The sequence below is a fragment of the Neolamprologus brichardi genome, chromosome 4 (assembly GCF_056152115.1).
Source record: "Neolamprologus brichardi isolate AB-2024 chromosome 4, ASM5615211v1, whole genome shotgun sequence".
Classification (NCBI taxonomy): domain Eukaryota; kingdom Metazoa; phylum Chordata; class Actinopteri; order Cichliformes; family Cichlidae; genus Neolamprologus; species Neolamprologus brichardi.
This window is the reverse complement of record NC_142107.1, coordinates 22,270,269-22,398,742: the sequence shown is the minus strand read 5'-3', so window position 1 is coordinate 22,398,742 and position 128,474 is coordinate 22,270,269. Positions and strand designations below refer to the sequence as shown.

Genomic DNA, 128,474 nt, shown 5'->3' with positions numbered 1-128,474 from the left:
GTGAAAAAAAAATCCATGAATTCACATGGTAGGATTTGTAAAGAATTTATTCGTAAATCAGGGTGGAAAATAAGTATTTGGTCACCTCAAACAAGGAAAATCCCTGGCTCTCACAGACCTGTAACGTCTTCTGTAAGAAGCTTTTCTGTCCCCCACTCGTTACCTGTATGAATGGCACCTGTTTGACCTCATCATCTGTATAAAAGACACCTGTCCACAGCCTCAACCAGTCAGACTCCAAACTCCGCCATGGCCAAGACCAAAGAGCTTTCGAAGGACACCAGGAAAAGAATTGTAGACCTGCACCAGACTGGGAAGAGTGAATCTACAATAGGCAAGCAGCTTGGTGTGAAAAAATCAACTGTGGGAGCAATCATCAGAAAATGGAAGACATACAAGACCACTGATAATCTCCCTCGATCTGGGGCTCCACGCAAGATCTCATCCCGTGGGGTCAAAATGATCATGAGAACGGTGAGCAAAGATCCCAGAACCACACGGGGGGACCTGGTGAATGACCTGCAGAGAGCTGGGACCAAAGTAACAAAGGTCACCATCAGTAGCACACTACAACGGCAGGGAATCAAATCCCGCAGTGCCAGACGTGTTCCGCTGCTGAAGCCAGTGCATGTCCAGGCCCGTCTGAAGTTTGCCAGAGAGCACATGGATGATACAGCAGAGGATTGGGAGAATGTCATGTGGTCAGATGAAACCAAAGTAGAACTTTTTGGTATAAACTCAACTCGTCGTGTTTGGAGGAAGAAGAATACTGAGTTGCATCCCAAGAACACCATACCTACTGTGAAGCATGGGGGTGGAAACATCATGCTATGGGGCTGTTTTTCTGCCAAGGGGACAGGACGACTGATCCGTGTTAAGGACAGAATGAATGGGGCCAAGTATCGTGAGATTTTGAGCCAAAACCTCCTTCCATCAGTGAGAACTTTGAAGATGAAACGAGGCTGGGTCTTCCAACATGACAATGATCCAAAACACACCGCCCGGGCAACAAAGGAGTGGCTCCGTAAGAAGCATTTGAAAGTCCTGGAGTGGCCTAGCCAGTCTCCAGACCTCAACCCCATAGAAAATCTGTGGCGGGAGTTGAAAGTCCGTGTTGCTCGGCGACAGCCCCAAAACATCACTGCTCTTGAGAAGATCTGCATGGAGGAATGGGCCAAAATACCAGCTACTGTGTGTGCAAACCTGGTAAAGACCTATAGTAAACGTTTGACCTCTGTTATTGCCAACAAAGGTTATGTTACAAAGTATTGAGTTGTATTTTTGTTATTGACCAAATACTTATTTTCCACCCTGATTTACGAATAAATTCTTTACAAATCCTACCATGTGAATTCATGGATTTTTTTTTTACATTCTGTCTCTCACAGTTGAAGTGTACCTCTGGTGCAAATTACTGACCTCTGTCATCATTTTAAGTGGGGGAACTTGCACAATCGGTGGCTGACTAAATACTTTTTTGCCCCACTGTAACACACATACACCTTTACAGACAGGCTTTCATGTTCACGTACACAAAAGAGAACATTTAAACATATAACGAGTTAACGTGTTCACTGCCACAACTACACAAAAAACGTACAAAACATATTTGAACAAAATTTAACAAACTAAAGTAACGAACACACTTGTGCGCTGTTCATTGTAAATTGTGTGATTTAAAGATTTAACGCATGAAATCAGCTCGTTTACACAAAGTACAACATCTAAACCAAGGAGGCTAAACAAAACGCCAAAAACGTCCAATCCAGCCTATGGATGACTGTGTAAAGTGTGAATATGGATCCACAAAGGAGTTATTAATAAAATTTATTGCAACACAAGTAAAAATGTGAAGAAACTGATTCTGGTTAATTAAACGTGAACACTGTTTTGACTCCCAACATTCACATTGCCATTACACTGTTTAAAATTGATCCATTGCACAGTTGTTCAGCTTCTATTTTATTTTATTTTATCTAATCTCCCTATTTACTTATTACTTGCAATGACAAAAAAATGAAACACTGTTTAACTAGTTTACCAGAAAGAACATGAACATGATTAATTACAATAAAAAACGAGAAATGTGGTTAAAGCGGTTAAAATATAGCCACAAAAATCAGTCTTAAAACCACGTGAGGTTTTTTTTCTACTCTGTACTCTACTGCTTCTTCTCTTTCAGCTTGTCTTTGATTTTCTGAGGTTCATCATATTGTATCAAGCGTAGGATATCCTTGTTGTCCATCACGCCCTGAATGAACTCTCCCTCTGAGATTTTATCTGCAAAGAACCAAAAAAAAGAAGCGTCAACGAAATGCTTGTGCCTTGTGAAGTTGCAGTAAAAAACGAGATGAGAGTTAATAAAGTGCGGTTTACCGTTGTCCTTCTTTCCGAAAAATGTCCAGATCTTTTCGGCCCTTTTCTCCGGCGTGTTTTCATCCTCGGGGAGCTTCGTCTGTGCGTCAGCAGGAATCATGTTGAATATTGACTGCAGGAGAGTAAACACATTTTATAGGTGTAACCAATGATTCATGATGAATTTAATCAAATATTCGTCAGAATATTACATTTTCTTTGAGTAATTGTAAGTGGAATAATTTGGAGGAGGCTGTGGCTTAAAATTGAAATCATCAAAGGTCCATTTACACATTCACAGAAGTGATCGTGATTATTCAATAGATGAATGTAACGCAAATTCAGTTTATTCATATAATTTTAGTGTATTCAGAACAGATAAAATTAGTATGAAGTATAGCTACCCTAACAATCTCTTGGATTTCATTTTTGCTGATGGTTCCATTTCCATCCACATCATAGAGGCCAAAGGCCCACTCCAGCTTCTGCAGAGTCTTTCCCCCGGAGGTGAGGTGCAGAGCGACGATGTACTCCTTAAAGTCCAAAGTTCCGTCTGCATTAGTGTCGAAACTCCTGAAAACGTGCCGCGCGTACGCCGTGGGGTCCGCGTCTGGGAAGAAGCTGGCATAGATGCCCTCGAACTGCTGCTTGCTGATCCTCCCGCTGGGACACTCCTTGAGGAAGGACTGATACCAGGTGCACAGTTCGGCCTCTGTGTATTTGGTGTTGGACTTCAGCTCTTCCAGGAGCTCCTTCGACAAAGCGCTGCTCTTAGTATTCCCCATCCTGATCGAGAAAGGTTCAATTCTTGTATCTCCTGCGATTGGCCGTTAAACTTCTGTGGAGTTTGTGCGCTCTGTCTTGTGTTCGCTCTGTCGAGCCCCTCAAGGTGCCAAATGGGATTATGATCATCACTGCCTAAATCCAGACAGCTGTCTTGAAGATTAAGGGGGATAACTGCGTCACACTGCTATGACACCTTTATATTGAAGACAGAGTTAAATACAGGAGGCAAGCGCAGCGGATTAAAGGCAGCAGGTGGCCGTTACTTAGAAGCTCAACATCTGGGAGGATATTTGCCTTTTTAAGCAGAATTTGTGTAAATACACTCTAATGTTTAGTTACAGGGTTGAAGTATAATAATACTGACTTTGGGGCCAAAGAAAGACGAGCTTAGACTGGTGCCATCTTTTATCATTGCCACTAGGGAGGAATTTGCTTACACTAAACCAGACAGTGTTAAACAAATGTATTAGACCACCACCCAATGTAAGGTTTATTCTACAGCTGTCCTAAATTAACAGTTTTGGTAATTTCCAAAATCATCTTTATGTTAATACATCCATCCATTCTGCTTATCCAACTGAGGGTCAAGGGGAGGCTGGAGCCTATCCCAGCTGTCTGCACCCTGGACAGGTCGCCAGTCTGTCGCAGGGCTGACAAAGAGACGGACAACCATTCACACTTATGGGCAACACTAACTGCATGTCTCTGGACCATGGGAGGAAACCGGAGTACCTGGAGAGAAGCCATGCAATCATTGGGTATAACATGCAAACGCCACACAGAAAACCCTGAACTACAGGATCTTCTTGCTGGTAACTGTGCTAATCACTGTTTCTGCAATGTTAGCCCAAAAAGTTGATTCTGTTCATCTGGAACTTTTTCAGTAGGAGAAATGTTTAGTTATTCATCCAAGTGATTTGTTCAGTCTCAGCTGACTGCCAACCTTATAAACAGTACCTTTGCACAATGACTGAAATTAACCCAGCGAATAACGGGCTGTGAGGTCAGTTCATTGATGATCTCAGGACCACAATTCATGGATCACATTAACTCGGGGGACCAAAACATCTAATTCAACGGGGAGGATATGAAAAGTGGCAGACATCGAGGAAACCAAAAACCAGGACTCCGCAGTCTATTTACACCTACAAGCCAGTGGACACTCTTTCAATGATGAGGATGACCATTTACCTGAGAAGAAAAAGACCATCTCTGAATCGAGGAGGGGGCCTAAGGGTAAGTCTTTAACCATCTTACAATGCTGTGATTGCAGCAATTCCCCAGCTCTCTGTGAATGGTACTCATGGTTTTTGATCAGTGGTTGTTGATCAGTGGTCATGATATTTTCCATATTTATGATCAAGGAACTGATCTCACAGCCCATTGGTTATTCAGTGTGCTAAGTTCAGTCACTGTGAAAAGGTACTGTTTATAAGTTTGGATAAACCTGCAGTCAGCTGAGACTGTCCAGATGAACAGAATCAACTTTTTGGGTTTTACTTACCTGCATGATTGAGCACGCATCAAAAACAGCAGTGTCTTAGGTTGAATATTAAATTGTTTTCACGATGTGGGTCAGTTAGGTCAAATGCCTGAAAGTGATGTGACAGGAAAAAGACAAAGAAACAGCTAAAAGTGCAATGAAGGGGGTGTCAGAGATGATCCAGCCACCACGAGGTTAATTAATCATGTGTTACTGGGTGGTTTGGGCCATTTGTCGCCAAGTGTTTGAGCTTGGTTGCCCTAAAGAGAGCTGCAGAGGCTTAAACACCAGAAACTGTCCATTTGTAATTACCTTCAGTCACTGCAGGTTTCCCACCACTGCAGCAGATTGTGCTGTAATCTAGTCCAAGACTATTATAGTGGAGACACAGATAATCTTATCTGGGGACAAACAGCAAACATACTTACGCCCGATGATACGCCTTTTCCGAATTAAGTGCAAACATAACTTTGCAGCCCAATGAGGAAGAAAAGCCCCATTTTTAAAAAATAATCAAAAAGAATAAAATTAATGAAACTGACCAGGAGCAAAATAAAAAAATGTCTCTGATTTTAAGAGAAATCGGAAGACTTAAAAAGCAAATTATTGCATTTTGAATTTTAGGAAAACAGTTAATCAACTGTATGTTATAAGGTACTAATATTTATTAATATAACAGTATTTGTAAAACAGCAAATTTGAAAAATCATAGATAACGACAATTATGTTTTAGCATTAAAGACATCATATTGAAAGCTTATGTGTACTGGTGCATTAACCATTACAGAAACCATTAAGAAACAATACATATTGGCACACACATTGAATAATTTGTACTTCAATACAGTTATCTGGTCATTTTCAAATCTACAGAGACCTTCCAACTTGTGTATATCGCCACGTTTCCTTCTTAGATCCCCGAGTTTCCCATTGTCCTCAGCACTGGTCAATCCAATTGAGGGTTTTACCAAGATTAAAGACATTGTTAAACCTTCAGTACCACTTATTAAAAGATTCAAGTGGGTCTATGTACATACTTGATCCTGAACGTATACTTTTTAATCTGTGTGGATTCGAGAAAATCAAAAATAAATGAAAACTGGTGTATCCAATTCATGTTTTTTAAAAGTGATTAAAGATTTATGTTGTACGATGATTACACCCTGAAAAAGAACAATTCAAAGAAATCATTAAAAGCCACGATGAGTGTATGTAAACGTCTAACCACAACTGTTGATATGTACATAGAGAGAGTATTTGTGCTATACTGTGATCAGCATCAGAATTAATCTACAATAATCTATCGGCAGCTCTCACGCGTCAGGGACCAAGAGGTCACTGCTGACACACATAACAGCTGATTATAATCCTGTTTCATCCTGTGCAAGGTGTACCAGCTTTGGTGAATGAAGTGAAAGCCGGTGCACATTTATTTGGATTTTTCTGTATTTTAAATGAAGTTAAAGTTGGACAAAGCAATCCTAAATTTTCCTTTATGCATAAACATAATCCGGGAGAGTCTCTGTGTAAATCTGCATCTACCTTTGCAAAATCAGATTAGGTAAAGTCCAGGTCATTCATTTCACATTTAAAATACCATCACATACTTTTACATAATCGTTTAGGTTTAGTTCACAATTGCACAAAATGTTGAGCATCTGTACGTCAGGGGAAAAGGCATTCGCTCAAACCTCACATCTGTCATTCGTAAACTGGCAGGTATTATGATGTAAAAAGCAATGAGCCTGGGAACTGTTCATTGTACCGACCGGCTTACCACTTCATCAAGTGTAACGCTGGACTTAAGTATCCTGTGGTTGTAATTTATTACATGGAAGCTAATATTCAGTATAATCTATGTGCATTCAGAGGAATCACTAAAAGTCTATGCCTACTTACCATATAAATGCCAGCAATGAGGCAAACATACAGACAGTCAAAAATCCCCCTTATATTATTTGCTATTGTTTACTCCAGATGAAACCCATTTTAATATGGCCTTGTCTTTTAAATCTTATGACTGTAGTGGACATTGTGTAACACGGTTAAGTCAAATTGTCCCTACATGAGTTTATCGTGGTCATTACTGTGGATTTTCATCACACTAATCCCAGAGTACAGTTTCTTTTTAAGCTTTTGTGTTTTAGTTTATATGAATCGTTTGAGTGCGTTCTGGATTTGACTCGATTTGACTCCAAAAACATGATGAGGATGATGAGAGGGAAAATTCGACATCTCGGATACTTTAAAGGAGTTTACAAATCCAGGGCAGTTAAATGATCTGCACAGCTGCCACTGCTCACACTACTGTACACAGTGCAGTGTAAACAAAAACTGAGAGACCAGTGCATATACTGTATACCTGAGTTTCAGTACTTATAACGACTTGGGCAAAATGTCAAATACATGCTGCATTGTTAGGTTACAGCTAACTGGCTAACTGCCCCACGCTGTTAGTTATATATGTCAGGGACCCGAGCAGTTATGAATTATATTGTTATATGTATAGGTGATACTGTGCTGCTGTTCTGTGTCCACATTTCTGTATAGGCAGGTATGTGTGGGTGTGTGTATATATGGCTGTATCCGAATTCAGGGTCTGCATCCTTAAAGGCCGCATTTTAAGGCCGACTACGTCACAGCGACGCGACGAAGGCTGTCCCAATTCGAAGGCTGCTCGAAATGCGGCCCTCAAATGCGTCCTTCATTTCCCTGAATTTCAAGGACGTGGCGGTGTCACTACCCGATCCGTACCGGAAACCCGATCGGTACCCCGCATGCGCAAATCTTACGTCACTTCCTCTCTTTGCCAACATTGCGACACTCAATATATTTGAATGATACGGTTAGCGCCCAGTTAGCTCCTAGCATTTCTCAGCAGCTCTGCCTCCTTTTCGACTGCCCGGGACATTTAAACAATGGATAATCCGTATACAAACAAATTCATGCTTTTCTCCTCAACAGAGAGCGTTCCCCGATTGAACAACAGCGCCGTAAAATAAGAAGAATGGCGCCTAATTACAGACGTAATAATATTGACTTAGCAATGTGTCACATGAAGATTCAGCAGCCAGATTAAGTGTTTACTGACAATTGACAGTGATAGCGGACATCATCATCACTATTCCAGTCAATCCTCTCCACACAGACAAGCATAAACACACTCGACTATCATTAAATCAAATTTAACACACGTTTGTAATGACGCCAATTCAGTTTACAATAGGGTTCATTCGCTCGGTCAGCAGGTGGCAGTATCCTCGTACACTGGGGAGTAAACTGCCATTAAACGAACAGAAGAAGAAGAAAACCCCTGCACATGCGCGGTACGGATCGGGTAGACCCGATTTGTACGGTCCGACTTTGCACATGCGCAGTAAGGATCGGGGAGTCCCGATCCGTAACTATCTTTTTATTTTTCGTTTTTGTCTACATTGTACTGAAATGCTTCATTATTGCAAACATTTTAAGATATACTTATTATTCTTAACATCTTAACAGATACTCTGACCCGTAACTATCGTAAAACGCTTCGACCGGAAGTAGACACCTTTCGCGCATGCGGGGTACCGATCGGGTTTCCGGTACGGATCGGGTAGTGACATAGGCCCTTTCTCAATTCTCAAGTACGCGAGTACGTACTCGCGTTCTCGGCGGGTACGTACTCACCGAGAACGCACGGAAGTACGGACTCGCCGAGAACGCGAGCACTGACTCGCGATTTGTACAATTGGAACACCAGCGTACTTGATGATGTCACAGGTCCGGAGTTTTTACTGCCGTCCTTAATTTAACTGTGAGTAATATGTTATGAAGCTTAACTTTAATCACAGTCAAACCGGTTTACTCAGGAACAAATAAAAAGCCGAAATAAGCCAAACATTAACATTTAGAAGTGATCTAAGTGACTTATATATCATGTTTAACCTCACTAGTGAAATCTCTATTAATAAAAATAGTGTACATGTACATACGTGTACATACCTTAATAAAAACAAGCAGGTGAGATGTTAGAACGCTTTTATTTTTATTTTAGTGGACACTCAATACAATAGACAGCTACTGGGGTTTGTTTAACCTGAGTAGCGAAAAGACCGCGGGGGGGTTGAAAACGATCTGCCGTGAGTCGGCTGTTCTCGCCGGCTGTAATAATCCTCGACCTCGCTGTCTGCTATGGAGCTGGCGGGTCACAGACGTCTCCGAAAACGTCGGACCTCGTTTGGAAATATATGATATCTTGATAAACTGAGCAGATATTTGAAGTTTACACAGCTACATTCTCGCTTGAAAAGAACTTAAAAGTTTATTTTGTGACCCAGAAAGAGTAATATTTAAAAGTTTTTAGCCCCGCTCGTCCGCCATTGCCGCGTTTGAGTTTTGGACGAAATGCATTCTGGGATATTTAGCTGTACCAAGTCCACACAAGTCACCACCGATGCATGCTCGATAAAACGGGCGGAGCGAGAACACATCCGGGACTTTTTCGCGTTCTCGGCTTGATGCGTACTTCGAATTGGAACAGTACTTGGTCTCCGACTGATGACGTATCACGAGTACACAAGAACGCAAGTACGCACAAGTACGCATATTGAGAAAGGCCCAGAGACTTCGTGGCCCAACATATCCCAGAATGCATAGCGCGGCGGTGGGTGTGGATAATTTTGCCGGAAAAAAACAGCGGATGAGGGGCGCCCGAAGAGTAAACTTTAAGTAAGTACTGAATATTATGTCACTTATTTATGTGCAAATGTTTAATAATGAAGAACATTAAAACATTCCTGTTGGCCACATGTCGCAAAGTTATGTGACAGTAGTGACGTTTGTACTAACTTGGTTTTAAAGCCTTTACTTTAAAATATACGCCGTTCAATAGCTGACCTTAATCAGAGAATGATCAAAGCTCATGTAGAAACAAACAAACAAATGAACAAAAGATTTTCTCCTTCATTTCTGTCAAACAAAGCTGTATGAAACGTTTCCAGCGGTTAGTATCATGGTTGCTAGGCAACCTGGGCAGCGCAACGGAGGCTAGACCGTCCCATTTCACAAGCCTCGCACTTCCGGCCTTAGCGGTCTTTGAGTACGCGGCCCTTGAGGATCGTTGAGACTGCGTACTTTAAGGCTGCAGACCCTGAATTGGAATACAGCCGTTAACGTGTTTGCTGTAGGATGGATGTCAAGCACCTGCAGGCCTGGTGGGTGTGGCCCTGCTAGGGGACTGGCCACACCCGAAGCTCCTGCCACACACCTGCTGCTGATCAGGGCTCGTCCGGGAAGTTTTGAAAACCAAAACAATAAAGTTGAGTGCTCTTTTGGCAGCTTTCCACTTTTGCCCAGATGGGCATCATTACATAAAACTAGCTTTCTTCTAATGTTAGCTAATAATAGTTTTCCTATACATACATAACTGAAGTTATCGGCTAAGCTAGCAAGCTTGGTTAACAATTTAACTGTGCTAACTCTGCAAACACACCCATGAGGGCTCAGAGTGGGTAAGTGTAGGTGAACTGTGGGCTGCCTTTTTGGACCTCTATGTGGGAATTCTGGGGGCCGCCCCATTGAGCTAGCTGCTGTATTAGTTTTGCCTCTTGTGGGCACCAAGAGATGATTTTCTGTGGGCAACCCATAGTGGGCTTGCCCATGGAGAACCCTCTCTGGTCCACTTGTGATTTGTCCTAATGCAGGGACCACCAAGGTTATTACAGTTAATTTCATCGAGGCTAACAGCTAAAGCTACCAAAACAATAAAGAAACAGGTCTTCTAAAATGGCATCTTTTTGTTGTTGTTGTTGTTGTTGTTGTTGTTGTTGTTGTTGTTTTGGTAGTTTTACTTGAAATAGACACTGCTAATGTCTCAGAGTACTTTGAAGTCATAACTAGAAAAATAATGTAATATCAAATCCCTAAATTAAAACGAAATATTTCTGCCAAAATACTTACAAAGTTAGACACTGATTTCTTCCAGAATAAGTGTTATGGTGGATTGGCTTTGCAGTATCTAAGTCAGTCAGAATTATGAAGCAGTTTAACTACTACAATTGTTACAAAGAGAGAAACTGTCCAAAGAAGCTGCTATGTGGTTTATTGTACGACACAGTTAGCATACTAATTATCATGCTTAAATGCCATTTTCGTATTTTAACATCAGCCTGAAGTGGCAAATACAGGAAGCATAATTCTTGTAGTTTGTACCTGTTATTATTTGTACCCTTAAACAATAATTTTGATGGTAGCAAAACAACAGACAACATCAGTGTTTTTGTTAGAGTTTGTGATGGTAATCACGTTGGAATTCACCACCTGTGAATGCCAGCTTCACAATCTCTAAAACACAGTTAACAGCTGGGAATCAGCTAAGTTTGGAGAGCTTCGCATGGCCAAGTGTCTGTTTTTCATGCACTGCCTACTTGCTGTTTGAGGCAAAAGTCTTTGTTTACATCAAAATCTGTTGGGACATTGAAAATGAAAAGACTGTGATGGGTGATAAATGTTTCTGAAGGCACGTTTAAGTAGAGCAAGTCTGTTTGATTTACTCGACATTCTCCGTAGAAAGTCTCTAATAATAGATGAGACTTGAGGAACTTGCGCACGACACTTGTGCATGTCAGCTTTTAAAGTCATTTGTCTACAGGTCAAAGCAAAGACGACACATTTGTTAGCGAAACTCTTGAGCTGCAGAAAATTACGACAAGTTTAAAGACAGCAAATTATAGACAAAAGCATCAGAGTAAAGGCAGCAGATGTTCCCTCCAACCATCTGTCTCCTTCAGATACTGTACTCCTAAGTAGTTTGTCTTCATTTGTGTGCTACATCAGCAGGCTATTAGAAGAGATTTGCCCTGCTTGCACACACACACGCAGTGAATGGATTTTCATATGAGACTGTCCACATTATGTCACAGGTCACCAACTGTAAAAAGGGACTTGATCTTATGCCTGCGGCTGCAATTACTTTGCAAATGCAGGAATCTCAGGGAAGAGCCTGCTTCTGGATTACAATCTAAGCTTGTTGTAATCTTTGCTTTTTACTAATATGTTCAAAGGAAGTCTGGACTATAATTTGCCATTTGTAATGGATAATGTTGCAGGCAGAGCTTTGTAGAAGGGGAGGAGCGATGAGTTTGGAGTGGCAGCACAGAGGGGACAGTTTAGGAGTTCAAATGAAGGAAAACAAACAGTGCCATGGGTTTCTATTGTCTCTGTGGGAGTGCAGAGGATGTACCCTTTCATCAAGGTGGCAGCACATCAGAAGAGCCGGCAGAGGGATGTACACACTTCTCACCCAAGGAGCCCCAAATGCAACAAGATTATGAAGATTTGATATATCCGCTGGGAGGCGAAACACGGTGGCTACATATCAAAAGCCAGGATTAGTTGCCTTTTCATTTCATCTCCTCTGGCCTTGCCTCGACCATGAGGCTAGAGCGCGGGCGGCGGGCTTCTCTGGCGCTCACCCTCAACTTTGTGGCGTTTGCTTTTGCCTTATCCGCGGTGACCACCAGCTACTGGTGCGAGGGGACCAGGAAGGTGGCCAAACCCTTCTGCACAGGCCCACCGGTGAACAAGAAGGAGTGGTACTGCATCCGCTTCAACAGCACCAACCTCAACGACAGCCGCCAAGTGCAGTACATCTTTGAGACGGGGGAGGAGAAGTTTCTGATGAGGAAGTTCCACACGGGGATATTCTTCTCCTGCGAGGAGGCGGCCGACATGAACGGTAAGATGACCCTAAGCTCTTCAGCCCTTTAGCTTTGGGGCTGCAGACGTTCAAAAACAGGAAGAGCTAATGGAGGAAGCAGCTCCTGTAAACGCACAAGACAGTCTCTCAAGTTAATCTACAGCTTATAAATGTCAACCCAGTTACTGGAACCGCACCATCTGGAGGCAATCTCTTGAGTCATTTAAGGTCAGTTATGTATAATGCACAGATAAGGTGAGATAAACAGCTGCAAGTGTGCTTTGGCACTCGAGTAAGCTGGGTTAAATTCTCTTTAGGTCTAAATTCAGCACATTTTAGCTAGATTTCTTGTTGTTTTATGTCTGTGTATAGGGAAATAGCATTTCAAACAGTGCAGTATTGTTCTTAAGTAATATTTTGGGTCATTATGACCAATAATAACGAATGAAAAAGCTACACCTGTGGAGGGGGTAAGGTAGTGCACGAGGAAAATGAAAAAGACAAAGTACAGATTAGGATTAAAGCTGTGACATGCTGCATGCAGGTACTGCAAAAAGGTCCTTCATGTTGCATCATAACTACAGCTTTCTACTTGAGGTCAAAGCTAAATCTCATCAAGCGAAACATAAAACCTAATTACAAACGTGTACATGCTTTCCACAGGAATCGTACTGACAGATAAGCAGCAATCTGCCTGGTATGGAGGAAGAAAAAGTACAAATGTTTTCAAATAGAAATAAATTTCACTATAAAAATTTCACGTTACAGGACATGTACGGTGTATGAAAGTGTCATTGTTACAGAGCAAAATATACCAAACAGTAAAGCTTCCAGATTACAGCCATTGCTGTTGCATGCAAGCCGCCCCAGTTGGTTTCATAAGCTCTGGTAATAAATCTCAGAAAAATACATTTTTATAAGGATTTGCATGCAACTAAGAGCCAAATTGTCTACTGATTTTCACCAATATGATCAGAGCACAAGAGTCAGTTCCAGCACCGGAGCTCCAACACCAAGGTGCCGTATCACCAAAAAAATATCATCAGATGCTACAATCAGTTTTATATTTGCGGCTGCGGTGCAAAGATGTTTGTGGACTCACATTATATCAAAATATACTTTTAAAAATATATAATATTCAAAAGTCATGACTTCTTGTAAAAAAAATACTTTACTATACTGAGTGCACTTAATTCCTTTTATTGACAATCACAACAATTTGCATAGCTGATTGAACAAATAACCATGAATGTGAGATTTTCTTACAGATACACATTTTAAAAAGAATTCCATATTAAATCTGCAAAGTTTGTAGAACATTTTCTGCTCAATTTGCATAAAAAGTTTATGGTCCAAAGTTTGGCCATATAAAATGACTGGAATGAAATTTTAGTTCCATCTATACAAAACTTTTTTTCTTGTATTTGTCCAAACTGTGCATAATGAAATTTACAGCAAACGGGAGATGGTTGAGCAGAACGGCCACGTTGATTTGAGCTGGAATGACCCAGGAATGACAACTGATGCTGGGGATTGCAGCTTTTAAGGGTGTTTTCATGATTAGTGTCAAAGTGGATTCTTCTACATAAGAAAACTTACTTTTCCCCCTTTTTTTCAGGGTTTGAATGTCGAGAATTCTCAGATATTGCACCTGAAAATGAAAGAGGTTGGTGAGATTTTTCTATTTTTAACTGTCTTTTGATTTCTTAGAGTTTTCTGTTACCTTATGGGTACTTTGACCTAAAGAGGATAACATAGATTGCATATAAAAGATGGACATAATTCCCACGATGTCAACCATTAGTTCATAAAGGCCCGCTCGGGAATCTCCAATTTTGCCATTTTGGGGCTTCAAAACATGTGAATAAGAAGTCAAGGATGCTGCATGGTCTTAGGTATCTATGCCCGTCTTTAGTTTCTATTTGATGCTTAACGGGACAATAATTTACAAAAGCAACATGACTTTGTATCAAAGAAGATTTTAAACTAAAAACATTGCCATAAACTAATATGAATTAAATCAATGTAAATTACATGGACTTGTTGTTGACCTGTTGTTATTCCAGTTTTAACTGGGTTCATTTAATGCAGCTCAGGAGTTCAGGGTGGATGTGGGGCACGAAAAAACACTCGAGTCTCACAACGACAACGACAAACATTATGTCTCTGTCTCTAAACCAAGACAGTCTTACACTTACATGTACCGTGAATGCCTCAAGATGATTTACAGTATTTTACATGCTTGGTATCTAAGTATCAGTGACTTTCTAAATATGTTATTCAATATTATTTCTAATAATGCTATAAAACTTTAGCAGCTGCTGTCCTGATTTTATAAATCCATGCAGTCTAGACAGGCTCATTCAGATCTCCAGACATAAAATGAGCAGACCTGTTGTACATGCATGCTCGTCTGCCTTTAGACACGCAGGATTATGCTTCCTCCCTGTTTTTGTTTGCTTTTTGTATTCACAGGAGTGCTGTGGTTGTGTATCGTGGCGGAGACCCTGTACCTCACCCTGCTCTTCGCCGGCGGGGCTCTGATGACTCTGGAGCAGTGCCCCTGCTTTAGTGTCATGAACAAACTGAAGCTCAGTGCCTTTGCTGCCATGTGCACTGCCCTGTCAGGTAACGCTGCATAATGAGCTGCAGTGCAGGCTATAAAAACATTCCCCTTAAGCATTTATGCCTCTTTACTTTTAATTAAACCTTTAAACAATTTTTGGGTTTTTACTGATAAATGTTCTGTAAATGGATGTTGGTGGGACGTGTTTATTAAAGCCAACAGTTGCTCATAAGAGGAGTTATAGCTGCTGACTGCTTAAATCAACTTTATCCTAAACCCGTGATTAAATCTTTAAATACTAAACAAGGAGAGACTTAAAGTATAGAGCCTTTAACATCGACAAGAAACTTGGAGATAAATTATAGGTGAAGCTTGTGTGGCGGTAAATAAAAGCAGCGGGGCAGCAGGTCATGGCGGCTGGATGAGATGAGGCTGACAGTGAGCGAGCGCTCGCAGCAGCTAACTGCTCTGCGTCCACTCGCTGCCTTGGAGGATTTGCTGGTTTCTGGACTAATCCGATTGAAGCCGGGGCTGCGGTTTTGGACTGCGCCAAGACCTGCCCAGAGGAGCACCCTCCCGCCCCCTCAACTCCCCCCATCCCCTGACTCCCATCCCCCCCTGTTGTTATTAGTTAATCCCAAGAAAAGCAGCTGTGAAGGGGCAGGCTGCTGATTGAGGGAGAGCCTGGATCAGGCAGGCCAGTCCACCTCACCCAGAGTCAGTCAGAAAATCACGTATGCGCTGTACAGGGATGTTTCAGGCGTCAGCGGTCACTACAGTCAGTTAATGTACTCTTTTTATGTTTTACAAACGTGGAGTTTATAATGTCTTTTACTGCATGTGATCGTTTTTCACAAATCATAAATACAATGCATTGCCAAAAGTATTCTCTCGTCTGCCTTCACACGCATATGAGTTTCAGTGACATCCCATTAATCCATTAGCTTTATGATGTTAGCCCACACTTTGCAGCCATAACGGCTTCAACTCTTCTGGTAGGTTTTCCACAAGGTTTAGGAGTGACTTAAAGGGAATTTTGACCATTCCTCCAGAAGCACATTTGTGCAGTCAAACACTGATGCTGGATGAGAAGCCCTGCCTCACAGTCTCCACTCTAATTCATCCCAAAGGTGTTCTATGAATTAGGTCAGGACTCTGTGCAGGCCAGTCAAGTTCTTCCACACCAAACTCACTCATCCATGTCTTTATGGAGCTTAGAGGATAGAATAGAATTGAATGCCTTTATTGTCACTATACAGATGTACAATGAGATGCACAGTTTCTGCAGCATTATATACATATGAACAGTATTTAGAGAAAAAATATATAAAATGTACAAATATACAATCCAGTAAAAGAAAGGAAATAAATATGTAAATAAATAGTGTTATGTATATACAGTTTGAGTTATTGCAAGGAAACTGTTCTTGAGCTTGCTTTGTGCACTGCTGTGCAGTCATGCTGGAGCAGGAAGGGGCCATTCCCAAACTGTTCCCACAAAGTTGGGAGCATGAAATTTTCTTGGTATGTTGAAGCATTAAGAGTTTCATTAACTGTAACTAAGGGGCCGTGCAGTTCGTATTCAACTAAATTCTATTTTCTTACCCCTCTGAATTCATAAAAATTATTTTTAGAAAAACAATGTATTTCTATTAAAAATAGAAATACATTATATCAGTATTAAAAACACTTAATTTGTTATGCTAACACTACATTAGCATAACAAGATTAACATTAGGATAAAAAAACATTGAAAGGACAAAAGGCGTAGAAAACAAATAACACAAAAACATATTAGCAGGAAAAACATAAAAATCCATCATAAAAACCGGAAAGATTGGAATCTTAAAGAAGTAGGGATCTGTCTACTCCCATGTTAAAACATCTTTTACTCATACTTTAGCACTATGAGCCTCTAAAAGAACCAAATATTAATCTTATACACAAATAAATTGCTTCATATACATTTTAAGATAAAGAGCCATCACTATGGTCCTCTCTCGGTTGTCACAGATTCACAAACCCAACTCTATTAAATTTAGTTTTGGTCTTTTTTTGTGGTTTGAATGAACGGTCACTTATTGACTTGGTGTCTTTTTATCTTTTTTTGTTCTCAGGCCTTTGTGGGATGGTGGCCCACATGATGTTTACTACCATATTCCAGCTGGCTGTTGCCACCGGGCCAGAAGATTGGAGACCCAAAACATGGGACTACAGCTGGTCTTATTTGTAAGCAACGTTAACCTTCATCTCTGGCTGTTTTGACATTTTTACTCACTAGATCAAATAATCACGGCACAAATTAAGGCTCACTACCTTCCATTTTCTAAATAATCTTTTGCCTCTCGGGCTTGAGACTCATCCACAGCCACTGTATTGTATGCAGGCGTTCGATCAGTCAGCTAGGCAGCAGTATTGTGGGTTTAACTGAGTTCCAAAAATTCCATGATGAACCGGACATTGGTAGACAGCGGTTCTACTGTCCACAGCCAAACTCTACCAGACTCTTTCTGAGGTTGTAACAGTAGTTTATGTTTCCAGGAGTCACACTTCTGAGGTGAGGCATGCTTTCCCATTCAGATTTCTGCACAGGTACAGCACCTCGATTCTTCTTTTTATAGCCATTCTGTTGTAGTTTTGCTCCTGTGTTTGAAAAAAGAAACTGTTGTATGGTGCAGTTTGGGCCAAGATTTTTACCTGTCTAAACAAGCTTAAATCATAACCCCTGCACCACTGTGCTTACAGATATGGAGTGTTTGTTTTTCTCTAAATGTGGCGCTGTGCATTATGGTCAACTACAGGACATTGTTCCAGAAGTCTTGTGGTTGGTTCAGATTGAACTCTGCAATCCTAAGCCATGCTGCCATGTTCTTTTTAGAGAGAACATGCTTTGTGCTGGCAACCTTTGCACACACAATTTTGCTGTCATGAACTTTAAGCGAGTTTTAGCTCTGTGGATTTTTGCACTTTTCTGAGCATTGCACAGTCTGACCATGGGATGAATTTGCTGGGACGCCCATACCTGGTTGTGGCATTACTTATGTATTTCACATGAATGGAAAAACTTCCAAAACATCACACTTTTTGATAATTTTAATTGGTACATTTGATTAGCAGCACCTGGAAACAGTGAGGGTGGACTTACAGTACAGTCAGATTGTTCAACTGGCTTTCACTAACTGCACCAAAACTACGCGATTATGTGCAGAAGAGATGGTACTCACTGAACAATGAAGATGAAGGGTGCCGGGCACATTTAAAGAGAAGGATTTGGCGTGTCTGTTGCTACACTGTGCAGTGTTGCATACCTGCCCAAAAATCTGGGAGTTTTAGTTTTGCCATTTGTGTTTTTATTTTTGTTGACAGATGGGTTGATATTATGACTGCAGTGTATGGATGCATGTATTCCAGTCATTCACAATAAAGGCTCAGTCAATGCTTTGCTGGTGAGTTCACAGGCCCAATCACTAATTTTGGGTCATACTAAAAACAGCTGAAGATTATAATCAGTGTTAGAGTCAGAAGAAGAGGATTATCAAGGGTACGTTCATTAGCTGAGAACTTGTTACTGAAAAGTCGTCAATGCAAAGGTCTGTCTCTCGGCTGTCGAGGTAGCTGACATGATTGGTTATATCCGTAGGACTGGATACAGTTACAACTACTGAGTTGGAAGGCGACAGAAGCCCTGGGAATGGGATTACATTTTACCAGTTCTTGATTGTAAACTAAAATAGCACACAGCACAAACCACACTGCTGGTACGTCTGTGTAGAGCCATCTTACAGCTGCAGCTCAGCAGTAGGCTAACCCTCTTTTTAACCCTCTCCACAGATTAGCATGGGGCTCTTTCGGCACCTGCATGGGGTCTGCAGTGACGGCACTGAACCGCTACACAAAGACGATCATCGAGTTTAAATACAAACGGCGGAACATCGAGAAGAGCCTGATGATAAAGCAGAACATGATGGAGATGAACGTCCCCGAGCAGATGTGGGACATGTACCTGACTACTGTGCCGGTTGATGCCGAGGCACCTCTAGAACTGCCGGTCAACGGCCACAAGCCGTCCACAGGAACAGCGTACGAGGTCGAAATGGACAATGTACCAGAACCACAAGGAGAGGCGTACTGTTAAAGATGGAAACGTTTCTGGGGTTGATTTCCTGGACCTACACTGACTCTTGTTCTTGGATTTAAATATTTACTTCAGGACTTTTTTTTTGTATATTTTGTTCCTCTCCACACATCAGATGTGTCTGGTTCTTAAAAAAAGATAATGTGAGAAGCGGGGAAGGGAAAAGGGCTACATTTCACGCTAAACTGGATGTAAATGCTCCTTCTGTACCATCAGGGACGTATCGCCAAATCATCGCAGGTCTACCTGCACAGACCAGACTCTGTTTGAAGTGTCCAGTAAGATCTGATGTTGGACAGTCGGTCAGCTATAAAAGATTTAAAAAAAGACAACAAATTAATGTCAAATAGCAAACTGGGACACAAATGTCTGCCAAGACATACAAAACAACCACCGAACCTGTGAAACAACCACTCCAACAATGAAAAAACCCAAGACAGCTGCAAAGTTTGTAGATATTCTCCACGACTGACTGTTCAGGATTTTCTTTTTTTTTAAAGAACATCTCTCGATAAGATTTTACATCAGGAATTTGCCTTTTCTGTCAACTCCCCTGAAACAGCTGCTGTCTTTACACTCTGGTATGAGTGAGACATGCTGTATCTCAAACGCTGACAGCATCAGGCCGACACAGAAGTGCAGGAAAACATGTTTACAGGAGTAAGACTGACATCTGTTGGAACGAAAGCAGACAATAAAAACACAGAATATCTCTCGAGCTCACAGTTTCTGTCACTGAGGATGTAATGAAGATGAAATTAAATACAGCTGTGCTTTTCGCTGACTTTGTTGCTCTTCTAAAAACTAGCAAGCAAACCCAATTAAACGCTCGATTGTGGCCAATCTCTTGTCATGCTGCTGCTGCTGTTGCTGTGGGGGAATTAATCTCATCAGCTGGCGAGAATCCAGCTGTGCTCGCCAAACACGCTGATTTCATCTGTGATTCGAGGCTCGTGGTAACACCGGAGCCCATTTTTCCCACAATCTTTCTTTTTGTGATTTATTCTGCTGCATTTATTAACGTAGGCTCACTATAACAGTTATATTACTAATAATATCGATACCTAAACAAGCTTCTACATTACACTGCATCTTAGTTCCATATGGTTTGTATTACACATGGCCAAAGTTTCAACCAAAGAGGTCAAAGTATGTACAAGTAATACCTGTGAGATAGGGTACTTTAAACACTAAGGTTTACAAAGTCTTTTCTACTTTTGCCTCTGTATGATTCTGTGATTAGTTACTATTTATGCTAATTGCAAGCAATCTCTCAGTCTAAAGCTGGATTGATCAGCCAGGAAAAATTAAAGCAACTGCACTAATTAGCTTTAGTCCACTTCTGTTAACTGCCTTCTTAATATACAGACAGAAATACATAAAGTCTCTGGCCACAGTGTCAAATTATGAGGTCAGTGTATATAAAAGTAATTCCTGTGAATTAAAATCTCAGACTCTACTAGTTTGTTTTGTTTTTTCCCCACGCTTGTCTCTGTATGATCTCATACAGATAGTGGATATCCACTTTATGGTCAATCAGCCCTGAAGTCCCACTCATATGCTGTTTATGTGGGGCAGCCAATCATCAGAAGGCTTCTTTCAAACAGAGCATGAAGTCAGGGCTCACACCAAAGCCTAGTATGAGATAAATAAAACTTATTTTGAACTGTGACTCATGCAAAGCTACTCTAGTGGGGTCCAGGAATAAATATACATGTGGAAATGAGCAATGTCCCTTTATGTAAGCTTTTTAATATAAAAATAACATAGCAGTTGTATTATTTACTCTACATATCAACTATATAATTCTGCATGTATAATATAATGATACGCTTGTAAGGTTTTTAATTACATTTTAATGAATTTTATTGGTAGAAAATTCAGTCATGCATGCACACAGTCTGATATTTTTAAAGGAATCACAGTTTATCTGTTAAACTGTTCTTATTATAATACAAATATCACCTTCAACCCATTGGTTTAATTATATGTTTGGTTATTTTATCCAAATATAGTCCACATTACATTTAAAATTGTTTAAATGTACATTGAATTACATTGATGTGAGATTTCTCACTTGTACATTGCACACTGTGCGAGTGTAGTTAATTAGAGGTAGAATTACAGTATGTAGTCTAAGGAGCTTGGAAAGAAAAGCGTCTGGACTCCTTAGACTATGATGACCTGGATGACTGAGAACCTTCACAGACATACAGCATGTAGGTGCCATAGAAGCTGCAGTCAAGTGATGACAAACTCTTTATATCTCTGCTCTGGTTGTTCGTCAATGTACTTCTTTATGTACAAGCAGGAGACATGAGCCTTTAAGTTCTCTTCAACTACAAAGTCCAGCGCAGCCTGTTAAGAAACAAAACAAACATTAAAACTACTCAGAAAAAAATCACGTATGACCTGAAACGAGTTGACTGACACCTGAAGTTTTACCCTCGACAGCAGAGCTGCAACACCGTGGCCCCTGTATGTCACGGGTACGAAGGTCGACATCAGGTCCACCTCCTTCTCCCCAGTGAATCTGTATTTCAGCACCCCATATTCATGGTCCGCTAGAAACAGGACAGTAATGGCTCCTTATTACAATAATATTAAGCAGATGCTTATAGGAAGAGAAACAATTAAAAATCACCACATGATTTTTGTATTTCCTAGATTAAATTATCTCATGCTATTTCATAAAAAGTAATACAGCTTCTTTTCTTTCAAATGGGGAACTTGTGAAACTTTCAGCAAAATTAAATCAGTTGGAACAGAAAATACCAAATTCCCATCAAAAAAACTTTCATTTAAATCCCAACTTCTCCCCTGCAACTTGTTGTGCTAGGTCTTGACTTAGCAAAGATTTCACCAAAATACATTAGTACAGATCACAATAAGTATGCCGATCTCTTAGCTAAGTGGCACTGAATCCTTTAAAATATATGACATTGATATGGGTTAAAAAGAAGCTGACTTTAACCAAAGAGACCATTAAAACACACATTTTTAAATGGAATTTCGCTGAGCGTTTTGCTTGCTACACACAAAACGCGATTTATGTGTGAGAGAGAGCCAAATAAACAGTTGAAAGAGAAACACATCACACAACACAATATTGAATTCAAAATAATTAATCATCTCAAATATCCTCCATCAGGCCGCGACGACACCTCGGGCTCTCTTAGAGGCTCTACGCGGGAAGCGGAGCTGCAACTCCGGCTGTGTGCTTACCAGTACTGCTGCCTGCGGTGACCGTGAAGCGCTGGTTACGTCGGTCATGTTCAACCTTTAAACTGCCGGCGGAGCTTAACGTACTGAAGGCGGTATGAGAGGATTTCAGTCCGTGACTCAGTGTGCTGACTCTGGAAAGTATTCTAAAAGCCATTTATTAAAAAAATTAAATTAAATAAACAGCTAAAACACGACAGCGCGTCGACGATCAGGTCTTCTCTGACTTGTCCGCCAGAGTGCGCCATGAGGCAGGAGTTAATCATTAAATTCCTCTGACCTTCAAAACAAAATAATGGGATTCAAAGGATATTCATTTAACTGAAAACTGTCATATCAGAACAGTTTATTTGTAGTAATCCTAGTATTTTTTATAATTATTGGTTCCATTTTTGTAACTTTCTACTGAGAGACATTATAAGAGAGAAATTTGGCACTGGAAGAACCACAAGTTGACATCTGTGGCTGGGAACAGAGTTTATAAAATGATTTTTAAGAATAATCGTTCCAAGCATGCAGTTTTTATGTCCCACCATTGAAATTTAAGTTAAAATTCATTTAGATTTTGCTTCAAAATAACTGTTCAATTAAGAGCCCAGAGGTGTTTCAAGATGATTGATTTATTTAACCCAGTGATTTTATTTCAAAGAAGCCAGGATATATATATATATATATATATATATATATATATATATATATATATATATATATATATATAAGGTATAAGGTAGTCAGAACTGAGGGGATTGAACTACCAGAAGGCAACATTGCAGACATAGAGGACAGTTACAAGTACCTGGGGATCCCGCAGGCGAATGGGAACCATGAAGAGGCCGCTAGGAAAGCTGCAACCACCAAGTACCTGCAGAGGGTCAGGCAAGTCCTGAGGAGTCATTTGAACGGTAAGAACAAGATCCGGGCCATCAACACGTACGCCCTGCCCGTGATCAGGTACCCTGCTGGGGTAATAGGCTGGCCAAAGGAGGAGATAGAAGCCACTGACATAAAGACAAGAAAGCTCCTTACCATGCATGAAGGGTTTCACCCCAAGTCCAGCACCCTGAGGCTGTACGCTAAGCGGAAGGAAGGGGGTCGGGGACTGGTGAGTGTCAGCACCACAGTCCAGGATGAGACAACGAACATCCAAGAATACATCACGAAGATGGCCCCAACTGACAGCGTGCTCAGTGAATACCTCAGGCAGCAGAAACCCAAGAAAGAGGAGGGAGACGAGGAACCATCATGGAAGGACAGGCCCCTGCACGGTATGTACCACCGGCAGATAGAGGAGGTGGCTGATATCCAGAAATCCTACCAGTGGCTGGACAAAGCTGGACTGAAAGATAGCACAGAGGCACTAATCATGGCAGCACAAGAACAAGCTCTGAGTACAAGATCCATAGAGGCTGGGGTCTATCACACCAGGCAAGACCCCAGGTGCAGGCTGTGTAAAGATGCCCCAGAGACAATCCAGCACATAACAGTAGGGTGCAAGATGCTAGCAGGCAAGGCATACATGGAACGCCATAACCAAGTGGCCGGCATAGTGTACAGAAACATCTGTGCCGAGTATAACCTGGAAGTCCCGAGGTCAAAATGGGAAATGCCCCCAAGGGTGGTGGAGAATGACCGAGCTAAGATCCTGTGGGACTTCCAGATACAGACGGACAAAATGGTGGTGGCTAACCAACCGGACATAGTGGTAGTAGACAAACAGAAGAAGACGGCCGTAGTGATCGATGTAGCGGTTCCGAATGACAGCAATATCAGGAAGAAGGAACACGAGAAGCTGGAGAAATACCAAGGGCTCAGAGAAGAGCTCGAGAGGATGTGGAGGGTGAAGGTATCGGTGGTCCCCGTGGTAATCGGAGCACTAGGTGCGGTGACTCCCAAGCTAGGCGAGTGGCTCCAGCAGATCCCGGGAATAACATCGGAGATCTCTGTCCAGAAGAGCGCAGTTCTGGGAACAGCTAAGATACTGCGCAGGACCCTCAAGCTCCCAGGCCTCTGGTAGAGGACCCGAGCTTGAAGGATAAACCGCCCGCAGGGGCGTGCTGGGTGTTTTTTTTTTTGTATAGCTGTGTGTTTCTTCACAGTCATAAATTTCATGACCTTGAAACATCCCTAACTATTTCGATCATAAACATGAACCCAAATATGAAAATATTTCTGTATCTTATTTCCAAGCATTCTGTTAAAGCTCAATAACACCGGACATCATTCATGTGAAAGCTGTTTGTAAATGTATCTGTTAATTTGAGTCAAGTAAGTTCAAACATTTCCAAAGTGTGGCGTAAATTATAGAGCAGTAAATTTTGGAATATATATATATGTATATGTATATGTATATACATATACATATACATATATATCTATATATAGATATAGATATAGATACAATTTTAAGTTCTCTGTGAGGTTTAATCAGTAAGGTATGGAAGCTGGTTTCTTCTTCTTGAAAAAAACACCCCGCCACTCTTAAGTTACAAATTTCAGGTTAGTTTCTTGAAATGTCAGCTTATTCAGAAATAATTTGAAATTTTGAGCTTTTTGCAAGTTTGTTATTTGTAGAATTTATTTATAAATATACATTTATAACAAATTTATTTTCAGTGGCAGTATTGAATGTAATTATTACACTTCAAACCATGACTCATACAGTAAATGACACATTTCATGATGAATGAATAATGAGTACTTAGTTCATATTTTAATAATATGTAATAGTTAATACTTTGATTATAGTTTAAATACAATAAAAATTCCATTGTTGCCATAATAAGTACTAAATTATGTGGTTATTTTCAGGAAATAACCACATAATTTATTTTCTAAGATCATGTGAAAATTCCAAACCTGTAAAATAACATTTGTCCATAGTCTTACATCTGATCTCGGTGCCAACAATAATATGTCAACAAGCCTTTTTTAAAAAAAACAAACAAACAAACAAACAAAAACAACAACCTATAGCAATAGGTCCACAAATTCAGCAACAGATGCAAAATCTCTTCAATACGTCACTTTCTGATAGAAACGCTATGAAAACTAAAGAAGAAGTGAACATTTATAAATATGAGTGCGTGCTATAAGTCCTGTAACTCCTGATTGTTGAGTTTTAAGGAAACTCTGTTTATTAAATGAAGAAAATCAATATTTTACACACAAATCTGAGTATAAGACAAAACACTAATCCACAGCTGGATTTACCCACTCAGAGGCAAACATTTGTTGTTGGACCCCTGTTGGCCCCCACTCTGTGTGGCAGCTTCATGATTCATGAAAATCATATCGCTGATTTTCCCACAATTCAATTAAACCAACAGCAACAGATAATGTGATGTGGATTAAATCTGGGACTGTTGCGCCATGCGCACGAACATCAAATGATCATTAAAATATCTTTGACTTCCACTGATTTGTTAAAAACCTCATGTCATGTGTCCCATCATCCCGGTGCTGAGGCAGTATCTACATCTCAGCGGCGATGGCGGCGTTCTTCACCCCTGCACCAATCACAGCAAAGAACACATTTGGGAAAAAGGACCTGGCGTAAATGGCCATCTTAGGGAGCGAGGGAGCAATCACCACCTCTTTCCTCTTATTGTTTAAAGTCTTCACAATCTCCGCGGCGGCTTCATCAGGAGAAACGCCGAGGGGCTTCTTAGTGTACAACACTGCAGTGAGCCGACAGGAAGAGGAAATAACACTCAGCATTTTCAACAATAAAAGAAGTGTTTGAACATCTGTCTTGCCTCCTCTGAGTTTACTCACACGACCACAGGGATTTGGAGGTGGCTGGGGCTCCAGACGCAGAGCAGCTGATGAAGTTGTGGCTGATGGTGCTGACGGAGATGCCGTACTCCTCCACCTCCGCTCTCAGGCAGTCAAAGAAGGCCTGAACAGCGTGTTTAGAGGCTGCGTCTAAGATACAGAGTGAAACCTGAAAACCATCTTCTCTGAGGAAACAGCAGGAATAATCTAAACTTTTTTTCTAATCTAATCTAAACTCTGCACTGGAATTTTAAAATGTTTACATGCAAATTTTTAAATATCGTCTTTGAAGGAGTCTCAAAACTTTGATAATGGATTGTTTTAAGTCATTTTTAATATATATATATAAAAAAAGTACAAATCTGAATACTTGCTGCTTACTGCTAAGTGTTAATGGTAAGTCAATGTTAGCGTTAGGCTAACATTAGTTATTTAAAATGAACTTTATTTATACCAATTTAATTTTTTTTCAATAATATAATATTTTTTTTAATAAAATAATATTTTTTTCAATAAAATAATATTTTTCAAATATATATATTTTTTTAGTAAATTAAATATTTTTTTCATATTTTTTTGTGTTTATGTGCAATATTGAGAAAAACTATTCGCATAAAAATAGAGAAAATAACACATCACCATTCTTGCATTTAGCTACTAAGATTATTATTAATTCTGGTGTTACCAAATATCAAACAAATGAGTAATTAGAACTGTTGATTCTTGTCAAAAAATCTCGAGTTTGCTTTGTAGCTGATCAGAAACAAAATACAGACTGAACTAACTTTTCTGTTGTTTCCACAGAAACAATTTAAGCAGTTTTACAACAGATTACCTCAACATACAGCAAATGAGTTCACCATAAACTAAAAGCAGTTTTTATAATACGAACATTATGCAGACTGAAGTTATCTGAAGTTTCATGAAAAAGGGAATTTAAAAACTCACAGGTACTGCGAAAAGGCACAGCTAGTCTCCCTTGGATGCTGTTAACCAGCAGCAGGTGACCACTTCTCCTGGAGATCATGGAGGCCAGCACGCCTGAAAGAGAAATTCAGCCTTCATCGTCTCACCCTTAGAAGGTGAAAGTTAAACATGTTCCCATCATCTACCTTTAGCCAGAGTGACGGGCCCAAAGTAGTTGTTGTCCATCAGCAGTTTGTCCACCTCCAGAGACACAGTCTGTGCTGGAGCTTTCACCTTCATGCTGCTGTTAAAGATAATAATATCCAGGCACCCGTAACAGTCCAGGATCTCTGCAATCGCCTCAGGCATGCTGTCCGTATCTCCAAAATCCAGCAGCACCAACTTAGGAGGAAATGTCTGAAGAGGAGAAACAGCATAGAAGAGGAGGTCTGCATGGCAGCAAAGTGCTGTATGGTGACCAGTGTTGGGGAGTAACGGAATACATGTACCGCCGTTACGTATTTAAAATACAAAATATGAGTAACTGTATTCCGTTACAGTTACCGTTTAAAAAGGTGGTATTTAGAATACAGTTACTTTGTTGAAATAAATGGATTACACGACTGTACTTTCCTGTTTCATATTGTCGCGGTTCAGGCCTGTTCGGGTTTTGTTTGACAGCTACGTTCTGTTGTTCCAGGCGGCAGCGTTACGGTTGCCATGGTTACAGGGTGGCTCTCTCTCTGCGTGTTTCCTGGGTGAGAGAGGCCTTTTTGTTGTTGTTGTGCTAAGCTAATAGGCAGAATGCTACAGGTATAGCTCTAAAGAATGTAGCATCATAGGCAGTGTAGTCCGTGCTGCAGGGAGAATGGACTGCCATACCCGTTATGTGTCTGTGAGCGAGGGAGGGAGAAAAAGGAAAAGTACGAGCTGTCATCGAGCAAAAACGGGAGCTGGAAGCATGTAAATATAATAATAACCACTGCAGCCAAGAAGAGAGCCTGACGAGCCCAGTTGTAAGTAAGCTATTAAGACTCGACTGTACACCGTGTTCGTGTTTTCCTCCAAAAACAATAAGTTCCGTTGGAGCAGCCTTTCAACGCCTCTCTCTGTCTCTAGCTAGCAAAGTTGACCCAGACAACAAAGTAAAGCTAGTTTTCGGCTACTAGCCCGACACAGAACCCAACGTATTAGCCAGAGGTCCCTTTACTACGGTTCGGAGCCGCGGACCTTCAGTAACAGTAATAAATCACAGCAATAGTACATTCATGTAGTTGTAAACAGCATGATAATATATTAAGTAATCCAAAGTATTCAGAATACGTTACTCTCATTGAGTAACGTAACGCAATACGTTACAGAATACATTTTGGGGCATGTAATCTGTAATCTGTAATGAAATACATTTTAAAAGTAACCTTCCCAACACTGATGGTGACTACATCTCATTTACTTTCACTTGTAATGCAGTACTTGTGATTTGAGCAATTAAAATCTGTTTATTATTAGTAGTAATAGTAATAGCAGTAATAATAGCTAACATGCTGAAAAACACAGAATTTACATAAATGTGCAGAGACAGAAATAATATAATTAATTGTTTGGGTTTCATACACAAAAGTCTTTAGAAGAACAAATGTGGAAGGTTTTGAGCTTTTCTTGACGGGCGTGGCGCTACGGTGAATTTCAGTGTAGCATCTGCAGCAACATTAGTGGCTGTTCTGTAAAGCCAAATAGTGGTCACAGGAAGTGATGTGACGGGCAGAACAACAGCCAATAGGAGTGGAGGTAAATTTATATTCGAGTCTTCTTAATTCCTGTTGTGTAAGTGGAAGATTTTTTTTTCTTATTGACAAAATGCACTGAAGTGTTGGCTTCATGTTATCATTCTTTACGCTAAGAATATCATGTCAGGATTTTGTGCCTGATTTGTGGTTTTAATTTTGGGATTTTTGTGTGGTGATGTTTTGAGATTTGTATTCTTATAGGTTATTTCCTGGTTGGTTTCTTTATGTTTGTATTCACATGTTTGAGTTTTGTTCTCTTCTTGGTTGTGGTTTTGTTTTTATGTAATTACTTGAGTTTCTGTTCCTGCCTCCCCTGTACCCCAGTGATTTGTTTATTCCCTGTTTTACTTCCTGTTTTTTTTTTTTGGTAGTCTTTGTGCCGTCTGTCTTTAGTTTTACTGTCTTCCCTTGATTGTTTCCACCTGTTTCCACCTGTATTCAGTCTTTGGTCGTGCCCAAATTCATGGGCTGCATCCTCCTGTGGACCTTCGCGGTCTACGTGGGCCGGGTCCTCAGAAGGTCGGGTAGGCCGGAAGTAAACGGCTGGGGAAATTGGACGGTCTAGCCTTCTGATTAGCGTCACCGCTGTCTCGGTGGAGTTTAATAAACTCGGCCGTCTGCTCCTTGCTGTCTAAAATATAACAGGACACTGGCGTAAATTCTCGACCGTCTCACACTTCTGTTTAATCAGTTTTCTGTTTGACGTTTACTCAGCTGTGTGAAAATCCCGGAGGAACCCACCCGGGGGATTAATAAAGTTGTATTTTATCTAATCTAATCAAATAACTTTAATCTCAGCCAAACCGATTTACTCACGAACAAACAAAACTTGTGGGGTTAGGTTAATTGGATAACCCAAATTGTCACTAGGTGTGAATGTGCGAATGAATGTGAGTGCGAATGGTTGTCTGTCCCTGTGTGTTGGCCCTGCAACAGACTGGCGACCTGTCCAGGGTGTACCCCGCCTCTCGCCCTATGACAGCTGGGATAGGCTCCAGCGCCCCCCGCGACCCTGAAAAGGATAAGCGGAAGCGAATGGATGGATGGATGGACAAACAAAACACTGAAAAAAGGTTAGGTTGTCTAAGTGACTTATATATTACGTTTAACCTGAGTAGCGAAACTCCGCGGTGATCTGAAAATGATGTGCCGTTCTCGACGGCTTCAGTGACCCTCGAGCTCCCGGCTTGTTATCGAGCTGGTGGGTAGCAGATGCTCTGAAAACGTCGAAGCACTTTTGCAAATATGCGATATCTTGATAAACCGAGCAGATATTTGATGTTTACACAGCTACTTTCTAGCCTGAAAATATGTTAAAAGTTTATTTTGTGACCCAGAAAGATTAGTAAGAGTAATTTTAAAACTTAGTAGCGGCCGCCATTGTTGGAAACTGGAGTTTGGGTGGGCCGCGCTATGAATTCTGGGATATGGTAGGCCACGAAGGACACACCCGACCCATCCTTCAAATTCGGGAAAAAGGAGGACGCATTTGTCGGCTGCACGTAATCGGTCTACAAATGCGGCCTCAGGAGCATGCAGCCCATGAATTTGGACACGACCTTTGTATATTCAGAACTGTTGTCTTCACTGTCTACTTTACCTCCTTTTTCCCAGTAAATTCTTAGTGTTTTCCTAGTTTTCCTGAAGCTATAGTTATCTATGATATTCAGTTCAGTTTCAGTTTCAGTTTTATTTTTATAGCACATTTAAAGTCTCAGGTACCTCAAAGTGCTTCACAGATGAGCCGCATTTGCGGGGTTACAGCAGTAAAGGAGCAGGAAAATGCAATTATCAGCAAAAGATAATACAGTTATAAGATGGTGACGTGGCAACAAGCATGAACCGGGGAAAAGTTAAAAACTAAGTTGTTTGGAAGGCAAGCTTAAACAGGTGGGTTTTTAAACGTGATTTAAAGGATTGGATGGATTCCGACGCACGGACATCAATCGGCAAACTGTTCCAGAGTTTTGGTGCGGCAAAAGCAAAAGGAAGTTTAGAAACCGGTCTGTAGTTTGAAAGGACATCAGGATCAAGATTACTTTTCTTGATAACAGGTTGAACGACTGCATGTTTGAAAGCAGCAGGGACGCAGCCTGATAAGAGGGATGAATTCATTAGAAGTGAGATGCAGGGTCCTATAGTGTTCAGGGCATTTTTGATAATGCGAGAGGAAGCACATCGTGACGAGAGTGAGAGTTAGAGCTTTTCGATTGGCCTATTAAGGGTCAGAAAAGATACAGGTTCAAAGTGTTCTAGGACCGTTGAGGGTTCATATTATCTATGAAGCTTTGATAAAAGAGCTTGAAGCTCATCAAGTCTTCATGCACATCTGTCGCTTCACTTTGATCTTTTCAGTCAAACCCTTAATTAGGATCCGATTGAGGTGATTTTCACATAAGGTGATTATATGAAAAAAGGGGCGTCTCATACTCAGAAGCTCTCTGGCTTTGTTGCATTCAAACATTTAAGTCATTATTTCACACTGCAAACTCTGATTATACTGAACAGCAAAAACTCTGAAATTACTCTTTTTATGTAGAGCGTAGTAATTCTGAAAAGGTGGTTCAAGTTAATTCAAAAATGTTTCATCAACTTAAAAGGGAAGAAAATGTAAGTTTTCACTTCTTCATTTTTTAAATTACTTTGACATTTACAATCCACCAAAGACCCAAAGAGCAGCTCCACCAGCAAAAAATGCAGTCTGGTAATAAATGCCAGTGAAAAGGAAGCTTTACTGCACATTATTAGTGATTACATCTTTTACAGTGTACTGATTCAATATATTGCCCAAAGGATTCTTCTCGTCTGACATCCCATTGTTAATCCACAGAGTTTACTGAGATGTTGGGGCAGTATTTGCAACCATAACAGCTTCAACTCCTCTGGGACGGCGTTCCACAAGGTTTAGAATTGTTTCTGGGAATTTTTGACCATTCTTCAAGAAGCCCATTTGTGAAGTCAGAGACTGATGTTGGACGGGAAGGCTTGCGTCACAGGCTACACTGTAATTCATCTCACAGGTGTTCTGTCAGGTTGAGGTCAGGACTGTGCCAGTCAAGTTCTCCCACACCAAACTTGCTCATCCATTTCACAAGTCTCCAGCACAGACTTGTGGACAGGTGCTCAGCCATGTTGGAACTGGAAGGGGCCATCCCCAAACTGTTTGCACAAAGTTGGGATCGCTCTACATGCCTAGGTTTTTTACACCTGTGGTCATGAAAGTGATTGGAGCACCTGAATTCAATAATTTAGATGGGTGAGTGAATACTTTTGGCATTATAGTGTACTTCACTGAGTACTTTGTCAACGGTCCTTCGGTCTACGAGCTGTTATCATCTCTAATTTCAGTGCTTTTAGACTTACCACTGTTGGATCCGAAGAATTTGCCAAATCATCAGCGAGTTCTTCGAGTTTCTCCCAGTTTTTCCCGCAGAGGATCAGCCTCGTGCCTCCTTTGTGAAACACGCCTGCACACTCTTCACACAACATACAGAACTGCTAAGAAACCAAGTTCAGTTTAAAGACGCTGTGAAAAGGCTCACCTAAAATTACCAAAGTGTTTGTGTGTGTGTTACCTTTTCCAAGCCCAGATAAAGCATCAGTTATAACCACCACCTTGTTGCGTACAGACGTTTTGGACAACAGTCCCATGATTACACCATAGAGGTAGAAAAATCCAGCTGTTAGCAGGACCACGCAGGGCACCAGGAGCACAGTGGTGGTCCACGTCGAGTCCATCTCCTGAAAAATGTTTTAGTTGTAACATGTAGGAATGATTCTTTCTAGATATTTGATATATGTCAAAAGTTTGACATTTTCTCAACATTTTGTTGACAAAATGTTCAGGAAACACAGACACACCTCTAACACAGCGTGGGAAACTGTTAATCTAGCCGAGACTAAAATCAGTCCTCTAATGACCTCGGTTGGCGGTCAGTACAATTGCCAAAGTGTAAAAATGTCATTCTGCCTTTTTGTCAGGTTTTTGTTCTGCGTCTAAGCAATGACAATAAGACTCCAGCTGCTGTGTGAGCTGTACAGGTGCTGGTTGGTGCTCGTTTACAGCCACAAATGTTCTTGAAATCGTGGTTAGGCACAAAAAGCATGTTTCAAGTCTGAAACATGGACTTATGTTTTAAATTGAATATTATTTGAATTTTACTGATGCAGATGAGATGGGATGGAAGTGAGTCATCACATGCGTTTCATACCCAGAAGCTCTCCGGCTCTGTTACATTGGAATCCATCTCACCCTTTACAACCTTTTTTAAGTCTAACTATGTGTTCTTATGACTCTGAAACAAAAACAGAGAAGACTTTTTAAACCACGTTCTTACACCAGTAATCAAAATAAAGACAAATGAGAGATCATTAATGTCTTTCTTCTGGATGTACAGACAGTATACTTGGATATTTTAATATTTATACACAAGTTCTCATCAACTACTTGATATCAAGTCCAGCTTTTCATACTATTATTTAAAGTCTTTAAACAAATTTGCCTTATGAATCGTAGGGTTAGAGTTAGGCACTAGGAAATGATACCAGATCCCTGGATGGGTTACCATATGTGTGATACGCTCAGTGGCTAACCACTAGCCAGTGACCGTCTGACAGTTGGACCTGCTCCTCCTCATCACATCCACTTTTTTTTAAACCAAGATGGCAACAGAGAAAATGCTCATCTCGAGGTTTAAAAACACGACCTCAGAAACCAGTGGATGACGTCACTCTAGGTACATCCATCATCAGTGTTGGGGAGTAACGGAATACATGTACCGCCGTTACGTATTTAAAATACAAAATATGAGTAACTGTATTCCGTTACAGTTACCGTTTAAAAAGGTGGTATTTAGAATACAGTTACTTTGTTGAAATAAATGGATTACACAGCGGTACTTTCCTGTTTCATATTGTGGCGGGTCAGGCCTGTTTGGGTTTTGTTTGACAGCTACGTTCTGTTGTTCCAGGTGGCAGCGTTACGGTTGCCATGGTTACAGGGTGACACTCTCTCTCTGCGTGTTTCCTGGGTGAGGGAGCGACTTTTTGTTGTTGTTGTGCTAAGCTAATAGGCAGAATGCTACAGGTACAGCTCTAAAGAATGTAGCATCATAGGCAGTGTAGTCCGTGCTGCAGGGAGAATGGACTGCCATACCCGTTATGTGTCTGTGAGCGAGGGAGGGAGAAAAAGGAAAAGTACGAGCTGTCATCGAGCAAAAACGGGAGCTGGAAGCATGTAAATATAATAATAACCACTGCAGCCAAGAAGAGTGCCTGACGAGCCCAGTTGTAAGTAAGCTATTAAGACTCGACTGTACACCGTGTTCGTGTTTTCCTCCAAAACAATAAGTTCCGTTGGAGCAGCCTTTCAACGCCTCTCTCTGTCTCTGCTAGCAAAGTTGACCCAGACAACAAAGTAAAGCTAGTTTTCGGCTACGAGCCCGACACAGAACCCACCGTATTAGCCAGAGGTCCCTTTACTACGGTTCGGAGCCGCGGACCTTCAGTAACAGTAATAAATCACAGCAATAGTACATTCACGTAGTTGTAAACAGCATGATAATATATTAAGTAATCCAAAGTATTCAGAATACGTTACTCTCATTGAGTAAGGTAACGGAATACGTTACAGAATACATTTTGGGGCATGTATTCTGTAATCTGTAATGGAATACATTTTAAAAGTAACCTTCCCAACACTGTCCATCATTTATACTGTTTATGTAGCGCAAAAGATAAAAATGGCAACAAAAAGTTACAAAAAGTTACTACAAAGAGAGAGGAAAAAAAACAAGCCTGCAATAAGAGACAAAAATGACAGTAAACACTAGAACACAAAACACACAAAAAAAATCACAACAGGGGAAAACTAAGAAAGAAAAAACTGCAAAGCAAATGCACCAACAAAGCAATAAAAAGACAAAGTTGCAGGAAAAGAGAAAAATAACAAAGGAACAGATATTTATCCAACCGATGCACACAAAAAGCAACTGCAAAATGAAACAATATAACAACAGAGAGACACAAAATTATGTTAAAAAATTGTTAAAAGAGACAAAATGACAACAGGTCCAGTGTGAGTCTGGATTACTCTGTACTCAGTCTTTGGTGACTGAAATTGAAAGTGCGACAAATACACAAAAAACAGCAACAAAAAGACACAAAATGACTTCAGTGTAAAGTTACTTGGTGTTTAGTCCACTGGCCACCTCATACCACCATTAACTCTACACATTTCTCATCTGACAGTGAAGACAGACACTCGCATGTTGTATCCAACCAGGAATTTGAGGATAACCTTTCAGTTAAGGCTCACCATGCCAAGCACTGGCTGTTTGTCCAAGAAGAGTTTTCTAAAAATACACTGCACTAAAAATAGATGCTGTGGCCCTCACAAAGGCTCACTGTCACCCCGGACTCGCCAGGTTATTCCAAAACAAAGTCGTGAAATAACGGAGCACTTCTCAGTCCCTCTGCCTTCTGAGTCTGCGGTCGAATTTTACATTAAAGCGAAGTTTCCCCACCGTTCTCACAGGGTCTCTGCGCTTTGCATAACTCACAGCTAGATTATAATGAGCAGCTCATTTCTGAGTGGCTGAGCCACCCAACCTCGACATTTGCAAGGAATTGAATTAGCATCCACTGCTTACCGCTTCCTGGGCCTCTGCAGGTAGTCGAGTTTAATTCCCCTCCTGAGGAGCTGTAGCTGCTCTGCTCAGCACAGCTCCTGTGACATGACAGCAGCCCAACCGGCCAGGCATTGCAATACTTTAGGATTTGAGCTCTTTTAATAGCAGCACAGCTGAGTCAGTTATTTTCCATGTATGTTGTCAACATGGTATGTTTAGAATGACAGGTGGGGAGGAGATGGGGCTCCTACTGGCTGCAGGAGGCTGCCCCTCTTCTGTGATCCATAAATAATTACCCATTGCTGCATAAAACCTCGCACATACTGTAAGTATTTCTAAGCATCCCGAGGTCTGTGGTTCTTATCTTGCAGGTTGTATTTTACCTGAAATAAGGGATTCAAATTCAATTTTACTACAACTTACACTGAAGCTGGGATCAAGAGCCCCAGGTGTGTTATATTGGTATCCATGTATAAATAATAAAACTAAAACTATCATGTTTAATCGTGATGAATATGGCCTTATTACCTACACTGGGTCACATTAAGGCCTCAACAAATCAATGAATCAGTAAAAATTTAACGAGTAACAGCTAAGCACGAGCTCAGCCTCTACTGCTGTAGTAGTTGTGTTATGTAAAGGCAAAATCATCAATCTTTGATGTTGTTTATCACATTTTATCTAATACCTGAACCTGAAAGCTTGTGGGAAACATTAGTAAAACAGGTGCAAATATAAAAAACCTTTGATCTTGTAGTTTATGTGTACGGCCTCAACTTCTGATATGAAAACCTACAAATCCCAAATTAATTTTGTGTTAGTGTTTTTAAACTAAGGTCAGCGGGTGGACCAGATATGAATTGGCCTATGTGTCTTTAGTATGACACAAGCTCTAACAGAGATGAAATCTGATAACCTGATGTGCTATTTTAAAGATACTGAGTCAAGTTTTGAACCACAATCCTGGTGCTAGGACTTTAAAAGCAGCAGACCACCGGGTGGACTCAATAACTTGGCAACTGTGTGGATGAAGAACCCGGCTGCCTGGACTGGTTGTGGGGTAAGGGGAAACAAAATCCACACTATAGAAGAAAGAAGCCAAATGTTAATGACCTGCATTAATGGCATTAATATTTCAGGACCGAAGCAGGGGCCATAGATATTTGTCCACCCAAAAGAGAACATGAAGATAAGAAATTACTTAATATTTCCTTCAAATAATACTATGAGTGATGAGTTAATATAGGCTACTGCAGAGATATACGATAAACATATTATCCCACCATAACCCCACAATCACACTGCTTCCGCGGATCAAAGATTAAGCCAACACCATTTTCATTATCTTAAAATGTTGCTCAGTGTTCACTGAAGTCCACGTCAGGTAAGCTATGTACGAAATTCCTAAAAGTCATTCCAAAACAAAGATATGTGTAACATGTCAGGCAAATAATTTAAAATAATAAAGTAATACTGATAACTGGGAAAATTTAAAACAACAAAAACAATATAAAATGCAATGTTGTTTTTTGTTTTAGGATTTAAATTTCTTCTTTTGCGTATCACCGCTAAATGTTACAATTTTAAACTTCCGCTTGATTTTATTTTGAAGGGCTTGCCGGATGCTGTGAGTCTATCTTGACTCTGAGGAGCTCTTGGATTTTGCGCTGACAGAGCGGACAGGTCGCTTCATCTTTCCCGTCAGACACATCGGAGCCGCCGTGTTTTTCTTTTCACAGCAGCGTGACACACATCATGTCGGATTTCGAGGAGTTTGAGAAACAGCTGAGCGAGAATCGACAGGGTGAGTGCAGCCGTCCGTCTGTGCCCCAGTTCGTTCTGCAAGCTAGCAGCGTAGCGCCGGTGCGGACCGTTAGCTCGCTCAGTTGGTTTTATGAATGAATATCGCGACCTGACACCAACTTCAGCGCGTACTTTTCCTCTCTATGACTCAGCTTAGTTGCCTTATCTGTGCGATCATATTTTGATTAGACTTCAGCCTGCTTCTGAAGCTGCTAAATCTGTCACACAGCCCTGGACGCAGTCTGGGTGCCGGTAAGAGCGCACAGTCAATTTTACCTGAGGCAGCAGGAGGCCAAACTCCAGGAAAACCGCGCACCTCTTTATAGTTTTCTCCTGCACCGTGAAGACACCTGCGGGCAGAAATGTAGTAACACGGCACTTTCTGAATCATTTGGTACTGTTTCTGAATTCGGCATCCATTAACAAGTATTGCAACACGTTATTAACAAATTAATTTAAAAAATAATTTTTGAGTGATGGATCGAACAGCATCACCAGGGAAGAAATTAGAAAAGGACAAAAAAAAAATGAAGGAAACAGTTTATTTGTAATTTAATTTGTAATTTTTTCAGTAATAATTAGGAGTTGGAGCTGAGCTTAACACATACTTATCATCACTTTATATTTATGTCTGCGTGTATCTGCATATGTAATCCCTACACTAGTTTATTATTTTTAATACTATTTTAAAGCCTATTTTATTTATTATTTATTATCTGTTTTGAAGTTCTGTCAAAATGTCATTTTATTTTTATACATTTTAATAATTAAAATTTTAATTAAAATTTAAAAAAATTTCATATTTCATTGGCAAATTTTTTTTTATTACTTGGATGAATGAAAATTCATTCAAGTCGTGTTAGTTAAAAAATATATATTATTAAAAAATATATTATGTTTCACAAGCTCATGTGCCTATGAAAATATACATATATATATTTGTGTGTGAGTGTGTGTGTGTGTGTGTGTGTATATATATATATTAAAAATTGTAAAGAAAAGAGTAGAATATTGTTTTGTGATCAGATGTTCCTTCATTTGGTCAGCATATTCCAAGATAATGATGCCAGGATTCGTTGGGCTCAGATTGTGCAAGAGTGGTTGAGTAAGCATGAGACATGATTTTCACACACTTCTTGGCCAATGCAGACTGCACACCCGATGCCACTGAGAATCCTTGGGATAAGCTGGGATAACTTTGGGATAACTTTATGCAGCGGTCCAACTCTCCCATCACTAACATCTTTGAATGATGTCACAGCAGTCAGACTTAACCCAATATCAACTTTGAATCTTTTTAACTTTTTCCCAGCTTCTCCAGTGAATATTTGCTATTATATTCATTCATTTAGGTGTTATTAATCTCTTATAATGCGTAATATACCTGCAATAATAAAAACATGCCAGCGAAGTTAAAGAAGGTTTCCAGTCACAAAGAAAGAATAAAAAGTCAAACAGACCTCGTCCACAGCCTGACATTTATTCAAAGAGCTCCGGTACAGCTGGATCAGATCCACACAGAAAACAAGAATACCTCTTATCGATTTGTTAAAAGGTCTTAAGAACTGTACAGCCAAGAAGAAAGGCCACATTAAACTGTCACTTTTCTCAGAGAAATATGATCAGCAACATATCCAAGGGTGTCAGACCCTGCAGGTACTACAGAAAGGAGAATTTCTTTAATTATCAGTAGCGGTGAAAAGGGTAGATCTATTAAATATTTACATGATAATTATGAAGCAATTATCTGTAGAACTCAAAAGATTAAAGAGTTTATGGAATGACATGAAAATAATCAACTTTTAGAAGAACGTAAGAGTTCCTTTTTTACCAGGAATAGAAGACGTTACATTTAGAGTGTGACTTTAAATAAAGGTGTAAAAATTATAACTGTATTTTTTTATAACTGTATGTAATTGCTTTACTGTATTTATGACACATATTATGAAATATTTATGGGGGGTTTTGTAATCTTTCTGCAAAAAGAGGCTAACACCCCCACTCACCTCCAGCAGATCTGTTTGCACGGTCACGTCCACAGTAGTAAATTGTGCTTCTACAGATGGAAAATTACAGCGATATCACAGCCTGTGAGGTGAAAAAACAACCACACCAGGGTTATGAGCTGCTGACCCGTTCGGGCAAGTGACGCCGTTTCCACCAATCAAAATGAACCTTCACTAATGGCGACTTTCTTCTTAGAGTCAGTATTTTCACATTAAAAGGCCATTAAACCACCAGACATCATTAACCCTCTGATAAGATAAGATAAGATGACCTTTATTAGTCCCACAGGTGGGAAATTTGTTTTGTTACAGCAAAAGTGCAAAGTTATGTAGCAGAAATTAGACAACACTGGAATGCAATAAAATAGAATAGAATAAAATAAAATACTATATACAATAGAATAAAATAGAATAGAATAATATATATTCTATATGGGCAGCACGGTGGCACGGTGGTTAGCACTGTTGCCGCACAGCAAGAAGGTCCTGAGTTCAATTCCACCATCAGGCCGGGGTCTTTCTGTGTGGAGTTTGCATGTTCTCCCCGTGTTTGCGTGGGTTCCCTCCGGGTACTCCGGCTTCCTCCCACCGTCCAAAGACATGCAGCTTGTGGGCATAGGTTAATTGGATAATCTAAATTGCCACTAGGTGTGAATGTGCGAGTGGAAGTGAGTGCGAATGGTTGTCTGTCTCTGTGTGTTGGCCCTGCGACAGACTGGCGACCTGTCCAGGGTGTACCCCGCCTCTCGCCCTATGACAGCTGGGATAGGCTCCAGCGCCCCCCGGATGGATGGATAGAATAATATATACAATAGAATAAAATAGAGATACAAATACTATATACAACTGAGTAGGAAAATACAAAAATACAACTTCGTCAGAAGAAGAATTGCACATATAGCAGTCTTATTGCACATGTGTGGGTTTGTGTGTTTGATCAGCTACAAAAGTCTTTATTGTGGAGTCTGACAGCAGTGGGGAGGAAAGACCTGCGAAATCTCTCCGTCCCACACCGTGGGTGCCGCAGTCTCCCACTGAAGGAGCTGCTCAGTGCTGTCAGAGTCTCATGCATGGCGTGGGAGATGTTGTCCAACAGGAATGACAGCTTAGCCACCATTCTCCTGTCACTCACCACCTCCACTGGGTCCAGAGGGCATCCCAGAACAGAGCTGGCCCTTCTGATCAGCCTGTTCAGTCTCTTCCTGTCCCCAGCAGAGATGCTGCCGCCCCAGCAGAAAACACAATAGAACAGCGGTCCCCAACCCCCGGGCCTCGGACCGGTCCGTGAGTCATTTGGTACCGGGCCGCGAGAGTTGAGGCTCAGGTGTGAAATGTATAGTTTTCAGGGTTTTTATCGGTTTTCAGCGTTATTTTGTTATCGTTTTTATCATTAACTCTGTTTTTCTGGGTCTTTTCACGTGTGTTATGAATAAATCTTCTTTTTTTCGGTACCGGTACTAGTTTTATTTTGTTGTATTTATCCGCAACACCTTAAAGGCCGGTCCGTGAAAATATTGTCGGGCATAAACCGGTCCGTGGCGCAAAAAAGGTTGGAGACCGCTGCCATAGAAGATGGCTGAGGCCACCACAGAGTCATAGAAGGTCTTCAGGAGTGGGCGCTCTACTCCAAACGACCTGAGTCTCCGCAGCAGGTACAGCCTGCTCTGTCCTTTCCTGTAGAGGGCGTCTGAGTTATGAGTCCAGTCCAGTTTGTTGTTCAGATGAACACCAAGGTACCTGTATTTGTCCACCGCCTCAATGTCCATACCCTGGATGTCCAGTGGTTGCAGTGGAGGATGCTTGTGCCTGCGGAAGTCTACCACCAGCTCCTTGGTTTTACTGACATTGATCTGGAGGTAGTTCAGCTGGCACCAGTCCACAAAGTCTTGAGTCAGTCCTCTGTACTCCTTGTCGTCCCCATCAGCGATGAGGCCGACTATTGCAGAGTCATCAGAGAACTTCTGCAGGAAGCACTGGGTGGAGTTGTGGGAGAAGTCTGCAGTGTAGATGGTGAAGAGGAACGGAGCCAGAACCGTTCCCCGTGGGGCCCCCGTACTGCAGACGACCCTGTCCGACACACAGCCCTGAGTCCTCACATGAAGTCCTGATGTTCAGGACTTCATCAGCAGAGACTCTAACCTTGTGCTGTCTGTCTGAATATGTGTAAAGTCTTTTATCTCTCAAGTCTTTAAGGTACAAAAGAAACATCTGTTTAAAGTTTGTCCATAACAAGGTCCTTGTTGTCCATCTCCAGAGCAGCAGGTTAGGGTTGGTTGGTCACTGATGGCGATGGCACGACAGCCAACTGAATGAGGAAGAAATGAAAACTGTCTGTATCTTTAAATCCAGCCACCGCTCTCAGTATTTGCTCTAGCACTGCTTTAGCTGATGTTTTTCCTCTCTTATACTTTTATATTATCCCCTAAATGTGCTGATAAATTCAGTAATATTCTTTGAGATTAAGCTGCCGGTAAGTAGAAGAGGCCAGTAAAACTCTGATCTACTGGCCTGGATGGGAAAATTTTTATGTTGAACTCTGAGTTTATTGAAGCTTTCCAATATTCCGGGCAAACTCCTGTGAAACTAGAGATGTCAACTTAGTTTTATTTCCTGGGCACCAGGCTGATCTCAGGTGAGGTGGACGAGTAAAATCATTCGGAGTGTACCCGAACCTCTCTCAGAGTAAAGCGGTGTTGGTACAGCCTGAAAACATTTGGTTTTATCGCTGAAAAAAGAAGCGCCGCTGCTCTGTCGTGTTTGTCATCCCGTGTTTTTCCTGACCTCACAGAGCGAGAGAGGGAGCGGCACAAGAAGAGGAGTCGCAGCGGCTCTCCCGGACGAGGTGACAAGCATCGCAGCTGGAGCAAAGACCGAGGTAGCCGCAGCCGGGAGAAACGCAGCCGTAGCCGGGACAGGAAGAGCCGGGATCGCCGCAGCTCCTCCCGAGACCACAAGAAGCACAGGTGGAAAACAGCATGCCTTCCTACACCGTGTTTGTTTGTAGATCCTCAGACCATAAACAAAGTGAAACAAATGTTTGTTTTCATTACTGAATGAATGAATTCTGAATTCAATATTTTTGAATTCATAAAGTAGCAAAAGATGTCATTCCAATCACTGCCACATAAAGATAAGATACTCTTTATTTGCCCCAGAGATTTGGATATTCCTGCAGCCAAAACATTAAACACAGGGGTGTCAAACATAAGGACGGCCTGGCCAATGAGCTACCAGAAGGTTTTCTGTAGTTTTACACATTTATTTATCACAATTTAAACCCAAAGAGTTGATTTGAGGCAACACATTTTTTTCATTTACTAGAGCAGCGTTTTGTAGAAACAATGAGCCACACTGTTGAAATTGCACTTCTTATTTTTACGCTAAGGTGTCACAAGGATTAAATGTGGAGTTAAGCATCTTTAGAGTGATAGAAAGAGAAGCTTCAGCAGTCCAGTGGACTGAATGTGGCTCAGCTTGAGACCCCTGACCTCTAACAGCACAGATTAACTCGTGCAGCTCAATAAAATAAAATATAACAAAACTAAAATGAACACTTTGGCTTTAAAGATAAATTAGTTCAGGAAATTCAACAGTTAAAAACAACTCAATTGTAAAAAAAAAAAAGCAAACACTGCAAAAGATGAACAAGTTTTTCTGTGATGACATCATTATTAACTGCATTTCGTTGCCCTGTACCTGTGACATGTGCAATGACAATAAAGTTGAATTCTATTCTATTCTATTAAGATATTTCTGCTGGTTTTTCTGTGTTCACGTAACCTCTGAAAGGTTTCACGCAGATGTTTTTGTGTTTTCTGCGTGCAGCCACTCTCCAAGACGAACGAGGAAGAAAAGGACCTGCAAATATTGGGACGTGCCTCCTCCTGGCTTTGAACACATCACACCAATGCAATATAAAGCTATGCAAGGTACCCGACGTGTTCTCTTTGCCTCTTTAGCCTCTAAATCAGACTTCAGCAGAGCTGCAGTGAGTTTCTGCTGCTCCCCAGCTCTCTAACTCATCTGTTCTCCAACGCTGAACCCCGATCTGAGCTTCGCTACTTCACATGTGGGCTTGAGAAGTCAGACAACCTGCCGTAAATCCCGAACCAGCTGAAACAGTCGTGTTTACAGCGCTGTCTGCGTGTTTTTGCCGTTCACTGCCACCAGGGTTCAGTGTAAAAAGAACATAAAGGAATCGGCTACTTTGGTTTGTGTTTGTGCTGTTGTTGATCCTTCAGCTCGGCCACGGCTGCAGAGGAGACAGGTTAAACGCACAAAGAGCTTCTTTGTAACCGGAGCTTAAAAAACAATGAAAACTGTCAGTCTGTGCTTCTCGTTCTGCTTTGCTTGATCTGAACAGGCAGTGCTTGGCTTCTTCCTCTTTTCTGCACAGCTGGTCAGCGACAGCGTGAAGGAGGTGTGACGGTTGGATGTGGGCTGGCCGATGGAGATGTCTGCTGTTATTATCTAATGCAGGGACGCTGTGAGAGAGCCATGGCGCTCTTTGAGTACTGGTGCTTTTGCTGTCCCTGCTCCAAAAGCCAATCGGCAGCCAAACCAGGAAACACATGAGCATATCATCTCATTCTATAACCCATTAACATGGCTCTGGTAGCACTGTGATTGGTGGATTCAGAGATGGTTGTGTTAATCTAGACCAAATTATTTTATGTTTTTTGTAGTTTTTCAATCAGATTTGACTGAATCTATGCTCGTGTTTGTTCTGTGATGAGCTCTGAACCACGTTGACACCTTTAAACACTCGCTGTGCTTCACAAAACGACGTGTTTGTTGCTCTGCAGTCTGACTGTGGGATAGTTATCCCTGAAACACATTAATAGTGGCGTCTGTGTGCAGCTATTTGGCAGCAAACACTGTCCCTCCTTCGTGTTTCCTCAGCGGCCGGCCAGATTCCAACAATAGCTCTGCTGGCAACGTCCACCACTACTGGAGTAGCTGCAGCCCCGACACAAGTGCCCATAGTCGGCAGTCAGATGACGAGACAAGCCAGGCGCCTCTACGTTGGCAACATCCCGTTTGGAGTGACCGAGGTACTCTCGTGGTCGCTGTAGATTCGTACCAAACAGACCTGCTGGTGCGGCGCCTCAGGTTTGATTTCTGTCTCCTCAGGAGTCCATGGCCGAGTTCTTTAACGCCCAGATGCGCCTCGCGGGACTCTCACAAGCCCCGAGTAACCCCGTTCTCGCCGTGCAGATTAACCAGGATAAGAACTTTGCTTTCCTAGAGGTGAGGGTTTCTATTACTGAACTATTTTTAACGAATTATTTTCTGTTGGTAGATAATTAAACTTTTTAAAGAATATTTGTTGTGTGCTTATTATTTATCTACATTTTCATTTGTTTATTTTTTATTGACCGTTGAAATCACCCGTCCTTCTCACAGTAACATTACGTCATGTTCAGTTCTGAGCACAAGCAGCTTGTGTGAGAGGTCTGAGCTGCTGTTTAGCACTAGTTAACGTGAGGCGCATACACGTGCGTGGTGTCTGCACAGTTTTGGCTTCTGCTGCGATTCTTCACAGACGAGCCGAAGGTTAAATCTCACCCTCGGTAACGGCTCACTGTAGGATTTATCAGATTCCTGCTGAAGCAGTCGTGTTAGTAGGTGTGATTAGAATTGTTCTTGCGACTTTCTTTCCTAGTTTCGGTCTGTGGATGAGACGACGCAGGCCATGGCCTTCGATGGGATCATTTTCCAGGGTCAGTCGCTCAAGATCAGACGACCTCACGACTATCGGCCGTTACCCGGAATCTCAGAGCAGCCGGCGTTCCACGTCCCAGGTTTGACTCCGATGCTTTCTTCTTCTTCTCTTCAGAGTTATCCAGTGTCATTTAACGTCATTAAATTTAGTTAGAGTTAAAATGACCTGTTCTTACATGAAGCCAGACCTTATTTCCTGACATATACAAGTTCTTTTAATGGTGGATATTCATGTTAGCCAGGATGAGCTCTGCAGGACGTCACAGCGAGCTTCTATCTCTGCTGTGGCCACTCCTCTGTTTAGTTTCAGAGTAGTTGGGATGAAACGATGACTGATGAAAATGGACGGAGATGAAGAAACTTCTTATTATAATTGAGACGTCACAGCTTTATCCGAGAAATCCAGTTCAGATCTGATTTAGTTCAGTCTAGATTTGAGACAGAGTTCAGTGACAGCAGTACAAAAACATCACTTCAGCTTTCGCTTGTGTCATACTGAGCTCAAACCAGTCAAGTACAATTTCCCATCTATATCTGACAACACCTGTGATTTCATGAGGCCCAATGAGCACAAGGTTAAAGGAAGTCTCAGGGTCTTGGCCCATTTTTCTTTGTCACAGGTCTCCCAAAGCATGTTAGTCCTGCTGCCTGGACGTCCTGGGATGACCTTGTGAGATGGGCTTTAGAGCAGCGGTCTCCAACCTTTTTTGCGCTACGGACCGGTTTATGCCCGACAATATTTTCATGGACTGGCCTTTAAGGTGTCGCGGATAAATACAACAAAATAAAACTAGTACCGGTACCGAAAAAAAGAAGATTTATTCATAACACACGTGAAAAGACCCAGGAAAACTGAGTAAACAATAAAAACGATAACAAAATAACGCTGAAAACCGATAAAAACCCTGAAAACCATACATTTCACACCTGAGCCTCAACTCTCGCGGCCCGGTACCAAACAACTCACGGACCGGTACCGGTCCGAGGCCCGGGGGTTGGGGACCGCTGCTTTAGGGTCAAGAACACCACCCCCACAATCAGACCCCACCTCCCCTTCTGAACAAGCCTGTATTCTACACCACCTCCACATCGGTTTCTTTATTTGCGTTTGAATTACATGTGATGCTCAGAAGGCATGAAACATGATAGATTAGTAAATAATCGTGTTAAATAGTCAAGATTATCGTTATTGACTAATCACACAGCCTTAGCATCCCCACACATTCTTTTGATTGAAATCCAATCAGAAGAAAGATAGTTTAAAGGGGCAGGAGCTTGTTGAACTGTGAGTCATGCAAAGCTACTCTACTAGCTGGAAATAAGCAGATTAGATTTTACTTCATGGATCTTTTGTGCTTTGTAAGCTCATATTTGCTTTGCGATTTGTTTGTTTTCTCTTCTCGTGGTTCGTGTAGGCGTCGTCTCCACTGTTGTTCCCGATTCCCCTCATAAACTGTTCATAGGAGGCCTCCCCAACTACCTTAATGACGACCAGGTATTTATCTGAGCGCAGGCTGAACAGCTGCGCTCAGCTTTCCTCACTTTACGCTCACATGAGGTTTTTGTCACCCTGAAACATGCGTAGTATGTTTTACGTTTCACATTTCTTTGTGACGAGAGAAATATAAAAAAGAAAATATGGTTAGTCTCGAGTAACAAGGCTTCTGATGGAAGTGAAAATAGCTGAAGGGAGCGCATGGTGTAAAAGCACGAAATAGAAAACAACACAACATACAGTGCTTGTGCCTGTGTTCCATAATGTCACAGCTTTTATTTTGGTGACTCTCTGATTTTACATTAATCATTAAATATAAGCAAACTCCTTACACCTTTCTCATGCTAAGCTTACTGATTTAAGACAGGTAAGCAAAGTCCAGTTTATTTAAACAGCAGGCTGATAAAGTGACATGAAGTTACTTCTTTGTGGTATTTATTCCAGTGGGTCATTATCAAAGAAAAAGTCCACCTTAAGAGGTTAAAAAAATCCTTCTTCTTCGCCTTTCTGGATTTTTCTGTTGTTTGTTGATTGGTAGGTGCCTTTAACGAAATATATATATATATATAGCTGCACGGCACTAACGCATTAGCTCGCTAACTGCGCTAACGTGTTGACGCCGTGCAGCCCTTGCACGGGGCGATCCGCGTTAACTCGCTAACGGAGATTTGCCGCATTAATGCGGTTATGGCGTTAACGTCATTTTGACGAGATTAACGTTGACAGCACTAATATATATAAATGCTATATATACTTATATATACGATTTATATATAAGTTTATATGGAGAACTCCTCTGAATGTTGAGGAGATATCGACTGAAATTGAGCTACAGCTGGGCGTACTTTAGTGCAGTACTAATTTCTACCACCAGGTGGTGCAGTTTGTCAATTTAAAATGTAACATTTATATATCAGTTTAGCCTCGTAATGAAGCAGTTCATCAAATAGGGCATCTCTGCACTAGCTTCCTGCATGTTTCAGATGTTAAAGTTTTACTTTAATATGAAATGCTGAGCTCTTATGAGCCAGCTCGCAGCCTCAGTGTCAGGTGAGGCCTGGCTGTTAAGTAAAGTGCTTCTGCAATCAGGACCCCTCCGTTTTGGAACAGTGAGACTCATAGATATACAGAAGGATTCATAAAACACCCCATTCAGTTACTTGAATGATAAGAACATTGTTATTTACAGTGGCATCATGGGAAAGGCAAATCTGGAAATAATATCAGAATTTCCCAGAAACATTTCAACACACCCCCTGATTTTAATTAAAATAAGAGTCATTACAAAAAGTACATTTAAATGGAAATTTAGTTCCTGACTACATACTCACGAAAGGACGTAGAAAGTCAGTAAACAACTCCAGAAACGCTGCAGCAGCTCAAACAAAAGGTGGCCTTTCCCTTTGTTAAAGACTACAAAAACAGTTTGTTTTGTGCACCTGTACGCAGAGAAACTTAATTCTAACTGTCCATTCTGTCTCATTTAGCCTCAGTTAGTTTGCAGAGCACATGCAGCCTGATGTCTGTGATTCTCTGACTTATTTTTTCTTAATACTTGCAGTCACTGCCACTGCGTTGATACTCACAGCTCTTTCATTTTTGTTCCCCCACTTTGTCCCCAGCTAGGGGCCTGTAAGATCGTTAAGTCTGCGCTCATAATTTGTTCAGTAGTACTCATCTACTGCTGCCATGCCAACATGTAACACAAGGCAAGTAAGACATTCTGGTCCTCACACGGATACACTCCGAGTCCGCAGGTCGCTCACAGGCTACTTTCTTTCTCCCATCATGCTTTTGGAGCGCGTTTAAGATCCGGGGATTGATCATTGAGGTTTGGGGGTTTGTGTTGGTGAAGTTTAGTTCTTTTTTTTAACACCATCTACTGAATATGGGATTACTATTATATGCATATCTGTTTATATATTTGCCCGTGTTTGAACACTTCAATCGATTGTCTGTTTTGAAGCTAAAATACCACAAAATTAAGTCATTCCAGCCTCTAAATTATCCATAGACTCCATATTTTACAGTGTTTCCCACAGATCTGAATTTAATTTGTAGTGGTTGCGCTCGGGAGGAGCCACGCACACACTAAAGGTTACAAATAATCAGTACAAAGTTACAAACACAGATGGTAGAAAACATGGATGTAGCTTATTGATCTGAAAGTTAATGTAGAATTCAGTTCAGTTTTATTTATGTTAGGCCAACAACAGTTTCCTCAAAGTGTTTTCTATTGTAAGGTAAACCCTTACAGTAACATTACGGCATGCTTAAAGTTACAATATAACTTTAAGCATGCCTCCTTCGTAAAAGCCTCCAGGGGGCGACTCCTCTCTCCTCCTTTGGTTGGACAGGAGAGTGTCGACTGTATACCTCAGCAACGTTTTCCTAATGACTTTATGGCCTCGGTCACTAATTTCAGGTCTTATAGAACGTTTAGTAAATCATGGTCATGGAAAGAATCAGAAATGAGGATTATGTAGTACTTGCTTGTTGCCTCTCCAGGGAGTCTATCATCCAATAGCACAACAGACTCTGACTAGGGCTGGGCGATATGACCCTAAAATTCATATCTCTATATTTTTTAGCTGGGTGGCGATATAAGATATATATCTCGATATTTTTTTAAAGCCATAAGTCACACTGTGTCCCAGATGTCACACAGGCATTTTTATTTACATACAGCATAGATTTACATGAAGAAATTACTCAAAAAGAAATTATGAGCATTTATTAAATAATCATGCTCCATAAATAAAAGAAAACATTGTTTTTGTGCATAACAAAAAGCTCATAATTGTGCAGTCAAAATGTAAACTAACAGAGGCTGAGCATAATAACAAAGACAGATTTCACAGCTGCTCTGTTCCCAACTTCTACTGCGTGACTGACAGCCTTGAGTTTGAAATCCTCTTTATGGCCCTTATACACACACAATACGGTAATATTACGTTGAAGCACAGTAGGTATCACTCCGCGAGGGTCCAGACTACGGTAGCCGTAATGCTCCGACAATCTATCAAGCGCTGCATCTCCGTAGCTTACCAAAGTCGTACTAAAACATTTTTTGACAGATTGCTGAGCGCCGTGTACCACCTAAAATCGGTTCGCGGTCAGTAAGCACAACCAGAATTCATACATAAGGCGCGCTGTCAACTTTTGAGAAAATGAAGGGATTTTAGGCCGTTAGCATGGTTAGCTCGTTAGCGCGGTTAGCTCGCTAACACGTTGACACCGTCCAGCCCCACAACTCGCTAACGGAGATTTGCCGTGTCCATCTTGTCGCTGCCTGCAGGTAAAGCTATGGGGGAGGAGGGGGAGCTGTGTTCAGTGAAGGAGAGGCGAGGCCGAGCAACGTTGCGTAGAGACAAAAGTGGACGAATGAGAGGCAAACGTGTGGCTCCACAAGTATAATTATAACGTAACATAGACTATATCGATATAAAGGATATTGTCACATCTTATATCTCGTATGAAAATATATCGATATTTTTTAAAAACTCGATATATCGCCCAGCCCTAACTCCGACTCCACCATCTTTAACTGGTGACGTCGTCCTCGTCCTGCTCTGCAGCCTCACAGTAGGTTCTCCAGAGCAGGAGAAGGACCGGTGCTGCCGGGAATAGTTGCAGTGCAGCTGGGTTAGCAGGATGAGAAACTCCTGGTACAACCTTTTTTCAAGAGTGATTAGAAAGAGACATCAGTGATTGGCCAGTGCTGTGCCTCTCCTTTAGCCTCCTGTACTGATGTAGATTTCCAAACAAAACCAGCATGGCAGCTTGCTTGGAGGCTTTCTTGCAGGTTACTAAAACACAGAAAAAACACATTTGAGGTGCGAAACAAGCATCTCTGTGTTTATTCTCGTTTTTAGAGGAGTCACATAACCAGATTAGCTTGATTTGCATAAAATAGCCCAAAAAGTTAATGCAAATGAGGAGGTGGCGACTCCTCCACCCTGCTTGCATGTATGGTTTATTCATAGATTATGACGAGGAAGCGAGGAATTGTCACTTCCTGTGAGCAGCTGAATGACGTGAAAGACCGCCATCACAGCTTCCTGCACATCAAGCGAGGCAGCAGCGATTACATTTTCAAAATATAAGCAGCACTATTAAATCAATCCCCAGATATACTTTTGTCAGGCCAAAGGAAATTCTATATGTGGGAAACACTGTTTCAGCAAAATGGGGAAATGACACAAAGCCTGTATTTAATTGATTAACCGACAAAGTGAAATAAGCTGCAGAGTTATTGATCATTCTCAGGACTTTGAACAGTTTTATGTGCTGGTGTTGTTCCTGTGTTTTCCCAGGAAGCAGCGTAGTAGTGAGAAATCTTTACAGTGTAAAATGCTCCAGCAGTGTGTACAGATCAGCCCAGCACCTTACGAGTGACTCACATTCAGCTTCTATGTGTCGTGGTCTTAAACTGCTTTCGAGTCTCAAATGGACATTTAGAATTCACTGAGTAGACAAACACATCCGGCGGTGAGTTCTCCAGCTCAGATCTCGCTCCCGGACTCTTGTTTGCAGGTTAAGGAGCTCCTGACGTCGTTCGGGCCGCTCAAAGCGTTCAACCTGGTGAAGGACAGTGCCACGTCACTGTCGAAAGGTTACGCCTTTTGCGAATACGTAGACATCAGCGCCACCGATCAGGTAACGGCGATGAAGTGTTTCGGTGGGATCTTGAGCTGTGCCGTTTGGCTACAGGTGTGTTTGCTCTTCATCAGGCTGTAGCCGGGCTCAATGGGATGCAGCTGGGCGACAAAAAGCTGATCGTCCAGAGGGCGAGCGTGGGAGCTAAAAACGCCAATCCTGTGAGTACAAGTGGCAACATGAACCTGTGGTCTCATTTGTTGCATCATAGCATAGTCTGTGTATAAAAGAGGAAAGCTGCCAGCCACTGGTTTGGGATTTTGCACTTTGAGGCCTCAGCTTTAGCGTTTTTATGCTGTGTGTGCGCCGCAGACCTCCATCATAGAGACGCCGGTGACGCTGCAGGTGCCTGGGCTTCAGAGGCTCCAGAACTCTGGCATGCCCACAGAGGTGCTGTGCCTTCTCAATATGGTGATGCCCGAGGAGCTGGTGGACGACGAGGACTACGAGGAGATCCTCGAGGACATCCGCGAGGAGTGCTGCAAGTACGGCACTGTCCGCTCCATCGAGATCCCCAGGCCTGTCGACGGCGTGGAAGTACCCGGCTGCGGAAAGGTGATGTTTACTGTACATGTCCAGTGAGCCGCCATCGAGGGGGCGTTGGATTTATAGTCAGAAAATATATTCTAAAGCGTAAGTAGCATCAATTCTTCAGGACTCACCGGCGCTTTTTCGTTTCAGATCTTCGTCGAGTACGTCTCTGCTGCAGACTGTCAGAAAGCCATGCAAGCCCTCACTGGACGCAAGTTTGCCAACAGAGTGGTGGTCACCAAATACTACGACCCCGACATGTACCACAGACACGAGTTCTGAAAGCACAGACACGTCCCTCCTTGTTTTCCGTTTGTGGGCTGGGCGTCAGTCTGCTTCCCTCCTCCTCTGATCGTCGTGATCCTGTCCTTTAGAGACCAGAGCTGGAGCAGTTTTATTGCTGGACTGCAGTGTGTGTGTGTGTGTGTGTGTGCGTGTGTGTGTGTGTCTTCAGTACTAAATAACTTCCAGCTTTTGCCTAACACCCAGACTGTGAGTGAACTCATTCTGAACTTAAAAGATACTCTAGTATACATAACATTTGCCGTAGAATGAATGTGACATGTATCTTACCTACACTAATACTGCCTGACAATTTCAGAGTAGCTATCTATCAAGTATGCACTGTACGAGAAAAAAACAACAACCGTCAAATGTTTGGATTTTCTTCCTGAGCACAAACGTTCATGTCGGGTTTGAAAAGCCATCGTAATGTTTCTTCCGTGGCTTTGAGAAAAAGAAACGTGTTCATTTATTTATTTATTTATTTTTCGAGAGTAATATTTCCTGCTATATATGTCACATGTTAATGTTCCTTAAACATATACAGTGCTGTGTGCTGCTTACATAGACCAAATGTTGACTTGTTTCATGTCAGTAAAGCCTGAGTGGCGACTTTGTAAATACTATCAGAGATACATTCGATTGGCGAAACACTAAAAGCTGCTTTAATTCGAGAGTAATCAAAACCAAATTTGAAAAGTTTCAGCTGGAAACTTTTGATCAGACAAAGGGACAGTTGACCCATGGTTAAACCCTCCACCTGAGGGGTGTATGTTCTCATTTCTAACTCTGCACCTTTATTCTGGGACTCCACTAAAGCAGTTCTGCATGATTCTGTTCAAAAACACTGTTATTCACTTTCATCCTTTCTGTGAAACACACCATTGTAGATCCTGCGTCTTTAAGACACCCCCCCTTCCTTCCTAAAACGCTTACCTTATTCTGATTAGCCAATTTTGGGAAGCCTGCTGAGGGGCAGGACCAAGTTAGCTTTGTGAGCTGTAAGCTGTGCTGAACTGCTGTGACCTGTGAGTATTTATTCGACCCCATGCGTGGGTCAAACACTGATTGGTTGAAAAGTTGGCAGGAACGTAGAAGACACCAGTGTTCACGACGAATGAGAGGATTACAAAAAAAAACATCAAAGTTTTTAAAAAATACAATGTGAGAAGTGCAGACAGCATCTGGGGATTTTTTTATTTATTTTTTTTATCAGATTTGATTTGTGATTCTCCACAAGCAGTTTTAATGTGCCGCTCGTCACTGAAATTAAAGTAAATTTTGATAATGTGTCATAAAAAAAGTCCCCAGAGCAGTTTCAGGATGTCTGCTGGGGTTTAGAGGAACTTTGTTAGAGCAACAAATGTGTATTTGGCTGTCGTGACACTTTGTTAGGTTACAGGTAAAAGAAACAAAACAAAAACGCCTCCTTCTGGCCAAGCTGTGTAGCTCCATCATTATTTGCAGCACTTTTCAGCTTAATTTATTATTGATTACTGATAACTTTGACCTGGGTAAGGATCAGAACTCGTGATCATGAAAGCTAGCTGTTTTACTAAAACTCAGAAATATTTTATACGTTGCTGCCTTCATAGGGGATGCAGCAGTGTTTCAGACCTTTAAATAAGATTTTTAAATGCATTTGAACAGTTTTCTACATTTATTAGAGAGCGATTCCACTTCCTGTTATTCCCAAATGTGGCTGTAGTTCATCCAGAAGACCAGCAGGGGGCTGAGTGTGACTTTTTCAATAAACTGAATGAATGGAGCCAAACAGCTAATAAAAATGTTTACGTTGTATCTTAGTTTTAGTATTAGTTAGTACCTAGTATTGATAAAATGTCCTAACTTAAGTGGTTAGTTTTTCTTACAGGGAGGCAGATTCGGCTCATCAAATCTTCGCCTTCTGCTGCTTGACTGAGTTTCTTTCTATTAAACAGGAAGTCCATGATTTGGGGACTAGAAGTTAAAATTTAAAAAAGTAATATTCGCTTCTTCCGTTGTTGGTTTTAATCAGTTTCCACACATCATGTCGCTTTCCTGCTTTATTTTTGTGAATAACCTGATGTAGTGACAGTAAAAAAAAGGTGCAAGGGTTTAACAAAAGGTCGACTGTGTCCGTCTAACCATAAATATTCAGAAATTAATTTTCAAAATCAGACGAAGTAACCATGGTCTTAATTAAAACCACAAAGCAGATGAACACATGCTGAGAAAAGCACCTTTAAGTTGTGTAGATAGCCAACTGAGCATTTTTTAAGCTTTATTGTTTGTGTGCTGCTGTTTTGCATCTGTTGAAGAAAAATGTATGAAATTAATTTATTCTGAAGTATCTTAAATCTGCTTAGAAAGTGCAGGCACACAAATATGAACTAAGACACCAGAGACTGGAAGGAAAGCCCGTATTTGCACATGCAGCGATGTTCTGTAGTCAAACGTGTATTTTATTGTAATAAACAGAACACATCAGATGGTGATAAACACACTGCTGTATTTTCTACAGTTTTGAATGGTTCAAAGGTTTAAAACATGTTTAGTTTGTACGACTCCCCATCCTTCCACGCCATCGCCTCAAATAAATGCTTGCATCCACCGCCTGGCTGCTGCTGTGATGTTTTTATTTCTGAACTATCTGTGACCAGGACACATCAGATGTAACTGGACATACTCATTAAATAAAGATGAATGATAAGATTATTGAGATAATAATTAGTTTGTCCTTAATGTTAACCCTTTATAGATGGATGGAGGGACCAGAGGTCACTCTTTTATGAGCACTTGCTGTGTTTCATTGATTATAATGTTGGCTTAATATATGTGGTGTTAATTACTGTGTGGTCCTTCACCTCCTTTATTTTCATGAGATAAATGATACATCCAGCTGCTCTCCCTCTGATTCTAAGTGCTGTAAACATTACAGGTAGAGCTTTAGAAAGCAGTCTTTTATTTTGAAAGGTTTAAGTTAATGTGATGGCATCACACTGCTGTTCTGAACTTGTGTTTAGTGTTAGTATCCATATTATAAGTGTTGGTAAGAACAACAGGTTTTGCTCTGAAGGTCAGTTTATCTATTCAAACTAGATGTAATGTGTCCTTTCATTTCCTGTTTATACTGTCAAAATAAATAAAGCCTATTACAGCGCAGTATTACAGTATTAATGTAGATATGCATCGTATGACTCCTGTCAATGCAGGTATGATGTACTGATATTATAGGATACCTGGCCAATGCTTGTCTGCATTTCAGAATAAATGTGCTATGTTTTAAATCTTTATTATTTCAGCAAAATTTCACAATTGGACAAGTAAATAAAAACAATATTTAATATTTATTTGTTTGTGCGTGTGTGTGTGTAAGATTGTAAAAAAAAACAAAACAATAGTAATGAATTTTATTTTGTAGGTGTGACCAGAAGGTGAGGTGATTTCGCCGCTTTTTTTTTTCAAACTTTATCCTCAACTTTGCTCAAATATTTGTTGTTTTAAACATAATTAATTATTAATGAATTATTATTAGTTAATTAATATTCATTTCTGTAAAAATTACGGAATTAAGGAAGGAAACTCCATTAATAGTCGATTTTACTTTGTAGGTGTAAGCCGGAAGTTGAGCGCAGGTCTTACTTAAACCGCTGTGACAGAAGTAGATGACGCTGTAAACTCTACTTTTCTCTTTTTTATAAAACATTACTGTTTAATGGATGTGTAACAGCTGTATGTGTTTTTTAGCAGTGAGTTTTATCTTAAAGTTAAAACAAACCGTTAAAAATCAGCTTTATTTTGAAGGTTTCGATCGGAAGCGGAGTGGCGGTATCACGTCAGAGGCCATGACCATGACGACAGGAGCGCGCGGCTCAGTGTGACAGATGTTGTTCGAGGAGAAACCGCTTTACTAAACTGGGAGACGAAGAAGAGGAGGAGGAGAGCGGGCCGTGTCTGGATCTGTCCCCGCGGAGGAGAAGCGGCGCTCACCGAAACATGTCCGGGGAAAAGGCGGCGGCGACTCCCTGCAGCAAGTTCCAGGCGAATATTTTTAATAAGAGCAAATGTCAGAACTGCTTCAAGTCGCGCGAGCTCCATCTGCTCAACGACCACGACCTGGAGCAGGTGAGTTCACGATCACCTCAGGTGCTCCTGTCATAACGTTTAGCCACTTTTGTTTGGATTAGTGAGCTTTCTGGATAAAACATGTTATCATTAAATCGCCAGCTTTAGTCTAAAAACATGCAAATATTAAATATGAAGATGCTAACTTTAAGATTTCATTTTGGTTGATCAGTAAAAGAATCAGAAAAGGTCATGTTTTGTTTTATTTTATCTCTGAAATGTTCGTGTCAGGAAGTCTATATATTCAAAGTGTCCTATGTCTCCCAGAATATATAAAAGTCCCACATCAGCCTCCCTTCAAGTCGAAAGGTCCGCAATAAAACTATAAACTATTTTTCCGTGGTCTTCGGCATAAAAATCAGACTTTTAAAGTTATTTAATCTTTATTTTACCAAACCAGCGGTTTATTTTTTATTACGTTTTTAATTAATGGATTTCTAGATTTACTATGTAACATATTCTATTTATTTATTTTAACATGATTGTTTTATATTTCTTTACTTTTAGATTATATGGTATAATTTTATAGCCTAAAATACTACAAATGTAAAAAACTTAAAAAGAAATGTTGACTTTAAGTTTTTAGTTCATTTTTAAACCATTTCATCAATGTTAGGAGCTGTGTCCAAATTAATAACTAAGGTTGGTGGTAAGGGATCGGGGTTTGTTTTATTATGTGAAAAATGCTTCCACAGCTATGATTCAGGAATGCAAAAATATGGCTGGGTAATGAGTTTCCTAGGACAAGGGAGAAACAAAAATTGAAACTTTGCACCCAGAATAGATTAAATCCCACTACAGTAACCTCCCTGCAGTCCCTTATCCCATTGTTCTGTAGAGTAGCAGTCTTTGGAAACCCGGATATGTAAATGAACTCTGATTAAATTACATGATGTGATTAAGACTGATGCATCAATGCATAGGTAGTGTTTACTGTTGATCCTGTTAACTGTTATTCCAGTTAAAGGTGTGCTGTTAGGGTTGTTGCTTTGTATTCTGGGATCAATACTTATAAATAGTTACTAAGCAAATCTAGTGGAATAAAAGATGCCTTCATTCACAGTTGTAGTTTCATTTAATTCTGTTTATGAAGGAAAAACTGGGAATTCATTGGTTTTCTGTTACTTGTAAATTTTTTAAATGCATCAATCTGTCAAAAAAAAAAAGCCTGAGGAAAAAATAAATTACATAATCTTTTTACCAGGCCTGCTTCAGCCCTGTGTACTTAGTGCTGAGCAAAACATGTCAGGACTGAAAACACGCTTATGAAGGCGAGGTGATGTAAGGAGGTGATAGTGACAGCTTCCTACATGCCTCACATTGTTCAAATATGCCATCACTTTGTGTCCCCCCTCCCTCCTGCGTTTGCCGGGCCCTGTAATTTCGACACCGTTCATCAAACCTGCAAACACCACACATGGTTTTCCAGTGACGCTGCAGGCTCAGAGAAAACCTCCTTGTTTTGCTGTAATTGTGGCACTTTTTCCCAGCGTTTTAATGTTTAAAATGACTTTGAAAACAAAAGAACCCATATGTCTGAGACAAGAGGAAGCACAAAGAATATAAATATGTTTATTTAATACTTTTGGGTCACCACAGCGGGTAGCTCACCATGTTTGATACAGCAGATTTTTTTCTCTTTTGGCCAGATGTCCTTCCTCACTGAATCCTAAAGGGATTTGTGTCTCCCCATGGAATCAAAACCAGGGATCTTTTGCTGGTTAGGCGAATGTGTAAAGCATGGCATGAGTTAAAAGTGAAAACTAAGTACAACCTCACTTAGAGGGCAAACACCACCCAGGTGCTACTGATCAATGCTCAGACCCAAGAACTCCATCTCAGTCTCTCAGCTAGCAGGATAAATGTTCAAGCTTATGAATGTAAAATTAGAAAGAGACTGAACAAGTGTGGATGGTTTGGAAGAGGTCCAGGATAAATGAAAATATCTGTAGGGCTTATGTTTGCAAAGCTTTCTGGAACAATGTTTTTAGACTGATGAGAGTAAAGTGGAGATGTTTGACCACAATGCACCGAACCAGACTTATCATATCAACATATTAATGCCTCATACCAACTGTCAGCACAGTGGTGGAAGGATGAAGATTCGGGCACCTTGTGTTCATTCAGTAGACTGTGAACTCCTCGGTATACCAACGTGTTCTAGAGTCAGACGTGAGGCCATCTGGGCGATTGAGCAGGAGAATAATCCCAAACACACCAGCTGATAAAGAAAAGACTCAAGGTGGTGGAATAACTCAAAGTCCAGACCTCAAACTGACTGAGACTCTGTGGTCGGACCTGCAGACAGCTGAATGTAAAGCAGTGCTGCAAACCTCAATGAACTGAAGTGACATCGTAAAGACGAGTGGGCCAGACGTCCCCCACAACCATGCAAGTCTGAGATATGTGTGATTCTGTTTTATTGTGAGGGTTTTGTGCAGCTCCTGAAGAGTTACAAGGTTGTTTTTGTCAATTTAAACTAAAGTCTGAATAAGTTATTCTGTACTTTTACTGAAAATTACCAGGGGAAACACATCCCAGGATATTTATGTGCTTACATCTGACTTATGCTGTGGCACTGTTATTGCACTACAGTGCTGCTGAAGGAGTTATTCTGTCTCATCATTGTTTTGCTCTGCTGCCTGTGAGCTGCAGTCTCAGATAAAACACTGTTAGGTACTTTTTATCTGTCAGATGTAAAAGGCTGATATTGCCGCCACGCTGCCGGCAGGGCGGGCAGCGTGGGTAAAGTGGAAACTAAGTTTCTGAATGTGATAACTCAAGAACGAAGCGACGTAGGAGTTTCAAATTAATCCCATAGGTGTATCTATCACCACTGAGCGCTGCCAGTGTTTTCTTCATGTTCATAAATATCATTATTACACATTTTCTTGAAATATTGTGACTAGGGATGGGTACCGGTATCCGGTGCCATGATAGCACCGGTTCTGACATAAACGGTAGTAACCAGACCGAAAAGCAGCGCACATTTCGGTGCATTTTTTTCCTGAGCTGTGATACACTTTAGATTCTAGCCAATCATTTTACGTTTCCGAGGATAGTAGGCGGGCCCAGGTACGTACGTTCTTTTAGAGCAGAGCTACAGATTAAAAATGCCCAAGGCGAAGCGGTCAAAGTCTGGCTGTACTTCACAGCAAAAGATGCAAACTCAGCAGCTGCAACAAGTGCTTTAAGCTGATACTGTGATACTGTCAAAGGAGGTAACACCTCAAATCCGATGAAACACCTGGCGACGCATAGCATTGTTTTTAAACGCCGAGAAATGCGCCGTATTTGATAGCTTGCTGCGAGGCCTCACATCGAGCACATCTACTGCGGGTGTGGTGCCTGTTATCGGACCCGGAGTTTGCAACATCCCCCAAAAACCTGAAGAGGAGAGTCCTGGCCCCTAGCCCTGCCAGTGTAGCAGAAATGATGAGGATGATGATGCAGCAGCAGCCGTTCTTCTCTGCGTGAGGAGCTTAATGTTGTTCGTGTGTTATTACATTAATGCATGTAAGGTGAACTAGCAAACATCATCATAGCTACATGCGGCTGTCTTCTTGTTTGATGGCAGATACTCCCTTCACCCTGGCCAAAAAGGCTAAAATGACCAAAGAAAAAGTGGAAAACAGTTAAACATGAGAGGTTTTTGGATAAAGTTTGTGTTCTTCATTCTTTAAGCACCGGCACAGTTTCAAAAGTACCGGTTTGGCACCGGTATTGGATAAAACCTAAACGATACCCACCCCTAATTGTGACATAGTTTTGTGGCTACCCATGCATCAGGTTATTGCTGCTAAAGGTGGTTCTACAAAGTGCTGAATCATTGATGTACTGTCACTCAGAAAAAAAGTTTAAACAGCTGAGACGCTTTATATTTCTAAATAAAAACAAACAAACAAACATGTGAATATTGAAACAGGAAAAACAAAGAGCCCACAGATCCACGACGTAACAGAAGGTGTTTTTGGCAGGTTTGTACATGTTTCTGTTGTCAGACTACAGGTTCAAATCCACCAACAATAACAACAGGCATCAAACCCACACAGTTCAAAACACTGACTATATGACATCACTGTCCTGTGTCCTTCCAGGCCAAACCCATCTATGCAGGCTGGCTGTGTTTGGCTCCAGAGGGGACAGATTTTAACAACCCGATGCAGAGGTCGAGGGTAGGTCAACTTTTTAAAAAACACATGAGTGTGGCATTAGTGTGATCCTGTGGTGATTTTAGTTTCCCGTCCTTCATCGTCAGAGATGGCAGCGGCGCTTCTTTATCCTGTACGAGGACGGAAGCCTGAGCTTCGCTCTGGATGAGCTGGTGAGAAACAGCACAGATACTACAACTACAAACAAATGCAGACATAAAACATAACACGGAGTGTACAGTAAGCCCCAGCCTGTGCATGCATCTGCATCTACTGTATGTTTTGTTGGGATCCAGAAGGCATCTTTAAGCCAGATGTTGTGCACACAACCACAGCAGATGATGTGGGCTTAGCCCGTCCTTTAATGCACACATCCCCCCTCTGTGTTTCTCTGTGATCCCCTTAAATCCCGTTCCCTTTCATTCCACACTTCACACCACAAACTGCTTTCTGTTTAGCGGCCACGAATCTGAAGTTTTAGTAAACATGGCGTCTTAACTCGCTCTTTGACCCCTGGAGGGATCATTTGGATGTTCTGATTCTCCTGCAGCCCAGCACTTTGCCACAGGGGACGGTGAACGTGAACGTGTGCACAGACATCTTCGATGCAGAGCCCAGGACGGGCCAGAAGAACGCCCTCTGCATCGTCACCCCAGAGCAGGAAGTATTCATCCGTGGTGACAATAAAGACATCACTAATGGGTCGGTATAAAAACCTCAGAGTAGCATTAAAAAAAGAGATTGCTGACATGTGTGGGCACAGATGAGCAAAAAGGGAGAAGCTTTCTTGAAAACACAAGTTGAAAAAAAAATATAGAAAGGCTTTATTTTGAAAAGTTGGCATGTTAAAGCCCAGTGGTAATTTACTATGACTAACTAAGGGCCTTTATTCTGAAATTCTGACAGCCTTGAAGCATCTTCATTGCTTCCAGTATCTAACTACAGTCTTTTGTTTTGAAAACTGGACATATAAGTTTATTTTGATAAATTCGTCTAACTCAGGGACCAAAATCAGCCCAGTAAAATCTACAGTCTGGCCCACTGAAGGCCACCCAAACATTTAATGGCATTTTCATACATTTAATAAGTTCCTGTTTTTTCCATTTTTATCAGTAGGTTTGGGTTGTTGTTTTTTTTAACAATTTAAGTCAAGAGACATGCTGACATATTTCTCTCATTTACTACAAAATGATTTTTTATCATGTACAAAAACTGAAATACACTTTTGAAATTACTCTGCTGATTATTATATTAAGATGAAATGTGTAGTTAAAGAAAGAGAAAGCTCAGTTTCATTCCTCAAGCTCAAATGAGCGTGACAACTCTGCTCTAAATAGGGCTTCACATTTAGAAACTCTCACATACCTCGTCATCCTGGTAGTAGGGGTGGGCGATATAAACTATATAAATTTGGCCAACGATAGCGATTTTGACTATATCGCTCTATCGCGATAGCGCATGTTGATGATGTCATCAAGCTACGCCTGTTTTGGTCGAAAGCATCGCAGCTACAACCATTATCATCTGCAAATTATGGCGGGCGACAGTCATAGCAAAGAGATGAAGCACTTTTGAAATATGGGGAAAGCCAAAAACTGCGCTTCCTCCACTTCTGTAACATTGATTCATTAATGTTGAATTCTCTCGCAGCTGCTCTATTCCCATGTTGTTGCAGTATATTAATAACTAACCTGGTATTGTGGATGAATAATCTCAGTTGTTCTCCTGACTGAAGTTTGCCTCGTGTATAGCATCGTGCTATGCGATTGCATTTGTCCCAAACCACCAAAATCCCTCACGTTAACTTTTATCGAGTGGAAAAAAAGTTGGCGTTCATCCTCCAGCTTCACTGTGCTAATGTTATGCTAACATAGCTGTGTCGCTAGCAATCACGTAGCACAACATTATATACCAGGTAGTCCAACTTCAGTAACCCTGCAAACGCCACTGCTGCTTAGTTTTCTGTCTTCATTTATGTTGGAAGTGGTAGCAGAGCTGTACGTTTTAATTAGTTTCAAAAATCTCTCAGTCAGAACATGGTATGAAATGTTTAGGTGGAAACTAGCGAGCTAACTTCCTGTTAACTTCTAACTCCGTTAAATTGAATAAATTCTGTTTTCATGGATGCATCGATGTTAAACTTAATTGTTACACCCAATAAAGCAGCAACATTTCTGCACGCCCAAATCGGTTCGAGGTCAGTAAGCACAACCAGAATTCATACATAAGGCACACTCTCGATTTTTGAGAAAATTAAATGATTTTAAGTGTGCCTTAGTGTGGAAAATACGTTATACAGAAGAAAAGAATATATCGTGATATATATCGTTACCGCACATGCTTCAAATTATATCGCGATATGAATTATAGGCCATATTGCCCAGCCCTACCTGGTAGCTTTCTATACCTACTTGGAGGCTTTTACTTTGAAAAGAATTACATTTAGAGGCGTCCTGATGGCTTCCTGTACAAACTGATTTGTACAGGAAGGGCTGTATTTATCACGATTACCTTCTAAAACTAACTGGCTGGTTTTATTTGAGAAATCACATGCTTTGAGGCAAAAGGGGGCTTTTATTTTGAAAAAGTTAATATTATGAGACTAATTCTGGTATTTTTTTAATCATTAATGGGTGAGTATAAAGATTTAGTTGGCTGTTTGTGTCATGTTTTGTCTCCAGGTGGAGTGAGCAGCTGGCAGTTTATCTGCGAACTCACAAACAGAATCAGAAGAAGAAACGCAAAGTTGAGCCTGTGGCCAATCAGGTATTGTGCTCATGTGTTAAAGTGTCCAGTTTTTGTGTTCACGCATGCTGATTATGAGGCTTATTTCAGACAAGTTTATACCAAAGAATCAAGACTGGTCTTATTAAGATGAAAACCACAAATGTGCCAGTAAATAATCACCTGTCAGGAGACGTTTAGACGATACTTCCTCAGTGAAAACCTGAAAGAAACACAAAGGAAGAAACTTTCTGATGCCTTTGAAAGTTTCAACTTCATTTCCAAATGAAGACAGAAAAAAAGAGTTTAGAGAACTCTGAATGAAATCAGAGGACTTGACTTTCTAAAATATGTAACAGTAAACCAGCTTTGCATGATTCACAGATCAAAATAATCCTTATTAATCTGACTCTTAGCCTCAGTGCAGCCCCTCATTTCATCCTCTGTTTGAAAATACTCTGAAATAATGTGTTTTAGCTCCTCCCCCTTTAAGCCAGCTTTCCTCCGATTGGCTGCCCCTCCTAAACAGCAGGTGGTTCGTGGATCTGTGGTCAGAAATTAGTCTTATCCCCCCTCCATGACATCACAGAGACACAGTGACAAGAGTAGAAAACAGTGTCTAAAAAATTAGTGTTTAGAGCAGAATGAAGCATGAAGCTTATGAGAACGTTTAAAGTGTCTGTTATTGTACAGAATCTGTTTTCAAACATGAATGAACTGTTAATTTACAGCCACATTATTGTACCTGTATTAATGTTAAAAGTGTGAATTTTCTTTGTCTCGCTAACAAACTTCAGGAGCCCAGTCCAGCAAAAATGGTAGCAACCGATCCGAGTTTTCCATCCTCGGGGAGGGACCGCCCAGAGCCCGGCCAGTGGCAGGAAGACCAGCGGGACGGGGGGCCAGATGTGACTCCCATCTGGACTGTGACGGACACCGAGCCTCTGGGCCCTGAGCGGACCCCTGCAGGTGCAGCGGAGGAAACCATACAAACACACACACAGGCTTTCATGTCTATCAGCCAATCACAGCCGTTTCCTGTCCTCTCGCACCATCCTAACGTCCTGCAGATGTTCGCGCACTCGCAGATTTTTATTTGTCCGTTTCGTTTAACCCTCCTCTAACCAGGCGTGCCGGCTGAGCGCTCACTCGCGGGCAGTCGCAGGAACGGGCTGGATGAGTTTCTGTTTCAACAGGAAGCGGAGTTACTCGGAGAGATGTGCAGGAAATCCTGTGCCTCTGACCTTCAGGCATCATAAAAGCCAAACAGCAGACATGAGCCCTCCAAGGCCTCTTAAACAAGTCCTAATGGGCTTGATGTTCGGCACAGGGCAGGTATTTTTCCCCGCTGGAGCTTCAGGCTGCGACAAAATGGACACGAGTTCCCATCTGGCATCAGGCTTGTTGCATAGTCTGGAAAGGTCCCATAATGAAGGTCTGGATTAACTCCTGCTGACTCTGACTACAGGCTGCTTCATTAGAGAGATGGAGGCTAAACACAAAGCTCCCTCTGTCAGGATTCCCCTGCTTAACAGGCTCTCCTCTGGGGAACTCATCCAGTTTTTTAATTTGTTTTACACATTTATCCCATTTCATTATGTTTTCATCATTTGGAGATTTCTAATGTTTACTGAAACAAACACATCAGCTGAGATTCCAGTCAGTTGATTCTTTGACCTTCCAGTTTAAAAGCTCTGCGTTTTTAGAAACAAATACTTTTTAAATGGCTCCACAGATGCTCTCAACCATTTTTAGACAAAATAAAAGATCGTAAAACTTGACCGTTAGTTGTGCAGGTTCAGGGAATAATTAAATAAATAGTCAGCAGACTTATTGCTATAAATAAGGATTAGCAGCAACCGTAAAATCATAATGGATCCACTTATTCTTAAATCAGCTTAAAAGGGAGTCTTCTACCTTTGCACTGAACAGAGATCAGTTATGATGATGACGGCTTGTGGCTTGATTGTTTTGCCTGTCAATAAATGTTTCCAGACTAGGCAAACAGAAATCCGATAAACCCGAGTTCAAACTTGTTGTTTCATATTGTTGACGTGTCAAAGTTTTTTTTAGTTCTTCACAGAGTGGATTTTCTTTTGTCTTTAATAAAAAGTTGAAAGATTTGGTGAATGTGCAGTCCTGTGAAAAAAGTGCACCTGGTTATTTGGCGGCCTGTAGAACCACCTTTACCAGCAACAAAACAATCGTTTTCTGTACGACTTTATCAGTATCAGCAGAAAACGTGAACTTTGGTCCAGACTTGTTTGCAGTGTGGCTTCAATTTATGGAAGTTTGCAGTCCTTAATTTATGCACAACTCTTTAAGGTCTTCAGTCAGGTTGGAGATTTGCTGCTGTGCTGAGGATCATTGTCCTGTTTCATTTGCTCCAAGCTTTAGCTGCCGTACTGAACGCCTCACGCTTGCTTTTAGAATACTTTGGTTTACACAGGAGTTCATGATTGAGTCAGTGACTGCAGGGGGCCCAGGTCCCGTGGCCAAACATCTCCACATTGTCCACGGCACGTTGTTCTTGAAGTCGATGCAGCTTTGCCAACTAAACCATGCTGCCGCAGTTTTCTCCTGGCAACGCTTCCAAACACACCGCACCTGTTCAGTCGTTTTCTAATTGGACTGTCATGAACTTTAAGGCAGCACGGTGGCACGGTGGTTAGCACTGTTGCCGCACAGCAAGAAGGTCCTGAGTTCAATTCCACCATCAGGTCTTTCTGTGTGGAGTTTGCATGTTCTCCCCGTGTTTGCGTGGGTTCCCTCCGGGTACTCCGGCTTCCTCCCACCGTCCAAAGACATGCAGCTTGTGGGGATAGGTTAATTGGATAATCCAAATTGCCACTAGGTGTGAATGTGTGAGTGAATGTGAGTGCGAATGGTTGTCTGTCCCTGTGTGTTAGCCCTGCGACAGACTGGCGACCTGTCCAGGGTGTACCCCGCCTCTCGCCCTATGACAGCTGGGATAGGCTCCAGCGCCCCCCGCGACCCTGAAAAGGATAAGCGGAAGTGAATGGATAGATGGATGGATGAACTTTAACCTTTAACATGCTGACAGAGGCCTGCAGAGTCTGAGATGGAGCTCTTGGGTCTTTTACAGTTTCCCTGAGTATTGCCTGACCTTGGGGTGAATTTGCTGGGACGTCCACTCCTGGGAAAAACTGCAAAGTGTCTTGAATATTTTCCACCCGTGACTCTTTCTCACTGTCGAATTATGGATTTTTACAAAGGGCCTGATAACCCTTCCAACACTGAATGAGTAACATATATCCCCACAAAGCTTCCCAAGTTGAATACTTAAATTAAGACCTGCACATTAGAGAAACTTTACTGACTCAAACTCGACGGGAAATCTTTGAAATCTGTCTTTTCTGCTTCTTTAGTCGGGCTTTGCTTTTATTTTTGCACAGTGTTGTCAGTGTTAACGGTCTCTTTGTATCGTAGCAGCCAACACAAAATGATTAATAGGCTGTCATACAGTAAACAGAGTACTTCTCTGTTGATGCTACCATAGCAACTTCACAGCATTAACTCTAAATGTGGGATTATCCTCTCCACAATGGGGAGGAAGCAAAAACACCTGAACCTTCTGCATGACTTTTTCTGCGTGTTTTTCCCAAGAGAAGCTGCTTTAAAGTCATAAAAAATAGACACAGAATGATCGGATTTAACTTTCTGCCTAATTCATTTGCTCATCGCGAGAAAAAAAGAAATAATTTCATTCAGACGCAGCCAAAGGAAGGTTATTTCCATATGCAGAGCTGCCTAACTGACACAAATTATTACAGAAGCTGCAAGAAAAGGTGGAGCTGGGGTGGAAGTGGGTTGCAAAGTGGGTTGCATGTGTAGCAGAAACTGTAGGAAGTCGAAAGCAGCTGAAAAAGACGAAGAGAAGTGACAGATTTGTGTATTTGAGGGCCTGTAACTCAGACTGTTTGTGTAGTGTGAAGTTACACTACACAGTTACTGTAGAGTGAAAATCAGCTGATTTTAAGGGGCAGTGATTTTCCTTTCACCCTGTGATTTATGGCTTGAACTGATGTAGTGATGACAAGCTGATAAAGCTGATAAAAGTCTGAATATAAAGCATCAGTTTGACATTGTTCTTTTTCTCAGAGTGGTAAAAAGCTGTGATTTCTGTTATTTTAAATGGTGCTGAATGAGGTAAAACGCTGATGTGTTGGTGTTTCCTTAAAAGCCGGCGGGAGAAGGTTGGGATGAGTGAAATGATTTGTGGTTTGTGATTAAAGCTTGGCTGAGGTTTTATGGCAAAGGGACGCCTAATTTCGTGGACTTAAACCAAGCTGTGGTTTGATGTTCCTGCTCTCTGATGATCTAACAGTCTGAAACTTTTTTGTGTTGGTTTTATCTCCAGGCAACGCCTCCTCCTACCTGTGCCTGGACCCCAGGGGCTCTCTGACCTCAGCCGGCTTCGGCGGCTCGGTCGGTGCTTCAGACTCGGCGGCCTCTGAAAGCTCCGACCCCGGCAGAAACAACCGGCTGACTGAACCCAACAACATCCAAACATCAGCAAACAACAAGAACCAGAGGCAGGACGGGAGGTTAGAAGCCAAGCTGCTTCCTGCTCGTTTTATGATTACATAAATCTTCGTGTTTTGGAGCAAGCAGCTTTTTCTTTTCTTATTTATGTTTGCGTGTAATCTGTGGGTAACTCATCAGAGCCATTTAAAGCGCACTGGCAGAGAAATGTGCAAGCAATTAGCACAAAGGACATCCAATGCCTCCCCCAGCATAAAGCCGAACAGGCATCACACACCGCTAAACGGCAGATCAAAGCCTCACGCTCTACCCCTCCATTAGAGATCTGACTGCTGCATTTTTATATTTAGCCAAGAGAAACCCTCCCAGTTTGTGCCCCAGCAGCATGCGAACGGGTCACGTGAGGAGAAATCATGTCAGCTCTTCGCTCTTGTTGCCTTTTTGGGAAACGAAAACACAAAATCCTTATCCCTCCCCCCCAAATAAGGTCAGAAATTCCAAAACGCTGGTGTAATTAGATATCCTCGGCATTGTTTCTCAGGACCTCAACACTGACAGTCTGCCTGCCAGTCAGGGAACGAACCTCAGTTTGAGGGCACGGATGTCTGAACCACCAAATCCTCACATTCAGGAAGGAGTTAAAGAAACGGGCCTCTTATAAAAAGCCTCCACAGTGTGCTGGAAATGACAAGAAGAAACACTCAGTTCATATCAGCTTCATCCAGGTTTACTTTAAAGGTGACACAGCCTCATGTGTCCTTATCTATATGAATACCACAAGTCTGGGTTTCTGTTTTAAAGTTCTGTTTGGTGACTTTTGCCTCGATTTAATAGAAAAATGCCATTTTTGACCTTTTGAAATCCCGGAGGATGAATGTGAGCAGGAGAGCATCCACAGACTAGTAAAGGTTCCCGTTAAGGTCCTTGTACCTGAGTGGAAGGAGAATCTAATCAGCTCTTCCTGTTTTCCAGCAAAAACAGATCGGAGGCCACCAGGAAAGAACAGGAAACGGGAGCATCCACGTTGAGGACGGGCAGGAGTGAGACTCGTGCCAACAAACGAGAGGTGAGATGTCAAAACGGCTTCAAACTTGAGTGTGAGTGTCTGAAACTGTGAGCCCAAAAATCTGTGACGTCCAGCTTCTTTTACCCCATCTTCATCTTCATCTTCAAACGTGCTGAGTTTCATAAAGCTTTTTCAGGTCATGTCAAATATCCTCTAAATTCTAATAGAAAATATTTTTATTGGAGAGTGAAATCCTTCCAGCATGTTTCAGGTTTTCTGTGAGCAGCCCTCTTTAAAGTCAGTGATTAATGGGGCGTGTCGTTCCGTTTCTGCAGGTTTCTGCATGTTCATGCATTTATGAAACAGTGCTCAATATTATGCAGCCACGTGAAAAAGAAAGTTTTCCCAGGACTCTGGAAAAAACTCAAGTCCTGAGACAGTGTTCAGTAGCTTGTACAGTCACCTTTAGCAGGTGTAACTTCAAATAACAGTCTTTAGCATCGCTGTGGAGGCATTTTGTTCTTCTTCCCACCACAGCATTTCAGTCAGAGTGAGGTCTGGACTTTGACCGGGACTCTGCAGCTCCTCCGTTCTTTTCCTTTTCAGCCAGTCTGCTGTAGATTTGCTGCTGAGTCGCATCTGACTGATTATAAAGAGAAGCTCATCATCAACTCAGGCTGCAAAATGCCCAAATCGTCATCCCCCCACCACCGTGCTGACCGTGCCTGTGGGGTGTTTGGTTTACAGTTTAAAGATAGTGTCATCATTGATGTTATTTAATATGTTTGTAATACATTTGTCTCTTAATTTTATACCACGCTTTTCACCCGTGGAAGTGAAAATGGCATCACACTTCAAGGGTCTTCCTGATATTGAAAATCTAGCATCATAACAACCCTGGTTTACAAACACAGCTCATTCTTTAAAACTAGTTTAACCGTCAAGTTTCTTAATAGATAATGGGACGTATTTATCTCGAGGCCTTCCTGCGAAACTTCGCTGGCTTTGGGAGGCAAAGAGAAAGATTCAGTTAAAATATCTGAGTGAGTTTTTCTTTCTTTGTTGTCGAACTGGGCGACTGTCATGAACCGAAGTTCACTACACAAGCTGGACCCAGAAGCAGAGACAACACGCACAGGAGTACAAAAAATACGTTTTATTTCAACTAAAGGTGTCCCGGAAGGGTCAAAGGAAAACACGCGAGAAACTAGAAAAACCAAGGAACCGGGGGATGAGTTACGCAGGAACGCCATAATCGGGACTGTGGGAGGCTGCAACAGAAAGAGGAAGAGAGTTACCGGGGAGCGGGGAAATAGCAGCATACGTGGGGGAGAGTATGAGTCTTACAGTCAAAGCGGGGCCGTGGGAGCCGGAGGGAGGGGTGAGGGTCCGCGGGGTAGCTCCAGGAAAGTAGAGGCGATCCAAACTCCAGACGAGCAGGTGGCTCAAAAACACGCCGAGCTGTTACCTGAGCGCAAAGAAAACGATCAGCGTTTGTTCAGGTAAACGAGGGTTTTCACAACCGCCTTCCCGTGGGTGTACGTCACCGCTGTGAGACGATTAACGGACTGGCGTGGAGCAGCTGGCTGGGCTGGATCAAATAGTCCACCTGATAATCGCCTGAGATGGGATGCAGGTGTGGAGTTAACAGCCACACCCGTGGGCGTGGGCATCCCATCAGCTCCTCGGACACCATGACAGCGACGATATTTAGAACCTGGTCTATCCAGTTATTATTGGAGAAGGAAGAGCTGAACAGGTCGTCAGTATCACAGGAGTAAGAGAGTGAAACACTCATAGTCCTGTGTGGACACAAACGCCACACAGGAAAAAACACACAGCCAACCACTGGATTCAAACCCACAACCTTCTTCCTGTGAGGTGTGAGAAAGCTTCATATTCAGCTCATCTGTAAAACACCGCTGGGCTCTGGGCTCTGCTTAATAACCCACATTTTCTTTTTAACAATTCAAACAAATGTTTTTCATTTGAATCATGTTTAAAGTTAAAGGATTGCTCCTTTAAAAACAAAAAAGTTGGTGTTCTTTAATAATTTTGGTAAATAAATGATGTTTTTGCCATGAGCGGGCAGCCGTACTGACGCTGACCACTGTAACAGAGAGCGCTGTGAACTGGTGACGGCACAGACAGACGGAGACATCCAAAAATGAGAAAACTAAAGACAAGCACAAACACAGAGACAGTGTTGTTATGTAATGTGTAACTGGGAGGTTGGTTTCACGTTATTACAGAAGAGGCCGGCCTATTTTTAACCCGGTGAGAAAAGAGCCCAGAGCGAACAATAAACAACAAGATGAGAAAAATTCTCAGTGAAATCGTTTATTGTGGTGAGGCTGTGCAGGAGCGCAGAGCTTATAATAAAAACGTGATTGAGAAAATAAAATTTTAAGTCCTTCAACGCCGGCATCCAACAATTAAAAACCCGCTTCCTGCCTGTGGTCGTCGGCTAACCGTGAACAGGTAATGATTAATCCTAGCGTGGGTTTGCCGTGATTCAGACCAGCCGTCGTATCCAGCTGTGCTCAGGCTGCACCGGGCCGCGAGGTTGGACTGGTTTGAACATGACTCAGGCAGCAGCCAGGTGTTATCCATGAAAGACGTCACTCCGAGGCCGAAGGTCCGACCTGATCAAACGCTGCCCGGAGTTAGACGGAGAGTTAGGAAATCTCCCAAATTACAGTCTGAGGCTGTTTGCTTCAGTCTGTCAGTGCGAGTGTAAACAACCCGAGGACCTGTTCAGGTCTTCAGAGCGCTCATTCGGTCTGAGCCGGCGATGAGAGCGTGGCGTGAAACGCGTGGACGAGCCGTTCGGGCCGTGTCCGGGCATGTGTCGGCAGGTGGGAGGGAGGCTGGTGATTCACTGTGAGCAGAACTGGTTTTAATGCCCTGAAGCAGTTCAGACGCCGTTCCTCGTTATTTTCCAGGGACTCGGAATAAACCAATTAAATGTGAGGACCCGAGGCGCTCGGGGATTCTTCACGAGTCTCTTGAAGTGCTGCTGACGGGCTGAAGAAACACATGATGTCATGTATTTACTGATAAACTCGGAGGTTTCCAAGCGCACATCTGTTTGGGAATGCTAGTCAGTGTGTCAGGGCTAGACCCCGATGATTAAGGAGGTGAGCAAACCCCAGCAAAACACAAACATTCCCACGCATGATACTTAAAGCGAGATCACCTGTTAAACTGGGCTCACTGTAGTAAATATCCAGAAATGTTTTCAGGATTTTCTGTTTCTGAAAGGAGGGTTTAGTAGTTCAGATTCCTCCTGATGAGCCAGAGAAGCAGATTTAAAGGAGAGTCCATTAAACGAAGCAGCAGAGGCCTGTGGGCAGCGTGTTGTGCAGCACACATGAGATGAACTCGCTGTTTCACGGAGGGACCATCGACCGAGCAGCAACCTTCAGCCAAAAGCTGGCCCTCCTGAGGCATTAGCCTTACGGCACATGAGATCCCTGCTTTACCCAGTGAGTTACACCTGCACAGGAGCTCACTGGTGTCTGCTAATTCAAGTCAACTGTGTTTGTGTTGTTGGTGCCTCTAAATGTATTTATGACTCATGACATGGCTCGCTTTGTGTGCTGACTGTGCAAGAAGTCTGTGTTTGTGCATTGTACACATAAAGTTTAGCTGCATCCTCACATCCAAAAAGGGTCACACATGGCTTCACTGCCACCCCACCCCAACCCCCAACCGACGGAGGTCTACCCCACCTGGGACAGGTGTCTCTGAACCAGTAAAAAAACGGATGAATGGATTTTATAAGTCTCAGACCTCAGACTGCCGTCTCCAGGCTTTTTTTTCCCCCTCAGCTGTAAAAGACTGATGGGTTTGTTTGGCCCCCCCGCTGGGCCGGTGGGGAGGTGGCATGGACACTCAAGTTTGAGAACTTCTGTGTGAAGTTCGCGTGTTCCCCCGAGGCCTGTTTGGGCTCTCTCCGGGTACTCAAAGATGCAGCTCAAAGATGCACACGTTGGATTAGCTGGCGATCTTTTTTAAATTGGTCGTGTACAGTGAGTAAACAGCGTGAGTGCATTACATTAGTCTGCTTCCTTCAGCTCTTTATTTTAGTTTGTTCCTTTCACAGTAAATCCTCGTTTTCAGCAGCCGGAGCTGCTGCAGAAACATTGTTAAATCACAGATGGTCAGTTAATCTTTGATTAAACACACTCTCCTTTTCCAGAGGATTTACTTTAATACAGCAGCAGCAGCAGAATATTTAGGCCCACGCGTTCATTTATGTGTCTTTGGGTGCGTTTGTTTTTCTAGTCATGAGAAGGTCAAAAGAGCCTGTCTGGAGATTCTCGAGTCAGCCTCTTCTTCTTCTTCTTCCTCACTTCCTCCCCCTCGGCTTTGGGAGGCCTTCAGGGAACAGAGGAGCGGCTCTGTCTGCAGTCGGAGCGCCGCGCTCCTCCGTGTGTCGGGGCTTTGGATACTTTTCAATATAAATGCCAGGAAAAAAAACACAAAGCATGTTTTGTTGTGATTAAACTGGACATTTTTCCCTTTTAAAGTGGTTATATAAGGAAGAAGAATGAATCTTTTGAACAGCGGAGGCTCAAGTAAACAAAAAAAGGGGACCCTTGTTTCACTTAATGCGTGTAATCCAGAGTCTGATACGTGCTGTTAGAGCCGGCATGAAATCTGATCATAACAGACGTGCGGCGATCTCACTCTGGGTTTCGGAGCATCATTTTGAAAAGTAAGACAAAAGCTGCAGAGTCCCGGAGATTATTTATCCTCTAAAACCTTTTTCATGCATTCCACGGTCAGACCCGCTTCAGCGAGTGAGAGTTTAACAGGCTCCCCGTGGTGCTCCGCGGCGGGCCTAATCCTCACAGCTGACGTCTGTGCCAAGCGTCCAGACTATCGGTTACTCTGGTTGGTGGAATGCAGGCAGCACATGCAAACAGCCTCCGTCCTGATTGAGGAAACGCGTCACGTCTTCTCATCAGTGAAAGCCTTCCTGTGAGGGAAGTTCTTATAAGTTTCATTTGGGCTTCTTCTTTTTTTTCCTTCTGTAGAAACTTCAGTCGTGTGGAGATTCGTCCTCTCTCGTTGCCCCCCCTCCCCAGAGAAGAGCCAAGTCTCTGGACCGCAGGACATCGGACACGGCCATGACGGTGAGCCACTGATCCCAGGGCAGTTTCAGCCTCGAAGTTTCCAGAAGTGACTCTAAGCACAGCTTTTTACTGATTATTGATCTGCTCCCAGCAGAAAGCTGAGGTAGAGACCCTCCTCTTACCTGTAAGGAAACATCAGGGGAAGCATCGTCTGTTCTGACCTTTTCGGGCACGTTTAAAGTCGCTTTGACCAAAAACGTTTGCAAACACTCAGAGAAGCTGTTGGTGGAGCAGGTGTGACATGCCTCCAACTGCTGAAACTCTACTCTGCTGACCTGTGGCATAATAAACACAGTCCCACAGATCAGTCAGGCTCAGACTGATATCTGATTCAAACATCAGATGGTGTGGAGCTCCCCCCCCCCCTCCTACCCAGCCCTCAGTTTTGCAAATGGAAATACTACAGTACTAAAAATCGATCTAAACCTACCTCAGCCTGTCTTAGGGATGCAACGATACCAATTTTTTCAAACCGATACGATGCCGATACTTGGATCTGAGTACTTGCCGATACAGAGTACAAAAAAACGATACTTCTACCACACACACACACACACACAAATGCAATGAATTGGAAGACAGGTTTTATTATATTCTCTGCCGATAAAAAATAAAATCTTAATAAAAATGACCACAAAAAAATTTCAAGTGAAAAATAAGCACTTCTGTTAAATTATTGCAGAGTCTCCACATTGTAATTTTACAAAATATCACTGAACTATTGGCACTGTCTCGAGCTTTCAGAATAATAAATAAACACTTCTGTTTGGAATAAAATAAATACAAATTAGGTTTGGAAATAAAATAAACTTTTAAATTATTGCAGAGTATCCATATTGTAAACAAACAAACAAAATAATTATTATAAAATAAATAATAAATAAAATAATAATTGGCCCCCTAGTGGCCAATCTAAAAAACTACAACAGAAATGACAAGCCACCCTCTGATTAATGAAATAAGTTGGTATCGGTTAACTTTTACAAGTATGAGTACACACACATTTTACAGTATCGGCCCCGATACCAGTATCGGTATCGGTGCATCCCTAGCCTGTCTGTAGAAGTAACTGCCACCCAAATGTGCCACTTTTGGCAAGCCGTGCAACCAAGTGTTTGTTCAAAAAAAACATCTCAGTCTTACTAAACTCCAAAACCTTCATTTTGTTTTTGTTTTTGAGCACGACGGGCAAGTCATCCAGGTCCTGAAGGAGCAAAACAGCCCCAGACCATCACACTACCACCACCATGTTTGGCTGTTGGTGCTGAATGTTGCGTTAGCTTTACGCCAGACGTGACAGCAGTCAACTCAACTCGTTAGTCCACAGAATTTTCCCCAAAAGTCTTGGAGGTCGTCCAGACGTTTTTGGGCAAAAGAAAAACAAACCTTTGTTTCTTTTTGGTCAGCAGCGGTTTCCTCCTTTCAACTCTCCCATGGATGCTATTTCTGCCCAGTTTCTTTCTGAATGTTGAATAACGAACTCTGACCTTAACTGAGCCACGTGAGACCTGCAGTCCTTTAAATGTTGTTCTGGATGCTTTTGTGTCTTGGAATAATTTTGATAGGCCGGCCAATCCTGGGAACGTTCACCGCTGTTCCAAGTTTTGTCTCTCACCGTGGTCCACTGGAGTCCCACAGCCTTAGTCGTGGCTTTGTATCCCTTTAAGACTGATAGATGTCAGTGACTTTGTTTCTAGAGATCGCAGCTTAATGTGCTGCTTTTTGTCAAACAGGTTTATTTAAGTGATTTCTTGATCCAGCCGGTCTGACAGTGTGGCCGAGTGTGAAGTCAGCTTTTCAAATCACTTAAAAACTGCATTTACTCTGTTTGTCTTTGTCTAGTATTAAAATTTATCACATAAGTAAACTGCTGGTCAACAAACAGTCTCAGCTCTTCTCTTTTCTGTGTTTTATTCAAACTTTTTTATCTTCTGTACAGCCAGACTTGTTAAACTTCAAGAAAGGCTGGATGGTCAAACTGGATGAAAATGACCAGGTAAACATTTTAAAGTCATCCAAATCTGTTTCAGGTTGTGGTGATGATTTAAAGGATCTTACCAGCCTGTGTGAAATGTGCTTTGCTTCCCTCTAGTGGAAGAAATATTGGTTTGTGTTGTCGACTGACAGTCTGAGATACTACAAGGACTCGACGGCCGAGGAGGTACTTTAAACCCGGCTTCATAAAGTAGAATATAAACAGTTTTTGTGCATTTCCAGATCTTCACGACGTTTTCTCCTCACAGGCCTCAGATCTGGAAGGAGAGATCAACCTAATGAAGTGTTACAATGTGTCTGAGTACCAGGTGCAAAGAAACTACGGCTTTCAGATCCACGTAAGTCTTCGCTTCTGCGTGTCATCACTTCACGTTCTGCTCTAAAGATGGAGGTTAGTCACATGTTTTTATGTCGCAGACTCCGAAGGGCGTCTTCACGCTTTCGGCGATGACCGCGGGGATACGAAAGAACTGGATCCAGGCGCTGATGAAGAACGTCCATCCGGCCAACGCCCCTGATGTGGCCAGGTGATCAAATCAAATCAAACAGGTTTTGTGCAGGTTAAAGTGTTTACAGGTGATTTAAAGATGAGATAGAAGTAGATGAAAGATGAGGTGAAGCTAAAATAAAACGCTGACGTACTAAAAGCACTTAAATGTTCTCAGTTTACCTGGCCAGCACATTCCCTGCAGCCCACCTGAGGTCCTCCCCAAACCAGACGTGACTCGGGACTCTCCCTCGGCCGACGTCTCCTCGGAGAGCGAGCCTCACCCCAAAGCCAGCAGCGTGACGGAAAGACGGCGCGAAGGCCGCTACAAAACCTTCGACTGGGCTGAATTCAAGCCTGAGAGCGAGCCGGCGGTGGACGCCGATCCACAGAAATCCCCCTGCTCGCTGGAGCTGGGTGACCTGGAGCGAAGGAAGCGGCGCGAGGAGAGGAGGAGGAGGTATGAGAAGATGCTGGGCTTCTCTCTGCTAGAAAAGGACGGCGGCGTCCGAGCGCTGAGTCCGAAATCGCAGCAGAGAATGGAGGAGGAGATGGAGGAGTGCTGGAAGCAGGTGGAGAAGACAATGTTCAGACTGGAGAGGACGGTCCCGCTGTTTCCTGACGGGAGAGATGCAGAGGAGATGGAGAAGGTGCTGCAGAGCTACAGGAAGGCGGTGAGTGGACCAGAAATAAATGATAAGTTGTCTCAGAGTCTGTTGATGTGTAAGTTAAACCATAAAAACAGGTAATTATTTGCATATTATTGTAAGTATATCTTTAATTGACACAGTTGATCAGTTTGTTTCTTTTCGATGCAGGTATAAAATGAAAAGTAAGGCTCACCTGATGGAGGCTGTGTGAAGCTGTAGATTAACTCTTTGTGTACTTTGTGTTATTGGAGGTGGAAGATCTGAAGGTTCAGTTGGAGGAGTCGGAGCATCGACGGCTGGAGCTGGAAGCTCAGCTCAGCGCAGAAAGGTTTCAACCTCAGCAGGTGTGAGAAAGCAGCTTTTATCTCAGACACTCTTTGGTGTGTTTGACTGACTTTGATTGTTTCAGTCGGGTTTCTGTAGTTTTATGACCTTTTTTTTTTTTTCTTCAGCTGGATTCTCCCGTCAGTCCTGAAGCTGATTTTTACCCATCAGATATGAAAGAAAAGCCACTCAAAGACCCGACGAAGAGCCTAAAGGAGGCGTACAGAGAGCTCCTGCAGCAGCAGAACGGCCAGGAAACACCTTCACCGACACCACAGCTGCCCAGCATCTGGCTCTGCGATACAGAGGGCGAGCTGCAAGAACTGGAGGATCTATTATCTGAGACAGCGGCCTCACCTTTACTGTCACCTGCATCAGACAGCCGACACTCTCAGAGTGAGGGACTGAGCTTCGATGACAGGACAGCCGACCTCCAGGACCAGCTTCACGCAGACGCCCGTCAGCTGTTTCCTGTCTCAGAGACAGAGGTGGATAAGTTCGGCTCGTGGGCCCATGAGCCCGCAGAGGGAGACGAGTCCCAGCTGAAGCAGGTGACTCCTGATCAGGTGACCCTGGAGAAGCTTTCCCTGGAGGTGGAGCTGCTCACGAGCCAGAACGAGGCTCTGAACCAGCGCAACCAGGAGATGCTGAACCAGCTGACGGAGGCAGACCGCGAGATCGAAAGGCTGAAGGCGGAGCTCAGCAGCAGGTACTCAGAGCCCCGTGACCTCCCTGAGGTGGAGCAGCAGGGGAAGACCAGGGTGGAAGATCTGGAGACGGAGCTGAACTTGAAGAACCAGGAGCTCCAGGAGGCCCAGACGCTGATCAGCTCCCTGGAGGAGACCCTGAGGGAGACGGAGGTGCTGCTGCAGCTGAGCGACCAGGTAGGAGAGGATGAAAACAAGAAGAGGAACGAGAAACCGGAGGGATACCTGCTGCGGTGTTTCGAAGCGACCGAGGCCAAGCTGACAGAGCTGGAGAGACAGCTCGACCAATCAGAGCTGAACTGCAGGGAGCTGCAGGAAGCGGAGAAACTTTCCTGCCAACGAGCGGCGGAGGCGGAGGCTGACATCAGGAGGCTGAATGAGGAGTTAGAGAAGGAGAGGCTGAGAGGAGACAGAAGTGTTTCTGCCGAGGAAAAGACCCAGAAGGTGATCGAGGGGATGGTCGCGAGGCTGAGCGCTTTGGGGAGACTTTTAGAGGCGATCGACACGTTGGAAGGAGGTGAGGCGAAGGTGGAGGAGGGGGAGAGGAGTCCTGCTGTGGTGAGCCAGCTGGAGTCGGAGGAAGCTTTTTGGAGTTTGCTGCTGAAGAAACTGAAGGAGGATCCGTCCGAGCTGATCGAGCCCGCAGATGTGCGGGTCGGCGAGGCGGCGGAACAGATGGTGCTGGAGACACGAATGCTGCTCATAGGCCACCGTCTGCTTCAGACCGAGCAGGCGGCGCAGGAAGGCGGACGCGAGGGCGAGGCTAACGATGTAGCATTGGAAACCACGAAGACGGAGGAGGAGAGCGGCATCTTTGATTTGAGTGACTTTGAGCGTTTCAAAGCCGTCACGCAGATTAAAATCTCTCTGCTGGACCAGCTCGCCGCCTCCCTCAGCGCCGCCGCCGAGCACGACGAACTCCAGCCGACAGCAGACAGACTGTATGAGTTTCACTCTTCAGATCATCCTTGGATAGCGTCGTTCATTTACTCCGCGGCAACCGAAGCACTTTACCGCCATCGATTGTGCAGGCTTTGGGCTAAACACGCCAACTGCTCAAAATGCGCCAAACTCCGGGAGGAGAACGAGGACCTCAAAGCAAAACTGTCAAACCTCGAACAACAACGCACATCGAAGGTGAACGCAGGCTGCCAGACTGATGAGATTTACCTCCAGGACGCGGAGCTTCAGGGCGCAGAGGAGAGTGAAGAAGAGGAGGAGGAACCGATAGATGAGATGGAAATCCCACAGAAGGTCTCAGATGAAAGCTTAGAGGAGAGCGATGAACCAGATGGAAACGTGGAGCTGATTTCAGCTCTGAGAAGAAAGGTGGAGGAGCTGGAGGAGCAGCTGACTTTGGTGCAGCTACAGCACGAGAAAGAGACGGAGAAGCTGAAGGTAGGTGCCGCTTTCATCCACTTTTGTTTGACTTCCTGTCACGAGCTTTGTGTGTGACCTGTGTGAGCGTCCGCTGCGCCTGCAGGTCACCTGCGAGCGTGGACTCGCCTCCATGGAAGAATCTCACCTGAAGGTGGTTGAGGAGCTGCAGCGTCGACACAAACAGGAAGTGGAGCGCCTCCTGGTGGACAGGGACAGACTATTAGAGGAGGAGAGCGCTGCTACTGCAACAGGTGAGGGAAACCGCCCAGTAAGAGATGAGGCGTTGCCCAAAATCGATTAAAAGTAGATTAAAATTTTAGATTCAGATCAGCCTCCTGATGAATGCCTGTGGTTTGCGGAGATTCAGCACCTGCTAACGTTCCTCACCTGTAGACGAGTCCTGGATCGATCCAGACAATTTTTTTTAAATCTGAGATATTAAAAACATTATGGAGAGTTTGAGTTTCAAATATTCAGACTTCCTCCTCTTCCTCTCAGCAATCGAAGCCATCAAAAACGCTCACCGCCTGGAGCTGCAAAGGGAGGTGCAGAGGAGATGTGAGTTCGAGAACAGCAATGGGCTCTCAAACCTGGAGGAAGTCCACAGGCAGCACAGGTACGTGAGCATCCCAGCAGGTCCAGAAACACTGGAGTTAAACCAAAATGTCATTCTGGAAAAATCCTCACCGCAGGCCGGCGTCAGGACAAAGAGCAGACTGTTGATTCTGGTGGTCAAAGATGTTTTTACAGGGAGAACAAAAGCACCTGCAGCTCTCAGCTCTGTGCCAGAATCCACAGGAAACCTTTTCCCCACCAACACGGTGCCGGTGCAGAGCCTGAACTGAACTGGCTGCAGATGTTTTAAATCCCATCATATTTTTTTCAACAATCAGAGCCCGAAAAAATCCTGCCTGCCCTCCTCTGTGAAGGCAGGTAGGAGGTGCTCGTACATAACATAGAACATGTAAATCACAGCAGGCTCTCAAACTCGCAGCAGTTTTCTAAATCAGTCTATTTCCTGATGGAAATGAGTGAAACTGGATCCAGACTGGGAACCAGCACCCTGTCATAACCGCTGGGAAGCAGCAGTGATGAGAATTGGCACCTTTGTCTGCTCCTCTGCATCAAAAGGAGCCAGCTGAGGTGTTTCAGGCCTGTGATCAGGATGCCAGTGAGGCCCAGTACTTTCTGGACAGATCGAGTCTGGCAGCTGGTTTGGGAACACCTCGGTGTGCCGACAGGAGAGCTGAACAGAGAAAATGCGGACAGGTTGTGACTCTCAGTGTGTGTCTTTGCAGTGAGGAGCTGGCCTCCTGTCAGCGGGAGCTCGAGGTTTTATCGCATCAGTTTTCTCTGAAGTGTCTGGAGAACGGACATCTGGTCCAGGCTCTGGATGCCGAGAGGAAGGCCCTGTGCCAGTGCCAGCAGGAAAACCAGGACCTGAGGACCAGAAACCAGGTGAGACGCACAACGAAGGCTGTTAACGGCTTCTTCTGACATTACAGCTCAGTTCAGATCACTCTCATTTTCCTCTGCAGCTTTCTGATTTAGCATCTAAGTCTGTGGCCGCCATCGTAAAAATCTCCACATGACGATTGTTCTCTGTTTAGTTCCATTTATGCAGCCTTTGTTTACACTTTGGTGAAACACTAATCAGGATAATTCAGTGTTTTTACTGTTCCTAAGTAGATTCATGGACTTTTATACTTGGATCATGTCAGAAATCATTCATTGTTGAGTGTTTGTGGCTTTACAATCTTTTCATGCACGCACATTAAAAAGCTGAGCTGTTGTTCACTGTGAATAAGAGCTGCAGGAGTCAAAAAACAGGCAAAAGATATTCACAGACTCCAGTGAGACCAGAGGTGTGAGCTCGACTGTCGCTGTGGGGGTTTAAACATGTTTCCAAATACTTTTAAAAAAGTGTTTTCGAGGTCAGAGGTGAAGCAGCTTGATCGTTTCTCCTGTTTTTCACTTTTACTTGTTCAGGAGCTGAGCGGCCACCTGGCAGCAGAGATCACCAGACTGTGCACGCTCGCCAAACAGGACGCTCTGCCGCTCAGTCAGGGGATGGACGTGTACGAGATGGAGGTGAGTTTGGCTCTGCACGGTCATCGAGAGGATTTTAGGGGATTCTAACGTTCTACCACAAACAGAGCCACCACGGCTTTATTTCCAGCTTTCAAAGTTATTAAAAAGGACTGAGTAAGAAGATAGAGGGGCAGCCAATCAAAAGAAGGCTTGCATAAAGGTGGGTGGCTTTAAAAGAAAGAGAGAGGATGAACCTGAGGCTGCACCAAGGCCCAGGATCAGAAAAATAAGGATTATTTTGAACTGTGAGTCATGCAAAGCCACTCTGGAGCTGGTGTCTGGTTCCATCAACACAAAAACTGAAATTACACCGACTCTGGTGATTCCACATAAAGAATGATGGTTTTCCATGATTGGCTCACACGTACAATATGTAAACTATGTAAATGTGCTCGTGAGCCGACTCAAAGGTTAAGAACACATTTCATTTCAGATCACGCTGCGAGTGAAGGAGTCTGAGGTCCAGTGTCTGAAGCAGGAGATCACGTCTCTGAAGGACGAGCTGCAGTCGGCTCAAAGGGTCAGTTTCACAGCAGCTGCACTAATAATACAAATATTACTAATAATAATATTGTAATCTGCTATTTAAGTTTCATCTGTTTTTAAACCTCAGTGTTTGATTTTGAGAACTGAAGGAGTGCTTGAGCCTGAACAGCTCATACTTTTAGACTAAATAAGCAGATAATGTTGCTTCTACCAGGGCGGGGCTCCCAAACATTAGCTGTAGTCACGATCTGTGTACAGTAGGGCTGCCACAAACAATTATTTTGATAGTCGACTAGTCACTGATTATTTTTGCGATTAGTCGACTAATCAGATCATCATCCATTGGACGTAAAACATACAGCTTATTGCACCAGCAGCATTTGCTCTTATATAACTATCATTAGCTTACAGCTTTAAGTGTTTAAGGTATGTGCTAACTAAAAATAAAGACAAGATGATAGTTTATTACATTTTAATGAAATTTGTAGATTGTTTCTGTGAAGTTTAATAAACTCCTTGCTATCTAAAATATAACAGGACACCGGAGTAAATTCTTGAGCATCTCACACTTCTGATAATCAGCTGTCTGCTTGATGTTTATTCAGCTGTGTAAAAACTATAACTTTAATCTCAGCCAAACCAATTTACTCAGGAACAAATAAAATACTAAAAAAAGCCAAACAATAACATTTTTAAGTTATCTAAGTGACTTATATATCATGTTTAACCTGAGTAGCGAAAGACAGCGGTGGGTTTGAAAACGATTTGCCGGGAGTCCGGTGTTCTCACGGCTCTAGTTAGCCTAGCCCCCGGCTAGCTATCGAGCTAGTGGGTAACAGACATCTCCGAAAACGTCAGAGCGCTTTTGAAAATATGTGGTGTCTTGATAAACTGAGCAGATATTTGAGGTTTACACAGCTACATTCTCACCTGAAAATATGTTAAAGGTTTATTTTGTGACCCAGAAAGAATAATAAGAGTAATATTAAAACTAACTTGCTGCCGCCATTGTTGGAAACTGAGCTGGGCCGCGCTATGAATTCTGGTACAGAGCTACTTCTTCTTCGGGGTTTAACGGCAGCTGGCATCCTTGTACATGCAGTGCTGCCATCTTCTGTTTCAGTCCGTTATTACACTCTTAAATCCTACTACTTATTCCTGCGTCTTTTGTGATCTTACAAAGCTTCAAACGACGCGTCGACTATTAAATCAGTCGTCGACGATTTTGATAGTCGACGTAATCGTGACTAGTCGACTAATCGTGGCAGCCCTAGCGTACAGGTGACTTACTTGCAGGGTTTGATTAGGACTGAGGGTGATCTGTGCCTGGAGGTGATCGAATCGAGTGGACAAAACAGATAAATAAACCAGATTTTGTTTTTTTTGGTGTGACAGGACAAGAGGAACGCGACAAAGAAGTACAAGGACATGTACACGGAGCTGAGCATCGTTCGGGCAAAAGCGGAGCGAGAGGCAGACGAGCTGAGAGAAAACCTGAGGCTGGCTCATCAGGCGCTGGGACGGACGTCGCCGTGACGACTTGCCAGTTTTATTTCCTCATTATATGCCACCTCACCCCACAGTTTACTTCAGATTTTTATAGAGATAAAGATGTTTTTACTGCTTTAACCTTTCTGACACTGAATCTGTGATGTGTTTGTATTTGCTGAGTATTACCGTATAAAAAAACTGTAAAATATTTGTTTTGTTGTTTGTCATTTTAGGAAAATATTTTAAATTAAACTCCTTTTCTGGCTGATACAGCTGCACTGTAATTTATATTTGTATTCAGGCTTTAACACTGCAGTGTTTTTATTGTAAAACTATTATTTTTATTAAATGAATTTGTGTCATTGAACCAGCGATGTTGTGTTCCATTGTGCTAAAGGTGAAATGCTTTTCATTATTGCACTGGGTTCCTATACAGTGGTCCCTCGGCTATCTCGGGAGTGATGTTCTAAAAATAACCCGCGATAAATGACCTCCACAAAGTAGCCAACTTTATTTTTTACAATTATTATGGATGTTTTAAGGCCGTAAAACCCCTCACTACACACTTTATACACTTTATTCAAACAGGCACGAACATTTTCAGACTTTTCTCTCTTGTTTAAACACTCTCAAAGTTCAAACCTTCGTAGAAAAATAAGTCCAGTAGTATAGAATGAAACCAAAGGAGCCTATGATGGTGCAAAACATTTCATCGACATTGTTGTGTTTGTTGGGGAGAAAACTTACAAACATACAGTACAGCACTTCAGAGTCACGCTGCTAGCGATCGAAGATTTATGTAAATTTGACAAGCTGAACGCATTGTGTACTGGACAGGAGACACAGCACAAGATTGATTGACAATGGTCTGCAGCCAATCAGGACGCAGAACAGTCGGCTGTAAAAAAAAAAAGCATGCAAAGTTGCACAAAAAAAATTGCGATTCCACGAAAGGTGAACTGTGTTATAGCGAGGGACCACTGTATATAAGAAGTTTTTATCAACACATTTACCTTTATTCTGGCAGTTGTGGTCCTCCGTATCATAGAGCTACATGTTTCGTTATTTAGCCTCTAATTAAAATAAAAAACAGCAATAATTTGTACCAAAAATAAATAGATAAAAATTTAACAGTTTTTTTAAATTAAGTTATTCTGACATCTTGTGAAGATGCAGCAGTAAATAAGAATCAGAATGTGAATGCTAGAAGGAGCGAGTGAAGATGCCTGACAGTTAAAGGTGATTTCCAAGTGAATATTTCACAATAAAAGCCCCATTTGTGTGACGTAGGAGTTTATTTTAGATTTCCATGAACATCATTTTACATAGTACTAGTGAAAAGAATGCAGTTAATAAATTATTAATATGCAAAATGCTATACTTTAGGAAAGTTTGTTTCCAGCACATTTTTTTTCCACAAAAGTCTTCACCACAAAAGTGGCAGAAACAATCTCCCATAGAGCTGCACATTTGTAGTTTTTGGGGGGATGTTCTGGCTGATATGGGATAGTAGTTTGGTAACGTGTGAAATAAGTCTTCAGTATAAGTATACTAAAAAGAAAATGATCAAAAAAAACGAGAGTGACATATATTTTGGTGAAGTCACGATTACAAACAAAGTTTTCAATCAAACAAAACAGAAGTGCTGAGCTCGATGTGACTGCAAAGGTGACACAAAGTTGAAATACAAATAGATGTTGACGGTTTCCCGAAGCTCTTATTTTGAAGACGCCGCCTTCTCTTCCGCTTTATTTCGCGGTGGCTTGACTAAGGAGGGAAGAGACGTCCATGATGACAACTTTAAAATACCGATGGTAGCAGCAGGTCGGGGTTTACCTGGTGGATTTCACCTCCGCGGAAATGTTCACGGGTCATCGTCGCGTCAAGTATCGGCTGCGTTTCGGAGCAGCGTAGCGGGCCGACGTCGGCTTGCTGTCCGGCTAGCATGAGCTGGGGCTGGCGTCGCTGCTGTTTACATCCAGTCCGGGCCATGGGCCTGGAGAGCTGCGTTAGCTAACCGCGCTACTCGCGCTGCTCCGGGGAAGGTGTCACCCTAAAGTCCGCAGTGTCAGGATCGGGGAGGTCCGCCCCAACCGCCCACACCTCAGGGGTAAGATCCCCAGCTGTTTGACAACAGCAAAACATCTGTAACAGGCAGGTTTTAGGAGGCATCTGAGTGAACGGGCCTACCTGTTAGAGGAAAAGCTGACATAACTTATCGATTAATTAGTTGGGCTTTTTTTCTCATCCATCAGTCACTAAAGCCATATCCTTAATCATCAGATATAAATTATTGTGATATTTACATTTATTTCCTGTGTATTATTTAAAAGTAGCTTATATTTTACTGCTTGTCCGGCTAAATAAATAAAATAATAGTAAGCTACATCGACATCGAAATTTGATTAGAAAGGACGATACTGTGAAACTAAATCCTTTATCGTCTTCTTGGATAGGAGCTTGTTTTCATGTCACGATTATCACGGGTAAAAAAAAAAAAAAAAAAAGAATGCAAATTTAAAAAAAGGAATGATACTTCGTGTCTGACTTTATTGATTGCGTGGCTTTTTGGGTGGAAATGATTCAAAAATACAAAACAGAAATGCATCAAGGTCAGTCTGTAATCAGTCATAGCTGTACAAAGGCAAAAAGAAGAATAGTGTAATTGAATGATGGATTACAGTGTCACTGTGGACCAATCACTATCACTGATAATCCTGGAGACTGACAGCAGAAATTTTTAAAAAAATAAAATAATTTTTCATTGATTTATCATAATGTGTTCATGCTATAAAGCTCTATGCATATTATTTTTTATTATACCATTTACCTGTAAACTCATATTAATAACAAACAGGTCATATGACTATCCATTGTTTACCAACACTGAACTGATTGTTTTTGTCTGTTCCATAAATATTCTTTAAGTTGCATGCGCGGCTTTAAATGTTAACTTATTTGTTACACTAACAAAACAGCTCTTAAAGTTTCAGTTGCTCTGGTTTTCCAGTGACTGTTTTCAGTTTTCAGTCTGTGTGTCTTTTTTTAATCACTGGGAAGCTGTGCTAACTGGATCACAGGGTTTTGCTCGTCTGTGTGTTGCAGTGATGGATGTGTCCTCCCAGGATCCTCCTCTCATGGCGATGGACCTGTCAAAGAGCTACAACCCACTGACCCGCAGCCACGCTGAAGCCATGGACCTGGCCAAGAAGCCCGAGTGGTACCACAGACGCCCGGTGAGCACAGATCTCGCCTCCTCGTACAGATCCAGAGCCTCTTCCTCCTCCTACGGCTCGCTCTCCACGCAGCCAGGAGCGCCCGTGCGCTGCAGGGACATGGAGGACGGCCCAGAGTCTTTGGGGGGCTACATGAACTCGACGCTTGGTCCGGGGCTGGATCTGTACCACGACGGAGTCCACGGCAGCCTGTGGCATCGAGGTTTCTATGGGCCCGAGCAGAGCGGTGGCCCCGTTCCTGAAAGCAGCGGCGGCGAGGAGAGCGACAGCGGCTCTGATGTCATCTTCCTCGTGTCCTCTGCGAAGGAGCCGCTCCTGTGCGGCTCTTTCATGCAGGATGGCGTGACACACATGGTGGAGCCCCTGTCCCCCGCCGCGTCCTCGCTCGACGAAGAGCGAGCGTGCTACCACCTACCTCAGCCTCTGAGCTCGCCCAGCCCTGACAGCTCGTACTCGGAAGATTCCTCGGACAGCTCGGTGGACATTCCTGTACATCACACCCGGCCCGTCGTCCTCCTCTCCGACCTCGGCGCCGTTTACGCCAACGCAGCTGAATCTGCGGTCGACATCTCCAGCGATGACAGCGACATCATCGAAGTTTCTGTCACCGATCAGAAGAAGAAAAACAAATGCTACCAGAAGACTCCTCCTCCTCAGAGCGAGAGCGAAAAGGCGCCGCAAAGCAAAGTCCGCCGCAGCGCTAGGATACGAAGGCCGGCCTCAGAAATCCTGCCGCTCACCTGTAACGTATCTCGCCATAGCTTGAGCAGGCGAGTCAAACACGACGCTGTGGGTATATACAACGAGAGCTGCGACTCCGATGAAGTGATGGACTACGTCTTGAGGGTGTCTAGCTCAGACGAGTTGCCGGTGAAGTCGCCACAAAGAGCAAGAAGCCATTCAGAGGAGTCTGACGCAGATGTCGGGACGGACAGGAAGTCCCCGCAGATTGAGACGCAGCGTCAGCGTGACGCTTCAAATGCAAAAACCGTTAATCACAAACGAAAGAAGCCGCTTGCAGTTCCTCAAACAAAAAAGTTAAGAAGAACAAAACAGAAGCGTAGGATCCCGCCACCATCGCCGCCACCGCACCAGAATGCTTCAGCCTGTAGGAGTGCGGTGGCGAGCAAAAAAACTGTCGCAAGGTGGCGGAGGAAACGCCGCCGTCAGACTGGGCCTTCGTCTCTGTTTTCTCCGACAGAGCCTGAGATCAAGCTCAAATATATGAAAACTAAAGAAGACAAAAAGGAGAAGAAATCGGGCAGTTTCTGCCCGTTTGTTCACCTGGAGCGGCGAGCGTGCACTGTGGTCAACTACCGGGAGGAGGAGGCAACTGTTCGGAGCAGCGAAGGAGGGCGGCGGGCTGCTTGCAAGTCTCTGTCCGGGTTTGTTCCCAACACTTCCTGTTTTCAGCCGGGTCGGCTCAGCTCAGACAGCCGGTGCGAGTCATCGCTGTTCTGCTGCCTGTGCGGCCACACCGCCAACGTCATGGGCCTCGGGGACCTTCACGGCCCCTACTATCCCAGCGTGGACGCCCAGAAGGAGGAGCTAAACGGACTCTCTAAAAGCCGAGGGGTAAATCCCTCAGACGACAGCAGAGCTGCTGATGGCAACGCCTCCCCGAAGGCGCCTCTTCACCTGGATGAGTGCTGGATCCACGAGGACTGCGGCATCTGGTCTGCCGGCGTCTTCCTTATCCGAGGAAAGCTGTACGGGTTGGAGGAGGGAGCGCGGCTCGCGCAGGAAACGGTGAGTTAGAGCCAGAGCTGGGATGAATGCTGTAGAACACAGAGGTGTCGCTCTGAGAACATGTGATCCTTATCACACGATTTTCTTTTTTTAATCTATTGAAAGTCCCAAAGATGGTCGTGTTTCTTATGAACAGTCATAGTTTCACATTATGAGGTCAGTGTATGAGCAAGTAGCTCCTCAAAGCCCAAACACTGAGGTACAGACTTTTTTTTCTTCTCATGGCTCTGTGTGATGTCATAAACAGTGGATATCCCTCTTGGGGTCATCTCTGACACACAGCCAATCAGAAGAAAGCTGGCTTAAAGGGAGGAGGAGATGAGGAGATGTCTGTTCTGAGAGGCAGCCATAAATATGGATTATTCTGAATTGTTTAATCATGCAGAGCTACTCTATCAGAGAGCCAGAATACATATGAATATGAATAAATATTAATATTTTTTTTCTTTCTTTTTTTAGATTTGTTCCACCTGCCAGCAAACAGGCGCAATAATGGGCTGTTTCCAGAAGGGCTGCCCCAGGAATTATCACTACAGATGTGCCATCCAGTCGGGTACGAGTTCAGCACTTCGCTGATGCTCAGCACTGACTTTCCTTTGGTTATTTCATGTCCTGCTTTTGTTTTTCCAGGCTGTGTCCTCAATGAGGATAACTTCTCAATGAGATGTCCAGAGCACAAGGTAAAAACATAGCAATGAGGTGGAGTGTGAGGAGCTGCTCGGCCTGCAGGGGTCACTGTTGCTGCTTTTTGCAGATGTTTAAAGGCGTGTGTGAAAGTAGAGGACGTTTCCACATGCTACACACAGCGAGGCCAAAGAAGCAGTTTGAAATTTAACTGGATATTAAAACATTTTTTTTAATTATTTAACAGAAGAGTTAAAATCAAAAGTGTCTTTTCCTTAAATGCCTTATTAAATGGTTATAAGGAGGTTGTACTTTGATTCATTTAAACGGCTGTCTCTCCAGTGGATTTCTTCCCAAACGCCATCGTCTTGTAACTGCAGCTGGCGGCAGTAGTCTTTGTTCTGCTCCACCTGCCTCACGAGGCCCTCGAGCCTGCAGAAGATCTACAGAGCAGAACAAGCACCGCCGATGCCAGCTGCAGTCCGAGGCGCTGGAGTTTGAGTCTGAGTGAGTGTGTCAGTCGCAGCAGCCACATCTGGAATTTAAGCCTCAGCTGAGTTAGAAAGCAAAGTCCACCTGCTGTAGGATGAAACCAGACGTCAAAACTGGACCCTGTAGCAGGTTGAACGTGTTTATTTCTGCTGTAAAGTTGCACGTTGGGGACTGGCTCGCTGTTGAAGCCTCAAGTGGACGTTAGAGGAACTGCAGCTTTTGACTCCATTAGCATTAGCCTCGTAGCTGATGCTGTCTAAAAGCTCAGCACGAGTTAAACGTTTGCTCTTCTCTACGTCCTGATTTTGGCATTTTATTTGCAGCTGATGTTCGTTTGTCTCCAACAGAACAAACTGTTCATAAGTGCGACCAGACAGCAGAAGAGGTGACACAGAGGACACATGAGGGCACTGGAGGTTTGTACTGTCGACCTTTACTTTTATTTGAAACCAGGACATGAAACTTGGGTTTAAGAGTCCTTTTTTGTGGGTGTGTGGGCTGGATGTGATGCAGCAGTGCTAACACTGTTTATTAATGTATTTTAAATTATAAATGGAATCTGGGGACTTTGAAGAGCTTATTTAGGACCAAAAGTTGTGTCACGTATCCAAATAAGGTGAATTCAAAGCGTTAAAAAGACAAAAATCGTGTCCTGGCCTGACGTCGTCCTCCTGTGTTTGTGTTTCCTCAGATCTCCTCAGGGTGCGACGGGAGCTGCCTGACTTCACCTCAGCTGTTAATCTTTCTTTTTCCCCTTGTTTTGCAAACACTAATTAAAGTACGTGTGTGCTCGAGCAGAAGAACAAACCTTCTGGTAAGGTTTCACCCATCACGGCAGACAGATGGAAGCAGGCGGCCACTTTGGGTTTATTTTCAGTAAGAAGTGTCTTTGGTTCTGTTTCTGTAGGTCTTTAACAGGCACTTACCCCAACTGGACTGAGCTGAGATGGTTTGTGTTTATTTATTCCTCCTCTTGGAGATCCACACTTGGACTAGCCACAAAGATAGTTTATAATTTGAACATTACGTTAGAGTTTAAATAAGCTTTATTGATGTACGGTATAGAGTATAATATCTTTATATGAGGCCACTTTTTTCTACTGTTTTTGTACTACTTTTCTATTCCTGTTCAGTCATAACATAATTTATTTTCCTCCAGTTGCATGCACGGCTGTTTGCTATGATGCACTTTATTGTCTAATTTTACTAGTTATTACTCAGCTGTTATTTATGTCCGTCTGTTCTTCCCTTTTTCTACTTAAATTATTTAAATTTAAATAAAGCTGCACTAAGCTAAGATTCACAGTTCGAAACGAGGGCGTCCCGTCCTCGCTGATGGAGATAACAAGCTGCACATTCACCAGAGTCAAGCACATTTCATTCAGCGGTGTCAGGAGTTTGTTTTTCTCCAAATAGAGGAAAAGGTTCAACCCATTAAAAAGATTTTCATCAGTGTTTATCTCACATAGAAGGATTTTTTAAAAATAATAAAAATAAAGGAAAGTTAAAGGGTCGGTTCAGCCAAATCACACGTTTATTTAGAGGTTTGAAATTTGGGTGATGGGAAAATGCTGAACTAAGATATAAATGTAAAGCTTCTGGGATACATGATAGGATATTATTACCACTGAAGGGGTGGATTAAATGCATAGCTGAGGTGGTTGATTTTACTTTTAATGCTACGAGTTTTACAAAAGGCACAAACCCTTGCAAGTGAAAAAACACCCGATTAATAAATTAATTTTAAAAAATCTACAATATTTATGGTAGTAAAGGTAAATAAAGTAAATTTACACCCCAAAATTAGTGTAATCATAAATGAAGATGGAAGATTTATGATTTATGTGAATTTTGCAAGGCAGAAACTTGCAATTCCCTTTAATCTAAGAATGACATCATATCTCATTTTATTGTATATTTGGGAAGAAATTTACACTTAAATTCCTAAAGTTTGTATTTTTTTCTGACTTAAGCGTGAACATTTTTTTCCCCACCTCTTTTATTGCTTTCTTGCCAGCCCCTTAATTATCATCAACTTTCAATAGTCCTTTTTTTAAGGTCTATTTTTTTTCAACTATCAATTCATTAGCGCCACCTGCTGGCAAAAGTAGTCATACAACTTATTTTTTTTAAATTAAGTCATCAAATTTGTTTAGTTATTACCTCAGTCACTCCACCTGGCTTTGTTTGGATCAGCTGGTTCTTTGTAGCTTTCCAAACACGTGTTGCAGAGTGCCCTCTGGTGGACAAACTATGCAACATCAACACTCATAACAAATGGTAAATGGCCTGTATTTGTAAAGCGCTTTACTAGTCCCTAAGGACCCCAAAGCGCTTTACACATCCAGTCACCCACCCATTCACACACTGCACAAGGGTGAGCAGTGTTGTTTTGTTTTTTAATTTCTTTTTTACTTTTAAAAATAACTATTTGTCAGCCTATTGATGAATCAGTTGGGCTCTGTAGCCCAGTAAACAGCAGTTAGTCAGGGCTGACTTCTGTCAATTTCCTGTTATTTAAGGCTAGGTGATAAACAAAAGTGTTTTGTGTCTTAAGTGTGAGAAACTTCACCTTTAAAAATTGGTTTGAATAGTTTTGTCAGTCCTGGTGATTTTAATTTTGGCCAAAACGTCTCTGGTGAGCACAAGAATTTTTTTTAAATTCCAGGAAAAATATTTGGAAATGTTTGTATTCCTATAACTAACTCTATACCACCGATGCTGAGCCCAGACAAAAAACAGTTCAGTGGTTTGTATGATGAGGAATTTGGAAAGCTAAAGGGCAGTTGCAGTTTATTTCAGCTGTTGTATTCAGCCTTTGCAATACAATGGAAGCTATATTAAGCAGCTATGAAAATAAACAGTTTTAAAATATAAAACAAATTTTTAAAATCTAAGAGAAATTTTGATTAAAGTTCAGCGAATGGGTAAAAAAAATCAAAAATGTGATTTAACTTTTGCCAGGGTCTATGCATTGTCCTCAACAATGATAATAATATAATTATCATTATCAATAATATTAAAATTAATAATAATCAGTTGTGATTTGGGTGAATGGACCCTTTAGCAGTGCTGGAGTGGCCTAGTGCAGCTTTGACTGTCCGTCTGTGTTTGTTGTTACTGGACTGAAATGTTTAAAAAGCTTTTAAGGAAACGGTCCGTTTGGTTTCATGCCTGCACTTCCTCTTAATTAATTACTAAATCGTTAAAGTTATATAATAAAAGTCTGTTAAACTGAAGCCTCGTCTGTGTTTTGAACTGGAAATGCATGATTTTGAGCTTCGCCAAGTTTATTAATGTTGTTCATGCCGAAATTTCATTCCTGCTCCCACACAGGAGCAAAATGGTCGATGCTGCAGGGCAGGTAGTGAGTTCGGCAAATTACCATCTGAAGAGTTTTATTCTCAGACTTTAAGTCTTTCTGCTGATAAACAACTGAACACATCCTGCTGCTGGTATCTGAAGTTTAACGACCAGAAACTCTTATCCAAATTAGACAAACTCTCTTTAATAGAAGACTATCGTAGGAGATTATTTCGCTGCAAGTCTTCAAAGTATTTGTAACCAATAAGTAAGACGTGAGTTTAATTTCAGTAATGTTAACTTCTTTATTGTAACATCTTTCTTTTTCTTTGTGGGCGTTAGCGTGAAGGCAGGACTAGTTTTTACACACAGTCTGAAGTGCTGATCAGTGGCTCTGCTGCTACCTGTTCATTAGGGCTGCCACAAACGATTGTTTTGATAGTCAACTAGTCACAGATTATTTTTGCGATTAGTCGACTAATCAGATCATCATCCATTGAGCATAAAACATACAGCTTATCGCACCAGCAGCATCTGCTCTTATATAACTATCATTAGCTTACAGCTTTATTTTTAGTTAGCACATACCTAAAACACTTAAAGACAAGATGATTGTTTAATTTTTAATGAAATTTGCAGATTGTTTCGGTGAAGTTTAATAAACTCCTTGCTATCGAAAATATAACAGGACACCGGAGTAAATTCTCGAGCATCTCACATTTCTGATAATCAGCTGTCTGCTTGATGTTTATTCAGCTGTGTAAAAACTATAACTTTAATCTCGGCCAAACCGATTTACTCAGGAACAAATAAAATACTGAAAAAAGCCAAACAATAACATTTTAAGTTATCTAAGTGACTTATATATGTTTAACCTGAGTAGCGAAAGGGTTTGGGTGGGTTTGAAAACGATTTCGGTGTCCTCACGGCTCTAGTGAGCCTAGCCCCCGGCTAGCTATCGAGCTAGTGGGTAACAGACGTCTCCGAAAACGTCGGAGCGCTTTTGAAAATATGTGGTGTCTTGATAAACTGAGCAGATATTTGAGGTTTACACAGCTACATTCTCGCCTGAAAATATGTTAAACGTTTATTTTGTGACCCAGAAAGCATGATAAGAGTAATATTAAAACTAACTAGCTGCCGCCATTGTTGGAAACTACGCAGGGCCACGCTATGAATTCTGGGACACAACTTCTTCTTCGGGGTTTAACGGCAGCTGGCATCCTTGTACATGCAGTGCTGCCATCTTCTGTTTCAGTCCGTTATTACACTCTTAAATCCTACTACTTATTCCTGCGTCTTTTGTGATCTTACAAAGCTTCAAACGACGCGTCAACTATTAAATCAGTCGTCGACGATTTTGATAGTCGACGTAATCGTGACTAGTCGACTAATCGTGGCAGCCCTACTGTCCATGTGTCTGATTGGTCAGCTGCTGCTGTGGTTGCTTTCATGTGAACACACTCTGCTTGTCAAGATAATAACCACCTTTCTATGACTGCTTAGCCTGACTCCAGATGTTAAATTGACGCCAGATAACCAAATCCAAAAGTTGAGCTTGCATCGTAAGGCTGGGTCAAATCTGGTGGCCTCTGTTTGTGGTTTCTTAGCGTGGCTGCTATTTTAGATGTCTCAGAAGCCCCGTTGCCATCACTAGTTAACTTGCGATGGGCTTGATTTTCATTTTCGGGAAGAAGATAAACTCAAACGGACTCAAATCTGGCTTCAAAGCTGCTCAAACCAACTCAATTGTAGCTGAAGATGGGGCTCTCGTTACCAGAGATGATCCTCCACATGAAAGCCATGTCAGCTTCTTCAGTTTCAACCAAATGTGTTGATGTACCATTGAAAGCTTTCTGAACAGGACTTCCAGGGAATGATCTAAAAATGTCCGGTAAGGCCTGAGAAGGTGACCCTGAAGGTGAGCCGGGCCAAACTTAAATCAGGTAAGGCTTTGATTTTTATAGACCTGCCCTGATCGTCTCAGAGTTGTTGTTCCTCGGTAGTAGAGAACATGTGGGCCGCGAGCTGCTGCATCGCTTATGTTCAACACTTTATATCTGAAGCTCCGTTTGACTCATTTGGATAGAAATAGCCTTCGTGTCACAGAGATGGCTTCTATATTTGGGAGTTTCTTACACCTCTGCTTCGTCACATCATCATCATCGGGCTGCTGGTCTCACCTGCTCAAAAAGCCTGGCTGTTGGAGACGGTGGCGGCGGTAGTGGCATAGCGATGGCGTTATTTTTGCATGTGCAGCTGTGCTGTTTGAGGCCATTTGAATATGAGAAAATGGAAATTTTCAGCATTTAATCAGAAGACACTGTTAGTATGTCTGCAGAAGCTGTATCCAGGCGCGTAGGCCCCATCTCCTTTAGATGGTCTGAGAAATCCCAACATTGAACTTCAGTTGGACTGTTTGGATGTTCCAGTGAAAGAAATGGTAACTAAACCTTTAGTCACAGCTGTGATCATCACATGAGCTAAAAATGAAACATTTCCTTTGTGTTTTCATTGGTTCATTTTGATCTTTCGATGACTTGCTTGTTGAACTTTTCCATATTAAATTCCTTCCAACAAAAGGACAAGGTCAGAGTCAGAAAAGTTTTTAAACCCCAATGCTTTGTTGGGGTTTTTCATGTAAAAATGTAATTTTAAAGCAAATTATAAGGACACAGCAGCCTAACATTTGCCTCTTTAAACCTACACAAACTGTCTTTTACTCCTCCTCCTCTTCAGTCCGTCTCTTCACTTCCTGCCTCAGGACAAGCCACGCTTTGCTCGAGCTGATCTCTCGTCTTAGGGCTGAGCACAGCCCTCCTCTCGTCTCTGCAGCTCAGCACAAACTGCTGCTGACACCGAGACGAACCAAACACGTGAACGACGCTCGGAGCAACGCTTTGTTACGTAATGCAGGAGCACATCAGCAGAACATAGAAGCAACAAAAGCCCATAAAGATTTACTTTTTTAAAAATAAGCATTAAGAGAGACATTTAAATCAAATTCTTTGGGGTTTTTTAGGGTAATTGATGAAGGTGGTGCCTAAATTTCATCTACAATTAAAATGCTGGGTCTGGGACAAATGTTCTAAATACTACAAAAACTGCCCACATTTTTCCTCAACTACTCCTGAGGAGTGTGTGTAACATCTGTCTGCATCCTGTGTTGGAAATCAAATCAAACTATCCTCCATGCTTTACTTCTTGAGCTACAATTAGTTATTAATTTCCTGCCACTTATTTTCACCTGGTTTGTGAATAAAGAGCTTGAGGTTCTAGCAAGAGCCCAGCTTGGGCTTCATCTTCGCACATAGCCGTCCATAGCCGATATCACGATCACACTTAGGGCTTACTACCAAGTCTTCCAGCCCAGTACCCTCACAGGATACAGATGTCCCAGCTGGGAATCAAACTTACAACTCCCGCTTCAAAGGCGTGTAGTCTCACCACTACGCTAAACTGAACCAGCTGCTATATATACACTGTTTAAATATTTCGACATGTGAAATGCTCAGTGGCGTTATTTCGAGTGCTTGCTTTCTTTGTTTGATGTTGAGCAGATGAAGCTGTTTGGCGGGCTTGTGAGGTTTTCTGCTATAAAAGGTTTTGTGTTCAGAGATGGAGAGAAAATGATGGATTCCAGAAATGTGTCGTGGCTGATATGAGAAACTGTAATAAATTCTTTGTTTTCTGAACTTTTACAAAGGGCCTGAGGTGCAAACTACAAAGGCAGATCAAAGGCAGCGGCGTAACCCTCGTGACCTCCAGTCCTCGGGTGTTTTACTTTTAGTTTCTTGATAAAACTAAACAAGCAAACGCCTCACTGGCGTTGCTGAATATGTAAACACGCTGGTGGGAGAAACTGAGATCGGTAAGTGCAGGCCTCTGCTGTAATTACTATGCTGCACATGCCTAATGATTTGCTTTCCAGCTCAGCTTCCCGTCTCCTTTGTATTCAGGCAGATTGTTTTATCGGACTGGCATCAGAAAGGCTCTCTTCACCCTGCTCGTTCTCATCAGCCTGTAAAATGCTTCAGTTTAAACGTCCTGCTCAGCTGCTTTAGGTTTAAGCCTCTGTAGGTTGTTGTAGCTCTGTGGTTGATGTATGGATAACGCTGTATAAGAGGTAGGAGGGTTATGTAAGTCTTTCTTTAGCCAGGTTTTGAGGCAGTCACTGCTTATTACAGCCAAGCCTCAAACATGCCTCAGTGCTTTTACAGCTTCGCAGGGCGTTATGAGTTAATTGGGGCATAACTATGTGACCGACTTATAGCAAAGCTTGATCTAAGGCTTAAAAATAACACTGTAGTGTGCTTTCAACCACTGAAGCAGTAATGCGTGTGCTGATACAGCCACAGTTTGATCAAATGAAACGATAGTTTCTAGCGTGCAGTTGTTCCCTGCTTCAAAGCCGAGCAGAGAAAAATCCAGCGCCAACTCTGATTGACCGTTTTCATTTTTAATGATGAGAGAGGGGAGAGTATGAGCTGCACAAGGTTTCATCTGCTGACTAAAACACCACAGACATCACATTAAAACACAAAGACTTCCTGCTGTCATTGGTAAATCAGAGTCTGGGATTAAACCCTCAATGTTGTGGAGAAAAGGGAAGAGGTGAACTGGTTCCTACCTTAACCTGTGATCTGGGTGAGGTCAAGGTCACTGATAGAAATAGCCGAAAGGAGTTTGTTCTGTGGGGCAGCTGTGCTTTGATTAATTTACATCCACATAAATCAATGTGATGCACTCGTCCTGCATTGTGTTGTCGCCAACTGTTGGTCACCAGTGATTGCATAAGTGTGGTCTCTGATTGTAACTTTACTGCTAGTTGTAGTTTCAGCCATCTGTAAACACCTCAGAGTAGAGCCCTCTTTTTCAATTTTCAGAAAATGTATATTGCGAAGTAAAGGCCCTACAATAATAAAGAAAACTAATGAGCAAGCGCTTTGGCAACAGTGGTAAGAAAAAACTCCCTTTAACCTCCTAAGACCCGAAATCTTTCATGGCATGATTTTTAATTTCTCTTTGCTATTTGGGCTGATTGGGACCCGATGAATGTGAAAACAAAGAATTATCTGATTTTTTTTTAATTTATTTTATTTTTAATATATACCTGATTTTTGTTTCAGAGAAAAATAAGATCCACATATGAGGACATTCGTTTTAAATCTCGATGGAACAGTGGCAGTATAATGTCCTCGTAAGTGGATATCAGGCGCTTGTAGAGCAAAATATGGTATTTTGGTCGAGACAACCCAAAATGTGTCGTCCACACATATGGACACCAGGTCCTGGGAGGTTAAACGGGAAGAAACCTCCAGTAAAACCAGGCATTGGACAGTCTTGTTTCCAAAGGAGCTGTTGAGGTGGTGTTGTCTCCTATGACAATTATAGGATAGCTAAGCACTTTAAACGTCACTATGTCAACTGACATTAACTACAGCTGGCAGTGATTGGAGAGCATCTTGATTTAAGAGAGCCACGCCTGAACAGGGACTTGAACCCTGGACCCTCAGATTAAAAGTCTGATGCTCTACCAACTGAGCTATCCAGGCTCTTTTTTCTTAAAAAGACAGTTTCTCTGTTTCCCACCATTGTGTTTTTCCACCCATCCATGAGAGCAGCTTTCCTTACTGGATACAGACGCCCCAGCCGGGAATCAAACCTGCGACTCCTGCTCCAAAGCCATGTAGTCTTACTACTACGCTATCCAGCTCTCTATCCAGGACCTTGAGACTCCAGGAGACTCCAAGGAATACCCTTGCTGTACAGTGATATCTAGTTGGCACCACTCCATCTACTGAACTAGCTTGGGCTCCTTTCCTACCAAAGATGGGAAGTTCCAGACTCCTCGGACCAGTCTACACATCGGAAGGAGGTTCTATCAAGCCTATTTTATTTATTTTTTGCCTTTGGCTGCCTGTCTGGTTATAAAGCAAAGTGGGTCCCCTATTGGTTGGTGGATCCATGGGCTAAGGCTTGACCCAGAAGTTCCCCTTCCAGGTTTGGCTCCAGAAAAGGTACCTGGGGCCCCTTTTCCAGCTGCTCAATCATTTCAGTAACGTCTCAAAAAGCTTAGTCTATCCTCTCGCTGGGATCAGTTTGCCTCAGGTAAGATCTGCTGATTACTGTTTATAAATGTATTTAATAATTACAAGTCTTTTAATTCAGAGTTTTATTTTAGCAAATTTTCACCACAGTAACATTACTTCATGCAATACTTTACAAAAGAAAAAAGGGGTATAAGAAGCATTTTGTGTCTCTCCTGTCACATTTACAGTTTATTTGTTTTTTTTATTAAACCAATACTAAAAAAAGAAGACAACTTATAGTATCACCAAATACCAAATCTGCTCTTTTACCTGAACAGCTTTGGTGACATCTTATCCCCCCTGCCCCCCCATAACAGTCCAAACATATCGCAGAATAACTAACTGTTCAATGAAAGGGTACAGTTTTCCATTTTCGCACCATGCAACTAGAAAAACTGTTTTGAATTTTTTTTTAGTAGTTATTTGATAATATTAGCAGATAAATTTTGACAGACCATAAAAAGTGTGCATTTAGATTACTTCCTAATAATGGGGGTAGGCTAAAGTTGACTACTACTGTACAGCTTGTTGGGAATGATGGGAAAACATGAAAAAAAATGACTCAAGTTTTTATGAGAGGTCACAACATCATGGCCACTTTAAGGTAATTTTTTGTAGAAACACATTAAAAGCTTCTTAAATTAAAACTAAAAGAATTGGACGAACAGAAAAACAGCTACGGCATAATGTCCAAGCCGTCTTTGTAGTGTTTAAACAAGGCGGTACTTTAATGTAATACCACTTTGAACCACAAAGTGATGCAGTAAGCCAGTGTAGCATCCTGCTAACACGAGCTATTTCAATGTTATTTAAGCTAGTCTTAGCTCATTTGTGTTGGGGGGACTCGAGACAAGAAAATTTTGGATTTGAAGGAGTCTTTCAGCAAAATACAAAATAATAACAATAAAAAAAAAAAAACAGAAATAGAATGCAAAAACGTTCACCACACTGCCACCTTGTGGTGAATGTTTTCATTAGCCTGGAAAATCCACCTGCTTCTACAATTCTTTTTGTTGTAGTTGAAAATTATTTTTTATTTCTCATAGGGAAAAAAAAAGAAGAACAAAACAATCTTCAGCTCTGTGGTCCCACTTGATAAAATAAATACTAAATAAATTTATGTGACATAAATAAATAAATTAACTTCAAATAAAAAACGCTTTACATGAACAAATCTACCAAATGTGAACATAACTAGCACGTTAAACACAAAGTCACGGTCTCGTTACACACAAACCATGTTCGTCGTCTTCTTCAGTTTCTCTTTTCTTTATTTTTTTAACCTATTGCTTGTGGCTTATGTTTGCTTTTCTTTGTTTTCCTGTCCTCAGCTTTTCTTGGTTGTTTTTTTTTTAATCCTGTAACTGAAACCACACACAGGAAGCTACAGCTGTGTGAGTGTCGCGGGTCATTTCCTCAGAGTTCATCTTCATCAGAAATGAGCAAATCCACGACAAAGCTACAACATACGTCAGACTGTCGTTCGTTTCCCGATGCCAAACATCGCTCGCCGCACCTCTTTCTCCCGCTCGGAGAAATCTTTTTCGTCAGCACACACGCGTGAGCAGGTAGCACAAAGGCAGCGCTGCGCCGTCTCTACACGCAGATCTCAATGGGTGTGGTCACCAGGATGCGCCCTCTTTCGTTGTTCTCTCTGTTGACTCGCTCGTAGCTGCCGGTGGAGGACGGCGAGCTGTTGGTGGACATGGAGGAGTACTGGGTGTCCATCATGATCCCTCCCTTTGCCGCCACGCAGGCCGGCGACAGGCTCTGTTGCTTCAGTCTGTCCACAAGTACGTCCTCTTCTGATGACGATGAGCTGATGTCCAGAGGAGGCGCGCTACTCGCCAAAGCCCCGCTGCTGCCATTACAGTTCCCGTTCTCGGTATCCAGCATCCAGCACTGGTTGAAGTAACTGAAGACTTCTTTGACAGAGCAGCGGCGATCCTGCTCGATGGAAAGGAGCCTACGAAACATTCGCAAGGCTTCATCGGTGAAGCGGCGCCACTGCGACGGCACGGCGGCGGTCCGACGGCGTTGCCAGCGGACAAACTCCTCGTAGAAGGCATCATTGGGCATGGCCTTCTCCCAGGGGAAGTTTCCTGTCAGCATGCAGAAGAGCAGCACCCCGAACGCCCACACGTCTGTGCTGTAATCCACGCAGAACCCCTCATGTCGGGAAGTGTCGCACAGCTCTGGCGCCGTGTACGGGATGGTTCCGCTCACGCGCTTCACCGGTGATCCGGCGCGTCGTGTCATGCCGAAGTCTGACAGCTTAACCTTTCTGCACTCTCGGTCAAAAATGAGGACGTTCTCGGGTTTGATGTCACGATGCACCAGCTTCTTGCAGTGCAGGTAGTCAAGAGCAATGGCTACCTGGTGCACGCAGCGCTTCGCCACCACCTCAGGAAGTCCCACCTGAGCAGAGAACAAGAGGAGTAGGAGTAGGTCATGTACATGAAACTGAAGTTTAGGTCCATATAAAGGGGACAAAGTTCAGAGGATCTGAATCTTGCTTTATCAAACCTCATACTTACCACTTTCTTACCGGCGCCATGCTTCCTGAGAAGCTGCCACCATTGTGTTTTGGGAACTGAACATTACATAACTCATAGAGAAACATGAAACCAGTTGTAGATGACACAATAATGGTGGTGCTTGCGTTTCCTTTTCCCCTCAAGATAACATCTGCACTTCCTGCGATCTACTATATTAACAGTAGGTCACAGCTGATTGGAGCCACCGGGCACGTTACATTAAATTCCCATTAACTGTGGTAAAAGCACTTTAACACAGTTTTAGATATAATCTCCCTTTATTCAAACACATCTATGTAAATGCTCATCATAGTGACCGTTTACACTGGGCTCATGTTTGGCCAGTGTAAACAGGAAGCAGAGTGCTGGCTGCTGACGACTCATTTCGAGGCAAAACGTGACGTGACGTCATCTACATCCATCTTTTACACCATTTCCCGGGACACAATAGACCAGCATAAAGTACAGACGGGCCAGTTTTTACCATCAGTTTTCAATACAAAACAGATATTCTGGACATAAATTCATACTGATGGATTCACTGGATTCTGTTTGTAGGTTGTAAGGTTCGTTAACTACTAGGGCTGCCACGATTAGTCGACTAGTCACGATTACGTCGACTATCAAAATCGTCGACGACTGATTTAATAGTCGACGCGTCGTTTGAAGCTTTGTAAGATCACAAAAGACGCAGGAATAAGTAGTAGGATTTAAGAGTGTAATAACGGACTGAAACAGAAGATGGCAGCACTGCATGTACAAGGATGCCAGCTGCCGTTAAACCCCGAAGAAGAAGAAGCTGTGTCCCAGAATTCATAGCGCAGCCCAGCTCAGTTTCCAACAATGGCGGCAGCTAGTTAGTTTTAATATTACTCTTATTATTCTTTCTGGGTCACAAAATAAACGTTTAGCATATTTTCAGGTGAGAATGTAGCTGTATAAACCTCAAATATCTGCTCAGTTTATCAAGACACCACATATTTTCAAAAGCGCTCCGACATTTTCGGAGACGTCTGTTAGCCACTAGCTCGATAGCTAGCCGGGGGCTAGGCTAACTAGAGCCGTGAGAACACCGGACTGCTGGCAAATCGTTTTCAAACCCACCGCCGTCTTTCGCTACTCAGGTTAAACATATATAAGTCACTTAGATAACTTAAAAATGTTATTGTTTGGCTTTTTTTTAGTATTTTATTTGTTCCTGAGTAAATCGGTTTGGCTGAGATTAAAGTCATAGTTTTTACACAGCTGAATAAACGTCAAGCAGACAGCTGATTATCAGAAGTGTGAGATGCTCGAGAATTTACTCCGGTGTCCTGTTATATTTTAGATAGCAAGGAGTTTATTAAACTTCACAGAAACAATCTGCAAATTTCATTAAAATGTAATAAACTATCATCTTGTCTTTATTTTTAGTTAGCACAGACCTGAAACACTTAAATCTGTAAGCTAATGATAGTTATATAAGAGCAGATGCTGCTGGTGCAGTAAGCTGTACGTTTTACGTCCAATAGATGATGATCTGATTAGTCGACTAATCGCAAAAATAATCTGTGACTAGTCGACTATCAAAATAATAGTTTGTGGCAGCCCTATTAACTAAAGACGGGAATTTACAGAATGTCTTTTTAAGGTCGTCTCATTTAGGTCTTGGCACTATAAAAACCTCTTTAGCAAACACATAAAATATTTCAAAAATGTCATTTTAACACAAAGCAGAGGGAAAACCTGTCAGACTTGAGAAACCGTCCAAAACCACCAGGTGACGGCCTTTTATTTTAATAATGCTTCACATTTTAGTCCGTGAATTTTCGTGTTTTGGCACAAAAAGAGGACCTCCGAGCGCTGTCGGGACTGAATGCCAATGTGTAATTTGCAGCATGTATGCAGCTGGGGCTTTCCAGTTTCAAGGGGGATTAAGGGATAATCATCTGGATTATTTGAATAAACCTACATCAAATATAGAAACCATCCATCCACTCAGATTTCTTATCCAGGTCTGGATTGTGTCGGCAGCAGTTGGCCACCCCTGCTGGGGAATATTGAGGTGTTCCCAATACAACTTGGGTCTGCCCGGTATCTCCTCCCAGTCGGACATGTCTGAAACGCCTGACCTGGCTCCTTAGGATTTGGAGCAGCTGATTTGTTAAACTACAGGAATGGCTAAGCTCTCACCTGTGGAGGGATGATGTCAAACAGATCTCCCGCCTGCGCGTACTCCTGAGCAAAGATGTAGTAGTCGTCGGTTTCGAAGGCGATCCCGTACATGTTGATGATGAACGGGCAGGGCGACAGGTAGAGGGAGATGCTGTACTCTCTTAGGAAGCTCTTCAGCTTGGTGGTCTTTTTCTTCAGAAACTTTAGCGCCATTTTCGTGCCTGAAAACGAGGACAGGACCGGTTACATAACCTCCAGTCTCACTCCTCTTTTCTTGTTCTTTTCCACCCCATTAAAGTGTTTAGGGATTTATTTCACAGCTGTCTAATTGCTTCCAGGAAACTTAATTAAAACAATTTGATGAATAATTAAAATCTCGACAGAGTCAAATCCTGATGATTTATGCTTTAAGTATTTAAAATCCTCTGCTGCACTAGTTATATTTGCACTGTGTGAGCAGGATGACGCTGCTTTCGTGTTTAGAGTTTTGCAGAAAGCGTCGTTTACAGATGGAAATGTCATGTAAAACTTGCACGACAGCACATCGTCTTCAGCCGCCTCACCTCCGCTCAGTGGCCGAGAACAAGAGAAGCACCGAGGGGACATGAATTCCCAGGACTAATCTGATAATCTGAACGCTGAGGGGAAAACCCCCCAGACAATAACCTGGACGGCTGCCATGTCTGCTTATAATTTCCCCTCCAACAGGCAGCGTGTCAGCAGAGACTTCTCCAATACCACCGGATCAGCTCTCCTAAAGTGCTTTGTGCTTCTTACAGCATCCAGCCACTTTAGAAAGGTCGAGGGGGATTTTCTGTTAGTCGGTGACACAGTTTAAAAAGAAATAAATTAAAAGGCATTCTTGGTAGCAACACTTTGTGCCACCACAGACTGTACAGAAAAGATCAACAGAATCTAACCACAGTTCGTGAGATTGTCGTGATCGATGAAACAGCTATTTTAGAAAATGTTCAGTCTCTCAAAAGGTCTTTCCGTCATATCTAAAATAATTTAAAGAGTCATATTTACAAAGATGTCTTTCACATGCACCGTCCATCCTTTTACTCTGCCAACCCATCCTGATGCATTTGAAGGAAGTAAATGAATTGATAAGGACTCAAACAGCAGTTATGTGATAAAGTGCTAGCTTAAACATAAAAATGTTTTCTTGTTTGCAGTGTATTATTTCATTACTTTGATAAGAGAAAATGTTTCTAAATAAATACCCTTTTTATTTCACTTTAAATGGGTTTGCAGATGTTTCATTGCAGTGAACACCAAACCCAATAACTAGCAGGTTGTCTAGTAACATTACTACAGGACTAAAGTATAATAAATGCAGCTTCCTGGCTGTGCAGCGCCAACATGTCTGATTTGCACCGATTCCAACAACAGCAGGTCGTCTGCAGGAATTTCATCATGTTTATATGGAAATTTAGTTGCTTTGTAAAAGATCCTGCTGGCTAAGCTGCAAAAATAAACAACATCTGTTCAGGGAGACTCGGCTGATTCCTGTTGAGCTACGACTGAGCGTTTTAGAGCAGAAACTAAATATAACCTATATTTAGGGCAAAATAAACAAATAAATAAATGAATAAATCTAACCCACTGAACAATCGAGTCCCCGAACAAAACATCAAAGATGTTGGGGTTGTTTTCCTCTGAAACCGTGACTTACTTTCAGTTTTACATAACAACAAACTCATCATCAGGTAAATATACTGCTCATGTAAATATAAACCTATTGTTTTGGCAGCTGGCGATTTAAAAACAGATGTTCTATAACCTGATCTACGTTTCAGTTTGTCACTATCAAACTGAAGTATAATACCTTCTCATTTTGAATCTCTGCTTACATACTTTACTATTTAATCTAAGTGAGTCAGTCCAATATAGCTAGCACATTTTTGAAAATAAATATTATAATAATACATAAATAATGTTAATAGAATTTGACATATTATTCATATCTCAAACCACTGATAGTCTAATAAAGTCTTAAAAAAGGTTTTTCTATTATATCTAATGTTATTTATTTAACGGTTATTAAAATTATAAGTAAATAATTCATAACAGGCATCAGTTACTCATTTCCAGATACATCCAGTTCAAAATAATCCTTATTTATTTTATACTTTTGTCTTTGTGCAGCCATCACTTCATCCTTTCACCGAAACCAACCACTTCTACTCTGATTGGCCATGTTACCGTATTTTTTTTATCTCGTATCGTATTTAAAGAATAAATGATTTTTAACAATCCACTTCGGTTCACAGAACATTCTAAACTCTCAGAACTTTGCTATTGTGATTCGATTAAATCAACAAGCTTTGACATATCACAGATTCATTTACACCATCAGTACTTATACATACAAAATACAGAAAAATAAAAACAATGATTGACAAACTCAAATTTCAAATTCATCAAAAAGGATGACAAAGAGAAACAGACATTTGAATTGAATTACTAAGATATTGTGAAAACAACCTTTTAAGGTTTTAATTGAGTTTTAACTTTGAAATACAAAATGCATTTCAAACTGCATGTGACTGCTTAAAATGTTGCAAGTTCTACACATGTCGGAGAAACATCTGGGGATGAAACACTTGAGTTTGTTCATTTAAAAAAAGAAAGTAAAAAGGTTAAAAAGGTTAAATGTTACACCTTCAGTCCATCCATTTCCACAGGTAACCTGATTTTCTGCTCCACACTGAAGGTCAGATAATTTAAGCTACACTTATTAACGGCTCTGGGGAGAAGCTGGCGGTTCAGTACCAAATTATGAAACCAAAAGGTATATAACATTTTTTATAAATCCATTAACGGCACACCTCAAATGGCTTGAAAAGGTCACCATTTGTCACTCCAAGAGTCTGCTGCTACTTGAAACAGGCAGTGAAGCAGAGGCTTTGTGACTCCATAAAAAAAAAAAAAAAAAAAGACTATTAAGAGGCTGAGAACAGATGGGCAACAATTTGGATTTTAATGTGAAAAGGTTAGATTTTCAGTCAATTAAGTGGTGAATTGAGGCAGTTTGGATCTCGACCTGGGCTAAAAATCCCTGCACGAAAGCGACCTCCAATACCTCCAATTTGGCTTTTTTGAAAGTAAACACTTCAGTCGTGAGCAGAAGTACTTTACCTTCAAAAACACGCCGTCATCTGACTCGAGAGCTGCTTTCATATTAGACTGTGTTATTACTCTGAGTCATAAAACAGGGCCACAAATGAGGACAGCATCTCATTTCCTGCAAGTGCAACCCTGCAGATCTGCTTATTTTGTGGGCAAATTAGTTTCTCAGAAAATCTCCTCTCCCCAGAAGAAGCAATGGATCTGAATTTCAAAAAGAAAACTGTCTTCATGGGCTTTACCTTCTGGTTCATTTTTCCTCTTATGCAAGATGAGGATGAAACAGATGTGAAAAAAGGAGAAAATTTACTTACGTGGAAAAAAGATCATAGCCATCTTTCTGGCTCAAAATGGTAAATGGTCTGTATTTATATAGCGCCTTACTAGTCCCTAAGGACCCCAAAGCGCTTTACATATCCAGTCATCCACCCATTCACACACTGGTGATGGCAGCTACATTGTAGCCACAGCCACCCTGGGGCGCACTGACAGAGGCGAGGCTGCCGGACACTGGCGCCACCGGGCCCTCTGACCACCACCAGTAGGCAACGGGTGAAGTGTCTTGCCCAAGGACACAACGACCGAGACTGTCCAAGCCGGGGCTCGAACCGGCAACCTTCCGATTACAAGGCGAACTCCCAACTCTTGAGCCACGATCACCAACCATCATGGCATTTATTAGCTACAGCTAGCTAGCCAATGAAACTAATGATAGATTCATTTAATTGACGCTACATCATGAAGTTAATGCTAATGCAGATCCCAAACTAAAAAGCCATTTGAATTAGGAAATTCAAATATATTCCATTTACTGTTTTGTTATTTTTTATTTATTGAAAAGCTTTCGGTATTTTTGTTCAATAAAATTTAGACAAAAATACCAAAAAGTTAATAAATGTAAGTACAACTTGACTATTAACTAGTTAGTTCTTCCCCCAAGAGCAAGAAAAACAAACAAAAAAAACCTTTACATTATTAATTTGTCCTAAAAATATTGTAAATGGTAAATGGATTTGTTTTAAAATGACAGAGTACCAACATGGGTTCACCATTTAAAAGCTTTTCCTTGTGCTCTATGCAATTTGTATTTTGGAAAACAAAATAAATAAAAATTCGGATACTTTTGCCAATTAGAGTCTGTTGACAGGAACCCCCCCCCCAAAACAACCTCTTCTTCCATATTTCACTGTTACTACCACTATGGTCGTGTTTTGTGGTAAAAATGCAAAAATTTACTTAATATATTAAAAAAACAAAAACGGAAACATTTATTGGACGAAATTATATTTAAAGTGATTTCTTTAAAATTTTATGTTGGTCTCGTTTGAAATGTGGTAAACGTGCATCAACCAGTTGTTTATTTTTGTTTGTTCTGTAGATATGAATACAATTTTTTGTTCTTTACAGAAGCAACCACAGTTAATACCTCTGATTTTGTGGATGACCAGGTCCACCTTTCCATAGGTGCCCTTTCCCAGCTCACGGATGATCTCATAGTACTTGTTGATGTCCAGTTTTTCCAGATTCTGCGCAGCAATCAGCTGGAGCTCCTCCAGGATGTCGATGGAGGCACGGGAGCCATGAGGCAAGGAGTTCATGTTGGTTAAAGGGACGGGGCGAGGGGGGCCGAGGGCTGGTCTGGAGATGGATTTTCCTGGAGAGCAGGAAGGAAGACGAGGTTTACTGTGAGGGAACTTATCCACCCATGTCTGCATTCCTAAACTATACACCACTGCTTTACAAAGCATACCTTGTACTGCATGTGTGTACTGTACTGGTATCAAAGGGAAAGAAAACGCTTTGAGTCCAGGCCAGTGAACCGTTATGTAATCTTTACACTGTGTTCTTACTTTGAGAAAATATAGTTTCTAAGATCACAGCTCCTCATAGCAACAAAGAGCATAATCGAAGAACAAAAGGTGGGAATTTTTCTATCAAAGCCCATTTAATATATGCAGATTCAGACAGAGGTTCATTATTCACACAGCTCGGTTACCTTCAAAGTCTAAACAGAAACTAAAATTGGCACAAATAATGCATCAGACACAAATTCATGTTGTATTACATTCAGTATACAAAAGACAAAAAATGATGCAAGTTTGGTAAATGAAGGTAAATTAGCATCCTTGCAAGATTAAAATGTTTATATATGGCTTATTGATGTCTCTCCTTCCTGTTAAAAATGTAGTTCTTAGTTGCCAAGTGTTTGTTTACAAAAAAAATGATGTAATTATTGGGTTCTCTAATAATATTTTAGGACATTTGCTTTAGATTATAAAAGGATTTTAACTCTTACATAAGTAGCTTTGTATAGATAATACTGATAATGGAAAAAGCACCACGTGTCATTACTACAGCCACAAGGTTAAAACAGAAAATCTCCCTGCACCTGAGTTCTGTTTCTACTTTATTCTAGTTTTATTTAACACAAATAGAACTTCAGTCTCCGAGCAGCAAACTTTTTTGTTAACCTTGTGCAAAGACATCCAAGTTGCATAGCTTTGGGTGAGATAGGCGATATAACCCCGGCACAACGTCCTGATGCTGACTGATGAAAGAAAATGAAGAAAATTAATTGAACGAGTCCATCCCTGAGAGCAGAGAAGTGTTGCTATTTGCAGAGCTGATCCTCTGCAGCTGATTAACGATCTTTCCACATTAACGAACGTCTAATTCCGAACTGACGTGTTTCTTCTCCGTCACGCCTGCTGCCATTCACTCAGCAAATCTGTCTCGCCTTCCGGCTCCTTCTGCTGCCGAGGGGAGCCAAGCAACACTTCAGATCTCTGGATGAATGCGGAGACTTCACAGCCCTGATGGCCCAGCAGAATTGCACCATGTCTCATTAACAGGGATGAGAAAGTGTTGAAGGAGACGGGATGCTAGCCACATCCTGTGCTTCGGGTCCATCTGTGCCCGCTTGGCTCCCATCTACAGTGTGAGTGTGCACGATGGGGAAATGTGTACAAGAAACTCAAGTAACGCGTGTGAAAACAATGAACCCAAACAACAACAGAGTATGGTCCGCTTGGAAAAAACACAGTGAGAGTAAAACTGTGATTTGAGTAAATAAAAGCCTATTAATGCAGATTTACTTTACTGAAACAAATGCAGCACGTGAACCGGGACGTTTATTTTTTTTTTAATGTCACTGATCTCAGCTTCAGTGTTTGCAGCGTACTCAAGCTGGATTAAACAACAGCCTTTATTAACCCAACACTTCCTGCTGCTTCACAGGGTGGCTTTTATTGTGAAAAAACAAAAACAAAACAACCCACAGGAAAAAAAAAAAATGTTTTTCTGAGAATTTAATGTCATTTTTTTCTGTTCATTTTTGAAAGACGCCGACTTGTCTGCAACTGCTCACCAAGTGGTAGTGAAACTGTAAAAACACCTTCAAAGTAAAAGTCGTGCTGTGAGCATGTCTCAAAAGGCGCAACTTACTGTGAAAGTTGAGCCTTTGAAGGTCTTCGTTTCCGGTTTGCACTGACCGCTCAGCGTAAACGTTGAGTGTTCCACCGAGTTGTTTGTTACATGAATAGAACTTTTCATGTCTCGTTTCTTCAGCTTTTAATTGTCCAATCATATAAACGACACCGAACAAGAGTTGAGAACAAAACATGATTTTTGGCAAGTTTTTCATGGGCTCAACCCACATACTCAACTCTGCTGCTCAACCCATGACTGTGGGTTGAGCAGCAGCTGTGGGTACAAATGTGGCACCGTTCAAGGGGAAATAAACAGGCTTTCCAACTGTATGAAATTTATTATCAAACAGTATTGTTACAACATTTTACTTTTGGTGTGAATTTAGTCTCATAGCCTACCTACATCTTACACAACTGTATTTTATGTCTTTGCCTCCAAATCTCAGTAATGCATCAATCTGTTACACACAAAAAAACTCAAACTGGCATCAGTGATGAATATCTTGAATTTTTAAGCTAACAGTATAACTCTGGCTGTGCTGTAAACAAAATGTAGTATTTAACTGTGCTTTTGTTTCTTCAGAACCTTTGTTACTGCTAAATAAAGCAGACTGACATGTTCAAAACTGAAACCCCGACATGCTGAAAACACTGCGTTAAAAAACAGTGAAAGGAAGCCGTGAGCTCGGCTGTGTTGGAGTGACAGCGGAGGATGGAATTGGCCCTCGAAATAAACAGTATGTGCTGAGCATTAAAGTACGACAAGCTGATAAAAATGAGGACTCAGCTGAACCCAAAGGAGCCAACTGGCTGTCTATCACCGGTCCTCTCAGCATCCCTCTGACAAGGTCAATAAAGCACAGAAAGGATGAGACAGCCAGAGAGTGTTTAGAGCTGCAAACAGACACACTCGGGCATCTCAATTTTACATGCTAGATACGTAGGTAGATTTTTAATTAAAATTCGAGCCCTTTCCAAAATAATGGCCGTTTTCTTGCACAGTTTTTCTGCTCAGCCAGCAGTACAGTTCACAGGGTCAGAGCGAGGGCCCAGTAAATGAACACGAGCCCAGATGCACAAAGAGAACGAAGCATCTCACCTCTGCTTTCAGGATGATCAAATAATGCCAGGAGGAGCACTTTGTGCTTCTCTTCTTTGTTCATGTGTCAAACACATTTTCACAGCACAAAGAGACACTGCAGAGACCTTTTGTTAAAGGACAGTAAATGTTTTTTCCATACACCTGTTCTGTTTCAGACTTTCATTTGGAGCATTAAAGGATCCCAGAAAACCATTGTTATTACCGACACTGCTGCTATTATGTGAAACCAAATCATTATTTTAAATAGCAAGTACTCCATGTACAAGCTTGAATCAGACAAAAAAACCAAAACAAAACAACAACAACAAAAACCCACCACAGTAATCTCCTAATTTTTGGGAAAACTGCTCGTATCTATGCTTTATACTGTTAGTTTTTGTCCTTTTCTGGACTTTGTCTTGACTTTAGATTACTGGACTCTATATATTATTATTATAACCAGTTTTTGTCTGAGAGTGTTGCTGGGTCTGAAATGCACCGGGATGTCATGCTTGGAGAAAACTCGTTTTTCTGATACACCAGCTACATAGGGGATGACAATATTGTTGCGTCTGTCCTTCTTATCCTCCCTCGCTGGTGTCTGAGCTTCTTTTCTGTGCCTCTTTGCTGACTTTAAGAACGCCCAATTAAGATAACCGCAAGCCATCTATGTCCACTGTGAGCGACCATCTTTGAACAGAGGCGGTGGTTTACGACACCAACTGTCTGCCATCTATAATCCAGTTTTGAGTTCCCTCCCCAGACGCCTTAACGCCCACTCACATCCTGGGCCATCTGACCTCAGGAATTCGCATGATAAGGTGGGGCCAGGTTTCACAATGAACTCACCCGAAACTCTGGCTGATTGGGACCCACACCCGTTTTCACATCTTGGCTCAGGCGATTAGAGGATCATCAGGGGGTCCTTTTGTCCCTCTGTGGGGGGACACTCCCACTAGGGTTATATCTGGGACTCCCCACCATTTGACCTTAGAACTGAAGAAGCTTCTCGGATGAGAGGTGAAACGTCTTCAAGCAACTTAAAGAAGTCCAGACGCTTTTCTTTGCAAGCTCCTTTGACTACGATGACCTGGATGACTGAGAACCTTCACAGACATACTATACTGTTAGCTAGTACTGCTCATGGGAGCAATACTAGCAACAAACATTAAAGTCACCTCCTTTGTATTTTCACTAAAAATTCATGCCAGCACCCCCCGCTGACCACATGAACCCCCGCTACTGAACCTTCAGAGAAAAAAAAAAAAAAAAAAAAAAGGCAGTTAATGTAGGAAAAAAAGGCCAATTTACTAGAAAGACAATGGGGGGTGGGGGGGGGGGGGGAATACAGGATAATAAAATCTTTTATCAATGTATTATTTAAAAAAAGGAAGCAAAATGACCCTCCCCCAATATAAATAAATTAAATTATGGGATAAAAAGAGTACATCTACTAGAAAGAAAAATTACAACTAGCCCACTAAAACTTAAGAAGAAAAAAAAAAATCACGTTAATTAAATCACGTACTTGATTTCTGGGCTCAATAATTCATTAATTCAGAAATGTTAACAAAACACCGACAGGTCTGCTGATTTTCTAGAAACTTTGTGAGAATTTAGAAAACTAAAACCTGGCAACAACAAGTCGAATGATGTCACCAAATATGAATGTTTGTCTTCTACAAAAGACGCATTTTGTTGTCAAATCAAGCAGAGAACTCACCATCCATTTACTTTCTATCGTTACGTTTACCTAACCATAGCAACTTTGACATATATGCATTAATTATGTTTCACCCTCTGTGTCTTCCTGCTATCCGAGCGTGAACGCTTCCTCACGTGCTCTCACACTGAAGTCATATCAAACAGCCCGGAGATGAAAGGAGCCACAACCACCGCTAATTAGGTGTAACGTTTTTTTAGCTGCAGCTCCCGGCGCTCCCGCTAAGTCTAAGGGGTAACTGCTCCCCCAAGGGCATCAAGGAGCCATGTCTGCCTCTCTGATGAGCGGCGCGAGACCGCCTTCCCATCATTCTTTCAGTCGGTAAACAAAGCCCGGCTGGAATTCAACCAGTCTGCTTTACGTCTGTTAGGCCCTGATAAGGTTACCTGTCTTTTGCGCCACTTGGCAGGTGGGTGCAGTCCAACGGTGAGAGCGCCTGTTGATGGAAAGCTGGAGTGGCACAGAGTCAGAAAGCTGTGAGTTTTAATGACCTTTGATTTTTCCTGCAGCAACAGCAGCAGCGAGGTGGCACAGCTGCCATGGCTACAGCCTGACGATGCTTTGTGTTTCCAGCGGTTCCCTGCAGAACTCGAGCTTCTCTTGGACTGCCAAAATGTCACACTCTTGTTTCTAATAATGTCTCATTCGCAGTAAAACAAACCGAATACATTTATTGAAGGGTCTGGTTTCAATGCTGGAGCTTGTAGAGAGTGCCAGAGTTTTAATTGGGACACATGATTGATGTTTGAGTCCCTGTAGGTACATTTAGTTTGTATAGGGACAGATTTAAAGCTGAAATTTCTTCTTCGTTTTAGGATTTGTTCCTGAACTCATAGATCCACAAATCCTGAGCCAAAGACAAAGTCAGAAGCTTCCTTCTGTGTTTTCTAAGGTGTAATCTAAAGAGTAATCCGAGGAGACCACTGATCACTTACAAGAAGAATAGTATTGCCGCTGTGACGATGAGTAAACCTGACAAACTCGACAGAAGTGCTGAGTAATGGTCTCCCGGTGCCGCAGGAAAAACAGCCTCTGCCACCTCGTGTGTGTTCAGGCCAGCATCGACTTGTAAAACATCGGCACCCAATTAATCATTTGTAATGTGAAATCAATGCGTCACCAGGCTGAAAAAATATTTATGAACAAAGGCTGCCATCTTACACTGTGCCTGCCTCCCGACAAAAATCTTTCATACCTCAGAGAGTTTCCAAAAACAAGAGGGGAAAAAAAATGACCTATTTGGGGATGATTTGGACATAAAAGACAAAAGAAGAACTGATGTCTGCTTCGTGAACGTCTGGTGAAACAGCAGCAGCATGACTCTAGATTTCTCCAGCTATTGATGGGCTGGAATGAAATTTGGTGCACATATCCAGGACGTCTGTAGGATGAATCCTAACGCCTTTGCTGAGCTGCTGACTGTTCACATAAGGTTAACATTTGTGCTCAAACACACTAAACGAACAGGCCAAACACTTGAAAAGACTCTTGAGCTTTAGATGACCTCCTTCACAGTCTGAAGACTCTTTTATGTCTTATACATTTAAAGATTTCAAGGTATTTACTAACAACTATAACAAACCACCACAGTGAGTTTCTTTTTGTAACCAGTACACTCAAAAGAGCAAGAACATTTTTTTGAAAGCGCACTGCTACACATATCTACAGTTATTAACCTTTAGGACCTCTTAGGTTTTTTGTTTTTGCTTTACTTTGAGCTCCACTAGTACATTTTATGTTTATCTGAGCAGAGATTTGTTTTTATAAGTCTGCAACGTTCAATGTAATTCAGTTTTCTTTATCTAGCACCAAATAACAACAGTTGCCTCAAGGTGCTAAATATTGTAAGGTAAAGACCAGAGGCGTAATTTCCAGGGGGGTTATGACCCCCCCAATAATCAGACTCAACCAAAATAACCCCCCCAATAAAATTATGAATTATCTTGCATAGATAGGCTGTTGATTTTTTTTACTCATTTCAGGTATTACCAGCAAAATAGTTGCATGTTTAATCATTTGGGAATTTAACTAGATTTGTTTATTTATTTAGACAGAGATCTTGACACCCCCCCACCACCCCCAATGTTCAACACAAAGTTACGCCGATGGTAAAGACCCTTGAATAATACAGAGAAACCCCAACAATCAGACTAAGCCCTATGAGACAAGCACTTTGGCGAAAGTGGCAAGGAGAAACTCCCTTTTAACAGGAAGAAACCTCTGGCAGAACCAGGAACAGGGAGGGGCGGCCATCTGCCACGGTCGGTTGGAGGTGAGGTGTCATTGGGTGCCAAAAACTGTCAGGACTATCGATGCTCCCCCTGTGGTGCTGAAGTTTATGTCACTCCAACACAAGTGGATAAATACCTGTTGGTTACTCCTCCAACTCTGAAGTTGAGAACATAAAACAAGAACCTTTGGTGATAATTTCTCAGTTTTGTAAGACTTTCTCCAAATGTTATCCTTCACTATTACTCAGGCCTTTGAACTGCACTACTATAGTAAATGTAATAAATGAATAAATAAAGATTTTTGTCTTATTCTTCTAAACTTTGTTGTACAAACTATTCAGTTTTTGGAAGTTCGAATAATGCTAATCTATTGAAGAAAAAGCCTGCAGTTCTATTAAGACTCACATTAGCCCCATGTGTACGTTATATCAATAAATGTTAGCATGCTAACATGCTAAATAAAACAATTACAAGTACAGAACATTAACCCACTTAGCGCAGTGGGTATGTTACAGGTTTGATGTTAGTCTTCATCTCTAAAATACTCTTTGCCTAAGTGGAGCATTAAAGTGTATGGGATTTATGCTAGAGGGGGATTTTAATATTTCCTGCTACAGTCAGTGACTTTAATCCTATCTGGAGAGCATGTGAAGGATTCTGACTGCTGTCAAAGTAACAATTCATAAAATAATCCCAATCTAAATCCCACCATGAGTTTTTAAATGTGGATCTAAAAAAATTAGAAAATGGAAGAAGAAAAAGATCTGATAGAAGCACCAATGAGCAGGTCTATTTAGCCAATAATATGGTGACAGGAAGAAATTAAATCAGTTATTAAATTAAAGAAGAGCAATACCATCATGTAGCTTATTAATATGTCGCAGCAGATGGTTTGTTACTCACAACCATCTGGTGGAATTAATCTGGGAATCTTATTGGAAAAAAAGTAGACATTTTTAAAAAATATTAAGAAACAAGAAAAAAATACTTTGGAAAAATACTTGATCTGATTGTTTGTTAGCCTATGACAAACAAATAACCACAACTAAGTGATAAAGTAAAGTTGAAGCCACTCGAAAACAATTTTTTAAAAAACTTTCAGTTAACCTTTCGTTCAGTAACGAGATATCCTCCACTTCCGATATAACTGATGCTACAGAGGCCAATAATAAAGTTGGATGACTGGTTGGTTAATTAGTGATTGACGAAGCCTATTCCTGGTAACAGTCTCAACAGCACACCAGAGGCTGCCTCCATCTGACGCCAGGCGTTCTCTTTTCAAAGATTTCTAAATAGGTTTAGAGGTGTATTTTCTTTATTTTGGTTGTTTCTGATGAATATCCATCTCTCACATTGTTTTGCCAGTTCTCTATGAGAGTTTAGCAATGGCTGACTTCTAATCGCTAACTAGTGTGACTACACTGAAAGTGCCCAGTTCTAAAGTCCTTGACATATCTTCAGGCAGCGTGAACACCCAAGTTTGTCAATGTGATAACTCGGGACCCAGATCATGCAGGATTTCAACATTCATACCGTAGATGCAGCTACTAAAAGGTCAATTTCTTTTTAAACATCACCACAGATTTTCAAATTTATCCGATACGTGCATCTACTAGGAGGCTGAGGAATAGCATGTGTCAGTATTTTTTATAGTTTTATTCTTTGTTTGGAGAGAGATCAAAACAAAAATACCAAATTATCTGCTTTTTAAGGTGTCAAAGCTCTTATTATTTGTTCTGAGTAAAGCTTTACAAGCCTTTTTAATAGACGACCTTGTTCCGTTTTAAAGACAAAAAAACATAGAAGACTATCTGAGGACAAACTCAAGTTCTCAAAACTAAATGTTTGGTATTTATTAAAGATACCAGCAGTAGTAGAGAGCATGAACCCTGACAGAATGACTCATAGTAATCTCGGTCTTGCAATGTTCAGAATCCAGGACCAGACAAAACACATGTGGGATTTGAGATGCGACAGTCTGGCAGCTTAACTGTCTGAGCTAATGTACTTAAAACAGACATAAAAAGCTTTTCCGATAGTTTTCCATGAAGAGAATAATGGCTTCACTTAAGGTGAAGGTGATTAATAATGTGCCATTTCGAAAAAAAAGCAGAGTTTCGTTTTTCTGCCACTGCCTTTAGCTATTTCACGGTGACCCAAGTATGTTTGGGGTTTAAGTGACCAAAATAAATTTTTAAAAATACATTTTAGGCCGTCTCCTTGAGCCTTTTCTCAACAGACAGAATAACTAAAATAAAGTCTTTACAGTGATCAATATTGTAAGCAATTAGCAGCAGCCTTGGGCTTTTCTTGTGTTTACCGTATATTTTATTAATGCTCCAAAAAGGCTTCAGTTTGAGCTCTAATGGGCTGAAATGTCTTCTGGTTGCTGTTGGTCATCAGTCATTGTCTGTCAAGCTGAGTCCACTGAACTCTGGGAACCGACAGGTCCAATCAATCAACTAAAAGAAAACAGCCAATCAGTGAAAGAAAATGGTAACTTTTTGCCATTACTGATGACCCTTCCTCTCAGTTCACTACCTGTAAGCTTTTTATTGCCATAAATTGACTATTTTAAGAACAAATGCCATACATTTGATGGTTCACGCTTCTGTCAGGTATGACTGTAAACGGAGTAATCTGGGAGTTTGGTAACAAAAGATAAACATGAATTATTGCTGTGAAACACTGAATGTCACAGCTTTTAAAAATCTCAATTCTTCTGTTTAGAGCAGAAGAATGACAGTTTCATTATCACCTATTCCACCCAGAGAAGATCTGACGAGGGCAGATGATGAACAACACTTCATAAAAACATTTTTAACGCGACAATAACTGATCATTTAAATAAGGAAGTGATTGTCAGGTTATTTGCAGCTCAAACAAAAATACCCATCACAATGTGTCATGATTTCCTCTAACACAAGTCAAAAATCTAAGAACAAATTTCATTTGTAAAAAGACATTTTTGCCATCTGACTCTATATTGAAGATATAAAGAATAACATGATACATTAATTTTTTGAATATATAAGCACAGCAAACAAGCCCTGTAGGCATGGAAAAAACCATGTGTGGGTTCTTGCTACTATATAGATACCGTTCACGGTAATATCGATACAATGTTAGGCAATGATATGAAAATCAAATATCGCGATAGAATATGGGTAAAACGCGCATGTGCAGTGCCTTTGTTTTCATGCGCACATGGCAGAAAAAGCATGGCGGCGACGGAGAATGAGAAGGGCGAAAGCGGATCGTTGAATGAAACGGATGAACCAGAATTTGTTTGTAAAAATGTTGCAACTTCAGTCGAACTGGTTTGGCTTTCGTCCGTCAGATACACACCAAAGCACATTTTTTGGTAGAGCATGCAAACAGGCCGTCGTTATTACCAAACCGATTTTATTTGGTACACGGCGCTCAAAAATCTGTCAAAAAATGTTTTAGCACGACTTTGCTAAGCTACGAAGCCGCACAGCTTGATGGATTGTCGGAGCATTACGGCTACTGTAGCCTCGCGGAGTGATACGTGCTGTGCTTCAACATAATATTACCGTATTGTGTGTGTATAACCTCTTTTTACGTTTTGTGGATATTATACATGGTTATGCTGAGGATATGTCGGCCAGTTTCCACTGGAAATGTCTTTTGGTTAAACTGTCAGCAACGAATTTGCATTTGCACTGTTAAATATTTATATAACTTTAATGCACATAAAAACAAACAAACAAAATTGATTAAGTAAAAATACATTGATGGTAGAGGTGGGAATCACCATACATCCCACGATACGATATTATCACAATACTTAACGCACGATACGATATTATTGCAATTTTTAAAAAATATTTTGCGATATTCAGATTCTGTACATAAAGGTAAACTTTATCAATATTCATTTTATCTAATATCAAAGTCTCACACTCAGTCTTTCTCTCATTTCAGTTTGATTGTTGACAAACTGAACGGTTTGTATTACAGTCTAGTCCAACTTAACTGAACGTAACCATCTGGTACAATTATAGCTACTCTGAACTATGCAGTTTATGAAAACTATGCAGCCCCTTCAGCAACTGAAGAATTTGAAAGTAAATTAAAACAAAATATAATTTTACATTAAATAAAAAAGTTTTAAACTTAATTCAAATAAAACATGTCTTAAATTAAAATAAGTAAACTGTCATGTTTATTGCTGCCAAAAAACAAGTTAAACACATTTGGACAGTGAAGGAATGTCAGGATTCTTGCTCAGAAAAAGGATCAACATGCTCTGAAGTCAGAGCACAAAAACCTTTTTGTAACAAAATATCGATTTCTGCTGTCCCTGTATCGATACATTATTAGCAAACAAAATATCACGATGCTACACAGTATCAATTTTTCCCCCTGATTTAATCCCACCCCTAATTGATGGGTTTTTTCTTTGCATATAATAAAGTTGTGGAGTCTCACATGCATTATATCGTCAGTTATATCGTTATCGCAAATTTTCAAATATATATCGTGATGAATGTTTTTGGCTATATTGCCATGCCCTAATACAGATTATAATTACTAAAAAGATGACCAACCACTAACGTAACTAATAAATGACACTGCTTCTAAAAATGTCAACTTATCACCTGGTTTCAGTTTCTCTAATCTGAGGATTTACTACATTTCTTTTGTTGTATATAAAATCCTGAAATAATCATGTCAGCTTTTAGATTTTTGGCTTTTGGTTATGACAAAAGGAATAATATAAAGACCCACACCTGACAGCTATGAGCCAAAACCACACGCTATTTATAAAAAGACAGATGTAACCACTGTGGTTATCACTAATTGGCTTCTGGACTCTGCATTTTGCTCTTTGCTCATTGATAACCATTAGAACATGGATGATTTTGGACATTTACGTGGGGTCTGTGGGGATTGACTCACTTTTAAAGAAGCCTCAAGTGGTTGCTAGTGAAACTGCAGATTTTCTTCCCTCTTGGCTAAAACTCCAAACTGATCATCTCATAACAACTGCACATGTCCAGGTCTGCTACATTTTACACAACGAGAAAAGAGTCATTTGGAAGACATGAGTACCTACTGACTGAAAGACGTACAAACCACATCCTCGGCACCTTCAGACATCGGTAAAGACCAGATGTCTACTTCAGTGATGCCACAAAAAGTAAGTGTCGATCAGTTTGAAATCATACCGAAATATTACTAAGGCTAAAGAGTTTTCATCCTCCCTCGGACTTATCCCTTTATCAGCCCTGGAAAGTGCTGACTCTTCCCCTCTCTGTGCTGGTTGTTGTTGGCCTTTCAGCTCCATCCTCAGTCATTCAGCTCACCGCCACCCATCTAATGTTAACGTGTGAACTGTTGTTCTTTAAATCTGCTCACTGAGAAGCAACAAAACCGGAGAGATTACTTCTGCCCCGTGAGCAGCTCGTCCCTCTGGAAATGTTTGCAGAAGTCAGACTGCATCACGCCAGCCGTCACAGCGCTGGAGTTCAGCGTCCTCTCGTGCGGCGGCCTCTGGCGAAGCTCGGCCATCCGCTCCCACGGCACTCACGGAGCTGTGCAGCACATCAAAGCAGCCGGCTTTAACCGGCTCGACCTACATCGCCTGCGAACACTGAGGCTTTGTCCCTGCGCGCTCAGCAGCGCATCACTGGGCGCTCTCCTTTACTGCCAAAGCATTTCGGCTGCTGCGATCCCCATGCAACAGAAGGCAGCGGTACACTCTTTGTCTGATTTCATCTCACATTCTCTAAGCGTCTTCCTCCTGCCTGCCGAGGAGATGTGCATGGTTTTATTTTCACGTCTCCTCTGCAGGGCTGAACTAACAAATATTTCTGTGAAATAAAATATTATGGGCTGCTGTGTGGTGCAGGCCATCCAGGAAGTTTATGCTGCAGTTTCTGTGAAAAGAAAATCGAGTGTTTTATTCACTCTCTGTGTCTGAATGCTAGCGCTCAGGTTTATGTTTGTAGTTTGCTGCACTCTGCACTCTTATCTCAATATTCTGGCTCCGAATAAGTGTGAAATCCAAAAATCCATGGCAGTGACTACATCCATGTTTTAAAGTCCTTGTTGTAACAACACAAACACTCAAGGCTCATTCACGTGGGGCTACTTCGTCAATGAAACCTTAAATAGTTTTATCAATACCCATAAGAGGTTTAATAACCCCCTGAATAACGGTGTTGGTTGGGTTTGTCTGTACAAACATACAAACAAAACCAGAAAGTAGAAATCCTGTCATCTGAGAAGCTAAAAGCGACATGAAAGAAGCAGCTCGTAGCCCATGAGTGGATGAAGAACTCAAGAACTCCTGCGCTCTGGACTTCAGGGGGCTTTCATCGTGCTTCGGATAGAAGGAGCTGAGACAAAAGAGACAATTTTAGGGATCCGATTGTCGCAAAATTCCTTTCTGCGACAGCACCACGAATCACCGCCACTTCCATTTCAATCATCTCCAAGTGCCGCATCCAGCCGCTTCAGTGTTTCGTTTGCAAAAGGTGAGGAAGCGTGTCCTGTAAACCTTTAAGCGACCAATCAGCTTGAGTTAGCAGCACGCTAGCGTTTTACAGGTAAAATCAGCATCACCAAAAGTATCGCTTTGTTTATATTTGGACATATGATTGAGGCTATGCTTGTGAAAGTAGGTGTAAATTATTTTTTAAGCAGTTCGGCGTCTTGTGTTGATCTGCAGCCAATTATATATCCACTACTACTAACAAGACGTGGCTATTAATCCCACAAAGTTTCAGATTCTTCTAAACTTGATGGATTTATGGGAGCCGATGAAGGCGATGAAGGAGCCCTCAGCAGGGAGGATGCAGACAAAAAATAAACTTTGCACAAAAATACCGATAAGCATCAGCATCAAAGTCAACACACTGGTGAACCTTTGTCATCTGAGATGCTGAATTCTTAGTGTTTAGCAAACATGTCCAATTTTTGCATGAAAAAAAAATCTAAAATGTCAGAACCGGAACCACGTCTGATGATTAATCACCTTCCATTAACACCATAAATCCCCATGTCTGTATCCTTGATGCAGATCTGGAGTCAGTAACACTGTTTACAGACACTCAGACATAAAAACTGCAGCACAAAGAGATCAACTGTGGAGGTGATCTGCAGACACAAAGCGTGCATGCATTATATCCATGACAGCGTGCAGCACATGAGCATGTCTGTGGCGAGAAATCTGCTCTGTAAACGTAGAGGGAGGAAAGTCAATACCAGAGATTGTAGCTCTGAGACAATAGCTTCACAGCAGCTCTATTGTTCTGCTCAGGCTGGGTGAACTTTGTTTTAGATTTACAGCTGTATATTTAGAATACATTGTTTTCAGAGTGCAAAGCCCACTATAGTGCCCGTGCATAGACACACAACAGCCGTGGAGTGTTGTGCTTTTGCCTCAGAGCAGAGGCATCACTTTCAAGCTGAATCTGAGCTTTAAATGCTTGAAAAGACACACCGAGCAGCGTTTCGTAAGCTGTTAACTGGTTTTACTGGGAGAAAAACGAAATCTTCTCCTACCGTTGACAAAGTGCTGGAAGCTGTCAGTCCATTCAGACAACGTTCGGATCCTTCAGCGACTCAGGAGACCGGCTGGGAGTGAAGGCTCTGCGGGGACCGGCTGCTGTCTGTCACCGTGCATCCGCCGTGGTCTGTCTCCCGAGCCCCTCTCTATTGTCTCCGCACTCGGCCGGCGGCCCCGCCCACCGCCTTTGACCTCCAATCAGAGCACAGAGCGTCAGTGACGCCTTATAGGATTGCAGGAATTTACACGTTAGACCGAATTAAAATTCAGATGTAAAACTGTCAACAGTAGTGGTTTACAATACTGCAAATTTTTGTATAAATCGCCGATACTATTATCAATACGTTTAACCTATAAAGGCACTTTTTACACTAAATCAGTGAGATTTGTATTTTCCATAATAATTAGTTAATAGAATAAAACACACATTTCAGCTTTTCATGTATTTTGAAACTGTTTTTTGGAGACCTGGAATGTGCCTGTCTCTAAAACACTTGGGTCAACTTCTGTTAATGAAATGTGCTATAGGCTATAAATAAAATACATATGGTGGGTAGCACAAAAAAGTTCAGACATTTTATAGTGCATGCTTAAGCTATATTTTTTTTATGTAATTTTAAAATATTTTTAAAACTAAAAAATATATTTATTACAATTTAGTGTGCTACATACTGAACCTTTAGCATAAAAACAAACTTTCCATCCTATTGTCAGTCATCCAGGTCATTGTAGTTTAAGGAGAAAAGCATCTGGACCTCTTTAAGTTTCTTGAAGACATTTCACCTCTCGTCCAAGAAGCTTCTTCAGTTCCAGGAGAAATTGGTGGAGAGTCCCAGATTTTTAAGCGGAGTGTCCCTAATCATGAAAATGCACAGAAAATAAGATCAGACACAAACTAGGGAGAATCAGAAGGACAAACGGAACAATGTTGTCATCCCTTATGTTGTGGTTTATCAGAGAAACTCAGGAGAGTCTTCTCCAAGCACGACATCTCAGTCTACTTCAGACCCAGCCACACAATCAGACAAAAACTGGTTCATCCCCAATACAAAACTCGCAAAAACAAACTTAACAACGTAGTGTATGCTGTACAGTGTAGTGAGGAGTGCTCAGGCTTCTACATTAGAGAGTCCAAACAGCCACTTAGAGCCACCTCGACATGACAAGACTCAGCTGTATATCTGCATCTGAAGGACGAAGGTCACTCTTTCGAGGATGCCAGTGTTCACATTTTGGTCAGAGAAGACAGATGGTTTGAAAGAGGAGTGAAAGAAGCCATCTATGTCCACTGTGAACGACCATCCTTGAACAGAGGGGTCGGTTTACGACACCAACTGTCTGCCATCTATAATCCAGTTTTGAGGCTTGATCTTAGTAAGTCACATAATAGGGTGGGGCTAGGTCTCACAATGGGTTCACCTGAAACCTTGGCTGATTGTGACCCACACCCGTTTTCACACTTTGGCTCGTGTAAATGGTAAATGGCCTGTATTTGTATAGCCCTTTACTAGTCCCTAAGGACCCCAAAGCGCTTTACACAACCAGTCATCCACCCATTCACACACACTGGTGATGGCAGCTACATTATAGCCACAGCCACCCTGGGGCACACTAACAGAGGCGAGGCTGCCGGACACTGGCGCCACCGGGCCCTCTGACCACCACCAGTAGGCAACGGGTGAAGTGTCTTGCCCAAGGACACAATGACCGAGACTGTCCAAGCTGGGGCTTGAATGGCAACCTTCCGATTACAAGACGAACTCCCAACTCTTGAGCCACGATCGTGTGGTTAGGTAGTGGAACAATAGGGGGTCCACAATCCTCTTAGGGACACTCCCAAAAGGACTTAAAAATCTGGGACTCTCCCCCAATTGCTCTTTGACCTAAAGAAGCTTCTCGGATGAGACGTGAAATGTCTTTAAGAAACTTAATGAAGCCCAGACACTTTTCTTTCCAAGCTTCTTAGACATCCTATTGTGCTTGTATCAATCTAATACTAATCATACCTTCACACCTTTGTGCATGTGGAAGACTTAAACACTATATTCTAATCAGTTGTTGGATAAATATATCACTTCCTGTGCAATTTCCTGAGCGGGAAATCAATATGTATATAAATACCGGCGACAATGTCAGCCACTTACATAGATTACGTTGTAGCTCAGCAAAGACGCCACACAGAAGTCTAAATCAAGCTGCAACCGCAATGACTAATTATGTTGCCACCAGAGGGCGCTATAGCCGCGGCACGTAACACATCAGTTTTAGCTACAAAAATGAGCTGAGATGAATACTTATTTTAAAAAATCGAATTTAGACGCTCAAAAACTGGCTTCCAGTTTATCCCACGTCCATGAATGCAGCACGAAAGGAAAGCAGAGCAGGCGTTAGCGCGGAGAAACGTGCAGCTGTGGCTCAGATACAGTTTGAAATTAATGAGGGAATGAATAGGTGTGAGTATCAGCTTGTGCTTTTATTACCTCCTTCAGACAGAAAAAGGTTAAAGAAAGCCTGTCGAGAAGATATCAACGAGACTTAAGTGTGCTTTTAAAAAAGTAATGACTCGTTGATGGTGTTTAGTTGTTTTATTTCTGCAGTGGGAAATGTAAGTGAATGATCATGGAAATTTTTCTTTAGTTTGTTGTGGTAAGGGCTGTAAAAACAGCTACTCTTGACCTGATCAGGCTCTCTGTGGGCTACAGTCAGCTGTTAGCTGTTGGTAATTGGAGGATTTAAAAAATATTCAAAATGCTAAAAAAAACTAAACTGACGTTTTAAAATCCAAAATCAATCACCACAGAACGACGCTGTCTATTAGGAGTCAGTAATATTCATCACAGTCCTTTGCATGATGTTGTGAAGTGTGTTAAAGGAAGACCACAGCTTTGCAAATGTAATCACACGTGTATAAGAAAAACGTGACAGTAAAAAAAAGCAAATTACTCCAGGGTGAATTAAGGCCTAGTTAATCCCTAAATGACATGTACTTAAATTAACACAACAGGAGAAAATGTGGCTTCCATGTGCTCTTTGATTCAAAAGTTTATGTCTTTAAAGCTGGTTCTCAGTTTGAAAAAAACCCAAATTTGAAGATCACATTCAAAATCAACCAAAGAAGCTGGTCTCAAAAAGTGATTCAAGGTGAAATCACAGGCTAAACGCACTAAACATGATTTTATTATAAAACTGTTTGGTTAGAAGACGAGATGAGATGATGAGATAGCCTTTATTTGTCAGTTGCAGGTCTTTTGCCCACAACCAGATGACAGACCTTGCCGACCGTACATACAATACACAAACATCACATTGGGGAGACAGGTCAGGCCAGGTAGCGAGGAAAAAAAACATCAAAATGTGTAACACAGAAGGATAATACAGGAATGCACAGATATCAACACACCATAGCACAATAAACACAGACAGCAACATGGGAAAGAAGAAGAAGACGAGGCTGGTATCAAAATCTTTATATGCTACACGGTAATGTGTTTTGACCACCTACCCTACCTACCACACATGATGACATTGTCTCCAATCAATTATGGAAAAACCAATGTTTGTTGTCGTTCCTCTACATCATGGACATTATTGAAACCATGGTAACATTCACACATACATAGGACTTTATTAAAAATGAGATTGTTTAGTAAAAATATCCAGATTGATTGATTGATTGGTAATTTATTTCAACATGTGAACAATATACAAGTACCTTTAGAAAAGAAAATAAGAAAGAAAAAAAATACTATACAAATTACATGCAAAAAAAACGTTCTGATTAATTTACATGTTGAAAGGGAAGAAGTAAACACTTATTTAATCCCACCCCTTTGCCATAAATTATCAGTTAATATTTAGTCAGCTTCCTTACTGATATAATTTGTAATAAAAATAGTGAACAGATTTCTGATATACTATATACTATAATATCACATCATAAGTTTTTTTTGTTTGTTTGTTTTTTAAAAAAAATAGATTCACATAAAAATGCAAAGAAAAAACTAACTGTGAGGAAATGTTGGACAAACAAATGCCAACAAACAACAACAGCACACAGTCTGACATAAAAATGAAAATAATGGTCATCACGTTGATGCATTTAAATCTACATTTACCAAAATACCCATATATGTGTGGACATGGCCTATGATATATCCCATGATACTGCTCAAAATATGTCTGCTGATAAAGAGATACAATCTGACGCAAGAATCTTGTTTTAAGTTGGAGTAAAAACTGATCATCAGAGCTTAAATGTATTTTTTAGCCTTGTAAAGGTCACATGGATTTCTTTTCTTGATACAAAGTGCGATAAAAAGCACCAAATTTCAACCCACCCTGTGTCCTTTGAGGGCGTGTAACTCAGAAACGAGTCCTGGAACGAAGGTAAAATCTTTGCATGACATCATTGAATCGAAGCTGCAGTTCTGAAGCGGTCAGTGGGAGGGACTGATCGATTTTTGGAGTGACCCTCAAAACATCAGGAAACTATAATTATTCCTCAATGTCAGACGTCTCCATTTGGACACAAAAGAAAGCTGTAAGAGCATCACCACGACCGCTCTCACCTGTGACGGCACGCTTGCTTGGTGAGATGAAGTCAGACGATAATTTTAATTCACGGCCTCCTGACTCATCGGCTGTGTCACCACAGCAGATTGCTATTCTGCAGGCAGAGGGAGTAGTGTCTGGGGGGAGACGGGCGACTCGAAAGCCAGGGAGAAGCAAAAACAACAACAGTGTTGATGGAAAAGAACATTGATTTCTTTTTTCCTTTTCTTTTGCACTGTGCTGTCACTGCTGAGATAATCCCAGAGCTGATTGTTCTACCGTCAACATGTCAGCGCTGTGTATCCAACAGCTTCTCTTAGCAGCCCATGTCGTAAATTTACCCCTCACTTTTTAAATCTTGCTATATGAGAAAAACTAGCTGCTCTCCTCGCTCCCTGGGATGGGAACGGTTGTAAAAACTGACAAGCTGACGATGCTTTAAATCAGACGACAAATCCCCGAAGACGAGGAGGGGAAGAGGAGAGGAAATTTCTCCATGGACCGCTGTGACCTCACAGTAAGTAATCTCAGAAGTGTGAAGGTGTGAGGACACGTTCAAAGACAGGGTCCATTACAACATTAAAGATATAGTGCAGCATTTCAGGAGCTACTTTTCCATCACAAAGTGGATCCCTTATGCTGCTTTTTATTGTAAAAATGGTGGATTCCCATTAAACATGGCCAGATTTTTAAATAATGAGGGCAGCATATGCACATGTAATCTCTGTGAGTGGAAAGCTCAGGCTTCAAATAGCTCTAAACACTCGGTTTCTAACAGTTTATTCTACTTGGTGCTCTCTGTGAGGTCATAAAGAGAGGTTAATCTGAATATAAGCCCCACCCACCTGCTGTTTAAACCTGAAATTTGTCTTAAAGGGGGAGGAGCAACAGCTTGTGGCTGCACCAAGGTCCCATAAGATGAATACAGATTTTGAACTGTGACTTAACCAAAGGTACTCCAGTGTAGTACGGGAATAAATATATAAGAGCTGGAAAAGTGCTGAGTGATGCTAACCCTTACTCAAACTCTGTTTAATTTAAGTTTCAAAAAAATATTCTCTAATGTCTTGGTAATTTCAGCGCTAAAAGCGACCCAGCCTAAAGAATTATTTACATTTTTCCTCAAACAATGCTTTTCTGCACAGTAAAGGGTGAACAGGTAGGGTTATTTGTCATTACTGACAAATACTTCCAGTCTTTAACCTGCCAGCTCTGCAGCATGAAGTCCACGTGATGTCCGACTGAGCCCACATGTCATTGTCTGGTGCGTTGAGAGTGAGCGAGTGGGCGTCCTGTGTCCTACCTCCTACACGCTCCAGCAGCAGCCACACTGAATCCAAACAGTCTTTCCAATTCCAACATGAACAGTCTTAATACCATATCATCGTAATATAACATCTTTGTTTGCTACAGCCCGGATAAATATTAATTCTCTCATTTACTGGCAGCATTGTTAAAAACAGGTACAAGGCAGGATCATGAAGAGCAAACAGAGGATAAAATGAAATCCTACTCCTACTAATTCACATTT

At 41.9% G+C, this 128,474-nt stretch overlaps 8 protein-coding genes, 1 non-coding gene and 1 pseudogene across 11 annotated transcripts; 5 read left to right on the top strand and 5 right to left on the bottom strand.

Moving 5' to 3' along the window:
* Positions 1 to 1,494: 1,494 nt before the first annotated feature.
* On the bottom strand, positions 1,495 to 3,210 carry rcvrna (recoverin a). Its single transcript, XM_087840377.1, has 3 exons — positions 2,760 to 3,210; positions 2,377 to 2,488; positions 1,495 to 2,280 (listed from the first exon to the last, which is right to left on the bottom strand). Exons 1-3 carry the CDS (start codon positions 3,138 to 3,140, stop codon positions 2,162 to 2,164), a joined length of 612 nt encoding a protein of 203 aa, XP_087696503.1. The 5' UTR covers positions 3,141 to 3,210; the 3' UTR covers positions 1,495 to 2,161.
* Positions 3,211 to 11,055: 7,845 nt separating this feature from the next.
* On the top strand, positions 11,056 to 20,360 carry LOC102786387 (germ cell-specific gene 1-like protein). Its single transcript, XM_006801956.2, has 5 exons — positions 11,056 to 12,341; positions 13,921 to 13,968; positions 14,778 to 14,930; positions 16,986 to 17,097; positions 18,700 to 20,360. The coding sequence occupies exons 1-5, from the start codon at positions 12,038 to 12,040 to the stop codon at positions 19,001 to 19,003; spliced, it is 921 nt and encodes a 306-aa protein (XP_006802019.1). The 5' UTR covers positions 11,056 to 12,037; the 3' UTR covers positions 19,004 to 20,360.
* Positions 20,361 to 20,747: 387 nt separating this feature from the next.
* Positions 20,748 to 22,464, bottom strand: LOC102786690 (protein NATD1-like). The gene is made up of 3 exons (XM_006801957.3): positions 22,229 to 22,464; positions 21,449 to 21,567; positions 20,748 to 21,361 (listed from the first exon to the last, which is right to left on the bottom strand). Exons 1-3 carry the CDS (start codon positions 22,380 to 22,382, stop codon positions 21,245 to 21,247), a joined length of 390 nt encoding a protein of 129 aa, XP_006802020.2. The 5' UTR covers positions 22,383 to 22,464; the 3' UTR covers positions 20,748 to 21,244.
* A 2,696-nt stretch (positions 22,465 to 25,160) lies between these two features.
* Positions 25,161 to 35,447, bottom strand: LOC102794265 (dehydrogenase/reductase SDR family member 7C-B-like). Of its 2 annotated transcripts, none has more exons than XM_087840375.1 (7): positions 35,343 to 35,447; positions 32,268 to 32,433; positions 32,056 to 32,168; positions 27,112 to 27,322; positions 26,948 to 27,040; positions 26,000 to 26,149; positions 25,161 to 25,902 (listed from the first exon to the last, which is right to left on the bottom strand). In XM_087840375.1, exons 2-7 carry the CDS (start codon positions 32,428 to 32,430, stop codon positions 25,697 to 25,699), a joined length of 936 nt encoding a protein of 311 aa, XP_087696501.1. In that variant the 5' UTR covers positions 32,431 to 32,433; positions 35,343 to 35,447; the 3' UTR covers positions 25,161 to 25,696. The 2 variants fall into 2 exon arrangements, with proteins under 2 accessions (XP_087696501.1, XP_087696502.1); XM_087840376.1 differs by lacking the exon at positions 35,343 to 35,447 and adding an exon at positions 34,879 to 34,946.
* A 1,497-nt stretch (positions 35,448 to 36,944) lies between these two features.
* On the top strand, positions 36,945 to 54,414 carry LOC102786999 (splicing factor U2AF 65 kDa subunit-like). Its single transcript, XM_087840086.1, has 11 exons — positions 36,945 to 37,125; positions 41,919 to 42,093; positions 42,956 to 43,059; positions 44,033 to 44,184; positions 44,264 to 44,380; positions 44,796 to 44,934; positions 46,270 to 46,349; positions 50,886 to 51,008; positions 51,083 to 51,169; positions 51,321 to 51,563; positions 51,690 to 54,414. Exons 1-11 carry the CDS (start codon positions 37,077 to 37,079, stop codon positions 51,819 to 51,821), a joined length of 1,401 nt encoding a protein of 466 aa, XP_087696212.1. The 5' UTR covers positions 36,945 to 37,076; the 3' UTR covers positions 51,822 to 54,414.
* A 1,243-nt stretch (positions 54,415 to 55,657) lies between these two features.
* On the top strand, positions 55,658 to 83,412 carry LOC102794549 (uncharacterized). The gene is made up of 22 exons (XM_087840085.1): positions 55,658 to 55,928; positions 60,026 to 60,103; positions 60,187 to 60,252; positions 60,630 to 60,781; positions 62,761 to 62,845; positions 63,601 to 63,772; positions 67,185 to 67,371; positions 68,282 to 68,375; positions 73,361 to 73,459; positions 75,399 to 75,455; positions 75,552 to 75,620; positions 75,703 to 75,792; positions 75,872 to 75,981; positions 76,120 to 76,615; positions 76,843 to 76,935; positions 77,044 to 79,020; positions 79,106 to 79,253; positions 79,501 to 79,618; positions 80,301 to 80,460; positions 80,992 to 81,093; positions 81,527 to 81,613; positions 82,975 to 83,412. The coding sequence occupies exons 1-22, from the start codon at positions 55,800 to 55,802 to the stop codon at positions 83,113 to 83,115; spliced, it is 4,710 nt and encodes a 1,569-aa protein (XP_087696211.1). The 5' UTR covers positions 55,658 to 55,799; the 3' UTR covers positions 83,116 to 83,412.
* A 1,421-nt stretch (positions 83,413 to 84,833) lies between these two features.
* LOC102787283 (uncharacterized) lies at positions 84,834 to 92,410 on the top strand. 2 transcript variants are annotated; one of them, XR_437321.3, is made up of 7 exons: positions 84,834 to 85,180; positions 86,176 to 88,055; positions 88,515 to 88,608; positions 88,686 to 88,735; positions 89,519 to 89,587; positions 89,863 to 89,985; positions 90,079 to 92,410. XR_437321.3 is itself a non-coding variant. In XM_006801959.3 (6 exons), exons 2-5 carry the CDS (start codon positions 86,178 to 86,180, stop codon positions 89,558 to 89,560), a joined length of 2,064 nt encoding a protein of 687 aa, XP_006802022.2. In that variant the 5' UTR covers positions 84,834 to 85,180; positions 86,176 to 86,177; the 3' UTR covers positions 89,561 to 89,587; positions 89,863 to 92,410. The 2 variants fall into 2 exon arrangements, 1 of the variants encoding a protein (XP_006802022.2); XM_006801959.3 differs by having other exon boundaries at positions 89,863 to 92,410.
* Positions 92,411 to 97,956: 5,546 nt separating this feature from the next.
* On the bottom strand, positions 97,957 to 98,029 carry trnak-uuu (transfer RNA lysine (anticodon UUU)). The gene has a single exon. It is a non-coding gene; the product is annotated as a tRNA-Lys (tRNA).
* Positions 98,030 to 98,640: 611 nt separating this feature from the next.
* On the bottom strand, positions 98,641 to 122,525 carry unm_sa1261 (un-named sa1261). Its single transcript, XM_087840084.1, has 4 exons — positions 122,389 to 122,525; positions 107,816 to 108,043; positions 103,276 to 103,478; positions 98,641 to 100,984 (listed from the first exon to the last, which is right to left on the bottom strand). The coding sequence occupies exons 2-4, from the start codon at positions 107,985 to 107,987 to the stop codon at positions 100,163 to 100,165; spliced, it is 1,197 nt and encodes a 398-aa protein (XP_087696210.1). The 5' UTR covers positions 107,988 to 108,043; positions 122,389 to 122,525; the 3' UTR covers positions 98,641 to 100,162.
* Positions 122,526 to 123,253: 728 nt separating this feature from the next.
* LOC148103041 (uncharacterized) lies at positions 123,254 to 123,873 on the top strand (annotated as a pseudogene).
* The last annotated feature ends 4,601 nt before the right edge of the window (positions 123,874 to 128,474 follow it).

What these genes read in the sequence shown, in the direction of transcription:
- rcvrna (XM_087840377.1), bottom strand. Translation starts at nt 3,140, where the DNA reads ATGGGGAATACTAAGAGCAGCGCTTTGTCGAAGGAGCTCCTGGAAGAG. An exon ending in AAATCCAAGAGATTGTTAGG is followed by an intron (nt 2,489 to 2,759) that starts GTAGCTATACTT and finishes ACTCTCCTGCAG; the next exon opens with TCAATATTCAACATGATTCC. An exon ending in TTTCGGAAAGAAGGACAACG is followed by an intron (nt 2,281 to 2,376) that starts GTAAACCGCACT and finishes GGTTCTTTGCAG; the next exon opens with ATAAAATCTCAGAGGGAGAG.
- LOC102786387 (XM_006801956.2), top strand. Translation starts at nt 12,038, where the DNA reads ATGAGGCTAGAGCGCGGGCGGCGGGCTTCTCTGGCGCTCACCCTCAAC. An exon ending in GGAGGCGGCCGACATGAACG is followed by an intron (nt 12,342 to 13,920) that starts GTAAGATGACCC and finishes CCTTTTTTTCAG; the next exon opens with GGTTTGAATGTCGAGAATTC. An exon ending in GACTACAGCTGGTCTTATTT is followed by an intron (nt 17,098 to 18,699) that starts GTAAGCAACGTT and finishes CCCTCTCCACAG; the next exon opens with ATTAGCATGGGGCTCTTTCG.
- LOC102786690 (XM_006801957.3), bottom strand. Translation starts at nt 22,382, where the DNA reads ATGGCTTTTAGAATACTTTCCAGAGTCAGCACACTGAGTCACGGACTG. An exon ending in CACCGCAGGCAGCAGTACTG is followed by an intron (nt 21,568 to 22,228) that starts GTAAGCACACAG and finishes TCCTGTTTCTAG; the next exon opens with CGGACCATGAATATGGGGTG. An exon ending in TTGCAGCTCTGCTGTCGAGG is followed by an intron (nt 21,362 to 21,448) that starts GTAAAACTTCAG and finishes GTTTCTTAACAG; the next exon opens with GCTGCGCTGGACTTTGTAGT.
- LOC102794265 (XM_087840375.1), bottom strand. Translation starts at nt 32,430, where the DNA reads ATGGACTCGACGTGGACCACCACTGTGCTCCTGGTGCCCTGCGTGGTC. An exon ending in ATTCTTCGGATCCAACAGTG is followed by an intron (nt 27,323 to 32,055) that starts GTAAGTCTAAAA and finishes TCTCCTCTTCAG; the next exon opens with ACATTTCCTCCTAAGTTGGT. An exon ending in GCCCGTCACTCTGGCTAAAG is followed by an intron (nt 27,041 to 27,111) that starts GTAGATGATGGG and finishes TTTCTCTTTCAG; the next exon opens with GCGTGCTGGCCTCCATGATC.
- LOC102786999 (XM_087840086.1), top strand. Translation starts at nt 37,077, where the DNA reads ATGTCGGATTTCGAGGAGTTTGAGAAACAGCTGAGCGAGAATCGACAG. An exon ending in GCCGGCGTTCCACGTCCCAG is followed by an intron (nt 44,935 to 46,269) that starts GTTTGACTCCGA and finishes TGGTTCGTGTAG; the next exon opens with GCGTCGTCTCCACTGTTGTT. An exon ending in AAGTACCCGGCTGCGGAAAG is followed by an intron (nt 51,564 to 51,689) that starts GTGATGTTTACT and finishes TTTTCGTTTCAG; the next exon opens with ATCTTCGTCGAGTACGTCTC.
- LOC102794549 (XM_087840085.1), top strand. Translation starts at nt 55,800, where the DNA reads ATGTCCGGGGAAAAGGCGGCGGCGACTCCCTGCAGCAAGTTCCAGGCG. An exon ending in TTGAGCCTGTGGCCAATCAG is followed by an intron (nt 62,846 to 63,600) that starts GTATTGTGCTCA and finishes AACAAACTTCAG; the next exon opens with GAGCCCAGTCCAGCAAAAAT. An exon ending in CATCGGACACGGCCATGACG is followed by an intron (nt 73,460 to 75,398) that starts GTGAGCCACTGA and finishes TCTTCTGTACAG; the next exon opens with CCAGACTTGTTAAACTTCAA.
- LOC102787283 (XM_006801959.3), top strand. Translation starts at nt 86,178, where the DNA reads ATGGATGTGTCCTCCCAGGATCCTCCTCTCATGGCGATGGACCTGTCA. An exon ending in CAGATGTGCCATCCAGTCGG is followed by an intron (nt 88,609 to 88,685) that starts GTACGAGTTCAG and finishes TTGTTTTTCCAG; the next exon opens with GCTGTGTCCTCAATGAGGAT. An exon ending in TGAGATGTCCAGAGCACAAG is followed by an intron (nt 88,736 to 89,518) that starts GTAAAAACATAG and finishes TGTCTCCAACAG; the next exon opens with AACAAACTGTTCATAAGTGC.
- unm_sa1261 (XM_087840084.1), bottom strand. Translation starts at nt 107,987, where the DNA reads ATGAACTCCTTGCCTCATGGCTCCCGTGCCTCCATCGACATCCTGGAG. An exon ending in GGTCATCCACAAAATCAGAG is followed by an intron (nt 103,479 to 107,815) that starts GTATTAACTGTG and finishes CCTCGTTTTCAG; the next exon opens with GCACGAAAATGGCGCTAAAG. An exon ending in TTGACATCATCCCTCCACAG is followed by an intron (nt 100,985 to 103,275) that starts GTGAGAGCTTAG and finishes TTCTCTGCTCAG; the next exon opens with GTGGGACTTCCTGAGGTGGT.